The sequence below is a fragment of the Mytilus edulis genome, chromosome 8, assembly GCF_963676685.1.
Source record: "Mytilus edulis chromosome 8, xbMytEdul2.2, whole genome shotgun sequence".
Taxonomy (NCBI): Eukaryota; Metazoa; Mollusca; class Bivalvia; order Mytilida; family Mytilidae; genus Mytilus; species Mytilus edulis.
The window spans coordinates 32996696-33135815 of record NC_092351.1 but is presented as its reverse complement, the minus strand read 5'-3'; the positions used below and the strand labels follow the sequence as shown (position 1 = coordinate 33135815).

Genomic DNA, 139120 nt, shown 5'->3' with positions numbered 1-139120 from the left:
TAACACATTGTAAAGATGATAAACAATGTCAGTACCTAGAATTTGTATATCAAGACCATCATGTATTATTTGTGAAGTTGATATTGAATATTTATCAACAAAGTTTAGGTATCTTCCAATGAGGTTTTAAAACAAAAGGATGAAACGTTCTTTGACATAAATCTGGTTCATCAATTTTTTGCTCAGACACTGGTGACAAAAATAAAGTATAATATTTTCTGCATTCAAATTCATCCTCGAAAAACCTTTTATCTCCGGCTTAAACCATTGTGGTGACGTCAGCCTATTCATTTACCGTGGATTCTTTTTCTAGAATCAACGCTTCCTAAATCCGTCGCTGAAATGGACTCACCAGATTATATTCTATTGTTTCCTTTGTGTTCCTAATATCATTAAGTTTGAATTGACTAATTTCCTGATTTCAGTTCACTAATGATATTATTTTTAAAAACTTAAGCCTCGGTCACACCTTACCGGATAGCTCGAACGGACGCCTAACGGATAACTTATTTTCAATCCGTTGATGTCCGTTAGACGTCCGTTTTTATCCGTTAGGCGTCCGTCCATATCCGTTGCATGTCCGTTAAGCGTCCGTTTTATCCGTTGACGTCCGTTCTGTCCGGTGGAAAATTTTGAGCATGTTCAAAACTTTGAACGGACGTCCAACGGATAAAATGTCCGTTGAAAGTCCGTTAGGCGTCCGTTAGGCGTCCGTTTTGTACGGTACTCGTCCGTTTTGTATCCGTTACGTGTCCGTTATGCATCCGTTGGAGATCCGGTAGACCAATTCACCAACGGACGTCTACCGAACGCCTAACGGACGCCTAACGGATAAAACGGATGTGAAACGGACATTAACGGAAGGATAACGGATAAAACGGATGCCTACCAGATGTAAAACGGACAAATGCCTATTGAAATTTCGCGTCAGAAATGCCAATAATTGGTATGCTAGATTTTCGTAAGTGTCATGAATATTTATTATTCGTGATGGATCTTGGAGTAACAGCACGTCTTCGCTTCCAAGCAGCCCTTATTCAGGCCATACTTAACTTAAATGTTGCAAATATAAACCTTATAGCTGTCGAAAGGAGAAGAAGGAGAAGACAAAGGAGATGGTGGACACGACCATGGCTTAGTCCTGAAAGACGACGCAGTTTTGGTCTATATGACCAACTCATGACCGAACTTAGGCGGGAGGATCGGCGTACACTTCCTTCGAATGCCCACAGAGATGTTCGACGAGGTATTGCAGCGGGTTGGACCTCGCATAGCCAAGCAGTATACCTTTTACAGAAATCCGCTGGAACCAGGACTCAAGTTAGCAATTACACTTAGACATCTTGCTTCTGGAGCAAAATATCGTAGCATGCAGAACGGATGGAGAGTTCCGCATAACACCATATCCGTTTTCATACCAGAGTTACATAATATAAACAAATTCAGAAAATCAACTTAAACTCTATAAAAATGAATTACCACACTGCTTCTACATTGACTTTTTTAATCAGAGGAGCTCTATATTTGCACATATATCATGCTATACATCACGCAATACAAAATAAAATCAACTAAACCAGTTAACTAAAGTGACCCTCGTGTGTAAACACGTAAAAAAAAATCGGATAAATTGTTCAATTTGTTTGGTACATGTGACCTTGATACCTGTCCTACTGACCACACTTTCTCAGAAGCAAATATTATAACATATATACCATGTCCATCTGACGCGCCTTTAATTTTCAGATGGTTTATTGCTTTTAATTTTCAGATGGTTTATTGCCTTTAATTTTTAGATGGTTTATTGCCTTTAATTTTTAGATGGTTTATTGCCTTTAATTTTCAGATTATTTTGTTCACCCGTTTTATCCGTTACGCTTCCGTTAGGTGTCCGTTTTATCCGGTACTCGTCCGTTGGATGTACGTTCGACGTCCGTTCTGTCCGGTACGTATCCGTTTCACGTACGTTCAATGTCCGTTGTGTGTCCGTTAGGCATTCGTTACATGTCCGTTAGTACACCAACGGACTCCCAACGGATACAAATTTTGTCAACGGATAACTTTTTTTTTATCCGTTAGGCGTCCGTTCGAGCTATCCGGTAAGGTGTGACCGAGGCTTTACCTTTAATTTTTGTAATTTCTATATGCCTTCACTGGGAATCGAACCCGTCCATAAGTTTTGTAACTTGTTACTGATATTAACATATCGACGAAACCTCTGGGCTACCAATCGGTTACGATTTAAAAGTCTATTTTATATATATAAATGAATATATGATATACATCGGTACAACGGACACACATGGCTTGTACCTTAATATATACATACTAGGTAATCGTATAGTATGAGTTGATAGCCACGAGGTTTCGGAGTTAAAGCTAAGGACTTGTCTGTTTAGGTTCGAATCCCTGAATTCTTTTTGTTGTTCCTTAGTCTAGATTTCCAGTTTTTGTTCTTGTTTTGAATGTTATTGTGGATATTTTGTGTAAAAAAGCGATTTTGGTCGTATATTATCGGATAATGGTTGGCTATTCCATATGTTTCAAAGAAAACAAAAATGGATTGCATAATAATTAGGGATGGCAACGAGTACTCGAGTACTCGGGTACTCGCTCGGAAGCCCGAGTACTCGAGTACAGTTTTAGTACTCGGATACTCGTTTGCTTTTTATACATCTTGAGATAGTTCTCTTCACATTTCCACTCAATTTTAGTTCTGTTGAAATTTCTCCTTCGTAATACTCAATAAAATAAATTAATAACATAACTATGTTTATCCTGAGGATACTATCTGTTATAGTAGTACCAGCAACGTCCTTTCCTTTCGAGGGAATATTTTCATGTGCACTCCTTGTAACAAAAAAATAGAGAGTTTAACAGTCTTTCGTCTGAAATTGTTGACCAGATCATATTTTTAAACGAACACAAAATCAAAGTAACCTGCGGGGAACCCTACACAACTGATTGAGACATTTTTAACGGTGTTTGTACACGGATCAACACTTTCATGGATTAATAATTAACTCATCACAAGCCGTAAATACTTACCTTTGTTTGTTAATCAAGACTTCTGATTGGTATGAGATGTATATTTAAATTAATTTAATTACTCTTTTTTTAAAACTATAATTGTTTAATTTACAATTTAGAGATATGCGAAAGTATGAGAGCGACATTCAACCACAAAAGTTGAAAATAAACTAACAACGTCACGGCTAAAGAAAAAAAAAGAAAATCAGACAAACGATAGTGCAAAAACAAAACACAGAAAAAGTAATACTGAGCAACACGAAAAAGCACAAGTAATTTGAAGTTCAATATCATAATTGTTGTTGACAAATTTTAAATAGACAAGTCGTGTTATAAAAAATACCAACTCCTCAGGAACAGATGCTAAATATATTGTGTACTTTGTCGGACTTAAAATGCAAATATTTTTGATTTTTGCTTATAAAATATTTTGATTTTATTGAAATTTGGTTCATAAACACGTAAACAAACAGTAATTGCTATTATGATGGTTTGTAAAAACGGCAGTCGTTTATTTATTGTTTCATTGACACAAAAAACAGAGGAGCAAGCTATGTTTGTAGTACGTTTGTATTTCGTCAATGTGTTTATGAAAGGTAATAACAAAAGCACTGCATCCCACCTAAAATCTAACTTAAACTTTTCAATAGACGTTTAAGATTCATCCGAGTACTTGCGAGTACTCGAGTATTATGACCGAGTATCCGAGTATTAAATTTCAGATCTTTTGACATCCCTAATAATAATGGTCCATTTTTGTTTTATAAATTAATATTATATGATTTCATCTGTTTTACTACATAATTTTACAAATTTGAATTCGCAAATTCATATGCTAGAAAATCGTGATAGGTCTTGAATTAGGCTTATTGCTAGAAATCCCGGAAACATACTTATTATATGCACTATATATAATGTTTTTTGTCGGGTTGTTGTCCCTTTAACACATTCTCCATTTCCATTAAGATCAATTCAATAGAAATAAGTTCGAATATGTCTTATTTTGTAAAAACAGATAACATTCGGATGCCTGGTGATATGAAGATCTTTAAGGGCAGACGTGTTGTGTTATAATATATTTGTATTTTTTCAAATATCTAATTGTGATATCTAATTTATTGTAATGGATCGATTGACACAATATCATGGTTAATTAAACTCACTTACAATACCTTCTAATTAAGAATAGACTTTAATTTTCAAAAGACATTATCACAATAGTTTAAGTGATAGATACAATGGATAAGCGTTGATTCATGAAAAACAAACCATTCGCCCTGTGGGCTCATGGTTTCTTTTTCAAGAATCAACGCTTATCCATTGTATCTATATCACTTAGTATATATCTAAGATTTTTATTGGAAAACGCACCTCGTTACAAAACCCATAGCCCCTGGGTGTTGCTAACCCATATCCCGGACGTTGCTAACCATTATCTTGGGGAATTTCACGTAAGGTTTCCTTAGTTCCATGATTGCTCCATGTGAAAGATTGGATTCTGTAGATTATCCATGATGTTTGTAATTAAATATTTAATTCATTAACGATTGTGTCCTATTATGCCTATCATTTACCTCATTTCATTAAATGCATCACTTGACTGTCACATTTTCAAGGAATGGGACTACTGACCTAGCTATGCAAATGACCCACGTTGACGTCACACCATCTATGACGTAACTCTCACAACATTGAGCACAAAACTTTGACTCAATCCAGTTTTTCTGTCTCCGTACATTAAAAACGTCTTATATTTGACTGCCTGTAGGGTTCTACAAAGGTAGTACCAAACACTCCGTGAAAAATATGTAAAATTTCAAAATTTCAATACAACTTTTTTAGATAATGAAAAAAACGTTGTTTTCACGTTACACTTTGTACCCAAATTTCCATAAAACTCGCCCGATTCGGACTATGACCGGGGATAAATTCGTTATCTACGAATATGAACGTAGATAACTTATATTATTTAATCTACTCATATGAGGTATGATTTAATTTTTTTTATCTCTTTTCTTAAAGCAAATTCATAATCCAGTTGGTTCAAGAATAGTAACTTTTAACACTCTCAGTCGTCGAACGTATTTGAAATTAAAAAACAAATGTGTATGCCTATGAATCTTTACATTTTTGTGGTTGTGTACAATATTCATTTTAGAATAATTGTAAGCATGTAAAGTTAGACCTTAAACGCAGCCCATCTCTGTCATTAAGAGAGAGAGGGTTACTTCAGAAATGAATAGTAATTTAATTTCCAATTTTTCAAAACTGAGAAATAGAATTATTTTCAGCTATGATCGTTTAAGCTTAATATTTTTTGCAAAAGATTCATATTTGTTTTTTTTTCTATACAATTCAGTTCGTTCTATGGGTTTGGTTAGATGATAGAAACAACACGATGGTCTTGCCTACACCCAAATTTTATCTCTGTTGCACGTATAAAGTCTAATTGGCAATCATAATACAGCTATTTAATAATACTGAACTATATATCCTTTATCTAATCATCTATTTATAATATATTAATAATTTTGTTTTGTTGGCGACATCCGATGCATTATAGACGCTCACTGAAATGCATGAAATTCATATAATCTTCTTACAATGATAACTATTTATTAGATGTGTATGCTGTTCTCAAGCAGAAGCAGAAGACTCCCGAAATAAATCAATTACAAATAACCTTAATAATACAGAATCACAGAAAACAGAAACCAGTTTTTCGACATCAAAAACGGAAGTATTGTCAGATGCAAATCAAATGAGACCTCAGCATAAAGACCACGAAGAAGTAGAAACAGAATCAAGTAAGTCGCGGTATGAAATATTCAGATAATTTGAATGTAAAACATAGATTACAACGAAAGAAAAAAAAAACGTGCAAATGATTATTAATCAACTTACACTTAAAACAAGGCTTTTAATTTATCAATATGTATCAACATCATATAGTGTTTTAAATGCAATGCGCATTATATCAAACCTGGTTTTATAGATAGCTAAACCTTTCACTTGTATGACAGTCGCATACCACTATATAATATTGACAACAATGTGTTAGAAAACAAACAGATTAATAGTTACTGTTGTTTAATTAATCATTTTGGAATGTAGTTGTACTTTGATATATTACATTGAAATATCATAACCCTAAACCTACCTTTTGTTGCAGAAAATGTCGTGTGTGTGTGCTTCACAAATAATACGAACCATTATTTTCAGAAATTCCTTACTGGATAAAGCATTTGGGCACAGGACATAAACAACAGACTTTGATAAAATCAGAAACAAAATTTTGGAAGGAATTGATAAAAACCTATCTCGAACCATTGGATACTTCTTTTGATGAACAAGAAAAAATTAAAAAAGAATTGACGCAACTGAGGAACAAAGTGTGCTTATCGTTTCTCTTATTAAACGCGTTGTTTATTACAATTGTATATACATTGACAGAAGTAAATAAGCAAGAAGGAGGTACACTTTCTATCCCACTACCGTGTGGGGTGCCAAACACACACAACAAGGGTTACGGGCAAGGTCATATAGAACCTATATCATTTGCCTTTACTGCTGTATTTGGTATAATGCTGTTCATACAATTCATTTGTATGCTTTTTCACCGATACTCAACTCTGTTGCATGTCATTTCTACACCGGAATCGAAAATAGATATTAAAACATTTTTACGCAATATATTATGTTGCAAATGTAGGAACATAGATGAAGCTCAAACACCCGTCACACTTGTAGATGCATTAGATCTCGTAAAAAGATTGCAGAGACCTCCTGTTAATGAAATAATAGAAGATTGCAACGAACATGACGAAGAAAATTTCTGGAAAATGGTGAAGCGCGATACAAGAAGTATAAATCAAGGCACGTTGAATAGAAACTTTATAAGAAATTTTGCAAGTTTTCAGACAATCGATTTCAACAAGGAGACTTTTAAGGGGAAACATGAAAAGGAGAAAATTTCGTTTTTTCGTAACGAGTTCGGTTCGGGACTGACCAATAGATCTGTTAAAACTCTCATATCGATTAGGGGGAATGAAGTCTTACAGGAACAAATCAAACATAAAGCAGAAAAGCGAATGGAACAGCTGAAGAAAGAGAGAGCTCGGTTAAAATTTCAGGCTGCTGGTGCACAAGTGGTTGGGGCGTTCAATCCAGATGTTGCAAATGTTGCAAGACAAGCAATGATAAACAAAACTCTAAGCGAACATGATACGGAAATAAAAACAATGAAATTCGATGAAACAGTGCAAAAAACAATAATGGCAGATGCAGATACATTATTTTAATTACAAAAGCCTAATTCATTACAATGAGGTCAAGTTGTATTGGAACATATTATAGAATAGTTTTTTTTTCTATTGCTTACTTTTTGATTAATGTATTCAGAAACATTGTGTATATTTGTTTAATGTTTTCTTAGGTACTGTATGGTAGTGGGCAGTAATTCATGCCAGAAATTCGTACTATCCGTATTTGTATAATCTATGATGGCATGATAATAAACCACTAACGGCAGGTATTGTGCTTGATTTTCATATGATGAAATCATAATCTTTCAAGCAGTTTGTTTAGGTCTTGAGCTTGCATGTAAGTAACTGCTAGTAGTCATTTGTTAATTCATGATAATCATCGTCATTTTTTTTTTATTTCTTCTGTTAGTTTAAACATATTTTATTTGCAAAAGTAGCAAAAGGGATTGGACACAAATTATAACAACATTAGAGACGTTTTCTGTTACATGTTATATTCCGACTTCTTTAAAACTGAGTTTTACTGTGCGTATTACTTTTTGTATGTTTATTCCACATTAGTAAGAAGTGTAGAGGGAGGGTTGAGATCAGACAAAATTATATTTAACCCCATTTATGCGCCAGTCCCAAGTCAGATACCTATAGCCTTTGTTAGTTTTGTGTGTGTTTTTTTTAATCAGTTCATTTTGTATTCCGGAATTTAGTGTGGCATTAAATTTGCAGAACTAGTATATATCATTGTTAAGGTGGCACGGTAGTATTTGCTTTCCAGAATTTAGGTTGCTCTTTTGTGTACCCTACTTAGGTAAATGTATCTAAACAGTGTGATTGGACAAAAAATACAGTATCAACTGAACATACTTTCCCAAACTGAGTAATGAATCAGGTGTAGAAAAATATGAAATAATTATACATACAGATGAAAATGAATTTTTGAGAATTTTTTTAAATTTTGTATTCACTGCACCATAAAAGACCTAAAAGTACTAGTGGCCTTAGGTTTTTAAAAATAGCAAAAAAAGTAAACGGTCATGATACATATTCAAATTCTTTTCTGAATAGTAAAATGAAAGTACTTCAGTTAACTGTGAATGTAGAATTTTTTGCAGTGTTAGAAAGTGGTGAAAATTCTAAAAAGGCTATCATTATCCCTTATGGGCCAGGAAATACTACCGTGCCACCTTAAGGGGGATATATATTTTTACACTAAATCAATAAAGGAACTTTTTTTACCTATGTAATTTGTAAGTTTATCAATATTAAGTAGATTAAGGGCAACTATGATAAAAACAAGCCTTAAATTCCACCCTGAGAGTAAAAATTGCTGATTCAGCAAATTTTGCCTGATCTGTAGGTAATAATGTAAAAATTTACCTAGAAAGTAGAACTTCATTATTTTTATGTAACTTGCAATACATTTTTAATTATAAATGCTCGCTTTGACTTTTCGCAGTGTCTGACACATGTGCAACCACAGAAATTTGAGACGCGACATTCTTCGGTTGCATGTACATCCTATTATTTTCACCGTAATAAATACATTGCATAATTTCTTATTTTTTTCAACACAAGTACAGCTATACTAGTTTTCTTGAGGTTTAATTTGTAGTTCTGATGTAACATGACACCAGTTGGAGCTTTTGGGGAACTAGTAAGTGGTTAAGGGGTCCTTACTTATTCATTTAGCTCTCATATTGGTCTGAAATAGAGATAGAAATAGGGGGTTCTTTACATTGACTAGACATTATTTTTGACAAAGAATGTATTTATGATGTTGTATCAGCAAGATTAAATGGTTTATTCATTTTCCATGAAAATACCATTAGTTGTTAAGATTTTCTGACAGTGAAAAGCACAATAAAGGCAAATTGATTATGTAAGGGGACATAATTTAACTTAATGCATACATGAGAAATAGACAAACAGTCAACTTAGAGATGTATTCTAGTACATGTATTGTCAAACAGATTTTGGAATAATAGTTAACTGCAATCTAAAGACTCTTGTTGTATTACCCTCATAATCTGGAAATGTTTAAAGTAATATAAGGCATGCTGTAAAATGTGGAATGGACTTTAATATCAGTTTTCATGATTTGGTGCTTAAACTGTTTCTTTCAGTCAGATTAACCATAAACAGAGTTGGCAATCCAATAATTCCTCCTGAATCACCATGTTTGACTTCTGTGTTGATTTGAAACATCATATATTTGGGTTTTGTTCACTCCTTAAGTAAAAATGGTAAGATGAAAAAAAAGTCAAAATCTGCCAGATGGGGTAGGGATGTAATGTTTCATTTTTTTTTTGGTAAGAAATGAGTGCAGAGTAGTATTCTTTATTGTAATATGTTCCAAAGTAAGAAGTCTATGCATCATAGGTGTCATGACTGGTTTCAAGTTTGTTATGTCTTGGTTAAGGTGGCACGGTAGTATTTGCTTTCCAGAATTTAGGTTGCTCTTTTGTGTACCCTACTTAGGTAAATGTATCTAAACAGTGTGATTGGACAAAAAATACAGTATCAACTGAACATACTTTCCCAAACTGAGTGATGAATCAGGTGTAGAAAAATATGAAATAATTTTACATACAGATGAAAATGAATTTTTGAGAATTTTTTTAAATTTTGTATTCACTGCACCATAAAAGACCTAAAAGTACTAGTGGCCTTAGGTTTTTAAAAATAGCAAAAAAAGTAAACGGTCATGATACATATTCAAATTCTTTTCTGAATAGTAAAATGAAAGTACTTCAGTTAACTGTGAATGTAGAATTTTTTGCAGTGTTAGAAAGTGGTGAAAATTCTAAAAAGGCTATCATTATCCCTTATGGGCCAGGAAATACTACCGTGCCACCTTAAGGGGCCAGCTGAAGCCTGTTTCCGGGTGCGGTAATGTTCTAGTTGCCTTGAAGACCCATTGGTGGCCTTGGTCTGTTTGGTCCGGTTGTTGTCTCTTTGACATATTCTCCGTTTCCATTCTATTCACTCTAATGTAGTATTTTTTTCAAATTTGATCAAAACGTAAAGTTCCAACGTTTTCTGAGAAGCCTTTTGGTTCTGAAGTCAATCTTTGTATTTAATACATACATCTTTTTCTTTTAATTTACTGGATCATTTATTGAATGTAGCATTTCAATAACCTACAATTCGATATATTTTTATATTGCAGTTTACTTGTCTTTAATTTATAATTCCCGGTCAGTGCTAACGTCTGTCCGACAGGCTGCTTATAAATCAAAGTTGTATTAATCGAGATAATAGTTTATTTCAATACCAGATTATACCAAGTTGGAGTTTTGCATATTTCTCGGTAATTTAGAAATGAATGATGGTTTAAAACTAGCATGTTTCCTTTGAGGATTGAAATGCGTTATCAAGTTATTCTAATGTTTTCAATGACTATATAGTTTTAATATACTTTTGTGATTCACTAGAATTATTTGTATATATATATGCATTTTTAAATAATTATTGTTATCATAACAGTACCGTCCTGATCATAGATTATAACAATATATATGTTGTGTACATTTTATTATTTTGTACAAGTTTTTACTTGTACAAAAACTTTGTACGAGTAATTACTTGTATGATGCCATCATACAAGTTATTACTTGTATATAATTGTACTAGTAATTACTTGTAGAACTTTTGTTGAGAAAAAGATAATCAATTGTACAACACATTATCTTTGAGTTATGTTTGTTTCTTCTTTTGCTTTAAATGTTTTATCAAAAGCTTCCATTCTTTGGGTTTGTACGTTAAAGATTTCTTTGTTGATTGTCAGGTATTATTTTTTCTTTTACTATTTCCTGTTATCTTTTTAATTGTTTGTTTGTTTTTGCAAATTAGCTATTATTCACAGGGGCGGATTCAGGACTTTGGAAAGGGGTGGCAAAGTTTTTAAAGATCGCCGGGCGGAACTCGGCGAAAAATATTTAGGACCTTTTTTGGCTAAAAAACACAAAATAAGTTATAATTGCATATGCACTCTTTAACGGCTTCCTGACATAGAACATGTTTATTTTATAGTTACTGTAAAGTGTAAGGGTTTGATATGTTTTATGCTAAATAATTCCGTTGGTAATTTTTGTTTCTAATTGTAAAAAAAATGGACAAGATTATTGTTTTCAATCCAGATACGTCAAGAATTTTTGTTTAAGGCAAACATCAGTCAGAATTTTTGTTTCTCTCAAATGTATCAGACTGCTCCTCAAATCAATTGGTTCGTACCTTATAGACTTTAAATCTATCTAGAGCTTATACTGACTGGGGATCTTTGCTCGGCAATGTTATTTGAAAATAGGCTAGGGCGTTTGGGGTTAAACATGTTTTCGTATGTAAATGATATTGGAACTTTTTCTTTTATGAGAGTGTAATAGAGTATTACTTTCTGTTTGGTGGAATTGTGAAATAAAAATCAATACGTTCTTGCTCAATCCTGTGTCGCTTTGAAGGTGTCATGGTGCTCATCCTCAGCCAACGGAATGTGTTACTGTTATTTGAATTTCAAAATGACTGAGTGACGTTTTTTTTCAACACACTGGTCAACTCCACCAAGGCGAATCACATAGCTTTGACATAATCAGTAAATACCAGCGAGAAATATCTTTATAAGAAAGGAATTGTTGCCTAAAAATTAACTTCACTTGAAATGGCAAAGATTTTTTTCTATTTTTAAGTATGTATTCTTGACACCTTGAGCAAATTCAGCTAAACAGCTTGTTGTCACTTAATTACGGACTACTGGTGCAAAGTGACAAAATCGTTAAAAGCAAAAAAATAAATAAAACTCTCCTACCATTCATTTACAAAAATAAATCATGATAAAAAGTTGCATATGTTATAAGTAAGTAAGTAAGTAAATTATTTATTATAGTGACATGTGTTTTTCACAGAATACTATATAATACATTGAGATATAAAAACAATAATTAGAACACCCGACCCTTTTGGATCTATAAGTCACTTTAAACATAAATTTCACAGCAGTATTCAGATTTTATGAGCTTGTGTGTTCGTAGTTTCGGGAAGTTTGTTAAACCTTTCTGCCAATCTGCGGAGCATTTATCTTTGAGCAATGTTTTACACATCAGTGAATCGCAGGTGTTTTTTTTTTAATAAAATGGTTCTCTAGTCCTATAACTGACATTATGATTTTCACTTTGGATGACCAATTGTTCATGCATTTTTCGTAGTCCCAATTGAAGACGCGTTTACATATGCGAGTGTATAACAAGATGGAATTTGTTATCGTTTATTAGCCTGCCTGAGCCGGTGTATTCATACAATAAAATCCACAAGTTTATATACAAAATATAAGGTGTCAAGGTTTCTATTAATTTGACCATTATAGTCTTAAATCAAAAGATACAGGGATGAATATCTATTAAGTTGTCTCTAAATGACATGTTTTGACATGTTTTGACCAACCTGGAGATTGATGGTCAAAGAATGCACGTATTTCTCGTGTTTTAACTAATTGCTACATGTCAACACCTGGTCTGAATGTAAACATGTATATATATATATATATATATATATATAACCTATAGAGGTCAATTGAACAACCTTTTACAAGGTCATGTTTTTCTTAAAAGATATTCCCCTGAATTCTATTCAATTTAATAAACATTTTTGAGAATATATAATCCTAAATATAAATATAAATATATATAATATATATTTATATATATATATTAAGCCATCATATTGTCACATTCCTCCCTTTCTTAAGAAATATAATTTTATATTTTAGTTAAAATCGGTGACAATATGAATGCTCGCAATTTCCCTAAAAACAACAAAAAGTATTCATAAACAAAATCATTTCAAAAGTTCAACAACATCTTAATGTTCAGCAATGTATAGTTCATACAATTCTTGTGTGAATAACTAAGTTCGTAACATCAAATATCGGAACTTCTTATTTCCAGAAAAAGGCGCAACCATTAACTGCGGACCGTCTTCATAACCCCGACTCCAGTGAACTGCTCCTCTGATCGTCGTTGTCAACTCCAACAATCCCTTTGTTTATCTGCAACGCCAATTCCCATCATTTAGAAGTACTGCAATTACTCCGACCTGCATGTGATCCACCATCCATCGGCGAAAATCCAACCTGCATGTGATCCACCATCCATCGGCGAATATCCAACCTGCATGTGATCCACCATCCATCGGCGAAAATCCAACCTGCATGTGATCCACCATTCATCGTCGAAGATCCAACTTGCATGTGATCCACCATCCATCGGCGAAAATCCAACCTGCATGTGATCCACCATCCATCGGCGAAAATCCAACCTGCATATGATCCACCATCTGTCGTTGATTTACTCCTAACTGACCTAGCTTACCTACTCTGTTAATTCAGAGTCCCTGACTAGGTTGCTCAGTTATCACCGGCTGAAACATTACAGGCAAATCTACCTGTGATGCTGTAGAACAATTCCCTCTACCAATATAAGTTATGTGATCGTATAGTTTTATGTACATCTAATCGTCTGCGTTGTGTCCAATGATCAAAGCCAATATCCAATACTGGATAATGGTTCTTAGTGGCTGATTCTTGTAGTGGTGCAGAAGCTATTTTAACATCTCTGGAGGCAGTACCATCGCCCTCAACATTAGTTGACACCATTTGATCGCCACCAAGGTATCGTGTGACTATTTGAATCTCTCTTTTACTAAATTCTCATGGCTAAACACCTATTATTAAACTTAAGAATAGATTAATAACAAAATACCTATAAATATAGCAACACAATGAATTAAAGCATTTACTAAATTTGATAGTTCAAAGTCGTCCTCAAGTTCTAACTGCTTTAATTTGAAAAAATAAATTATCGATATGTTATTTATTTTAAATAAGAACAAAAAATAAAAATAAACTCAAATTCAAAAACAATAAACTAATAAGATAAACTTTTCTATAGTTAGGACTGAATTTTTTTTTTTTTTTTTTTTTTTTTTTTTTTAAATAAGGTTTGACATTCAACCAACACTTTCCTTCCTTTTTCATAAACAAAGCTGTGATTCAGAGATTATTGATATTTATAGGATTTCTAAACAATCAACAATTTTTCAGCGATCAATCTGAAGCGAGAATTAGAATGATTAATCAAAACAAAATTATTTTATATACACATATTTTAATTTAAAAAAACATAATAATCACGAAGCCTACGTCTACGACATGTTAGTCGTGCATTTTATTAAGATAACTAGAAATGTTTGAGAGAAAACTTAATATTAATTCGTCTTTCTTTTCAGACTTTTTAACTGTTTGCTTATGTTTCTTTGGTATTCTAACTTCATCAACAGACATTTTTTGACTGCGGTCTGAATTATACCCATCAGAACTATTATTATCCGACATTTCGTTTGAACCGGAAGTGACGGAAGATTTGTCTTCTTCGTTTTCGCGTCGGTTTCTATTTGCTATTTTTTGTTTAAGTTCAGCGAGCGGAATATCATCCTCGTCGGAAGATGTTTCTCGTTCTTGTCGGTAACGATTTATGAGTCTTTCTCGAGGATTAGCGACTGGAAGTTCATTATCACTTTCGTCACTATCTTCGGGAGGTACAACATAATTTGCTTTCCTTAATTGCCTACCTTCTAGATTGGTTGGAATAACCCATTCATCAATCTTAGCTTTTTTAAGGTGTTCTAAATGGACTTTCTTAGCGACAGACCCATCTAATTGGTTTTTAAGGACAAAGGTTACCGGAGAAGTTTTTTCAATTATTCGATAATAAGGTTTCCACTTAGTGTCTAATTTACTTTTTCTTAAATGATTTTTGAAATAAACTGGATCCCCAATTTCTAAATTAATTTCTTGTCTATTTTTATCTGCGTTTTGTTTTTGTTTTTCTTTAGACTTTTTTAAATTTCTGTGAACTAAAATGAACGATTTGTGTTGTTGTTCTAACAAAATCTTGTGCGGATCTTCACCTACATATTTCCTTCTAGGTTTCAATAGGTTATCAATTGGAAGAACAGGGTCTCTATTGTATAAAAGAAAAAATGGAGAAAATTTTGTTGATTCATTTTTCTGAAACCTAATAGCTGCTATTGTTTGATTTAGGCACACGTCCCAAGTAGACGCGTCACTTTGCAATTTCTTTGCCATGACGTCATGAAGCGTCCTGTGAAATCTTTCTACTTTCGCGTTTCCCTGTGGATGATAAAAAGAAGTTGTTATGTGACTTATATTTAATTCTTTTAAAGTTTCTTCAAATATTTTAGAGGTGAATTCACCGCCATTGTCTGACACTATAACTAACGGCACAGAAAAGTTTGGGATTATTTCTTCAATTAATAAATGAACCACATTTTCCGAAGTTTTATTTGGAACAGGAAAAGCCAAAGGCCACCCACTGTAATGACAAACAAAGCTGACAATATACTTATTTCCTGACAATGATGTAGGATAAGGTCCAGATAAATCTACCCCTATCTTAGCAAATGGAAATGGTGGTATATCAGATATTTGTAATAAAGGTTTTGTTTTACCTGCACTTTGAGATTGACAGATAACACAGGAATTAATATAGGAATTAAGTTCCTTATATAACTTTGGCCAAAAATATTTTTGCCTAATTGAATCATGACATTTGTCGATTCCTAAATGACTTAGATTATCATGATAACTTTTGATTACCTCATTTCGTAATTGTAATGGAACATAAAGCCTTAACTTTAAATCATCATCAGGGTGAGAAATGTAATAAAGTATATCATTGATAATAATATGTTTATTATCAACACTTCTTGAAGCCTTACCTGTGTTTATTTGATTAATAATTTCCGAAAGTTCTATGTCTAAAGATTGTTCAATTTTCATGTCATAACCAGGAATCGTACATTCCTTGACGCTAAGTTGATCATCCTCTTTATAGTCACAACTTGCAAAATCTTTTGGATTGAACTCATTTGAATTCAAAGTATTGATTTGAAAAGCCTTGTCACTTATATCTACTTCAATTGTTTCACTTTGATTTTGATTGCCTTCTTGACCCGGAGGCCTTCTTGAAAGATAGTCAGCAATAGTATTATCAGTTCCCGCTAGCCATTCAATCTTGCAATTGTAACTTGCAATACCTAAAGCCCAAAGTTGTAATTTTTTGTTACATTGTGGCGAAAGCAATAAGTACTTTAAAGGCTTGTGGTCAGTTCTGATAATAAATTCAGCTCCATGAAGATAATGATCTAATTTTTGTAATGCATAATGAATGCTAAATGCTTCTTTTTCAATAGTAGACCACCTAGACTGTGTATCTGACAGTTTATGAGATAAGAAGTAAATGGGTTTTTCTTTTCTTAAACATGATAAATGAGTTTCTTCTTCCTCGCAAGGTTGCGTAAGACATGCACCTATGGTATCATTAGACGCGTCAGTATATAAAACATAAGGTTTCTTCAAGTCTGGGTATGCTAATAAAGGAGTCACAGTTAAACTATATTTCAAAAAATCAAAAGCTCTTTGACATTCCTCATCCCATTGAAATTTGGCATATTTTTTAGTTAAAGCAACTAAAGGTATAGAAATCTTTGAAAAATTCGGGATAAAGCGTCTATAGTATGAACACGCCCCTATAAAACTTCTTACCTCCTTAACAGTAACAGGGTTTGGTAATGTTTTTATTGCTTCAACTTTGGCATCGTCCGGTTTTACACCGTCGATATTGATTTTAAAACCTAAATAATTAGTTTCTTCCTGCAAAAATTGACATTTCTTTAATTTCAATTTCAAATTATGTTGTCTTAATCTGTCAAATACTTGTTGAATATGATTGAAATGTTCTTCCAAAGTTTCAGAAAATATCAAAATATCGTCTATATAGGAGATAGCAAAATTTAGATCTTGTAAAACTATTTCCATTAGTTGACTAAATACAGCAGGACTATTTTGCAATCCAAATGGCATAACATTAAATTCGAAAAGTCCCTTATGACAAACAAATGCTGTTTTTGATTTATCTTCTTCCGCCATCTTAATCTGCCAGAATCCTGCCCTAAGGTCAATTAATGAATAAAACTTTGCAGCCCCTAAAAGTGTCAATATATCATCGATAACCGGAAGTGGATATCGGATTGCTAACGTAGAAGAGTTCAGGGACCTGAAATCTATGCAAAAGCGTGTAGTTTTATCTTTTTTATCAACTAATACAACTGGTGAGGAATAATTACTATTAGATCTTCTTATAATGTTTGCTTCTAACATGTCAGTTATTGCTTCATTGACTATTTCTCTTTTGTGTAATGGAGTTCGATAAGGTTTCAATTTAACCGGGGGATTATCCCCTGTATCGATTCTCATTTTCACAGTGTCAGTTTGACCTAATTCAGTATCCTTAAAAGCAAAAACATCTCTATTATTATTCAACAGTTGTAACACCCTACCCCTATGAACATCAGGAACATTAAGATCAGTTTCAAAAACATTCTCAATTTCAGAGTGCTCTTGAGTAGATTCAAGTGAGACAACATTTTCTTCTAAAACTGGTGAAGCCCTTCCTATTGCTATGCCCCTTCTAAACTTATAAGTTCTATTCGTAGTATTAACTATAAGTACTGGCATTTGACGCTTTTCATTAATGTTTGCAACTGAATTAGCAACCATTAAACCTGGTTGATAACTCAAATGCCCCTTGGTAATTGGTGAAATTTCAAAAGATTTAGAACTTGAGAATGTATAATTTTTATTACCTTTTACATAACAAATATTACTAGTCTGAGGTTTGAAGACAGTGGTTTTAGCAAGTCTAACAATTGAAGCTATATGAATATCTTCTACTAATGGTACATAAGTTTTATTTATCCTTAAACATCCCAAATCAAAATAAACTCTAACACCAAATTTGACTAACCAGTCACGACCCAAAATTGCATTTCTGTTCATGTCAGATACTACATAAAAAGTATGATTCATTTTGTTTCCTTTCATGTTAAAGTCTAAATTTATACTTCCTAAAACATTTAAAGAAGCCCCGTTAACTCCTTGTAAATTGACTTTCTTTTTTTCTAATTTTTGTAATCCCTTAATTGAATTGTAAATCTTATTATGCAATAAAGATACTGAAGCTCCACTGTCAATTAAACTTCTAACTTTCATATGTGCAATTTTAATCAAACAAGAATTTGGATTTCCCGCTAAATTAATTTCAAATGTTTCTACTTGTTCAGATTCATTTTCAATTTTGTTTTCTGATGCCTTTTCAAATGATTTTTGTTCTTGATAAGTTTCAAAATTTCTATTTTGTATATTTGAATTTCGCGCTCTAACCTTTTTATTTCCGTTGAATTTTGAATTTCGCGCCATATTTCCTTTGTTTACTTCCGGTTTTGATTTGAAATTTCGCGCCATTTCTTCTTTATTTGTTTCCGGTTTTGATTTGAAATTTCGCGCCATTTTTTCTTTATTTGTTTCCGGTTTTGATTTGAAATTTCGCGGCATTTTTTCTTTATTTGTTTCCGGTTTTGATTTGAAATTTCGCGGCATTTTTTCTTTATTTGTTTCCGGTTTTGATTTGAAATTTCGCGGCATTTTTTCTTTATTTGTTTCCGGTTTTGATTTGAAATTTCGCACAATTTTTTCTTTGTTTACTTCCGGTTTTGAATAACGATTGTTGAATCTTTTATAATAATTTTTATTCTCGTGATAGGTAGAATTGTTAGAACATGCATTGTTAAAGTCTGTTGATTTGTTATTTATTTTTTTTAACCATGATTCATATATATTATATACAGGTTTTGTATATCTATAATTAATTTTTCTCTCAAACCTCTTATTTCCCTTAATTCCATTAAAAGTCTCCCTATTGGCTTCAGCATAAAGAGACCGTCTTAGTTTAAATTTTCCCTTGGTTTCCTAAATTGTTCATTTGATCTTGCCCTACAATTTCTTTCATAATGACCTGGTTTACCACAGTTCCAACAGAAGAATGTTCTTCTTTGTTGTCCTGTCGAGTCAGACTTGTTTTGTACAGAATTAAACCTTCTAGGATATGTATTTGCATTATTACCTATCGTGTTGTCATTAAAATTGTTTTGTACAGAATTAAACCTTCTATGATATGTATTTGCATTATTACCTATCGTATTGTCATTAAAATTGCCTCGGGGTACATGTAATTCGGCACGCGAACTTACTGTGTTGACATGAAATTTAGTTTTATCCCGACAATATTTTGCCTTATGGCCAAATCTGTTACAATTGTTACATTTCACACCTATTTCTCGGTAATGCGATATGTCCATTGGTGTTATATTACGCTCATTACTGTTATTTTTCTTTAAGTCAAATTTTCGTCTTAATTGTGTTTCAGCCATTGCCGAGTTTACTGCTTGAGCCAAAGTTTGTGGATTTTCACGCATTATTTTCATTCTCAAATAATCCTGATACAACCCATTTATGAAAAAGTTAACTAATTGAAGTTGAACTATTGGTTGATTGATATCTTGCCCTCTAAAAGCATCTGTTGCTAACGTTAAAATTCGTTCTCCAAATATGGGAACATTTTCGCCTATTTTTTGATTAACCTTGTTCAAAAGTTCAAATGCATATGATGCATCAGGAATATGCCCATAACGAAAATTCAATTGAGTTTTCAGATTATCCCAATTATTATTCACCTGATCAGTTTCTCTTAACCACCTAGCAATGAAATCGCTTACTGGACCTACAGATGTTTGATAACATATCATTTTACAATCATTCGGACCTAAATTTGTTATCATTGCGTATTTTTCTATAGATCGAATCCATTGAGAATATTTTTCTGAATTTGAACCGTCAAAGCCTTCAACTATCGAATTGACACCGTTTGCAGTTAATTTTTGAGTAAGACCTTGAACTTGTGTTGCTAAATTTTGAAAAACTAACCCTACATTAAATTCTTGTTCAGCCATTTTTCGAGAATATAATAATTAAGATTATCAAATAAAATATCACACGTACCTTAGTATTTTTTTTAGAATTCGTCCTGAAACGGTACACCAAAAAGAGTTTATAACAAGATGGAATTTGTTATCGTTTATTAGCCTGCCTGAGCCGGTGTATTCATACAATAAAATCCACAAGTTTATATACAAAATATAAGGTGTCAAGGTTTCTATTAATTTGACCATTATAGTCTTAAATCAAAAGATACAGGGATGAATATCTATTAAGTTGTCTCTAAATGACATGTTTTGACATGTTTTGACCAACCTGGAGATTGATGGTCAAAGAATGCACGTATTTCTCGTGTTTTAACTAATTGCTACATGTCAACACCTGGTCTGAATGTAAACATGTATATATATATATATATATATATATATATATATAACCTATAGAGGTCAATTGAACAACCTTTTACAAGGTCATGTTTTTCTTAAAAGATATTCCCCTGAATTCTATTCAATTTAATAAACATTTTTGAGAATATATAATCCTAAATATAAATATAAATATATATAATATATATTTATATATATATATTAAGCCATCATATTGTCACAAGTGTCGTCCATTGCTGTAAGTTTGTTCCAATACCTTATCATATTGCACCATTGTCGTTCCTTTGAGTTCACCTAACCAACTTCACCGTTTATTGCCAATGTCGGTGCAAATTTATGGACGCCAAGAAAATAACGAATTGCTTTGTTCTGGATTTGATTCAAGCAAGTAAAGTCTTTGTATCCCCAGGTCGAAGAGCTGTAGTCAAGCATTGGTACTACACACGAGGTAAAAAGTTTCTCAAAAGTTTTAATTCCGAAGTCTTTTAGATGATGAATCTTGGAGATAACTCCTCTTAAAGCTCTACCTCCAGCTTCTGATAGTTTATTTGCATTATCTTTAAAGTTCTTAAGGTCGTGAAACGTTACACCGAGGTATTTGTATGTGTCAGTTATTTGAAGTAGATTGTCACCGATTTTGAACTGGAATTCACTTGTTTTAGATCGAGATGGTTCAAAATGCATAACCGTTGATTTCTCTGTATTTAGCAAAACACGCCATCGCTTGCACCACTCATGGACTTTATCAAGCATACATTGCATGTCAGATAATACGGATGATGCCAGTAAGACTATGTCGTCCGCATATAAAAGTAACGAAAGCGTTGAGTCGCCAATATTTACACCAAGTCCGAGACTGTTTACTTCCTCTACCAGATCGGTGATAAAAATCGAAAATAACGTCGAATTTATCCCCTTGTTTAACCCCAGAACTGCATACAAACCACTGTGAAAGTCTGTTGTTCACACGAACACAAGCAGGAGTACTACGGTAAATGTTTTAATTGAGTTGTAAATTTTGCCATCATGAATGTTATTTAACCAAAGCTTATATAACAGCAAATCTCGATCAACAAAATCGAACGCTTTCTTAGGATCAATAAAAGTTGCAAATGAAGTCTTGAGGTTTTTCGATACAGCATTAAGAGTAAATATATGATCTTCACACGATCGATCGGAACGAAAACCATTTTTTTCGTCTGCTAAAATGTCGTTGGACTCTAAATATGATGATAATCGACTGTTTATGAATGCACAGTACAGTTTTGATATACGAGAAAATAAACTAATTCCTCGGTAATTGAGAGGTACTCCTGGATCTGAAGATTTGTCTTTTAGAATTGGACAAAGTATAGCATGTCTCCAACAGACGGAATTATACCGGTTTCAAAAATCAGTTGGAACAATGAATGAATCACGGCCACTATAGGTTCAAACTTCAGTACTTCGTATGGAATATTATCTATACCACAACTTTTGCCGTTTTTTTTTTGGTTTTGTACACAAGCCGTCTAACTTCTTAGATGGCTATAGTCGTATTTAATTCTTGATTTTCATTATAAAGGGTCAAGCATTTTGTCCTCTTATGACGATTTATGTGTTGAAACTTACCTATAAAATTCATCGTCGAAATTTGAAGCGGCATTATCCATATTGTATATGTTCTGAAATTCTATTTTCCATTTATTCAATATAGTTTCATCATTCGTGAGAATCGTTCCATCTTCGCCGTATACCTCCATCGGGATTCTCTGGGTTTTACGAGGACCGAGTTTTTAAAATTAATTCATTAAGGTTCCATGTTGTCATGTTTTCAACTTCATCACAAATTCAACACAAAACGAATGTTTAAATTGTCGTTCACATTCTTTAAAGTGCGGTCAAATATATTTTGGGCAGTATGAAATTCTTCACGGAGTTTACGTTTAACGGACAAATTACCTCTGAATTTAAGAAATCCCTTTTCTTTATTACGCATTGAATGCCACAGTGAACCAAGATGGCCATTCCAATAAGGTTTTCCCACTTCAAAACGTTTACTTGTCCTTCTACTAGTGTCGATAACTGGAATTTTAGCGTGCATTTCGTCAATGATTATATTACACAAATCTGAATATATATTATCCATATTAGTCTGATTTTCTCTTGTGGTTTCTATTCTGAATATCAAAGTTTGCAAAGCAGTTTTACGTATGTTATATCATGTATTGGAAACAAAAGTTAAGACTAATAGATCAAATAACCTATTTATATGCACACGACAAGTAGGCATGCTGGAATTACACAATAAGCTTTTACATGTGCCTGTCATACAGCCACCCTGATAACTTCAGTGAAGATGGACTTGGTCCCCACTTAAAGATAGCAGTTGCACCGCTTTCATGACGTTACCCTCAATGTTCTCTGGTACATGTGTATGTCCAACATTGTCAAATCTTTTCTCTGAATCTTTTTGATTTTGACTCATTAAACCAATCACGATTTAAACTTTTGTTCCTATTTTATGTACATTTTCGACATTATTCAGCACAACTTTGATATTTCTACAGTCCGTCGGACCTTATTCTACAAATTGTCTCCAATTTCTTAATCTTTAAATCATCTTCTGGAATGTGCTGTTATAATCAAAGGGTGAAGTTTATCAGCTGTACAACAATGAATAATTTCCTCCTCTTTGTGAATGAGTTTTCAATTGTGCTGCATTTAAAACACCATACTGTCGTAAGAAATATTTTTGAAGTTCTGAATTTGGCTGCCTTTACATTACTAATTTCCTCTCTTTATCTTACCCTTGTGAAAACCGAACTGTTAGAAGATTTATAGTCATAGAGTTAATTATTTCATCATAGTTTTTTTTCTACACTGTTTTGCATCTTTACACCTTAGTTTTGACTTTTTTTTAAATCTTGCTCATATATTTGATATACAAAAATTACACATATGTTGAAAGTTTGTACCATAACGTCTAAGTTATAAATCATTTGTATTATTTGTTTAAAGGGAAATGATTTATTGAGAACATCAAAAAGGCCAAGGTAGAATAATGATTTGTACAAGTTATTATCTTTTTCTCAGTAAAAATTATAGTTTCTTCCACTGCATCGAGGGGGATACGATATATATCCACTCAAGACAGTTAAATCTTAAAATTTAAACCTCGAGTCTTGCCGAGCGTTTTAGATATATAAAATGTACAGTTGAGTGGACAAATGTCGTATTGCACGAGATTTGGTGGCGGAATTTGTTTTTCTAATGATTTTTAGGCGATATGATTAGGTTTAATATTTCAGTTTTCTATGATTTTTTTTTTTATTTTAATTTTGACAAATAAAGAAATGAGATCAAATGTACCATATGTTAATAATATAAAAAAAAAATCAACCGTTCAGGAAACCTTATAAATCGGCTAAGAATCAGAAAAATAGTGATATATAATGCAAAAAAGTGTGCTAAAATTAAACTAAGACTCAAGTCATAATTTTCGTTTTTACGAGTGAGCTTTCAATACAGTTTCTTGCCATAAAATATTTAACCTGGTTTTGTCTGTTATTTTTGAAGCCATGATATGAACAATGCTACATATCTATCACAAGGAATCGTACATTTATAACCCTTCCATTGTTTTATCTCCTAACAACAAAAAGTAAAACAACAAAAAATACCGAACTCCAAGGAAAATCCAAAACGGTAAGTCCCTTAACAATTGGCAAAATCAAAACCTCAAACACATCTGTGACAATATGATGGGCTTAAAATATTTATATAAATATATATTTTATATATTTATATTTATTTTTATGATTATATATTCTCAAAATGTTTATTAAATTGAATAAAATAAATACAGGGGAATATCTATTAAGAAAATCATGACCTTGTAAAAGCTTGTTCAATTGACCGCTACGTTGCATATAACATATTTACATGCAGACCAGGTGGTGACATGTAGCAATAACAATTAGTTAAAACACTGGACATACATGTATTCTTCAAACATCTTTTTCCAGGTTGGGCAAAAACATGTCAAGAATATACCTGTATCTTTTGATTTAAGACTATAATGGTCAAATTAATAGAAACCTTTACACTGTTTATATTCTGTATATATACTTATGTATTTGACTGTATAGAGGAAACCGTCCGTTATGGACACTGGTCCAGACCAACTAAATAAACTACTATTCCAAATAACCATGTATTGTGTTACACATCAAGCGAATGGAAAACAACTGTCATATTCCTGACTTGGTACAGGCATTTTCTTATGTAGAAAATTGTGGATTAAACCTGATTTTAAAGCTAGCTAAGCCTCTCACTTGTATGACAGTTGCATAAAATTCCATTATATTGACAACAATGTGTGAACAAAACAAACAGACATTATAGGTAAAAATGTCAAAAATAGGGGTACAGCAGTCAACGTTGTGATATAATCTCAATCACTATAAAACAAACAAATATGTCAACTTATGATTTTAAATGTACTTTAAACTTCAAGCAAACACCATGCAATCAAATAATCAACTTGGAAAATGCATTCGTGCAATTGCGTGAAAAGTGAGAAGGGAATAAATATAACAGAGTCGCTATCTTCTTTTTGTCTCCCTCTAAGGACCATTTATGTTAATCAATGGATAAGAAAGTTCACCATTTACTGTCTGCCTAGGCCGCTGCAGCTAACAAAAACACAAAACAATCAACAATATTATAATAAAAAAAAATCATCATGAACGCAAATACAAATTATGTATTATATTAAAGACTCATTTTTTACACACATTATTTATCATATAAATCAAACACATAAGATGAATAAATTTTGTCGGGTGGTAGGGTGTTAAACTATGAGGCACTAAAAGCGAAATCGAATGACAATATCGTAAATTCACACGATCGCCAAAATTATAGCACGAAATATTTTAATTGACCTTATATTCAAATATCATGGTCAGTTTTAACTCCAGCAAGGAAAAACATTTCACCTATCATTATATAATTCAACACCTGTATTAATTATAAACAAATACACGTGGTAATGTGTACCTACCGGCGTACATAACTTTAATAAATGTCTTTATACATTTGATTTCAACTCAGCTGTTTTAGAGCAATATTTGTAAATAAACAGAACATTTTACAATTGAACAAAACACCGCTAATTTTGATTTGGATACTTAAATAATTATGTTCCATCTATCTCTACATCAACCCTACCACCATGCCCACATGCTCTAGTAAATTTTGGTGGCATGACTGTATTGTTTCCGAGGAATCTACGTATTAATCAGAAATAGAAAGAATGGAACTGTTTTGATATGGAAAACCATGTTGACGTTATTGCTGAGAACGTAGAAAGATTGCGGTATGAACGTAGTATAATCGTGGTAAGCACGTGTGCGGTATGAACGTAGTATAATCGTGGTAAGCACGTGCTATAATCGCATTTAGATCGTGTTGCAATCAGATAACTCGTGGTATAGTCGTAGTGAGAACATGAAGAGCGTAGAGGTTACAATACACCATTAGATTTTATGGGCGCAGCCATTTTATGAGCATAACATGGTATTCAGAATTAAGAGTATGGCTAATCCTGATTGGTCGATATGTGCGCCCGTTATTTTTTTATTTTTAGAGACTTCGTGCACTCTGCTTTATACAAAAGGCAAAATAAAAATTATTCCGTAGCCCTAAAGGCACTGAGATGACTTTTCAACGCTAGGACAAGACACCTATTTTTAAGGGCAAAATTGATAGGCATGGGAGATAAGTACAAAATACGCTAAGAAAAGCAACGCGAACCTATATTTTTGGGACCAAAAAATATTGTCCTAATAACTTTTCTTTGATTCTAGCAAGGTTTCGTTAAAAAAATCAACTTTCTAAAGTCTGTATCTCGAAAAAGGCTACCATTGTCGCCTATGGGGAAATTAATTGTTTATTTCAATCTATAAAGATCGTGATATGCGTAGTGAGGTTGCAGAATAAGCGCGATGAGAACGTGGTATAATCGTAGCGGGATCGTTGTAGAAGCGTCATGAGGACGTAGTACCATCATGAAAGCAACAAAAATGAACATTTTCATACCGCTCATACCGCGACCTCATAAACTTAGTCTTGTGTGCATGATTTTATCATTTTTTACGCATCCATATCGTAGAAGAGGGACAAAAGATACCAGAGGGAAAGTCAAACTCAAAAAGCGAAAATAAACTGTCAATTAACGCCGTGGCTAAAAGAGAAAAAAACAAGCAGACAAATAATAGTACACAAGACACAACATAGAAAACTAAAGACTGAGCAACACAAATCCCAACCAAAAACTGGGGGTGATCTCAAGTGCTTTGCGGAAGGGTAAGCATATCCTGGTCCACATGTGGCACCCGTCGTGTTGCTGATGTTATTTTAAATCCGGGTTGCGTCCAATGTCGTAGCGGCTACGTAGTACTACGTAGATTTGTGTCTACTGAACGAGTAGCTAGCCTAGCTGCTATCAATATCTATGTAGCAGCTATGCTAGCTACACGTTCAATAGACATAAATCTACGTAGCCCTATGTAGCTGCTACGATATTGAACGGAATTCAAGTAAATAATCTTATAATCGTCAAATATTTTTTTCTCTCTGTCTGTTATGATGTGAAAGTATGGCAGCTTATTAATTGTCGTGTTTTGAAGCCGTACATGTATAATAAGATAAAAGTTTCATGCGTATTGCGATCATCGGATTTTAACGAGAAAGGTCACGCTTGAATTCACTGCATATGGAAACATATCGGCGAATTATTAACTGGAAGCAAACAATTAAAAAGAGTAAATTTCTATTATTAAAATTTATAGACTGTTCTTGAGAAAAAAGTGTATGTACATAAGTTTTATTATAAAAGCTAGCCATTTAATTATAAAAAAAAAATATGCATCATTTTTTTTTTTTTTTTTATTTCAAGTTTTAATATGACTTTAACCATAGAATCGTAAGATGGGTATACCTGATTCCTATTTTTTTCTCATATGGTAAATACATTCAGACGTAAGAATTTCATTGGTAAGGCAAAATAATAAGAAACAAGAATGTGTCCATAGTATCGTTTTCTATGTTCAGTGGACCGTGAAATTGGGGTAAAACTCTAACTTGGCATTAAAATTAGAAAGATCATATCACATGTGTACTAAGTTTCAAGTTGATTAAACTTCAATTTCATCAAAAACTTTAACCTGAAGCGGGACAGACGGACGAACGGACGAATGAACAGACGAAGACAAGAAAACACTATCGTAGGTGGGGCATAACAAGTAACTACTAAGACCAATTGATGAATATTTATTAATTAGTCCTATATGTACAAGTGGTACGGACTGTCCCAAGTCAGTAGCCTGTAATTCGGCAGATTTCATTTGTAATTTTTAAAATCATCATAGATACAAGGATTTTTAAAATTTTGAATGCCAGATGCAGTTTTCGTATTCAAAAGAATTATCAGTGACACCGTAATTCATAAACAAAATCATATAAAGAGCACAATGTATGAATAGCATCGAAGGTTTGGCCATAGGGTACAGCTAAGGTAATCTGTATTCCTAGGGTAGAAAATCAGTAACATATCGAATGTTCAAATTTTTGTAAATGATTAGTTTCTTATTAAAAATACTTCATACCAAAACAACCAAATATTATTTTTGTTTTTCATTAGATTCTTTTTTTTCATAAACCAGGTAGTTAGTTTTCTTGTTTAAATTGTTTTACATTTGTCATGTCGGGGCCTTTTATAGTTTGCTTGCATATGCGGTATGGGTTTTCGTTCTGATGTTTGCTCCTCTACTTTTTGAATTTCGGCCAGATTTTCGGAATCCTCTGGTTTTATCCATGTATTAACATTAAAAAAATTTGCCCACTAACCCCTACTTTTCTTTTCATATTTTTATTACATATTATTTAAAAAGCCATATTTCAAAATCTTATGAAATCCTTGTTATTTTTTCATAGTTTTTTAAACAAAAACGGTACCAATGTTAAGTGAAAGAAAAATCTAGAGAGAATTATTTCCCGCCAAATTTTCAACGGCTTATATCTCGTAAACAAGCACACGGACCCTCCATTTTTTTCTGCTTTTTTATTTTCTTTATTTATATACTTTTAATTTATAACAGTCTTTTAAAAAGCTTGTTATTTTTATACAGAGTAGCGAACATCCTTAATGTACTTTTTTCTGTTAAACTAAAGAAGAAATAGAGGTAAATAATATCGAAATAAAATAAGAACTAAATTACAGAAATCGCTTAAAATTTACAACTGTTTAGTTTAAGTACAGCTTTTTTTTAGGGAAAAAAAAAAAACCCAAAAAAACTGTAGGTCACCGATGAGTTAAAAAAAATATTTCAATTTTAATGCAAAAGAACAGGCATCTTTTTTCACCAAAGGGAGATTCCTTGAAATTTTGTCAATGATATGAACATTTTAAAAGTCATCTAGGACCACAACGAATTGATTTTTGTACTATATCATAAAGTAATAGTGTAATAAATAAAATTTGTAATGAAAATTTGTTTTTAGATTTTGCTGAAATGTTTGTACCCGCGAGCCTCTGGCTACTTCGCCCCTCTTTTTCTACCGGAGATTTTGGTCTTTGGTGGAAAATCCATAGTATTTCGAAATGTAGAAATTTTGGTAAACATTTAATTTCTTAATGATTAATTATAAATCATGTTTCAAACCCAAGTATATTATATTTGGTTTAGTTTTATTTATTTTCTTTGTGCATGTGTATACATGACTTTTTTGTACTTATATTTCCTATTAAGTATAGTATTTATATATTTTCATCTTTTATTTTATCACATCCAATAATTTGTATTTTGACTTCTCTCTAGTCATTGTACTTGCATGGTTTTATGATAATAAACCATCTATCTATTTAATTCATTGTTTTTAACATAAACCAGGTTGTTCGTTTTCTTGTTTAAATTGCTTTACATTTGTAATTTGTGGGTCTTTTTTTGCTTGCTCATGTGGACTAGGTTTTGCTCATTGTTGATGACCACAAGGTGAATCATAGTTGCTAACGTTTACCGGTCATTTGTTCTCTGCTGGAAATTTGTCTCATTTGCAATCGTATCCAACACTATAAAAAATTCTATTGTTTAAAATTGGACTCATGTATTTGGGGATTGGGAGTTCCTGGTGCATGGTCGTAAATCCAGATGCTGTCGCGGGGAGGGTGTAGAGGGATCAAGCAGTTCCTGCTTAACTAGTTGTACGGGGAAAAGGTGGATAATGTGGTAATGATAGGTCAAACATATTCGTGACCAAACAAGACACAGATATTCAATATACTCATAAGCTAGAACATCAAAGTTTATTTTTGTAAGTTATGATCATTGCCATTCCCAGTCAAAATTTGACCATCAGTGAATTTAAGTGCCATGGATTTTTGCGATCTGCGATGGCCATGTTTACTCGTTGACCGAAATTGTCCATCTCTGTTCATTTATTAGTCAGATGTATTGATGGCGTATACTTAACACGAAATGCTTGATCTGTCCTTGTGTCATTTTATTTTTGAAATAAATATATTCGCGTTATAGTAAGAATTTTGCAGGTTATCAAGTCTGCTGTCATTCGGTGTTTAGTTAACTCAGAGAACTTTTTACCTTGTTTTGGTAACCTATGAAATACCCCACATGATTCAATTTAAAGATTCTGTACACATTCAAAAATTGTATCTCCTTATTTTGATAATAATCCAATAGTTTCAATTACTTAAACTGTATTCAATATCAATAATTGCATTGTCATACGTTTAACAATGTATCTATGCAAAATATCAAGTCGTAAATAACTTGTTCTACCTGGCATGCATTCAAAACTCTACACTGATTAGATTAAGATGGTACCAAACTCCTTCGCTGTTTGATGCGATTGTCATACAAGTGAGAGGTTTAGCTACCTTTAAAACTAGTTTTAACTACTATTTTCTACATAAGAAAATGCCTGTACCAATTCCGGAATATGACACACTTGTTATTTATTTTTTTGGGGTTTTTGAGTTGTTTTTTTTCTTATCGTTCGCCTTTACAATTGAATACCAGTTTCCTCAATAAGTCTGGTGGTATTCAGTTGGGCATCCACTGGTCCATATAGCTTCTCATTTAGATGTGTTTTTAAGTGCTATATCTTATCTCTCAATGCCTGATGGATCTTTCATGACTGTAAGAGGTGTGCCGTATCCTGCTCTGCATCGCTACAAGAGCAGCTGTAGATGGACCAACTTTCATGACTTTGTGTAGATGTTGGATGAGTCTGTTGTGTCCTGTCCTCAGTCTAAAGATGGTGGTGTGTTCAAATCTTGTTAGCTAATGGTAACTGTCTTGTTGATGTGCAGTGTTGAGTAGAGATTAGATGATAGTCTTCATCTCTGTGTAACAGACTGGATTTTCTTCCTGTTGTTTTCAGCACCATACTTTGCTAATGTATTGGCTTGTTCATAACTCCGATCTCCACAGTGTTAAGGGATCCACTGTAATACTGTTGTCAGACTTTTGTTTTCTTGATAAGACTCTTTTCTCTAATATAAAGCTAGATCTTTTGAGTCTGTCTGATGAGAGTTCTTTCAGTCTGGTATTCATTGGCTGGCCTAGTGAACACTGATATTTGGTGGCATGAATCATGGCTTTGCACTCCCTTCTCTTACTTAATGGTGGTATATTTGTAATATCTTCCATATTTTTATTGGTGTTGATTTCATAGCACCTGTTATGATACGTAGAGCCTGATTCTGAACTTTATCTTAAGTCTGATGGTGAGTCATCTGGTAGACAGATTTTAAGATTTTATCATTTGCACCCCATTTTGTCCCTGTTAGTTTCCAAAATGATGTTCAATTTTTGAGCTTTTGATTTTGCCATTAATTTTGATTACGAATTTTCCTTTGGAAATTTTCCTCGGAATTCAGTATTTTATGAAATTAATTTGGCTCGTTTAAATTTTTTGAATTTCAAAGAAACTTGATATAAAACCGTTTTACAAACACTATTTTGTATCATTCAGAAGCTTAATATTTACTTAACAATCAAATGTATTTGAAACATACAGCTGATATTTACAGAGTTTTCTCCCTGCAGTGTTATGAACCACCTTAAATTCGAAAATGTTTAAATGTCATTGTTGTATTAGAGACATCATGGAACAACAAATATCCACAACGTCAATTCCAATCAAAATTTCTATATATATACACAAATCACGATCCCGCTGGATATCAAATGTTTGCGTTCATTGTTGATTTCTGCACGTTGCTTTGTTACAACTGAATCTAGAAATATTTATTAGTCTTTGTCGAAATAGTTCCATGCTGATGATTCATTTGCTTTGACTAACATAATACATCTTTCGATTGATACAATAGTTATACATACCTTTATATGCAATGCATGTCTTTATTGAAACAATTTTGCTTCAATGTGTTTTCTAACAATGTATCAGGAGAGCTAATGTTTAATCGAAATTTTCCATCCAAGGATTGAGCCTACATTTTTTTACTGTGTCATCTTATGCAAATGTTTATTTCTCAGTCGAAAAGACTTATTGATCTAACTTTGTGTGATAGAATGTCAAATGTAGTTTTTTAGAAAGGGACATACTACACATTGTAGTAGACAATCCTTGATGTTTAACAACACAAATTTCATGCTTATGAAATTCGTTTTTGTTTGAAACAAGACAATCCAGTTGCAACAAAAGATCCCCATTTATAAGACAACATATCCCATTTGCATTCTCAATGTTGTAGGGTTTGATATTACTGACTTCTTTAAGGAATTTCTAAAGAAGAATGTAGAAGCTTCATAATGAACGTCATTCTAATGAATAATTCATAATTTATTCCATGAAATCGGCATTGAAATGCAGAGTATCGAAGATCTGTCGGTTGTGTTTGCTTAGTAATTGGCTGATAGTATGGGTCGGTTGAGAACTTTAATTTGCGTTTACAAAAAAACTTCATTGTTTCTGTTTTTCCGTTGTTTATCATGACACAAAATTGTTTTATTAATTTCATTGATGAAAGGCTGCATCTTACAAGCAAGTCGGGTTGTTGTCTCTTTGACACATTCCCCATTTCCATTCTCAATTTTATTTTAAAAGATTTACGGCGCCATCATAAATAAGTTATATCTTATGAAAAACACAATTCTGATTTATGAAATCACTGAATGCGACTAATCATCGATGTTTTGCTTGCCTTTACAAATATAAAGAAACACAATGTTGTTTTAAGAGTGTAGAATGTCTTAGATACATCAAGTTTATCCTCATCCGAAAAACAATCTAACAGGGAACCTTTTGTGTCGACCTTAGCCTGAAATGTTTTAAGATAATTTGTAAAGCAGGAATTGTTTACATGTACCTTGACTTTGTCCTGGTTCCTGTACTAATTATAACTTCTTTTTTCGTTGACAACTTCAACACGTAGATCACTGTCTTATTGCTTCGCATCACATTGCGGTGGTATTAGTTTCAGTCTACATGCATCCATCTTGAAATGATCACAAATAGATTCTGATTAGTTGATTTACGGTGCGACTGAGCTACAGCAACAGCTATTGGCTTAAATGAGATAATGAATTACAGACTTTTCTAGATAGATAGATAGATCTTTATTCTCATTAACTAAATAACATAGTTACAGAGATGATAATATATACAATACAACATATTTTGCATTTGTGAAATATACATAAATAAATGTAGTTTAACCAGGAGGACAGACTTCCACTGATATATAGTTAATAAATCTACACAATTTTTCTAGCAAGACAATATTGACTGTAGTGAATACATTTTTAAATTTAAGAATATTAACATTTGTACAACAATAGTGTGGTAAATATTTATATCGTTCTTTTTTGAAAAAAGGACAAGACATTACATAATGGAATTCATCGCCGATGTCAGCAGATTCACAAAGGTGACATAGCCTCTCTTGTCTTTGAACATTTTGCCACCTCCCCGTCTCCACTGGCAAACGGTGATTGCCACATCTAAATTTACATAGTTTCAGTGCATTTTTTAACGATAAAACTGTAATATAATTTTCAAATTTAAGTTCTGTTTTGAATAATTTATAACATAAACCTTTTGATGATTGATTTACATTTGCAAACCATTCTTGTCTAAACTGATCTTTTAACTTTTGTTCAATACTTAATACAATCCAATTTTTTGAGATACAATCTTGATTTTGCCAAATGTTTGACATACCACAATTATCAAAGATACTTTTGATAAATAACAACCATTTGTTTTCAATTCCATACTTATTATAATTAATATATATCAACTTATATAACATTGACGAAATCTTGTTATCAAGTGTGTTATTAAGAAGGTTGCACCAAAATTTTATCATCCGTAATTTAACGTATAAAGAAATCGGATATCTTCCCAATTCCCCGTAAACCATAAAATTAGGAGTCGATCTTTTTAACCGTAAAACATGCTTACAAAAACTCAAATGTACTCTTTCCAAAATGTCAAGATTTTCGTATCCCCAGATTTCGGCCCCATATAAAAGTATAGGTAAAACAGCTTTGTCAAACATGTCAAGCTGGCATTCTATAGATAGATGGTTTGATCTACACTTCTTAATAACACAATACATAGCTTTAGTAGCTTGATCTCTAAGATATTTTCTAGTTGCAAAAAAAGATGCATTTCTAGAGAATATAACACCAATGTATTTATAGTTCTTAACAATTTCTATCTCTTCTTTATTAATATAAAATTTCAAATTATTCTGTGGTCTACCTTTTGAAAATATCATAACCTTTGTCTTGTTAATATTAATTTTAAGTTTCCAGTTTTCACAATATTCTGAAAAACTATTTAGAAGTAATTGTAAATCTGTGCTTGTCTCAGCGAGTAAAATCGAGTCGTCAGCATACAATAAGACAAATATCTTAAAATAAATATCCAGTTCATCTTCTATATCAGATGTAATTGAATGTATACCTTTTAAATCACTATTTTCCAAAAATTCATGAAGATCATTTAAGTATAAAGAAAATAATAAAGGAGAAAGATTTTCCCCTTGGCGGACCCCAATATCACTAACAAACATGTCAGATGCTTCATTGTTATGTACAACTCTTGATTTCACATCTTTATACAAATTTTCTACAACTCTAAGAAATTTACCAGTTATCTTATTTAAAACAAGCTTATACAAAAGAGAGTTTCTTTGAACAAAGTCGAAGGCTTTTTCAAAGTCAACGAATGCACAATGCAATTTTTTTCGTTTAACACATAGCAACTCAAAGAGTGCATACAATGAAAAAATATGATCGTTAGTAGAGTATCCATGTCGGAAGCCTGCTTGATTTTCGTTCAAGATATTAAGTTCATCAACAAATTCCCCCAATCTATCATTCAGAATAGATGTAAAAATCTTACCAAGGCATGACAATAAAGTAATAGGCCTATAATTTTTGGCGTCTAATTTACATCCTTTGTTCTTGAATACTGGTATTATGTTTCCAATAAGCCAGGCCTCCGGCAGGATACCCGTATCAAAAATAAGATTAAACAAATTAACATATACATCAATCATACTGTCAAGAGAATTTGCAACATATTCATTGATTATTTTATCTTCACCTGGCGATTTGTTATTTTTCGCCTTTTTGATAGCTTTAATAATTTCGTCATGGGTAATTACACCATTCAGTGTCTCATTTACAAGATTTGAGTTCAAATCATTATTAATGACAAACTTGTCTTCAAATTTATTTTCATTTAATTCTTTGAAAAAATCAAATAAAGTTTCAATAGATATATTGCTTTTTTCTCTTTGTCTACCTTTGTTAAATAATTTCCAAAATTCCTTGGGTTTTTTGGATTTTAATTTTTTCATATTATCACTTATTTCTCTATTATGCTTCCTGATGTTTTCGTCCATTAGACTTTTATAATAATATTCACAGTGTCGTAATCTTTCTTTAAATAAATTTGACCCATAATGTTTATACATTCTTTGTGCCTTTCTCAGTTCCTTCTTTGCCTTTTTACAATCAAAATTATACCATTGTTTATTATGCTTTTTATTACAATTCAGCATATTTCTATTAAAAGTTTGTGTACCAAATGTTGCTTTGGCAGAATCTATTAAAATATCAGTAATATTTGTAACTGCAGTATTTATTTCATATTTTGTTACATTTTCTTTATTACTATAAACAGATAATTCATCTATAACATTTCTTATTTTGTCTTCATCTATGTTATTTTTGAAATCATTTACTTGCTCAAATTTCCATTTTCCAATTTTATTTTCTTCTTGATAAGATAACTCTGTAGTGAGTAGTTCAAATGTGGGGTTCACTCTATTAAAAGATAGTTTCAAAGGTGAGTGAACATCAGAAAAAAGTTTAGAAAATTCAAGAATTTCAAAATTCGATACGCATCTTAAAAAGTGTGAAGTACAAATAATATAATCTATAACACTATTACTTCTACTGGTAGGCCGACCAATAACATCTTGGCCAACTCTACCGTTTAAAATAAATACTTTGTTATTTTTACAAAATTCAAGAAATTTTCTACCATAACAATTTACAACTTTGTCTGGATTATTTCTTGTTCTTGGTATATTTAAATCATCTAACATATATACATCAGTATAGTCTGATTGATCAGTAAGGTTGTCAATTACAAAATCATCTATATCATCTTCATCATAAAAATCAGGCAAATTTGCTGTGCGACTGTTAAAGTCTCCAACCAAAATAATATAATCAGATTTTTCAGAAAATCTCTGAAGTTCAATTTCTATCTCATTAAAAGCTTCTTCAGATGTATAATTTGTATTTACTGGTGGTATGTAAACTATACCAATAAAAACGTTTTCAGATAAATTTAAGACTTTCTTATCAATAGTAAACCAATAAACAAATTTGCATTCAGTTTCAATAGGTTTAATATACTTTTCTAAATACTTTCGGTAACCCAATGCAATACCACCAGATCTATAGTTAGAAAGCTTGTGTCTATTTTTAAAACTAAAAACAAATTCATCACAATTAATTACGTCGCAATCATCTAGTTTGGTTTCAGTAAGACAGATAATATCATGATTACACAATAGGGATTTAAATTCAGGGTAAAGTTATCTATTTTTAATACCACATACGTTTAAACATAACAGGTTAATACTATTGTCAGTTTTATTTACAGTTAAATTCAATTCACAAGGGTGAAAGTCACATGTATCGGTTGACTGGTCACTTCGTACTGTATCTTCTTTGCCTCCAGGGTTGTCCTAATGTCCTTTCTTGGAACGTCTCCCGTTGTTTTTTCCTTGGGTTGATTTGGGGCGAGCGCCTTCATCATCGTAGTTTCGTCTCGGTTGTTGTCTTGTCGCTCCAGGGTTTTGATGATCTGTTTTCTCTGGTGGAAAAAATTCGACTCCATCTACGAAGAGGCGATCCCTCCTAAAGAATGCCTTTTTTCCCTGTCTCCGTGCTTCTTGAAAGAATGGCCATATAGCGTTTTTCGTCTGTCATTAATTTCTTTTGGGAACTGCTCACTAATGCCGAATCCAGTATCCCTCAACTCTCTTGCGGCTTTTCGAACAGTCTCGCGTTCTTTAAAGTTTCTGAATCTACAGACAATCGGCTTTGTTATAAATTTAACTGAGCCATCTCTATTTCTCTCAATATATTCCTTCCCAAAACGATGAGCACGTTCGTATTCCGCGGGTCTGTTTAGTTTGAGTTGTTCGACCATAAAGTTTTCAATGATTTTTTCCGTTTGTTCCGTTTGTTCGTCTTTTTCCTGAAGCGGTATTCCGGTGAAAATCAGGTTCTCCCGCATTGATCTTGTTTGGAGATCTATGTGCCGATCATATAAGTCATCTAGATCTTGTTGTAGTCGGAAGATTGTGTTATTAGTGGCATCTTTTTCGGATCGTATTTCATTAAAAGCACTTTTAACCTCTTTAACATCGTTGTTATTATGTTCGAATTTTTCGTTCACAAAGTTCATGCTCTTTTCGACCTCATCGACTCTTTTCGTTACATTTTCGACGGTTTTCACTAAGGTTTGGACAGTTTTATCAAACGAAGTTAATTTTTTTGACAGTTCATCCATCATCGACATTTTGTTGAAAATTTCGTTAACTTTATGGGTAAGCATATCAAGTTTATTATTTGCATCTATATTAGGATTCATCATAGGTTGTAAGTTGTGTGGGGGACTTGTGTAAAACCCGGCAGCTGGTAGTGTTGGCGAAAGTTGAGTAAAATTTGGATTTTGAATCGGATGCTGCGATACCGCATACTGTTGGAATTGTGATCTGTTTTGTTGGATCATTGGGGAATCATAAGCTGGAACGTTAAACGTGTCCATATTCGCCTTTTCAATTACATTACTATCGGTTTTATTTTGACTTGCATTGTTTTTGTTTTCATTCGGCGTGTGAGTTGATTTCAGTGTCTTTTTATTTCGTTTCTGACCACTTACATTTTGACCACTCGTGTTTTTCCTTTTCTTTGGATTTTTGGCTTTCTTTTTTGGACTCATATAGAAATTTAACAGTTCCTTTCACATAAATCACTTAAATTGTTCATGTTGAATTCCGTTTTAGTCCATCTTATTCCATTTTAAAATAAATTTTCAAGAGAGAAAGAAAAGTCGACATTTCTTTTTTCACACATGCGCACAAGTCTCGTCTCAGGAAATTACATCAAATGTCGGAAAATTAACTATATGTATTACAGTTCCAAACAACTGTCATTAATTTATGTTCGTTTACTGCATACATTAATTGCACACTGAAATTCAATAGTGAAATATTAATTATTTTGATACGTGTTAATTTGCTTTGGTAATCAGCAACATTAACCATTTGTTTTGCTAAACAATACAATGTTTGCAAAAATGCTTTATCTTTATTTTACAACTTCTGTAAATGTAGTCACACCAGAGAATCACACTTCCAGAGTCGTGTGTATTTGTAAATGTTTTACTTTTCAAAAAGAAAGTGAACAAATTTCTTAAAATCATGGGTGTATAACTCACAGTCTTAAGGTAAATCCAATTTATATCAATCAACATCTAAAGATACTACATTTCCAATACTAAATCAACAGCCACACGCACACATATTACCTTAGATTAGGGTAGAGCGAAGCAGTCCTCAGCTTTTTAGAAAGCTCAAACTTTTTAGAAAACTCAAACTTAATAGCTCAAACTTGTAAGTATTGTTATTGATATAACTGTTTTTACATGCAATTATATCAATAACCTTTAATTACATACAAGGCTTTAATTTTTTCAAATGAATAAGATTGAGAATGGAAATGGGGAATGTGTAAAAGAGACAACAACCCGATCGAAGAAGAGGGGATAACATGTTTCTTTCTCTTTACAGCCGATTTCAATGAGTGTGTAGGCAAAGGTAATATTTTTAGTTAGCTTGGTTGCTAGCTGAACCGTGAAGTCATTGTTAGCTTAGATAAACTACCCTCATTTAAGAGTAGACTAGTCCGACGGATAACCAATCTATCTGTATGTAGGACTAAGCTTCTTCGAAAGGAGGATAGTATACCTTACCTAACAATGACTTCACGGTTCAGCTAGCAAGCAAGCTAACTAAATATATTACCTTTAGCTACACACTCAATGAAATCGACTGTTAGTACTGTGAAAAAATGAAAAGGATAGTGTTGCACTTTATAAAAAATAAGATTATTAAAATTAGCGCACATGTCAGATTAAAAATTTTAAATTCATGTAGATGACACAGTTATAGATGGCATCTTTTCAACTTTGGTTATGGGATATATTTATTCTTTAAAATACTTTTTTTTTTACTTGTAATTTTCACAAAATTTTCATAACAACAAGAACATAATAAGAAAGTCTTCCAAAGATATGCTGGTAACTTTACCAATTACCCACCTTATATTGCACATGAAATAAAATTGGGAATGAAAATGGGGAATGTTTCAAAGAGACAACAACCCGATCAAAGACAAGATAACAGATAAAGGCCACCAATGGGTCTTCAGAGCAGCGAAAAAATCCCGCACCCGGAGGTGATCCTCTTCTGACCATCAAAAGTAGTATGAAATGGGGTCAGTCCCCCACCAAAACCCCACCGGAAGTCACGTCACAGCTAAGCCTCTTAACTATGACGTAGTATCCGGTCTATAATCTCTTAATCCCCTTAACTGGTACTTAACATCCTGGTTATAATCCTCTTAACTGAAGTGGATTAATCTCTTAGTCCTCTTAACTGCTACTTAACATCCGGGTTATAATCCTCTTAACTGAAGTGGATTAATCTCTTAATCTTCTTAACTTGTACTTAACATCCTGGTTATAATCCTCTTAACTGAAGTGGATTAATCTCTTAATCTTCTTAACTTGTACTTAACATCCTGGTTAAAATCCGGTGGGGGAAAAAATTAACGGACATGTTTTTTAATCCCCCCTACCCTCCTACGTATTATCTTGTAAACGTGGTATACGTTTCCACGTTTACATTCCTTAGTATATAATTCAATGTAAACTAGTATCAATCATTCATTCAATATGGAAAATTATAACCAACACATGATTGACCAACTGGTAAAAGTTATTCCACAAGATGTGTTACAGAAGTTACAGCAACTGTCAGCGCAGGATTTTAATGCAGTCTTACAATCAGTAAAGCAGCAAAATCCAACTGAAAAACAACTTGATCAATCTACTATGGGAAAAGATGGCAGTGTAACAAATGAAGATAATGTATCAAATTTTGAGTGTCAAACATGCGGTATGAGGTATGCAAGAAAAGATCATTTAATTCGACACCAACAGAACCATTCGAATATAAACTATGAATGTGAACATTGTGGTTTCACCACGAAAAGAAAAGATGTTTTAACTAAACATATGAAGAGAAAACATGATGTAAAGAAAAACGTACAGAAGGAAGACGACATACAACCCCCACGTAAACGCCAGAGGATAGAAGATGTTGACCAACTTCCCGAGGAACGAGTATGCAATGCAAGAGAGAAAAGATCGTTAACAACAACAGCTCTGAACGATGGTGTGGAAAATATTCAATTACAACCCAGCAACAACGAAGAAAGATATGACTTGATGTTATTTTTCAAAGAAAAACAAGTGGATATTGTACAAATATTAGAGGACAGGCTTCTTAGAAATAATATAAAGTTTTATATGAGTGTACATGTAAGAATGATTAAATATTCACCAGATGGAAAATACGACGAAGCTGAACCGCATTTCAATAGTAAAGTGAGTACCATTTTACAATCTGGTGTTAGTGAAATACCTCATGAGTTGAATAAAGGATTTCAAAAAGTATTCATTTCTTTCGAAGAATTCATCAAGAATGGGAGTGGATGGCAACTTGAAGAGGTTTTACAACTCGATCTGTGCGTCACAAAGTACAAACCGTTAAAAGGAGGTAGTTATTTGGAACTACCAACATCACTCAAAAGATCGAACTGTATACTCAACATTCAGAACTTGGACAACAAATGTTTTTTATGGACTGTTCTTTCCAGTATGCATAACTTTCAACAAAATCCAGAAAATGTAGAGAATTATGTTCCATTTGTTAACTCAGTTAACATGACTGGTATCGAGTATCCCACTCCGTTATCTCAAATATCACAATTCGAAAAACAGAATACCACTATTTCAGTTAATATTTTTGGATACGAAGAAGGAGAAATCTACCCGTTATACATCACAAAGAAAACCTTCTGTCATCATGTGAATATATTATATTTAAAAGAAAACAACAAAAGTCATTATGTACTGATAAACAACTTTAACAGGTTTTTATCGAGGACAAAGAAACATCGTGAGGAACATTTTTTTTGTTATCTTTGCTTGCAAGGATTTACTGATAAATGCAAACTAGAGAGGCATAAAGCAGACTGTGGAAAATTTGATTTTCAGAAAATTACACTTCCCAAGGAGGGAGAAGTTCTGGAATTCAAAGAATATGCGAAAACCGCCCGAATTCCGTTTGTAATCTATGCTGATTTTGAGTGTTTAACAAGGAAAGTCGATACTTGTCATCCGAATCCAAACATGTCAAGTACAACTACATACCAACAAATGGAACCGTACAGTTTTGGGTATCAAAGAGTGTCAATTGATAAGCGATACGACAAACCACCCGTCATATACCGTGGACCTGATGTTGTGGAGAACTTTATCCGTCATCTTCTTGAAGAGGAGAAAGAAATTAGAGACATACTTAGCCGCATCGAGCCAATGATAATAACTGAGTATGATAAATTAGACTACAAATATGCCAAAAAATGTTATGTATGTAAAAAAGCTTTCAGCAGCAAAAATTACAAAGTCAAGGAACACGACCACGTGACTGGGTCCATTCGTGGCATTTCTTGTAATAACTGCAATTTACAGATCAAAATACCGAAATTTATACCTGTTGTTATTCATAATTTGAAAGGATTTGATGCAAATCTCATCATGAGTAAAATAGGAAAGTTTAAGGAACAAGACATCACTGTTATTCCACACAGCAAAGAAAAATATATGTCATTTTCTATAGGAAATCTCCGCTTTATCGATTCTTTGCAATTTTTAAACAGTTCACTGGCAACTTTAACAAAAAATCTAGCTGACGAAGGACTAAAACATTTCAATTACTTATCTAAAACTTTTCCGGATCCAGATGTATTTTCTCTATTGCTGCGAAAAGGAGTATTCCCCTATGATTATGTCGATACCGAGCAGAAATTGGAAAAACCTTGTTTACCATCCAAAGAAGATTTTTTTAACAAATTAGGAGACACTCACATATCTGATGAAGATTATCAATTTGCGCAAACAGTGTGGGACAAACTGAAAGTAAAAACATTGGGGGAATACTCCGATGTGTATCTTAAAATGGATGTAGCTCTTTTGGCAGATGTTTTTGAAAAATTTAGAGACATTTCTTTACACGACTATGATTTGGATCCGTGTCATTATTTCACCACCCCCGGATTTAGTTGGAGTGCCATGCTGAAGAAAACTGGAATTGTACTCGATTTAATCACTGATATAGATATGATGCTGTTTGTAGAGAAGGGAATACGAGGCGGTGTATCTAGTATTTTTCATCGATATGCTAAAGCAAACAATCCATACTTATTCGATACGCATGAACCAACTGAACCTACTTCCTATTTATCTTATTTAGACGCAAATAATTTATATGGTTGGAGCATGTCTCAATGTCTTCCGTATGGTCATTTCAACTGGCTTACCGAGGAGGAGAAAATAAAATTAGATATCACAAAATTAAAAGCTGACGGTTCAGACGGATACATTTTCGAAGTTGACCTTGAATATCCTTCGTCACTTCATTCTTCTCATTCGGATTTTCCCTTAGCTCCAGAAAGAAAACATATTCAAGTAGAACATTTATCTCCATATTCAAAGGAATTATTACCAAATTTAACTGGAAAACAGTGTTTAACAAAGATTGAAAAACTCGTTCCTAACCTATACGACAAGGAAAAATACATAGTGCATTATAGAAACTTACAACTATACGTAGAGTTAGGAATGAAGATCAAAAAGATACACAGAGTACTCAAGTTTAAACAAAGCCCCTGGTTGAAGAAGTACATAGACTTTAACACCGAAAAAAGGAAAATTGCAAAGAATGAATTTGAGAAATGTTTATATAAGCTGATGAATAATTCAATTTTTGGTCGGACTCTCCTCAATACACGCAAGCATAAAGATGTGAAACTTTGTCACACGGAAGAGAAACTTAATAAAGAAACAGCTAAACCATCCTACGCATCTTGCAAAATATTTAACGAACATTTGGTGGCAGTTGAGAAAAAACGTGTGAATGTTTTGATGAAACAACCAATATATGTAGGTTTTTGCATTTTAGACTTATCCAAGTTTTTGATGTACGATTTCCATTATAACCATATGAAATCTCTGTATGGTGATAAAATTCGTGTGTGTTTTTCTGATACTGATAGTTTTTTATATCACGTTGAAACGGAAGATGTGTATGAAGATATGCATCAATATCAAGATATGTACGATACGAGTGATTATCCACCAGAACATTTTTTACATGACACCGAAAATAAAAAAGTAATAGGCAAATTCAAGGATGAAACAAGTGGAACCCCAATAAGTGAATTTGTTGGACTGAGATCGAAGATGTATTCATTTTCTTTTGAAGGTGGAGAAAAGCATACTGCAAAAGGAGTCACAAAAACTGCATCCAGAAAACTTAAACATGAAATGTATAAAAATTGTCTTTTCGATAAAACTGTTACACGTTCTGAAATGAATATAATAAGAAGCGAAAGCCATGTTTTATATTCCAAAACTATTAATAAAAAATCATTAGTTCCTTTTGATGATAAAAGATGGATTTTAAATGATGGTGTGACAACGAGAGCCTTTGGACATAAAGATAACATATAAACATTCATCATGTAAAACGTTTAAAGACATTTCCATTCTTATTTGTGATATTATTTTGTTGAATTTTTTTTTCTAAATCAAGATTTGTGGTGATTTAAATACTAATTTAATGTATAGTGAGGGATGTAGTTTTTGTTTATGTTTGAAGGTAATTGGGTTACTTTTTTCATGTATTGTATTTTTACATATATATTTTCTTTATTCCTGTTTTTTTTTTTTTTTTTTTTTTTTTGCATCCTGTCTGATTGAAATAAAACATAATGTATCAATGAACGCAGTTGTTTGTTTTCGTTTATTTGAATATATTTATTAGTAAAACACACATTACAAAAAAGATAGATGTACACAATAAAAACAAACAGTTATAGTCATGATAAGTTCAATTTACATGGGAATGTTAGTGTTCAATCTTTATTTGTCGATTCTCAGTTATTTCAAAGTATCCATAGTTTTCAGCTAAACTCAGTAAGGCAGCTGTTTCTGGTAATGGCGTACCGAACTGACATTCCAAACGTATGTTTCCCTGCTTCAGTAGTGAAAGATATTTGGTATCCGAAAAGAATGGTTCTAAGTTGAAGCATAGAAGTGTATATCCATTGTTGAATTCAGCCCGTGTTATTTCATTCCCCGTATCCAACATCCACTTGCCTCGTGTTTCGAACATTTTTACATAGGGGGAAACGTTCGTTGCACCACTATTCTCGTTGAAATCAAGTTTGAGTGGTATGCCATCAACTGGTATTCCGTCACAAAACAAAGTCACCTGTTTTAAATCATAATTCATAAAGTTGAATGGGTTTTTTGTATATGCTCCAGACATAGCAGTTGAAGAAACCAATCCGAGCACAATACTTTTCGGTTTCACATCTTGGAAAACATTTTCTACGATTAACGAGGTGCTTCCTTGCATGATTGTAAAATTCTTCATTATAGTTTTTGTGAAAGGATACTTAGCATTTGTTGTCTTTAAAGCTTCTGAATGAGCGACAATTATAGCTGGGTTAGGTCTGATCTTGCAAAGCTTGATCACGACATCTTCCAAAGAAATATGGTAGTTGGTATCAATTTCTCCAGACATCAAACAAAAACTTGGATCGTTGCGGTATAGTTTTAGTTTAAGGGATAACATATTTAACAGGTATCTATCCATCTCAAAGATATCGGAAAAAATTGGTCCCTCCATTTCTAATGTTTTTGAATTAGAAATAAATTTTCTGCGTTCATACAGTCCAGTGTTTGTCGATATTTCATCCATGTGACCATATCTATCTTTTAAGTATAGACTAGAAGATAATTGTGTACTCTTTGCGTCCTGGCCATACTGTAGTAACGTTTTCATCATACATTTATACGGGTAATACGTATTACTAGACGTTACCATTTGTCCTTGTATATAAACATCCAATTGCGACCAAAGCGACTGTAAAAATAAGTTCACAGGTCCTACCGTATCGCCATCTTGTAAATCCTCACCATTTGCTTTTTTCACTTTTAATTTCACGTATAGTTTTGATCTTTTAAGATCAATATAGTCCATACCATTGTTTGCACATAAATCGAATTCTATAGGATTGTAAGCGGTTATTTGACTAACAGGTCTACATTCCTCGTATGTTATACTTTCAACACCTACTTGATATGGAGGTATCTCAAAAATCTGTAACTCTGAGGGTTGTGCTTCAATAAAATTATCTTTTGTTAACAAGGACATTATGATGAAAAAATATCCTTTTTATGTTTGTTAACAGTTTTATCTTTTTTCGATTTCTTCGGCTTCTTTTCACCTCCTCTGCTTTGTGGCGAATGATGATATTTTCTCTTTCTGTCCGTTTTATTTATACTCTCATCGTCAATTTTTATCTCTTCTTTTGCTTGATTTACAATTTGTTCACTAGGTGACACTAAACGCACAACAAAATTGTTTTCTTTTTCTGCACGAATTGGATAAGATTTATTCGAAATTGGTATCATAAATGATCCCGATTGCGATCCTTTGTTATATCCAGATTTCATATGATTTACGTAAGCATTTGATTGACCACTAACTACATTCTGATAATATCTTGTCCATTGGTTAACATTAGGAATGTACATTTTATCAGTATTTGTCATATCTGTGCTAAAATAAGCTTGGTATAAATTGTAGTGTAAACGACAAATTATTCTTCAAAAATGAAGCGTTTTCTCCGTGTTCGTCTTTTATAAGAAATTCTAAGACTTGAATTTCGTTTTTCTTTACTGGTAAATATATTGGAAAAGAAAAAATATAATTCCATGTACTGTAAACCGGGAAATTTTCGCGCCGTCTTTATTTCGCGATTTGCTTACACGATCCAAATTCGCGCCGTTTTGAATTCGCGATTTCCCAGTGGCCTAGATAAATATTTTCATAAATGATTTGGAAAGTGAACAGCTTTACATATATCTTAAATCAAATGATAAAATCAATCAGAAATATTTTGTTTTCGGTTCATTAATGTTAAAGTAGATTGAAAGTTTGGCATGTTTCAATGCTCGTAAAAACACATACACAATAATAGAAAAGTAAACCTAATTAGGAATGAATTAAAATAAAGAGCTGTCAGGATTAAAGCTAATTAGTCGATCTTTTGATATGATCAATCTTTGTAGTAGATTTAACGAGTTGATAGCTTTATGACTGATTGACAGGTGTCATTAACATAATGGTAATGCGTGTTGTTTACATAACAATATACATAATGTTCGCTTCAGTGAAATAACTGATTTGAGTTAAAGACATGACTTTTAACATTGCTTTTCATTAAGAGATACTGTTATAATTTAAATTATATATTTGTCGTCTTTGAAATCAGTGTTATACAGTATTCCTATATATATTCTATTCATATACGTGGATATAAGAAGATGTGGTATGAGTGTCAATGATGCAACTCTCCATCCAAGTCACAATTTGTAAAAGTAAATGTAATTAAAAGAGTTTTTCCTTGATATTTTCGCGGTCGTTTTATTTTCGCGTTTCACTTCTTACCGCGAAAATAGCGAAAATAAAACTACCGCGAAAATTTCCCTGTTTATACCCATGTACTCATATCCGTGGGAAATATTCTTCTCAAAAGTGAATATTGTATATTAGGGAAAACATTTACTTCACTGCATACATCACAAAACAAGTATAATTGATGATTGTTCTTTTTTGTAACTTTTTGATCAATGTAAAAATCTAATATCCCCAGTTTCCATTCACCTTGTAATTGTAAAACTTCATTTAAACACACTTTGAACTTGAACGGTGAATTATTAGGGTAATATGCATCTGATTGATCACTTCGAATGAAAATTATATGTTCCATTATGGTAAAGATTGAATTTGTTCTGCTGGTATGTATTCGTCATACGAAGGAGGCCACCCTTGAAAACGAACCAAGTACTCAGTTTTTCCTCGTCTTTTTCTTTTCTTTATAATTTTTTCAATTATCTAAAGACTATTTTCATCTTTCTCTACTCTTTGGAGCTCACTATCATAAAAGGTCCCCCTTATAAATTCATCTCCTTTTATATTTGAAAGCCTGTAAAGATCAATATTTTGTTGTCTGAATCTTTGCACCACTTTGAATATCTCTTCCGTCCATCTTTGGCTATAGGATCGATCAAAAATATGAGCAATATTTGACAGTCGAACTAAAGACCCGATTTTGTATTTGAATTGTTTTTTCCTCCGTTTCTTTTTGTTTGTTTGTACTTTTATTTCTTTTGGTTTCTTCTCTGTTTTACTTAAATACATTTTCCCCCAAATATCACTTTCGTTGACAGAATTAACATCTTTAGGTGCAATGTTTTGTAAACTTCTATGTGGAGTACCATTATAGCTTTCTGCAAAATTTTGCAAGTTGTTAATATATCTGTGAGTTCTATTCTTTGTGAAAAAGCGAAAAATTTTATTCTTTATAGTTTGTAGGACCCTTTCAGCATAATTTGCATGAAGTTCATTTTGAGCCGAAAAATGTCGGACACCGTTACTTTTAAATAACGATTGTGTCTTTTTTGCTAGAAATTCTTGTCCTTTATCTGTTCGAATTTTTTCTGGTTTTACCTCAGTGAAAATCTTTTTAAATGCAGAGGTGACTTCGTCTCCCGTTTTATTTTTCAATGGTTGTAACCAAAGATAGCGTGAAAAACAATCAACAACAACTAATACGTATTTGAAATTTTCATTTTCTTTTGAAAATTGTTTTAGGTCCATTAAATCAGCATCCCACAAATTATTCATCCCCGTAGTGTAAACTCTTATTCTTTTAAAAGAACGACGAGGTGTTTTTTGTAAACTGTAATTATCTTGTGAATTTAACCACCGTCTTATTTTATATCTTCCAACTTTTTTGCCCTCTGCATTTACAATGTGATATAGTTTTTCGGCAGAAGCATATGAAGCTGGTCCTCCAACGTCATAATAGTATTTACTCAGGAGAGAATCTAGTTCCTCATTCATACTCAGGTTATTTTGATAAGATGTTACTTCTAACAACTACAAGAGTCTTATTAAAGGTAATCATAAGAATAGTTTTTATGGGTTTTTTTTTTATCAAATCAAAGTGTATAATATTGGGGTTGTACCTGAAAATGAAAAAAATATATATATTATGTTTTTTTTTGTACATTGAAAGTATTTTTGTTGTTGTTTTTTTTATTGTTTTTTTCTGCTGTTTTTTTTTAATGATTTTTTTCTTACATTAAAGTATATGGAACAACTCAAGTTAGTTTTTAGATTGTAACATGGAAATAAAATTAAAAAAAAACCCAAAAAACACTTTTTTATCCATCTTTATTTTGACATAGAAAATAACATATTTTATCAATTGTTCATTAGTAATGATGCTATAGTTTGAATCTTTTCCATTTTAGTTTAGGTTTTTCTTCAAGCAGTCTCGAGAGTTCCCTCCTAACAAAAAGTTTATTAATCTTCCTCTTCTTATTTTTCTCTGGTTCACTTTCAGCTAATTGTTCATTTTCCTCTGTTGTTTGTATATCAGATTGAACCAGTTGTTTTCTCATTCTATTTGAAATTAGTCCCATAGGTATGTGAATATTTTTAAGAAAATCATAAAATATTTCATGTCCACTTGGTAGTTGTTTGCATCCATAAGGAATGACAACATCCCGCAATAAGTCAACAATATGAGAGTTTGGTACAGTTTCGTTGTTGATCTTAACTTTTCCATGTTTGTTCCAACTTATTGTAGACTGACTCTGAAGAAATTGCAATAGTGTTTTTGCCTTTTCTCTGTATTTCACTGGTATGGTTAACTCGATCAAAGTGTTCAAATCATCTGAACTATCTTTTTCTGTTTTAATATCCTCCTGGGGTGAAATTTCTTCCTTAGCACTAGTTTGTTTATCGCTTTCAGTGTTTTCTGTTCGTATTATACTTTCATATCTATGTTTTGGCAGAAGAATCATTTCTTTCGTCATTTTGAAAATGTATCAAGTATTGGTTTAACAATGATAGAAATAATGTTACGATATTTAAGTAACAATTTTTTTCTTTGAATACGTGTTGTCTCTCTATCTGTTATTTTCCGAATAATGTTTTTATATCTCATGAGTTTCTTTTTATCTGATTGACTAAGCGGAAATACCCCACATAACACATTTAAAAAACATTCAACTAAAAGTTGAAATTGTTTATCGTTCATGGTCTTCAACAATGCAATTTTCTGTTCTTCCTCACATGAAATTAAAAGTGATAAAAAATGTACATGGGCTAAAACTTGTTTACTCATTTCGGAACAAAAATTACTGGATCTTCTCCTTTGAAAATTTTTGTTCTCAAATATAAAATTTTTTTATCTGTTTGTGTTGACAAATCAATAATAATATATCCATAGATTTAAGAAACTGCCTTTTCATAAGCTGACATGAAATAGTCTAATTGACCTGGAAGAATCTGCCTTCCTAATACTGATAACTGGTGTTTGTCACGTTGGTTTTTAAGACAGATTATGTATGTCGCATTTAACGAAATAGTACGAATGCATTTTCCAGGAGGGAAAAGATTTTGCATCAAAAACAAAACTGATATTTTACAATGATGAGATTTAACAGTAAAAAGATTTAAAACATCACTAGAGTTTGCAGCTTGACACAATAAATCATCAAGACAAAGAATCATATGTTCTTTATTTTCTGACCATTTATCAATTTCCTCACTAGTTGGTAAACCTTCGTGAAAAGTTATGTTTTCAATTTTCCTCTCCATCTCTGAAAACAAATCCTGATATGCAGAGTAGCAATAAATGGTTTTCTTTGGTGTTTTTGTAAATAGGTATTCAGATTGAGCTAGTATTTTATATGTAAGCATGGTTTTTCCTGACTGAGTAGGTCCAACTATTTGTATACAACACGGTGACTGAAATGGTAAAAGCACTTTCTCCTGGTCTTCACACATTGTTTTTTTTTTGTTTGTTTGTTGTCTACACCTTAATTGTCTTATGTCGTTGTGTTCATTTTTCGAGATATGTGTTTGTTTTATACACTGATGTTTCTAATTATTTTGGTTTATTTTATTTGACAAAAAAATATACCACCAGAGAGTGAAACAAGAATCAAAATACATCACCATCAAGGAAAAAAAAGAAACAAAATACATAACCAGAAAAAAGAAATTAAGTACACAATAAAATGCAACCAATGAAGTAAAGTACGGAAGCAACCCAATAATTCCGGAATGAAAAAACAGATATCAACGAACGATTCCGGAAATGATCGGAAATTACTTTACATTCGGAAATAAACGAATGTTTCCGACTACTACCGGAAATAATTATACATTCGGAAATAAACGAATGTTTCCGAATACTACCGGAAATATATATACATACGGAAATATACGAATGAATACGAAAACTTATGAAATGATATAACATTTTGTATCTTTACCAGAAAATAAATACACAACGAAAAATTCCACATCAATATAAATTTATTCAATGAAATATTCATATATTTACACAAAATACAATATTACTGTGTGAAACGTCCTTCAAGTTTTAATTTCCTTTCCATTAAATTATAAACACTCACTTTCATTTTTTCTGATTGAAGCGTGTCCATGAACAACACATGAAGAATGAAAAAGTTTAAAACGACACTATTTTCCAAGGTCAATGTTCTCACATTCTCTCTGTATTTTCTTAGTATGTGACTGTATTTAAACTCACAGAACGCCTGATCAAAATGTTTTTCGAGTTTATCTAGTTCACTATCCATCAAACATTCGTGTCTATGTTGTGATCCATGTTCCACTTTGCATCCCTGACAAAACTTCTTTGATAATTGTTGCACCATTTCATCCAATAATTCAGCAAAAGAAAACAGTAATATAGTTGAAAGCAGTCTTTTTTCCATACCAACTTTAATTGCCACCATTGTACTATCAGTGTTCGTCTATAAATGAATGAAGAAATAAGATGCTGTCCTTTAGATAACACAGTTTCGTCCAATTTTCTTTAGTGATCAGAATCTTTTTCCCTTTAACAACAAGCTGTATTCGAGTATGTTTTCCTCTTTTCTTCACCACCACTTTTGTTGTTTCATCAATTAAACACTCGATCTGTTTCTTGAATAAATCAGTATGCAAGTGATCAAAGTCACAACCGTACACCTCTTTGGATAAATCAACCTGTGCCTGTGCCATTGATATAACTGTGTGCTTTTATAGTTGTGGTAGCGGCTTAAATTGTTCATGATGATTCATTAAGAGATAAACGAAACGTATGGTGAACGTTTCGGTCACGTGGTTAGAAGGAGGGTTACTCGAACATTTTTTTCCTCCCTTCTTTTTATGTGAATCTCATTTATATTTTATTTATAGAAGGGTTTGGTAAAATGTAACCGGTACAACCACTTAATAAACTAACCCATAGTTCTATACTCCCATTTTGTGTTGATAAATTAACAACTGCCGCAATAACAATTATGAAAACTATTATCATCTGACAAAAATACACGATCTCTGCTTTTGGTACATTCTGTCCGAAAAAACACCACTTTGTTTGAAGGTTTTCTGTGCTCATCCTCTCTAACATGTTAACTCAAAATGATTTTTTTTTAAATACACAAAATATATATATATATGTCTATATTTTATAGTAGAATTTCATTAAGAAGATGTAATTTCCAATGTTCAATATGAAAACTTTTGTTATCATATTGTTGTTTTAGTTGAAATAATGTATGTTTATCAATTGAAAGTAATAAAATGTACAATCTAGTTTTCTTTTCTTCGAAAATAAACAAGTTGTGAACCTTTTGTAGATATTTCATATTCGTTGGAGAAGAAAAACGAACTGATCATGTACAACAATAATAGACTCTTTTTGAATGATTTGTTGGTCCTTAAAAGGACCGTTGTACACATGTAAATGATATACATGGATTTTTTTCTTATTGGTAGTTGACAGGATCCATAAACTTGTAGTCTGCTAACACTGCATCAAAGTAACATCCACAAAAATATAGATCTTCAATAAACTCTGGGTGGTGTTCAAAGTTGTATAGAAGACAAACAATGTAACCGTTTTTCAGAAGCCATGTTTCTACTGGACACCGAGATAGTTCTTCATGATGAAGTTTATCAACCCTGTTCCTTATCAAATTTGCAGTCTTTTTGGGACCTCTTCGTGATCGTCTGATCTTCCCTGTTAGTTCTCTTTCTCTTAAAAGTGTATACATATTAAAATTTTGGAGATTCATACTGTTTGTTCTTATGAAATTACTATAATGATGTATGCTATATAGTAAACGTTTTTCTTAGTTTATAAACTTTTTACATTTAGATTATACGTTTACAAGATTAAACTTTAGGATGTTAACGTGCATGTCTCAACGTGTATGCCACGTTTACAAGATAATACGTAGGAGGGTAGGGGGGATTAAAAAACATGTCCGTTAATTTTTTCCCCCACCGGATTTTAACCAGGATGTTAAGTACAAGTTAAGAAGATTAAGAGATTAATCCACTTCAGTTAAGAGGATTATAACCAGGATGTTAAGTACAAGTTAAGAAGATTAAGAGATTAATCCACTTCAGTTAAGAGGATTATAACCCGGATGTTAAGTAGCAGATAAGAGGATTAAGAGATTAATCCACTTCAGTTAAGAGGATTATAACCAGGATGTTAAGTACCAGTTAAGGGGATTAAGAGATTATAGACCGGATACTACGTCATAGTTAAGAGGCTTAGCTGTGACGTGACTTCCGGTGGGGTTTTGGTGGGGGACTGACCCCATTTCATACTACTATCAAATAAAAATGTGTACTAGTTCAGTGAAAATGGACGTCATACTAATGTTGACTTGCATAAGTGTCTAGATAATAAGTCCTTCATTTCTGATTTCTTTTGGGACATTTTTCTTTATCTTTAAAAATAAAATTTATCCTGTATAATGTTCATGAATGTTGATTTTCCCTTTTTTTTCTGTAATACGATTACTTCTTTATTCTGTACATCTCTATTCAGTATTTGATTCCCTAGTTCTTTTATTTCCCACAATTCATTTTACTTTAAAACCCCATTATTCCTGTTCTTCAGTTTTTTGTAATCATGTTTTTCTATTCATGATATTTTTGTTGATCATTATTCTCTTTTCTGTATACCTCATCAAGACCTTTTTTGTATGAAGCTTTTGTGTTGTTGGTTTGTTGTTTATTGACGATTTGTACCTGTAATATATATGCCACTGCTGGTGGAGGTGTATTTCCCCGATGGTATCACCAGGCCAGTAGTCAGAACTTTTGTTTTGACTTGATTTATTATTGATATGTTCATAATAATAAATTAACTGTTAACAAAACTTTGATTTTTTAAAAATACTAAGGATTTTCTACCTCAGGTTTAGATTACCTTAGCTGTATTTGGCAAAACTTTTAGGAATTTTTGGTCCTCAATGCTCTTCAACTTCGAACTTTATTTTGGAATTTTAAACATTTTTTATTCGAGCGTCACTGATGAGTCTTTTGTAGACGAAACGCGCGTCTGTCGCAAGTGTAAAATTTTAGTCTGTTTACTTAGTGTTATTATCTACAAAAATCTCATCATATAAACTATATCATCGTATCCAAAGAACCCCGGGGAAAAAGGTTTCGACTCCATGATATATAATTTCCAGTTCGATGATGGACCACAAATAGCCAGCTGAAAAGTAGGAATGCTGTTTTTAACTTGGTTTTTATTTGTATGCAATTGAAGAATATAAATGGAAATTTTACTTTTTTTTCAATTGTAAGCTGTGAAACATCTCTAAACGTTTAAGATTTATGAAGAATTAATTAAAAAGAGACAAACACCAGCAAACACATTTAAAAAAAAACCTCATAATTCGAAAATATACTGACATACGTTGCGATTTTCCTACAACACAACGTTACACCAAACAAGCGACGACAAGGATGGTTAAAACAAAATCTGAAATTTTGACGTCGAATACATTAAAAAAAATGAATTTGTAACGCTATGGCAAAAAAAGAAAAAGACCAACAGGCAAACAACAATTATACACACAAAACAACATAGAAAACTAGTAAAAATACACGGCAAAGTGATGATTCGAGTGAACTTTGATTTGAATTTGACTAAATATCTGTTTCCGTGTCCAGATTTTCAGATTTTTTTTTATTACCGATAAAAATAAACAGAGCAAATAATACCTGTAACAACGATTTTGCAGAATGTTTAAAATGTTTGGCATGCATTGTCCTCAATATATTCAATGTTTCTATTACGAAAATAATAATTGTGTTATCTCTAAGTAATTAATTTCAAATTCAGCAAATAATGACTTTCAACTTCAATTGATTAAATGATTAATTTCTAAAATCGACTAAATAAAAGTCATTAAACGGCCAGTTGATGATAAATAATTATTGCTGATTGCTATTTTACCTTCTGGGTTCTGCTTCAAATATCAGAATTCTTCAAGCATGACAGATGAGAGACTGATTACAGGTGTTAATACAGGTATTATTTGCCTGGAACAATTAACTGAGATTATCATGATGAACGAGAATGATAAGGTATACAACAGAAATGGTCTTTAATACTAACATTGTAGAGGAATTTAAGAATACTTCTTCAATCCATGGACTATCAAGATTCGGAGGACCAGAATTATACTCTAGACGCAAGTATGCTTCTTGTATTCATAGTCATAAAAGATATATTCAAGATAAATTCAAGGGAAAGATTATCTTTTAAAAGTTGCAAATACATATTTTCGTTTCTCGTTTATATACTATTAGCGTGTTTTGTTGTTGATCAAGTTCAATAAACAGAATTTCCAATTGTGATACAATGACGATTTGAAAGAGACACATGATGTGCTGAAGAATAAAACTAAATGTTGAAGTTGCATACAGAAACAAAATTTGGAAACGGACACAAGGCTCCGTATTCAAGTTCGTACTTTGACCATTCAATGGTTTACTTTAACCAATTGCGACTTGGATGGAGTGCTGTCTCGTTGTTACTCATACCACACCTTCTTGTATCTATTGAACAATAGACTCTTTTATAACACACTCTGTGGTATGGGATTTGCTCATTGTTGAAGGCAGCACAATGACCGGTAGTTGTTAATTTCTGTGTGATATGGTCTCTTGTGGAAACTTGTCTCATTGGCAATCATACCACATCTTCTTTTTTTTACATTTTCCATCTTACGTGTGCATAGTATAGTCCTTTAAGAGAGGAATCATATTCTTTTAAATAACTGATACAAGTAATTTTTAATTTTTATTTGCAGGCTAATATGGATTATTTTGGTCCTGGCGGCAGCCTCTGGACTTTTTATATTTGTGATATTAGAATTTCTCCATCTTTCACACAACCCTACCATCACAAGTTTTACAACATCTATACAAGAAACCATTGACTTCCCTGCAGTTACTGTGTGTAACTTGAACCAAGTAAAAAGTACCGTGTTAGATTGTTTTTCAGAAGAGGATAAAGTGGAGGCATCTAAGACATTCTACGCTCTCAGTGAACTTTCAATTATCTTAGAGCATTTCGGGCTACGGTCGACTAACAAACCGATCCCAGGGGATGTACTATACAGCTGTGCACGGAATCATTCTCATCAGATTGGAGACATGATCAGATATTGTCATTTCAAACAAGAGCTCATTGACTGTAATGATATCTTTACTCCTATAATGACAGAACTTGGTGTGTGTTATACTTTTAATAAAGATGCACAGATGGTGGCAGAGTCTGTTGGAGAAACGGCCGGTCTGAGATTCTTTGTTAATATTCAACAAGACTTATATTTCTTTTCTTCAACTATACAAGCTGGTGTAAAGGTATACTATTTATTCTGTTTTCATTACTGATAGATTGATATGCAAATAAATCAATTTATCTATCTATCCTTGCATTTAAACATAATCTTCTTTTATATATATCTTATATTGATCGCTTTATAAATAGTCTTTTTTTTTCCAAAAGAATTGATGAATTCACATTTGCTTAAATCGACCGAATTCGACGCTACCTAATTTTTGAGGGTCTCCACCTCAAATAGGTTGACCGATTCGTTTTATTTGTGTCTCAACTGACTAAATTAACATATATGTTGCTAAGCTGGTTGTTCTCAGTATAGTAGTAGGTATACATGTACATTACATTGTACATTTAAAGTGTGTACCATATTCTCAAGCTTAAATGCTTTTATACTTAATCGTTTTTGATGTCAGTTCTATGAGTTAGCGAAATGTTTACCTTTGTTCTACCGTTATGATGTTACAATGATGTTCATCTTATACATGTACATGTAAGCAGCTTTGACAGTTACAAGGTTAAGTAAGTTATGTTAAACAGCTTGGACAAGTAACATGGGTTTTTGACAGATACAATGTACAAGAGAGTTAAGAGTAAAATGGTAACTGCTTGGATAAGTAACACGTGTATATGAAGCTAGTTTAATCATTCAACATTCACGTTATCATAACTCCCTTAATTCCATAGCAATTTTTCGTTTTAAGATGAAAGTTCGTTAAAATTCAGGTGGATTTTTCAAACATAAGAAAGTCCGACTAATTGTTTTAGATGTGCTAAAATAATTGCAACTATTATAGTAAGTTATCATGCTTCACTATTAAACGAAGATAATGTAAATTAAATGATCGTTCATTATTCTAATTAACCAGCGAGGAAGTCGCTCTTGGATATCGGGTGATATAAGTCTGTGTTTTAATTTTCTAGCATGATTTTTTTAATTGCGAATGTTTAATCAATGAGCTCCTTGTTGTTTAGCGTTTTTTTTTTTTTTTTATCTTATCAGATGTTGAATAACATCGATAGAAATTTGTATACAGGGGACACAGTAACTCCCAGCAGGACCATGGTTGGTCATAATGGGTGCGTGGAACAAATATGTAATCATTTTCAATTTAAAAAAAAAAGAAAAATATGAGCGGTTCGTGGTTAGTTTTGCTGTGTACAGTACCCGGTATTAATATATTAAACCCTTTACTGATCCTTGTCAATTTTAGTTAGTGGTCCATTTCGTTTTGAATTTTTATTTAATTATTTAAGCACACAATTGTGGAACTGTAAGTGGATTTTTCAATTTTGTCTTAAGGTCAAGTAACAGTAAATGAACGCCGTCTAGCGGATTCCGCGAAATATTGCGACGTTTTGTACGAATTACGTCCCTTTGACCAGATTTTGCAATGTTAAAATTGCACCCGGCGACTTTTCGTTGGGACAATGTCAACGGTAAATTTGAAGGAAAATATGTTACTTCTAGGAGAATGAACTTGTTTTTCTAATATTAAAAATTGAAAATGAATATGAAACCAGTCCTGAAGACGATCTTAAAGATGAAAATCAGTACGTAGGGTGGTAGAGTTTGTATATCTGCCGACCAGTTAAAACAAGTGTGAAAACTGTTGCTCACTATTGTGATGAGAAACAGTGTGATCTCCGAAGTATTCTATATGTAGTATGTCAAAACTGTTCTTTCAAAAACCCTATATTCACTGGGAAAAGACATCGTCTAGCAGAAAATAAGCAGAAGGGGTGCAAGTTTAGGAGATTAATACTAAAGTTAAAACTTAGTATTGTACGGTAAGATTCTCCCATATTTTGAAAATTATCACACTAGTCGGAACAAGTAAAAATATTTTCAAATTAGAGAGAAGGAAATGAACCACATAAACTAATACTGGTCATAAATTCGCCGCTGCTGTCAGCTAGTCAGTCATAGATGGCACTAAACTATAATACACTTAAATTAATTAACCTTGTTCACGGTTGGAACAATAGTTTAATATTCATACACAGTTTTTAGACTTTAACAAATTAAAAATAAGCAAAAATGATGTTTCACGATCATTAATCCATCGCTACATTTTGTAATCTAACGTTGTTTTTTGTTTGTTTTTGTAATGGTGCTTTCTTTCACGTCCGCAATATCGATGTTAAAAATAGAACACAAATCTTTAAATAGATACATGTATAAATAGTATATGGTTTGAAGATTTATACAGGGCTTCTGAATATCCTAATAGTATTGATTCGTATGGTTGTCTCCTCAAAGGAAATTGTTATATATATATATATATATATATGGGTAAAAATTAACCGAATAAAAAAATGTACCCTAGCTGAAAGTAGCATCTCAAATATACAATAGAACTGTTCTCAATTCTATTTCACTCATAAAACTTGAAGGTTGAGAACGAGATTATATCGATCACCTCTATATCAAAGTACTACTATATATACCGACTGAAAAATATGCACAGTGTCACAGACTTTCAGTACCTAAAGTTAAATGTAAATCCCGTAAGTAGTCAGTACTTTAATAAGACAGCAACCAGACAACAACACAAGGCCAAAAGAAAATTAAAAAGGAAAAGGCATCTAATGATATGCATTTGACGGGGGTGGGGGTTGGGGCTGCAGGGGTCCTGATCCCGAAATCCCGGACTTAAAAACATGAAATCCCGAGGTCCCGAATTTATAGAAATTTCAATCCCGCCATACCGAAATTCGAAAAAAGAATAGCCGGATCCATAAAGGATCAATCCCGGAGTCCCGTTTAAGGTCCCCCCTCATTTGTGTAGATGGACTAAATAACAAAGCACTATATTACCAGTCATGTCTCAGCCTGTGTGCGATTGTTATTTTCTTGTGTTTTTTTCGGGTTGGGGTTGGGGGTTTGGAAAGGGGGGGGGGGGGTTGTAGACATCTTAAACATAAATATGTACATCTGTTTTTATGTCATATGTCTCAACCTACGTTAATTTGGTTTCCACGATGTATTTTCTGGAAAAGACACTGTACTACAAAGACTACCAATGTCTTGAGAGAAAGCAAAATTCAGAGAGAGAAGCACAATAATTTATTGTCACATATAATTAGATCTCAAAGGGAGTTGTAGAATAAGGAATACTGGCGAATGTCAAAATTGAATAAAAAAGTTTGCAAAATTATAAAGAATAACAACGGAAAATAAAATAATTATTTAATATAATAGTGTAGACCATGTACAGAATTTTACAAAATCGTTAATTGAAGATTTTACAGAATAAGCGTTATATCTAAAGATAAAGAACATTTAGGTCCACACTTCATATGGACCCTTAAAAATCGTTGGATTATCTCGGTGTTGCTGGTCAGTAATGAGTAAAAAGTCACTGGTCAATTAAAGGTTGTTGTAAGTGATGCAATATATTCTTATTTTCCTGTTCCCCTTATGTAACTTCCAGTTTTATTAAAGTTTACATTCATCAAAGACTTAGTTTAATTTAGTTTCCTGTCATTACTACCCACCTTCCCCCTTTATTTGTCGCATGTTGTGTATCATGTACTGATTCTATATATACTTCGAGCATACATATGTACACTTATGAAACAATAACCATTTAGTAAACTTTTTAAAACGTTTATGTAGACTTGTATACAATAAATTTTATACAGAACAAATAAGATATTAACAAAGATGTCAGTTTGTCTGCGTGTTTTACTTGCATGACTTGTTAACTTGAAGATGTATAAAAAACCACACGACACTCTTTCAAGAATTTGTAGAATTTAAATTACACGTACTGCGATTTAGATGCAGCGATATTTTTTCAAAAGACAATGCATTTCCTGTTGATTATTATGAGATACTTTGTAATTTATTTAAAAAATGAATGTATATAAACAATATTTTTCGGGACTTGAAATGATTTATAGCACAATGTAGATTGTCATTTCTTTTATTTTTCAGTTTATATTAGAAAATATTGTAAAGACAGATATATGTTGTTGTATGTTGGGCTCTTGAGATGTCTTTTTATGTCGTTAGTATGCTGTCTCAGTGATGTACATTTAACATCTCACTCTATTCTTAAACACGAATATCCAATAATAAATAGGATCCAGTTGCGATCGTAAATACTACATTTGTTCATTACGGAAGCATTTTCAGAATTTAGATAATTGGTTTGTTTTTCTACTAAAGCATTAACAGCAGGTAGAAAAATGCCAAAAAAAAGATACATCAAAACATAGATAAATAAAATCTAACCTCATTTCGTGTATACATGTGCAGCTTTTGCCAAAGAGGACAGAGCTTTATATTGGGTTTCGGGTAAAGCATCAGGATAATTAACTAATTTGTCTCATTGCCAATCATACAACATCTCCTTATTGTCATATTTTTTTAAGACGTTTGATGTATGAAATCAGAACAAGTCATTATGATTTGTATTCAAAAGTTATTTTTCAATTGAGGATTTGGTTTTTTTGTACAATTCTCAGAATTGTATATTATCATTTTCCCTGATATCATAAAACAACTTTTTTGACTACTTGAAGGTTGTACTTCATGATCCATCAGAAGAGCCATTGCCATCGTTAAGAGGATTTCTAGTTGGTCCAGGCCTATCTGCGGGATGTTCTATAAGGAAAACCAAGGTAAGAAACATGCTCATATTATACATTCCAGAAAAAAATCTCTATTTTCAGAGACACTAATCGGTTCAAAGTTCCAAGGGCCGGTCGGTGTATAGAACTATATGATCCTTCTTTTCCAATCTGGTAGTAAAACTGGCGCTTTAAATGAGTGACTGTTTGACGAAGCAGGTTATATGATTACTTCTTAGTAGAATGTGGTCGTTAGATCCAGATTCCCTTCAACATCCATTGTGGCTGATCCATCTTATTGTTTGTTAATTCGTTATCCTCCTTAATATGCATGAACTATTTGCCGTTGAGAATAAAGAAGAAAAAAAATCCTCAACTATCGTATACACGTTCCATTTCCAGCCAAATCTATATTATATCTCATGATCACGTAGATGTCATATTCCAGGGCTTGCATTTCCTGTAACAATTTCTTTGGAAACATGTTTTACTAAGGAGTGATTGAATCATAGATTTTCAAAGCTTTTTTTTCTAACATTTATAGACGCCGTCATATTGGTGTTGACACCGTTATAGAATATCTGTTTCTCCGACGATCACGGATATAGTCCAATTGTAATACGTACATTATTCTTGTTGTCCTATAAAACGTTTATAAAATCATTGAATGCGACTAATTACCGGATTTGTATTTGTATTGTGCAGGGGGAATATTCATTTGGAAAAAAAAGATTTCGAATAAAGGCATGTTCATGTTGCTCAATGATTTTCTTGTAGTGTTTGTGAACTATTCTATGTCAAATACTTTTCACTGAACTTGTCATTACTTTGCACGATAATGTTCACTATTTATAACGTTTATTTACAAGAATAATGCATTATTCTGTAAATATTTTAATTTTACTATTAAGATAAAATGGCTTGTGCGTCATGTTATTATGTGACAGTATAAAAACAAAAATTAATTAATTTATATTTCAGAATATTATTATATGACATCTTTAGTCACCTAAGTTAAATTTTAATTATACTCCTGTCGTGATTTTGTTTTAGGTGATTACACTTCCAAGTCCATATGGTAGTTGCCGAGAAGTTTCTGATAGATTATCAGGAATTGGTACATATTCAGAGCTGACGTGTTTTAAACATTGTTTGGACGACTATCTCGTACAAAAATGTGGTTGCAGACATTTATTTTCGAATGGTACGTAAATTATCTAAAATAACCAAGCTTTTATAATAAAAAAAAAATGCTTCATATATAGATATAATTATAAAAACCTACTTGGTCATGTGTTCTGTGCAACAATGTCATAATAGCATTGGTTCAAATTCCACTGATATAGAGAAAAAGAATGCTTCCCAATTTGCATATCTAACATTGTTGTGCTAAATCCAATACGGAGAATACCCGACTATAGATATAGGAAGATGTGGTGTGAGTGCCAATGAGACAACTCTCCATCCATATACATGTATTGTGCTATTTGTGTGAACAAGTAATTTTCACTTTTATCTCTTAATTCAGAACTTAGAAATATATACAAAATTTAACTTTTCACTGAAGTAAGAGTTTTTTTCCTTGCGTATCACATTCGGGGTCTCGTTGGCCATGTGGTCGAAGGACAATAGCCTGTCAACACTAAGGTAATGAGTTCGAATACCGCAGGTTTAACTGCCAAAGATCCGGTGTTCTATCCCGGCACTCCGGCTAAATGTCTGCCACAAAATAGCCAATAATAATAAAAGTAGCGTTTAACATCACTCAATCAATCTTTATCACATTCTTTATTATTCTATTTTAGGTAAAGCAGAGTTTTGTGACAGTCAACAACTGATGGATTGTTATGCCGAGTACCAAAGTAAGAACAACAAAAAATTAACGCATTTTATACTTTTAAAAAATTGAAGAATATTTATTGTGAATATATGAAGCCCTACAAAGAAAAATGAAAGATAGATTTTTAAACAATTTATTATTCAATGCAAAATTTGAGGAATAAAATCCAAACAAAAAAACACTTCTCAACGGTACTCAATGAGTGACTGTATATTAAACAGGGAATTTCAATGTCGATTTTGACACTTGATTGTATAAGAGCATTACCGTAAAATGTCATCAGTTCCTTTAAGACACGTGTGTTTAAAGAGGAACAGAAACTAAAGGGCAATAAATCAAAGTCGGAAGAAAGACGATCTACACCGTGGTTTAAAGAAAAATAGCAATTTACAACACGTTACAAAGAAAACAGAATATTGAGTAAAACACGAACACTACTAAAGAAATTGACGAACCCAAGTGCTCCGAAAGTGAAAGTTTCTGCTTCGCTAGTGACACCCATTATGATCAATATGTATGATTGTAGGTCTTTGTAAGTTTTTTTTATCATTTCGTACAGAAAACATATCCCGGAATTCAGATTTCTTACACAATTGCTCGTGTCCACCAAACTGTGAGACGATAAAGTACGAGACTTCACTGTCATATGCTGCATTCACTTCCAACTTCATAGCTTCGTACTTATCCAACCAATCTATTCTACCAAATGAGGATTATTTAAGGTATGTAATTAACTAATTATATATGCTATACTGTCTAGTGGATTTGCCTGTTTTGCATACTATACCAATACCAAGTTGGTGCGCATAAACAAAAATATGCAAAATCTAGATTACAAGCGCCGCTAAAACCAAAACATGGCACACATATTGTACTGTAAGTACCTATTTAGGCGGATTGCTACTACAAGTGTTGTCCTTTTCAGTATAGAAGTTGATATCTACATACATTTGTTTCACGTTTTTGATTTGTCAAAACAGCTATGACAAAATGAGCTAGATCAGCATTGTGTGGTTTCAGATAAGAAACGTGTTTATTTTTGGTTTTAATTCTAAATTTTAAAAAATTCACGAAGCAGTGTTTCAAAACTAAGAGAGAAAAAAAAACCAGTAATACAAAGTGCCTCTATCCGCTTTTAAGTTTCAAGCCCAAAACATTTTCTTATCTTGTATTTCATCTTTCTTCAGTAGAAATTTCATCGATTTGCGTCTCTTTTACAATTCGATGATAGAGGAAGCTACGGAAGAGGTTCCAGAAAAGACAGTTGGTAGTATTTTAGGTAAATATCAATATTTTCAATATGATTGTTTTTAAATTAGATCGATAATTCGAGCATTGTAAATAATGAGTCTAAAAAGGGTTTACAAAAGAGAGAATAATCAAACATGATGAGTGAAAATTAGTAAAAACCACTCAAGAATTTAATAATTAGGCAACAATAAATAAAGAATAGAGAATAATTGGGTCCTAGTATGTAAAGAATAGAGAATATGAACAAAAAACATAAAAATATTGGAAAATGAAAAGAAAATTGAGGAGTACAAAAATCTAGACTCCTGTCAAGATCCACCATAATGTATGCCTGTCATATATTTTCATCAATAATTGAATAGATGGGGTTAAAGGTCAATGGGACATAAACCAAACAAATCTATCATACTTCGGATGCTCTTCAATATTCTAGTCATCCTGAAGATGTACAAAATATTTGCCACTGGGTGTTAAGAAATTAACAAACAACCCATCAAGCATGCTCTAGTCTCCATACCATATGTTTAACTATAAAAATCGCCATAAGTCCGACAACTGTATTTCCGACTGGTTATCGTTATGCAACGTTATGTTCAGTAAGGAACACTGCATAAAGAAATACAACTGTGCAAGATATTTTTCAAACTTGGAACCAAGACGCACATTTAAGATTCAAAGCATCGTTTAAGCTGAATTAACTATAAAAAGTAAAAAAAGTGATCTATAACCTACTTCATTATCAAAAAGGATTTGAAATTGTACATTTTTAAAGTAAAATGAGATTTTATCAAATAAATACTTACCATCATAAATTCTGAGTACATCTATCTGCGCAAGTCTGACAGGCGGAAAACCCCAAATAAAAATATCATCAAAAAAAGTGATCTATAACCTACTTCATTATCAAAAAGGATTTGAAATTGTACATTTTTAAAGTAAAATGAGATTTTATCAAATAAATACTTACCATCATAAATTCTGAGTACATCTATCTGCGCAAGTCTGACAGGCGGAAAACCCCAAATAAAAATATCATCCAATGAGAAGAGGGATGACCAAGCAGTGCCCGTATAACGATGCCTTTATGTCATCCATTTAATTTCCTAAAGTAAGCAAGAAGCCCTGGGAAAAAAAAACCAGGGGATGAAGGGGAGGTTGGGAAGAACCTTTAATTTATGATGGTAAGTATTTATTTAATAAAATCTCATTTTACTTTAAAAATGTACAATTTTATGTCAATAAATACGTTACCATCATAAATTCTGAGTAAAATGTAGAATCTAACGCAAAGCTGAATCCCCTGAACCAGAAGATGCAGGAGGAAAAACAACTCTTTGTGCGGAAACTAAAGGCCCTAAGGAGTACAAACTCTGAGCTTGAGTAGCTAATGACTGCAGATAGTGAGAAATGAAAGAATTTTCAGTTCCCCAGAAACCTGCAGATAAGACTTCATCTAAAGAAGCATTATTAAAAAGGGCCCAGGAGGTAGAAATAGCTCTAACATCATGGGCTTTAACATGCATACTATTCAGAAGTTCTTCATTGGAAAAACTGTAAGCTAATTGAATGGTTTTAGCAGACACATATTGTTTTCCTTTGTTAATAGGAATACATAACCTGGAATTTGAGCAGGTACGGAGACTCCGTGTTCTCTGAAGATATAAAAGTAAGACTCGGATAGGACAGAGTACTTTAGAACTTGAACATCAGGAAGGGCTGCAATCACTATCGGTTCTGAACCTCTGCCCGGAATTTGATTTTTCGCTAAAAAAGCTGGATCCGTTAATAGGATAACAGATGACTTATCCCTTTTAAAACGAAGGCAGTAATCGGCAGTGGAAAACGCATGAATTTCACTTCTTCTTCTACCAGAGGCCAAGACAAGAAGAAAACAACACTTATACAATAAAAACTTGATTTCAACCTTTTCAGCAGGTTCAAAAGGATGGGTTTTTAAAGCTGATAAAACAACACTCAAATTCCGAGACGGGATTAAAACTCTCTGTCTAGGGCGTTCAAGAGTGAAATTCTTAACTAAAAGAGAAATGAATTCATTATTACCAAAGTCTGGACCTCCAAACAGTTGAATCGTGCTAGAAATAGCTGATCTATAGCCTTTAATAGTAGAGGGAGACAATCCTTTCTCTTCAAAAAGGTGGATCAGAAAGTCTGCTAGTTGTGCAGAAATTTGGAAAGGATCAATTTCCTTCTCACTACACCAACTACTGAAGATAGTCCAATTGGCATCATAGACGATGTTAGTGGAATCTCTAACTGCTCGGGAGAGATATCTGGCTGCGCATTCAGAAAAATCCCTCTCCTTGAAGCTATCCCTGAGAGAAGCCACTCGAACAGATGTAGCTTCTCTGGAGTGGGATGAAGAATCTTGCCCTTGAACTGGGATAGAAGATTGTGTCGTACTGGTAGAACCAGTGGACAAGCACAAGACGGATGAAGAAGATCTGGAAACTAGGCTTGTTTGGGCCAAGCTGGAACGGAAGGAAGGCGTAAGCGAACATTCCGTCCCAAGGAACACTCATGCAGTCTACTGCGTAAACTTTCGGATCTGGTACAGGAGACATGAACACTTGAACTTTGTAATTGAGGCTTGTTGCAAACAGGTCTACATGAGGAGACCCCCACTGAAGTGTTATTTACTGAAATACTGATTGGAGAAGTTCCCACTCTGTATTGACTGGGGTAAGTGTTCTTGACACAGCATCTGCTAACACATTGAGTTTCCCATGGACAGGACGAACTGCAATCTGTAGATGAAGGTGATTGCAAAGAAGGAGGATTTCTCTTGCTAAACGATACAGCTCGTAACAATGAGTTCTCCCTTGGCTTCGCAAATAAGCCACCACAGTGGTGTTGTCCGTTGCTAGAACCAGAGATTTGTTCTGCAGTAGGGACGGAAAATGAGACAGTGCAAGAAGAATTGCCTTCATTTCTAGTATGTTGATGTGTTCCTTCAAAAGATATGGAGTCCACACTCCTGACACTGAAAGACCTTCCAGATAAGTTCCCCAACCGAGGTTGGAGGCATCTGTGAACAGAGTCTGATTTGGAACAGGAGAGGACAGAAGTTGGCCTCTCAAAACGTTTGCTTGAGAAGTCCACCAAACCAAATGAGGAAACAATTCCTGATGAATGATTGGAACTGGAAATTCCCAATCCTGTGTAGCTGGGAGCCAATGTTGATGTAGATAAAATTGAAGAGGTCGAATGTGAAGGCGACCAAGTGGAACAACATCCGCTAGTGAATTCAAAAGACCTACCTGGTTTTTGAGATAGAAACAGATGAATTTTTTAACAAAGATTCTGAAACTTTTCCTGAGGAGGTCGAACTATGCACTGATGAGTAAGGTAATGTTCGCCTAGGAAAATGAAGTCCTGAGACGGAATGAGGTCTGACTTTTTCCAAGAGATGATAAATGCCAGAGAGAAAAGCAATCTGATGACTACATCGGTATTGAGATAAATTTTCTCGGGAGAAAGTTCCTTGATCAGTGAGTCGTCCAGGTAAGAATGAATCTGAGTATCGGTAATACTTATCCATTTGTTTAGAAAATTAGTTAACCTCCCCCTACTGGCAATTGAGAAAGGAGTTTTGTAGTACATCTCTGGATTGGGTTCTGACAGTAACGTACGAGGGGGCAACTTCCTAGGAAGAGGGATTGGCCCTCATGCCACCTCCCTTAAAACTGTTAGGTTTAGACCTAGGGATTGCAGATTTTTTAGGTTTATTACCTCCATCGATAGTGATTTTCCTCCTCTTCTCTTGAGAATTGTAAGATGAGCCTCTAGCGGAAGAATACCTACCTCGTTTAGAATTATTTCCAAAATTATTCACCTACACTGGAGCTGGGGTTTGATTGAGATGCTTCTGTACCTCATCAAGTGGTAACCCGAAATTCTTCTCATCCAACGGAGACTTGGTGCAGTTGGCGATTGAACCCATAATCAACAATTGGGAGGCACCCAAAGCCTTGTCTACCTGTAATAGAAAAGACTTGACCTCTGGTGGAAGAGAAGAATCTTTAAGAACTGGAGCAACTGCTGTTAAAAAGTGTTCAGCAGTGCCTAAAACATGAGATGCGTTCCTAAGAAGGTTCCCGTTTTGGACCAAACAGACTGAGAAAGACGCAGTCCATCGGCAGGTTTAGAAGCAATCGTAGATGAAAAAACCTTGTCATATTTAGGTACTTAGTACCAGTTTACCCAAGGTAGAATCAAAAATGTCATAGTCTTTAGAACGGAATTGCTCAGTAAATGAGGCAAGACCAAAACCACTAACTTGGGACTCATTAGCCACAATCCCATCATTGATGATCTGCAGACAGTTAGACATATGGTTAGATTGTGGAAAACTAGTATGTGACTTAGTATTGTCTACGGACAGACCACATGAAGCCTCGAAAGTGGAGGTAAGTTTCTTGGGTCTGGGAGGAGACTGAAATGGCACCTTGTTGACATCTCTCATTATTGTATAAACCGAATCTCTAAGATCCTTCAAAGTGGAAGGAGTATCTTCAGCCTCAGGATCCTTACTGGAATTGGTAGAAGACTGACCAATTACAGATGAAGAGATAGACACAGAACAGCAGATACATATACACTACTACAACTACTAGATGACACTTCTGAAGGAGGAGCAGGAACTGACAGATTAGCTGTAGTACTCTGGGGAACAATAACTGGTGTTGGTCCACAATAAGGCCAGAAACATGGAAAGGGCTGACCAGGAACCTGACTAAGAAAAACCTGATTAGGAAACCCTTGACCGGGAAACCATTGACCAGGAAACCCCTGACCAGGAAAGCCTGAATAAGGATAACCCTGAAACCAAGGAGGTCTAGACCATGACATGGCATTACTAGCCGAAGCGGGTAAAGTGAAGTCACAGTATGACGCTGGTGCTCTAGACCCAGGTATGTTTAAACCCAAAGAAGTACCAGGGTAAGATGAAATGGACCCTGTGGTGTCAACTGGCCTAGAAAACGTGTGCGTAACAGTGATAATGGTAGGGACACCTCCATGATAACCGACAGAACCTGCATTGAGGGTCTGTTGACCGGTCTTTGAAGTCACCGAAGTTAAAACGTCGGTTAGTTGACTACTACTCCATGATAACCGACAGAACCTGCATTGAGGGTCTGTTGACCGGTCTTAGAAGTCACCGAAGTAAAAACGTCGGTTAGTTGACTACTATAAGGAGGGGTTCCCTGTCATACCGTTGTTGCGGTAACAGGAAAGGGTAACGAACCGTCTAAAAAAACATCACTACCTGTAATGGCCTCGTAAGGACTGGGAGCATTAAACTCCATAATCAAAGAAGTATGAAGTTAAACACTTATAAACAACAATATTATAACAACAAAATGTAAAATAAACAATGGTATGGGGATACCTACAATATCCACTATTAAAAAAACAAAAAAAACAAAAAAGTCTTCTCTGTAAGTTGTAACACGTGTGTCTCGATGCGCAGACGGAAATTAAATGAATGATATAAAGGCATGGTTATACGGGCACTGCTTGGTCATCCCTCTTCTCAATGGATGATATTTTTATTTGGGGTTTTCCGCCTGTCAGACTTGCGCAGATGGATGTACTCAGAATTTATGATGGTAACGTATTTATTGACATAAAATATGATACAACACAAAGATACAGATGTAATAGAAAAAAACACAAAGGTCGTGTGAACAGACATATTCGGACCAATACCAACTCCCGTCACTCTCTGGAAGAATATAATAAAAAAAAACTCTTATAGATTACAATCATATCACTTAAGCATTCGACACCCGTTGTATTGTTCAATAATTATTATATTTGAAACATATATTCTTACATGACAAAAATTTAATGTTTACGAATGATAATTGCTACTACAAATTAAATTGAACGCATTATACTTCGTTCACAAATCGTTGTCAATATAATGGAATTGTATGCGACTGTCATACAACTGAGAGGTTTCGCTTGCTTTAAAACCAGGTTAAATCCACCATTGTTGTCCATTCGTTTGATGTGTTTGAGCTTTTGATTTTGCCACTTGATTACGGAAAGTCTGTTTTAAATTTTCCTTGGAGTTCGGTATTTTTGTTATTTTATTTTTTGCATATGATTAGGTTCTTAAATGAAGTCATATAAATTTATAACTGACTGTTTTAGGGACGGTTGGTGGACAGATGGGAATGTTCATAGGAGCCAGCATCCTGTCAATTGTAGAGATCATAGAATTTTTCTGTTTACTGATGACTAAAGGAAGTCAAAAGGTTGCCAATTCGAAAAGAAGAAAATTGGATGAATCTACTGATCATATAGATGAAACTGAAAATACTAGTAAAATGTGATAAAACTATTTGAAAGCGATTCGCACGCATAAAAATAAAATGTGTTACTTTCAATTTTGTGGTAAGTTGTTTAACGTTGACAAAGAACATATATGCTTCACTATATAAAGAGTTATTGGAGAATAATGGACCAATCTTCATCTGAAGTTGATTTTTTAGTATTTAAATGTTGGTAAGGATTTCCGATGTACAGCCGTGGAACTATAACAAAAGAAGTAAAAAGGCGTATTTCACATTCAAAGGGACTTTTACCAGGTATATACTATAGAGGTTCTAAAAGAAATAACCAACGGTTACAGAATAAAATAAATAAGTGAATAATTATGTTGTTTCATTTATTGTTTCTGTGTAAGGATTGGCTCGTCATGTATGTTAAGAGAGATAAAGAAATGACATAAAGAGGCAATAGTAATGCATATGTTAAATAAAAAGCAATGCACCTGATTATGGTGGAAAACACATTTCAATGAGGGAAGTGCCTTTCGGTCTTTAGTTGTACCCACCTCTGGAATTGTGCAGTGCGTTTCATGAAAAGACTATTGAATATATTCTATTTCTATTTAATTGGATCATTATCTTCTGAACATTTTACAGTACTATGAATATTAAATAAATGACGGATAAAACGATGTTACAGAAAAACATACGGAACCATGTATTTGGTACATTTCCCCGATGATTAATATCAGATGTCTTACTGGTATCTTTCGGACCTCTTTTAGGCAAAACTGATCTTTAAAACAATATTTTGATATTTATCTTTAAAACGAACATTTTACGCACACTGCATATGAATAAAAACAGCTGTGCTATATATGTAAATGAAACCACACACAAAAAAAAAACCGAAATATTATTTATAGGAGGTCATGAAATCTTAAACGACAGTCAGGTTTCTAAGCAATACGCCAAGCTTTAAATCGTCCTGAATTCTCTTGATTGCATTCTCCACAACCTAAAGATAGGAGTATACACCACAAGCACATCAATACATTATATCATATCTACACCCTACAAGAAATTAATTCCGTAAAACAAATGTTTGTTAAGTGTATTTAGGGTTGCCTTTCCATAGATGACGTTTATATACCGTATTTTGCACGATATTTACATTGGATGTGACCGCGAGAGGTCATACCGGAGTTATGTTGCCGCAGAAATATTTGTCCACTTCCCTTGTGCTTATTACTGATAACCGAATGTATTTCGCTAAGAATAAAATTCTAATATCACGGCCCAGGCCATGTGTAAATTTCCGAAGAAATATATGGCTTCCATGAATTATTTCTTAATTATATCACTACAATATCATAACTGTTTCGTGAGGTAGAATTCCCTGTCATTAATTAATCATTCATACAGAAACTTGATAATGTCTCAGATTTTTTTTTCTATGTATCTTAAAAGAGCGACAAAAGATACCAAAGGGACAGTCAAACTCATAAATCTAAAACAAACTGACAACGCCATGGCTAAAAATGAAAAAGACAAACGAAAAACAGCACACATGACACAACATAGAAAACTAAAGAATAAACAACACACCCCCTAAAAAAACTAGGGGTGATCTCAGGTGCTCCGGAAGGGTAAGTAGATCCTACTTCACATGTGGCACCCTTCGTGTTGCTTATGTGATAACAAATCCGGTAAATAGTCTAATTCGGTAGGTCACATTGATGAAAGGGAAGGGGATTGTAGTTACGACGTAAGGAACATATCCGATATCATTTGTGAAACGGTTATTCCATAACTGTCAACCAACTCGTGATGGCGTCCGTAAAATTTACGAAGGGATGATTTCAACTTCACCATTTGGAACTCTTGGTTTAATAACCTAACTGTCAGGTATAGTAACATGTGACCATCCATCGGAAATTACGGTCATCCGCTTTTCAGTACTTCAGTACTTTGATTGATTTTTCTCATACAAATTAAAATTCAGCTAGTTGACAAACTAATTATAATTCTAAACGAATTATCTTTTTTTAATTATAGCTAGTTAACAAACTAATTATAATTTAAAACGAATTATCTTTTTATTATATATAGTAGATACGCAAATCTATATTAGCATTTATTTAATCTTTACTGATATGCATGAATTAATGATTTGACATAAGGAAAAAATGTCAATCCAAGATAATGTGATATAATGAAAAGGCATTGACTATACGTAGAGGTCAGAAATCAGAATAGATGTTAACTTTAAATATTTTATATAACTTTATATATTTGTGAAATCTTTGTAGTAACAAATGTTTAAATCGACCCCCGAGACTATATTGCGGAACAGGTATTTCACTGTTCCCGATATTTAATTCCTTATCTATAATTTCATTCACTTAATAATTGAGTTGAATGACTTCTTATATCATTTTGCGTTACCTAGTTTTTTAAATGAAATGTATATGTTATTTGCTTTCAAATGTTTATTTTTTACGTTAAAACTAATTGTCTTAAATTGAAAATATACAAAACAATTAAAAAGTGCACAATATGATTAAAAATGCAATCAATGGAAGCTATTTTTTTATAGTAACATATCGTTTTTAAAAGTTTAAAGAATTGCCAATTTGATCAATAAGGTTTATATCAATTTATACTTATATAATAGCAATAGAGGTTTAACAAATGTATACTTTATTTACACACTCCGAAGTTCCACATAATGCACAATAACTATAGTTTAACACGATCCTTTATAAGTTTAAAGGACAAACATAGCTCTATTCAAACAGATAAATATATGGTTTAAAACAAAGACGACACATTTGATAAATATCAATGTTCGGTTAGTTAGCTCCACGTATGGCTACCAGGGTGATTGTCGTCAACGTAGTCTATGTCCGATAAAGCTGGATTTAAGGGTACAGGAAGATGTCGGAGCAAAAATGTCAAAAGCAGAAAATTAAAACTGGAGCAAAATAATCTAGCTATTGGTTGAATATTGATTCAAAATGAGTAGATCCAGACAACTTTCGCGGGAGAATTCGTCTCTGAATTCACACATACCGAGTAAGACTTTCACTTTTGGAACTTGCGATCTATGTTCAAGACAAACTGGAGACCATTTCTGTATTCAGTGCAACCAATATTTATGTGACCACTGTCAATCTATTCACCTAAAAAGTACCGTTTCTAGAGGACATAGGATAAAACCTCCAGAAGTACTTTTAACTGAAGCTAAGCGGCGTCAATGCGAGCTTCATCCACAACAAGTGATAGAAAATTATTGTATGGAATGTTCTCAATTTTTGTGTAGAAAATGTTTAAATGGTATTCATAAATTCCATAAGTATAGGTCTTTACCTGCCGCTTCTGAAATCCAACAAAATCTTTTAAAAGACTTTATTGAATATGTTAACAAAGAGACTGAGGTTTTACAAGAACATATAAAAACTTCAGATACATTTCAAAAGACTTACCAGTATAAAGAAAAAGAGAGAGTAGCAGAAATAAAGAAAGCACAAGAAGAACTAAAATCCAGAATAGACGCTGCCGCTGATGAACTCATTAATGAAATGAAAGAACGAAGAGATGATAATCTCAAAGAAATGGCCGAAAATAGAAGTATGCTTGCAAAAATGACAGAACATGGAAAAAGATTAAAAATGCGATGCCAACAGACTATAGATGAAATTGACGAGCAAGCCGCTCCTTTAATGACTAAAGGTTTAGTTAAAGAAGTCTGTAATTTCCAAAGTCCAACTAAAGTACATTTAGGGGAATACCCAGTATTCAAACGAGCCCTCCACAATCCAGTAGCTGTGCGTCAAATGCTAGGATCATTCCGACAACCGTAAGTAAACGCCTTTGGGTTTAACGATAATTTGCATATTAGTATGATTAAGAAACAAACAACTACTTAATAATTTAGATTGGTACGATCTAGTTGTCCAGTGTTGATAATAAAAGAAAATGTATGAGCAAACTAATATGTATACTATATATTACATAATAATGTCCTTACTTATTGATAAAAACAACAAATACGTTTATGGTAAGTACATATAAGTGAAAAAATGCGGAATCATTAATCATACTAGGTGCCAGACCATCAATTCAAAATCCCTATCAATTCTACAAAATTTGGCAATTTACACAGCTTTCTCAATATGTTACCTTACGTTTAACTTCATAGAAACCAGGTATATACTGAATTACCCATCTATCGCCTGTCTACATGCCAATTTTCAACCAATGTTTAAAGTCTTCAAAGATCTTTCGGAAGACATAAACTTCTAAAAATAACCCCTGGTTTTCTGTAAATCTTAAATTAGTATAATATGGAGCGCATCAATCCTCAATTTTTAATGCAAAATCTTAAACAAGTTAATTTTGGCAACAATGGTCTATATGTATTTGTCTTTTACCAGTAGGGCTACTTTTTCAAACGTTTTTAATTGGAGGGAGTGAATTCGTGGAATGACACCTAATATTACTCGTCTTTTATTCTATAATCCTTATATATAAACGGTAATGTTCTAATATAATTTGGCTTCAGTCTGATTTTTACTGTCCAAGTATTTTGTTTCATTTTCAATGCCCTTTGCACAGGACACCACTAGAATAAAGAAACCACATCTTTTTTACATGTTTCCAGTGAGATAATGCAAGTGAAAGTTACGGACAGTAACTTGTCGCATGTTGAACTTTTAGCCCTATAATTATCATTATCAGATGAATTAATACTTTAACTATAATTGCTATTATGGCATATTGAAATTATTTAATATGCTTATACATTTAGATTGTCAAAGCGATTATTCTTAGGAAGCCGTAGGATAAAATCTCATTAAATAGACGACAAATTGAAATACACGTCGTTTTTATATTTTAATGACATTTTAAATGCTCATATACTAAAACAAAAAATGTACGAAATAGTAACCCTAACAGATGTTGGTGATCCTTATACCCTGACAAGACCTATTTTTTATTTATTATATCATTGATTATGAAATTCTAAAATGTGACAACAACAGCAGATATATAAACATTCGATCGAAGATACCATGCTAACACATTTGTACGATAGACGCGCATTTCTACGACATAAACCTCATTAGTGAAAAGTAAGATCACACAAATACTGAACTCCGGGGAAAATTAAAAACGGAAAGTCCCTAATCAAATGGCAAAATCAGACGATAAAACATATCAAACAAGTGGACAACAACTGTTATATTCCTGACTTGGTACAGGCATTTTCAAATGTAGACTGATTTATAAACACAGAAATGAAATTAATCAAAGTTACTCGTGCATAAAAAGGAGGTAACATTGATTTTACTCTTATTCTTTTGTGCTGCATCACATATTCTTTAATAAATAAACAAAAACAAAAATATTTACACACAGTTTGTATAAACAATAGACAGTGAAATGCACAGTATACAGTCTTAAATGTTGCCGTTGGTAAGTTTCTTAAAGATACAAATCTGGTTGATGAACTTACTGTTATTTCCTATCTTAAGAATTCACATATAATATATATATAATAACAAAATGTAAACAAACTTGTCCTTTCTATTTCAGAGTACGAAATCAAGACATAGAAAGTAGAACAACTTGCAGATTAGCACTTCCATTTGGGATGCTATTATGATGTTAAAACTGAAGGATAGTTGCTTGTGAGAAATGAATTAAATAGAACCCGTAGAAGTTGAATTGGAAAAAAAGTTGTTGGATATTTTTCTTATGCATGGAAGAACAATAAATTTGAATGTCACTTTTTAATTGTTTACAAATATGAAAGATATTGTTTTATGAGTATTGTGCGAATGAAAATCATGTTTGTAGTATTTTTTATATATATATATCTACTTTTAAATCATTTGATCAGATATAAATGATCTATTTTTTTTTAATTTTATATCGAGGTTAATCAGGAATGTAGATACAAATCAAAACAAGGGTGAACATAACTGACTTTGGGGCATCCACATCGTTACCAAATATTTTATAATTCATAATTGTCAGTGGATGAACAGCAAAGTAACACTAGCCAACATAAAGGGTTTATTGTTTTGTTTCCACGAGCACGAACTCATCCCAAGAACCGGTCTGAATATGTCTTAAATGAGGAAATGAAATTAAAAGCATCTATTGATCATGTTTATAAGAAAATCAACTTTTAAGGATCAATTCGTCTACAGTGATAACTACTTTTCAATACTTAGATGGTTATTTCGGACCGAGTTTTCTTGTCAATGGTCTATGGTTTGTACGCGTTCTCTCGCTTTCTCAATCGTTAAAAAACTGGCCACTATTACAGGATTAAACACATTTTTTCTACAGGTTATTGATGTATAAACCAGGGCGATTAACTCACAAATTGAATAAAAGTCCGAATGACTTTTTATGTAAAGTTTGTGAGTAAGAGCCCGGTTTACACATCAATAACCTCTAGGAAGAATGTGTTTAATCCTTATAATTCTCGATATTTATTTACATTTTTGGTGTAAGAGGCTACTGTAATCACCATCACATGCCTTACAACTGTCAGGTCGTGACTAAGGAGTTGGCCGCCATATTGACTTTCATCAATGTTCGATAAATGCAACGAAATTTAAAATAAAATACCAACTATCTCATAAACTGAATTTTATGAAATATTATACGAATTTGTATGACGTCGTGTTTTTACCATGACGTAAATTCGCCAAATCCTTCATGAAGTTTCGCGGAATTTTATTTTTATTTTATTTTCGGAGCTTTAGTGCATGCTTCTATTTTAGTTATGTTTTGTTATATATGCATTGGTATAGAAACAACTGTTATGCATTTGTTTTTTTTAAATCTCAATTTGCCGAAAATCCCAGTTTCCCTGCAAAAATGTGTATGATCTATCGCGTATGAATAGATTACGAAAGTAGTTTCAGAAACATGGTTTATCGAAGTGTAAACTAAGAGAAAAGTTCTAATTGACCAATCCACTTCAAGTATTTATAGATATGCAAATCACATAAGAATTATAACATTATAAAGCCTGTGTTAAATATCGTTAAACAATATCCCATCAAAATGAAATTGTGATTGTTTCATCCACTGCAATCCCTAATTGGTAAATGATGATGTTATCCTTAAGCTTTTTGCTCTGGTAAAACGTATCTACTATCAAAATAGGTCTAGAATACATCATGATTTTAGTTGTTTTAGGCTTTGAACTAGCTTTAAGTTCTATCAGCACTGTACTTTTTGTCTTTGGTTTTTATGTGCTTTGCATCGTTCGTATGCTTTTTATAGTGTGTTGTATAGTACACCACTGTCCCATGTTAGGGGATGATTGAGTGCCTTCAAACATGATTAACCCCGCCACATTGTGTAACTATGTGCCTATCGATTGCTAAGAATCTGTTATTCAGTAGATGTCTATGGCAAGCCGTTCTCGTCAAAACTATGTTTAAACCCTTTTTTTGAAAAAAATACACACTGAGAATTAAAAACCTAAAATATTAACACACTGAGAAATCGAAATTACACACTGAGATTTAAAAAATTAAAAAACACACACTGAGAATTCAAAATTACACACTGAGATTTTAAAAAGACACACTGAGATGAAATAAATTGAAAAACACACACTGAGAATTGTTAATTACACACGGAGATTTCAAAAATACGCACTGAGATTAATATGCAAATTACTAATGAATATTCATGAGATGAATAATTCAACAGTTTTATATCTTGATCTCAAGAACTCTCTTGTCATTATAATGAAATGCGATTCCTTCAACCAACATTCGTAATAAATTTCAAGACTTAACATCGCTCATATTCATAAGTTTGGCGCCTATAATTCAGATAATTACTACCAGTAATTCAACATGTGTCCCTTTTCAAAGTCTTCCAACTGTTTCCCTGATTTCGCTAGTTAATCTTTTATATTTTTGTTACGTTTATATGCTATAATAGACACTTCAGTAAACATTTCACTGCATTCTTTTGCAGATTGTTTCAATGTTTTCTTATAATTTTAATAAAAGTTTTTCACCATTTGGTTATATTTTGTAATAAGAGTAAGTGGGTATTTTCTTGTACTTGTATTTCTAAAGGTTTTTTTTATTAATAATTTGAAACCAAATCGCCCAACCAAATCGAAGGACTAACGAGTTTTGTCCCCTTGTTGTTTTAAGCTTGTTTAGATTCAGATTAGGTATGCTAATAAGTTATGTGCGCATAAAAAGTGCGCACAAATCTCAATGTGTAATTTTAAATTCTCAGTGTGTAATTTCTAATTCTCAGTGTGTGTTCTCAGTTTATTTATTCTCAGTGTGTCTTTTTGAAATCTCAGTGTGTCTTTTTGAAATAACAGTGTGTAATTTTCAATTCTCAGTGTGTAATTTTCAATTCTCAGTGTGCGTTTTTCATTTTTGAAATCTCAGTGCGTCTTTATGAAATCTCAGTGTGAAATTTTTAATTCTCAGTGTGTAATTTTCAATTCTCAGTGTGTAATTCTCAATTCTCAATGTGCGTTTTGATGTTTTTAAATTTCAGTGTGCTTTGTTGTAATTCTCAGTGTGTAAATTTTTCGAAAAATGGTTTAAACATAGTTTTGACGAGGACGGCTTGTCATAGATGTCGTTGTAACTGTTTATCATATTTGATTTTCGTTTATTGTTTTGTTCATAAATCAGATCGTTAGTTTTCTATCTTGAATTGTAAATAGCATTTTTTTTCGAACGGTGACCCTATTGTTGCTAACCATCTACGTCCTTTGGTCTTATTTTCATTGTCAGTCATAACACATATGATGATTACTTAATCAGAATTCAAGAGAATGAATCAAAGTTTTGTAAACAAATTCCACACGAAATATAGACATGAAAGCGGGTTTAACGCAATTTTCCAAATAATTTGCAGGGTTCATAACTACCGCTAAAAGATGATTGGATGCTAAATATACAGTTTGTCAAATAAATTCCTAGATATTCCATTGATACAAATTTCATAAAAAAATCATAGGAAACATAAAGACAGAAAACACTTAAACACTGCAATTTTCAATATTAATTACATTATCAATAAAAAGAGGAGAAAGATAACATGGCATTACCGAGAAACTGACAAAGCCATGGCAAAAACTAAAGGCAACAAAATGAAAAAAAGTTCGCAAGAAAAATGAACACCGCCATCAATTGAAGGCACTATCATGTACTCCGCAAGGGTAAGATGTTTCTACTTCACTAGTGACACTTTAGGCACAGGTCACAAACCTTGAAAATAGTGATCGCTGAAATTTTAGAAATTGTTATGCCAGAGAAACAACTCATTCAAGGAGTCAACTGATATTTAAGATAATGTTGACATGATATGTGTATGTTATTGTGTTGATGACTTGTACAGGGTATATTTGTTTTACAGTTTTTAATAGCGATGTAAAAAAACGTTATTAGACAATATGTAATTAAACAATATCAATGACACTCAAAAAAGAATGAAGAAGGTGATACATTTTTGTTACACATACGTTTGGAAATCTTTTCATTGTGGCCATTTTCACTATGTTCAAGATGTTTCTATATATCATAGTTTTCAATGCAATTGGCAAATCGGTGAACATGGGCAAAACTCATTATCAATGATCCATCAATCTGTTTTGAAAATCTATCTTGATTGCAAAATTGACACGTTTTTTAATGTGAGTAGTTCGAAATATATTTGAAACAGCTAAATAGGAAGCATCTCTTACATTAAGTTCGTGATGATGCTTATCCTTTTTTATGCATACAAAGTTCTAATCATGGTATCTATGATGAGTTTATTGACTAAAGTTATTGATTTTTTACAATTGAATAAGACAATACAAAACTTTGTCAATTTTTTTTTCAAATTCGTTTAGTTATTGACAATCGCACGCCAGTCCGTCATCATTTTTTTCAGATATTTCGCATGCCGAGCACTGAATCTGTCCTGGTCGAATTACTGGACAAATACTGGGAATGTTGCATCCTATGCCTACAAGATAAGTTATAAAATCATTATAAATAATTTACAAAAGTTTACGTCAATGAATTATAACATTGCGTCCACTAAATATCTTTTGCTGCACATAAATAAGTTGTTATTCATTTGTTTGATGCGTTTGAGCTTTTGATTTTGACATTTGTTTAGGGACGTTTTGTTTTGAATTTTCCTCAGTATTATTGTGATTTTACTTTTCACAGTTTTTTATTTCAACACATATTTGTAGATTTAAAACTGTTTACAACTCTTTGAAATGTTCAAACAACTGCGGATGTTCGACCCCTGGTATGTATAGATTAACGTAGTTGTACTGGCAAAATCTTTCGAAATTTTCGGTCTTCAATAATTTATAAGTTCGTTCTTTAACATTTAAAATCGAGGGTCAATGACGAGTCTATTCCAGACGAATCGCTTGTCTGGATTGTTTATAAGGTTTGTATCTTTGATGAGATGTACGGTTGCATAACTTAAGAATCAATATACAGTATGTTCGTACGTACATATTTTTAAGAAATTGTTTATGTGGCTGAAAAACACGGTACTCACCGGGAACGATTACTACAAGAAAATAAAAAAAACATACTCTTTAAAAAAACCGGTAATATTATCAAACGTGCGAGTTTAAATCGTTGAGAGATGGAAATGTCTGTAATTTTACTGGTATCTGTGTAGTGTATACAAATTATTCTTCAAATTCGGGATATATTTCTGACAATTGATACGATATTCAACCGGAATTCGGTTTCCTCTCATTTGTAGTAGAGGGCTTCTGCTTAAAGAAGGCTTGTGAACCTATTATCTTCAATCTAGGATTGGTACCACCTGTATGTAAGTTTTAAGGAAAACATCATATGTGTGATGACAATTCTCGATTATCTATGTCACAGTTTATCAAGTATATTAACAACTCAATTGTCCTCCAATAGTTTCTTTTTACATCAAAGAATGAAATGTATCTGAGGAGGTAAAAATATGATTGGGACACAAAAGAAAATATAGAAAAGAAAATTGATACAGTTAAAATAGTAAACTATTAACATACCTTCCAAATCTTGGTTTTTTTTTTTTACATTTGCACATATTTTGTAAACACAAGTAACATGAAACATCATTGATCATGCACAAAAATCGTGATGAAGAAAACAAACATACCAACTCCGCAACCTTAAATAAAACAAAAGGAAAGAGTAGCATAAAACAAGAAATGTACAATTTTTATACTTTTTCTTTCTGCAAATTGTAAGTTTGATTGATTTGTTTTTTAACACCTTTCAAACTAAAGTTCCAATATTGTTTTATCTTTCCATTTGATGGTAATTAAAAGATTGATAGTTAGTTTAATTTTGTTGATGTATTAGAATTTTGTGTTGTTGGCTTTGTATTTCATAGATAGTAATATATGTGACTTGCATAGAGAGTTGTCTCATCAGCACTATTACCAATCAATGTATGACTTTTGAACAGCAGTATACTACTGTTACCTTTATTTACCACATCTTATCATATTTAATAACCATAATAATTGGACATTACTTTCATTATCTGAACCTTTACTCATTATTTCTAGGTATTTGTGTTTTTATGTCCTGACCTTATTTCTCCGTATTTATTTCGTTTTGTAGAGGCTTTTGTTGTAAAGGCTAACCTTTTCATTTCTTTTCTTTTTCTTCTTTTACGTTGTTAATGTATTCAACCAACAAACTCTTTTAAAATGTATGGTATAATTCTGATTTTGCAATGCAAATGAGTAATCATGTAAGGATAAAAAAAATTATCATACCAATATCTTTATCTGCAAATAAAACACATGAACTATATATATTTCAGAATAGACTAACAATTCATTAGTCGAAACCTCTATCAAGTCCTCTCCTTCATTCATCACATCGTCGAGTGCAATTCTTGATTTGTATTTCCTATAAATAAGGCGTAGGGTATCATTAGTTAAGCAGGAACTCCCTTGTTCACTCTTTATATTATGAAGAACGCTTTGTCCTCAATTTTTCTTTTACCGCAAGACATTGTCCATCTGTCGTCTTCTTATGGATTGGTATTGTATTTCTTTTGATTATTGCATATTTAGATATAAATCGAAATGTGAGCGGTATAATGAAAACAATTAAACATTTAATTTCACCTTTAGATATATTAATGATGTACTCTCTCTTAATAATAATAGATTCAGTGATCAATTACATTTAATATATCCAAGTGAATTTCACATTAAAGATACTACCGACACAGATAAATCTGCTTCATATTTAGACTTTCTTCTCGAAATGACTAATGATGGTAGGTTGTATACCAAAATTTATGCCAAACGCGATGATTTTATTTTTCCTAAAGTCAACTTTCCATTGCTGTGTAGCAACATCCCAGCGGCAACAGCATATGGAGTATATGTGTCTCAATTGATACGTTACTTTAGAGCTAGCTCAAAGTATGTTGATTTTGTTGAACGAGGAATACTGCTTTCTCAAAAGTTTCTAAGACAGGGCTATGAATAATCAAATTAAGGTCATCACTCAAGAAATTTTACGGTCGCCATCATGAGCTGATTGGCCATTATGACAAAAGTGTATCACACATCATATCTGATATTCTTCCTCAGTCATAATAACCTTCAATCATTACCGAACTGAACAAAGAAATAACATGACGGGTGCCGTATACGGTGCAGGAAATGCTTACCCTTCCAGAGCACCTGGTTTCACTCCCGGTTTTTAGTGGAGTTCGTGTTGTTTCTTATTTATTATTTATAACTGTTGATGTAAATGTCCTTTTGTTTTTTGAGTCTTTGTTTACTTATTGGTTTTTATTGGTATTGTCTTTATCTGAAGTGTTTAAATATGTATACTTCTTTTAGATAATTTAAATAACTATCCTCAAATTCGTTTTTCAGAAAGATTTTCTTTAACCAAGCTGTCACATGTCAATGTGTTCGTTCAAAATCAGAGAAATCGTCAGATTGTTGTTATAATATCTCTAAATCGTAATGTTTATATTTCTGTACGGATTCAGATGTTTACGATCTGTGGTTTTTTGTTTCGTTTGTTCATTTATTGCTTGGAACATTGTTTAAACTAGTTCACCTTAATTTTGAGAGAAATTGGGACTTTGTAAAATTTCGTTGCTGTCTCAGCGATGTATAATTTTCTATCTGTAATTGAACACTGCAACATAACGGCATGATTTTTCTTTTTTCTTAAGCAATTTAACGATTTATTTACCTTTGACGATAAGGGGTACCAAATCAACTCCATTACATACTTCACACAGTGTTGGTCGATTTCCATAGTATTCTTAACTATTCTTAGTATATTACTAACACTGTAGCGTTTGGTTCCATGTTGTATATATTTGTACATGTTTATGTTGAGTATAATTTGGCACCAGCCGTTCCAGAGCAAAACACTTGAAAAAACTATCATATAAGAGGATCTCCAAATTTAAGTTTGAGGTCTTGAGGTAATCATAAAGCACAGTAGTATCCAGGACCATATAGAATGTGTTAGGGGCGTCACTTAGCATTCGTCGTCTCCTATGTGCTTACATGTCACATGTAGGTCTCAAGTTATCACTTGGCATCCGTCTATCAATATGACATAAGCTGTCGTTTTCCTCCAGGACGAAAGTATAAAACACTACTAATACTTGCAATTATAAAAACATTGAATTCTTTCTTATATTTACTAGAAATGTATAGGTTAAAAATTGAGAAAAAAAAAGGATTTTGAAAAGCAAATAGGATATACAGCCATGATGGTTGCCCAAAAATAAAATTATCATCTATACGATGTTTTCGGGGGATAAAATGTTTTTTACCTATATTAAAGAGAATCAACTCGGGATATATTTAACATTCAGATAACCAATTCAAGGATCGGTAAATCACGATGCGTGAGCAGCCATTTACTATATTTTGATTTTATTGACAATTACCAGCAATGTAAAGTTTCCGAAATTAATTTTAAAGCAAACAAAATTATGAAATTTGATATCATACAATCTATTTAATACAGTAAAAGAGAAATAACAAATATAAAAGAGAAACCCTCAGACACAGTAAATCTAACATTAAGTAACAACGCCATGGCTAATAAAGATTAAAATAAAACAGACAAACAATATTTCACAAAACACCATAAAGACAACTGAAAGCTGTGCAACACCAACTACAAAAAAATACTGTGGTTAAGATCATGTGCTCCGAAATGTTCAGCAAATACTTCTCCACTTGTGACATTCTTCATATATGTAAGTAGAATAAATAAAACATCGCATTCTCTTTGTACAGGTTTTGTTCTATTTTTTGTCCTTTATAAGTTTTTTTTAGCTTATTGCTGACGACACATTATTTGTAAAAAAAAACCAAAAACGCATCTAGTGCAGTAAACATGGTACCATTCATGTTGTTATTACCAAGAGATACAATGAAATTGCTCACGGAAAAAAAGGTGGAACATGTGGGGGGTTGTATTTGTCGTTGAAACGAACGGTCAACTTCACGTATGAATATGAAGTTATTGCAATTATTGAAAGATACAAGGACAAGATTTATAATTTGAAACCTAAGACGAAAATTGATAAAAACATGGATTATTTAATCTTCAAATCATTTCATGACACTGTTTCCACTGTTTAATTCAATACTTACTAGATTGACTCTTGTATAAAACTATGATTTCTGGAGCTTGTTTATAAATTACATTTTTATTACATCTGTATAAGTCATGGGTGTCATTGTTTTCACTGCAAAAGAAACTATTTAATAATTCGCTGTATCGAAGAGTATATTTTCAAACGTTTGATAGATCAAGTGCCCATATGTTCCATTTCAATAGTCACGTTACATTATTGATATTGGTTTACTTCTTTTGTTTTTGCAGTTTACGCGCTCTTGTGCATGAACTGTTCAACAAATGTTAAGTGTGTCATTTATGTGTTTTTTCTTTAAAAGTGCCATTTAGTATATATAACTGCGGAACTTAGTATTTTACGTTTTTAAAATAAAATGGGCTTTTCTCATGTATACGCTTTTACGTTTAGTTTTGATGAAGGTAGTGCAAAGTTAATTATATTTAATTATATATCGTCAAACACGCCTAGTAGTAAATAAAGGCAACGAAAAATTCATAAATCGATGAAAAGAACAGTTATCCGGAATAAAAATTAAAGGAAAAAGTAGTATACCGCTGCTTAAAACCGGATATACCAATTTTTTCCTTATGGGCATAAAGGTTGTAACGTTTCAACGTATGTTTACATTCATGCATTTTCTTTGCACGTTCCGGCTGGAGGTAAATCAAGAAAAGTGATTTAGACACACGGAATTTATTAAGTGGTTTTTTTATACATCGATACCAATAACCACCTAAAATATTGCGATTTGAAATGCAATTGATTTACTATTGAATTATTAGATAGCTACTACATATGTTATCACAGTAAATGCAATAAAAGAAATATGGTTGTTCATACCGTAAAAGATAGAAAAGTCCCGATCTTGATACGCAATAGAATTCTGCCAAAACAGTATTAGCATCGAACACTTGCAGAATCGTTTTATATGTTTGAGTTCCATAAATAGCATCAATACCAGGAACTAATCCGTCGTATGTTACCATGTTACATTTTGTCTTGAGCACGGAAAGGCACATTGGCTTCGAACTATGTATAGAAATTTTATTTTATTTAGAATTATGGTTTAAAGATATTCTTTTAGGTATGACTATCATATATATTGTAATATAATTAATCAAGAGTAATTTCTGTTTCCCACGTAACCTGTATAATCTGATTTATTGATACTCACATGGTGTTGCTATCATCAAACTATGATTTATCAAAATTATCAATACAATGCGATGGTCACTTTTTCATATAGATTGTAGTGTTTTGAAATATGCGTCCTGGATTGCCAGTGAATAAAAGCAGAGCAAAAAGGTACTGTATTGATGTTTAACTTGTTTTATGTTTCTATGCAATTTGAGAATAAAAATGGAAATTTTACACTTTTCAATTGTAAGATGTAAAACATCTACAACCGTTCAAGATTTGTAAAGAACTAATAAAAAAGAAGGCAAACGATGGCAAATGGACATTCAATCTCAATGATAGTAGAAATAAACCGACAACGCCATGGCTAAAACAAACAAAAAACAAAAACAGACAATAATAGTACACAAGACACAACATAAAAAACTAAAGACTAAGCAACACGAACTCCACCAAAACTTGAGGTGATCTCAGGTGTTGCGGAAGGGTAGTTACATTCTGCACCCCATGTGGCACCCGTCGTATTGCTCATGTTATTGGAAACCCGGTAAATAGTCAAATTCGGTAGGTCACATTCGTCAAAAGGGAACATAATTGTATCGATGACATAAGGAACATATCCAATATCATCTGTGAAATTGGTATTCCATATCGGTCAACCAACTCTCGAATAACATGTATGGTGTTATCGTCATTCATTTGCTGACATCTATCAGTAGGAATGCTCTCATTATTGATTGTGGCAGATGGGTACATTACATATAATTTTTCCCCGTCGATATCAGGTAGATGGAAGTCTTCTCCAAGTAAAAAGGTACTCCTTTTGTTTTCTTTCTCTTGTTTAGAATCTCTATTATGATTCTCTCAATAAATTTGTTGTCTCTTTTATAAGTTGGTCTATAAAAGTTTATGTTTATGAACTGTTTGTGCGGTAATTGTATTAAACATGTTATCATTTCTGCATCTTTGATGAAAGATTCTTTGCTCAAATATAGTACGCCTCTTAAACACTCTGTTGACATCAATTATAGAAAAATCCTCATTGACCTTACGAATAAACGCATCATCCATGAGGGTAGAAATGCCCTTTATCGTGAGGCGTCATACGGCCATTTTCCGCTACCATTGACGTCAAATAAGTTTAAAAATTACCGTGATTCGTCAGAGGTCTCAAATAATTATCGCTAACGTTATTTTTTTAAATCAGTTGATGTTTACAACGCCTGAAAGTAAGTGTATAATCATCGGATCAACTGACATCGTCACAAAATCACAATGAAACCATAAAAATGAAGTCAAGCTCATATGAAAACTGAAAGACTTGTACACCTTCCAAACACCAAATATAATTGACCTTTTATTATAAGTATCCAACAAACTGAAAAAATATAAAAACTTATTACTTAACCTCGAAACCACGAAAACTAGATCATACACCTTTGATTTACATATTGCTTATATTATCTGATATACTGACAAAATTATGAAAATCATCCAGCTATTCAATCTTTTGAAAAATAAAGCTTCATACAAATAGTTTCTACCACCGCCGTCGGATTGTACTCTCTATATCTCGCATTCTGCGACTTGTGTAGCCTGAAGTTACTAGACTGTACTAGTAGGTTACTATTAAACCATGCATGATATATATGGATGTAGTTTACATTATGTTTCCTACAGCCACTTCATAAACAGTGCGCAGAGTAAAAATATTCAGGTTTTCATTACAGGTAACACAAACAGAATAAATTAAGTTTAGTTTCAAAATATGAATACTAAGTTAAAATATAATGAATTGCTATCCATCACGAAATCATCCGTGTAATTATAACCTTTTAAATTCACTTACCAAAATTTAAAGATAAAATACAGAAAATCACAAATCTCAAAATGTAAACCATCTTTCTTGAATCTTTCTTTTTGGATCACTTAACACCTGTGACCTATGACTGTTGTTTGTATTCAATGTGTTGTTTGAATTATAAAACATATGTTCTTTATTTCTAGAAAGAAAAAAAAAACATTATTTTTATATTTAACTTGCTGAACTGATCAATATCTCGAAAAAAAAGTTATTTTTTAAATATTTTTCACATGTTTTAATATGTGTGACATATACACTCAACATTATCACTGTTCCATAACAATGAAGTCAAGGTCATATGAATCACGAATGACCGACATTCCATACACACTTTATAGTGGTCTCACTGTTTACTAGTATATAATATATTTAACTGACAAAACCATAAAAAAAAACTTACATTGAACAATTAGCCATGAAAATGTTCACAAAGTCAAATGAACCCTTCAAAACAGACATGTACAACTTCAATCATTCAATGCACTATGTATAATTGCCATACTTGGCATGACTCTATTATTATTTAAACGACTGTATTGCAATGCGGAATGTTATGATTATAGACTTTCCGAATTGATTTTCCTCTGAGTTCAGTATTTTTGTGATTTTACTTTTTACTATTCTTCGAATATTTTACGTTTTTGTAAAGACGTTTACGTGTTGTTACGCATGTGTTACGCATGTGGACTCCCTTGGTGCCAGTCTATTTTAAGGTTCAATAATCTTCAGAAAGACATTGTGGGTGTCACTTATAATAGCAGGACATTAGCTCTTTCAGCAGAAACGGCAAATGCTATTTTTATATATATGTTCATTAAGTTGAGATGATCTTTGTAAAAGTTTATAAGATGACGATAACAAACAAACGATCATGCCAAGTAATGCATGGGAAGAGTTCAAGTGGCTCTTCTGGCTAGGTAAGATGAAAATAAATTAAAAATAAATTTGTCATATGAAACGAGTGACCGGTGAAATTTAATGTTAATCCAGTTCTTGAACCAATTTATACATAAATCATTTGCTTAGTCTCCTGTGCACGATTTATTAATTTGATTGCATAAATTTCGTATAATCGTCAAAAAAATATTTCAATCGGTCAGTATGAAAATATGGCAGCTAATTCATGGTCGTGTTCTCTTCTTCGTCTTCAATATAAGAGTTTGGTTCCTTGAATGAAACGTTAAAACTCTGCGGGACTACGCATGGTGACATTATATAATGAACTGCTTTAGGCGTTTGTCTGGCCCTTACTCCATTAAATTGGAGTTTGTACAGTAGTCTTGAATAAGGAACCTTGTCAATATCATCGATGGTGATGATAAGCTGGCTTTCACATGATCTGCGTTTCCTGAAACTATTTTGGTTGTCACAGAGTATATTTTGTTGATCAAAATGTTTCTTTAAGCTGCTGTGAACTATATTCTCTAACAGCTTACAAGTGATGGAGGTAATGGAGACTGAACGATAATTGGCATAGTGGCACTATGTTGGCATCTCTCTAATATTGTGGAACTTCTCCTGTGTCAAGTGAAAACTCAAAGATTCTTGTAAGAATTGGTGATAATTCTGCAGCAGTTATTTTCAGTATTTTGGTTGGTATCTCATCTGGTCCTGCTGCTTTGTTGGTGTTAAGGTATGTTAGCAGTTTGAATACCCCATTTTCAGTTACTGTGATGTCATTCATTGAATTGATGTTACTAAGACCTTTATCGGGAATAGTGCTGCCATCTTCTTTGGTGAAAACTGAGCAAAACAGTTCATTTAAGATATTGGCTTTACTCTGGCTGTCGCTTTTAAGGAAACCTTCCTTGTTTTTGAGTGGCGCAACTCCAACAGAGTTCTGTCCTTTGCTCTTCAAGAATGACCAAATTCTTTTCGGTTTCTCAGTGAGAATAATGATGTCATTCATATATTCTCTGTGTGCTTTTTTTTATTTCCATTTGTGTTTGTTGTTGGAAGTATTTATATAAAAAAAAAAAATGAAAACAATATGTTTAATAATTTCATGCGTCCGACGCGCTTTTCTTGATTTACCTTCATCGGGAACGCTCAAAGCCAAACATTTGAAATCCAAGGATGTATAAGTACCGAAACCGTTGAAGAGCTATATGTCAAAATGCCTAAAATAAATAGCAAAATTCATCTAAAGTCAACTTTGCCTTAGGCAATAGGGAGTTGAAACCTTAGTTTCATAATAATTTCAAAATGTATAAACGGACCATTTTAGAAAAGTTTGTTAAATCATGTCAGTACAGAAGTACTGACTTCTGAGCTGATGATACCCTCGGGGACTGATAGTCCACCAGCAGAGTTATCGACCATGTGATGTAAAAATTGAAAACAACACGTTTAATAATTTCATGCGTCCGACGCGCTTTTCTTGATTTACCTTCATCAGGAACGCTCAAAGCCAAACATTTGAAATCCAAGGATATATAAGTACCGAAACCGTTGAAGAGCTATATGTCAAAATACCAAAAATAAATAGCAAAATTCATCTAAAGTCAACTTTGACTTAGGCAATAGGGAGTTGAAACCTTGGTTTCTTAATAATTTCAAAATATATTAACGGACAATTTTAGAAAAGTTTGTTACAACATGTCAATACCGAAGTACTGACTACTGAGCTGATGATACCCTCGAGAACTAATAGTCCACCAGCAGAGGTATCGACCCAGTGATGTAAAAATTGAAAACAACACGTTTAATAATTTCATGCGTTCGAAGCGCTTTTCTGGATTTACTTTATTAAAACTTGGGTGGATAGTCAAGATTAAATCTAGAGTTTTTTTTTCTTTTCATGTAGGGAAGTCCACTATTTGCTCAAGATTAATGTCGGCTACTATGTCCAAGAAGGTTTGGTTCACTTTGGATGGATATTGTGTACCATTTATGACTAACTGTTCCCAATTGATGTCTGGAATGTTAAAGTCTCCACCAATAAGGATGTTCTTTTTGGTGCTATATTTAAGGCTGTTAAATTTTTCTTGTGTATATTCTAGGTACTCATTGAACCCGAAGTTTAACGATTTTCACCCGTAATCAACACAGAATCATTGATATTCAGGTAAGCACGTGTATAATAGGCCTTGGTACAATAAGATATAATGTTTATCTTGATGACATAGCGATGTTTACGTTTGGTTATGCGTATTGCGGTCACCAGATTTTTACGAGAAAGCTCACGCTGCATACCAAAAACATATCAGCAAATTGTTTGCTGGAAGCAAGCAATTAAAGAAAACTTCTTCTAAATTTGGACAAATTATAGATTTTTCTTGAGAAAAAAGTATATGCACAGATTTGTAATAAGAAATAGCCATTTAGTTATAAAAACATGAATATATTTTTTTTTAATTTGAAGTTTCATATGACTTAAAGTTAAGCATTAAATGTTACATTTTTAATAAAATGTTTCCATCTCAGTGGTTTCATATTCCCCTCAAGTGATAGAGTCAAAGGGTTTGAAAACATATTAGGCAAAACCAGAAACTTTTAAATTGGTATTTGCTGCTTGCACCTGGCACTTAGTAGTAAGAGCAAAGATTGGTGGGCTCAGAGTCAGAATAATGTGCACAGGTAGGGTAAAATGTCTTCCTGTGGACTGTTTACCTTTGAAATACCTATCTTATCTCAATATTTTGCAATTATTTATAAAAACATCGCAATAATTTCTTAATTTACAGTATTTGTTTTTCCTTTCTTGCTGTTATTAATCAGGTTGCTAGTTTTTGAACTCTATCAAATTGTGTCTTGTCCAGGCAGTTTATAGCTGGCTACACAGTTTTTGGTTTGTTTTCATGATTGGAGGTCTTAAAGTGAAAAAAGAGGGGCGAAAGATACCTGAGGGACAGTCAAACTCATAGATTGAAAATAAACTGAAATTACCATTGTAACAAAGAAAAAGAGAAACAGACAAATAATAATACACAAAGACACAACATAGAAAACTAAGCAACACAAACCCCACCAAAAACCGGAGGTGATCTCAGGGTGCTCTGGAAGGGTAAGCAGATCCTGTTCCACATGTGGCACTGTCGTGTTGCTTATGTTATAATAAACCAGGTAAATACTCTAATTCAGCAGGTCACATTCGTGAAAAGGGACGGGATTGTAGTTACGACAGAAGGAACATATCTGATATCATCCGTGAATCTGTTATTCAATAACGGTAAACCAAGACGTGAAACCAACTAATGATTGCGTCTGTAAAATTTATGAAGGAATAATTTCAACTTCACCTTTTGGAAATCTCGATTTAATTGTTTTCTTGTGGGCAGCAACAATCTATCAAGGAAATCATGATAGGATATGCAAGCCCGGTAGTATGTCCTGTATTTCTGTGACCTGCTTACATCTAACTCATTTGGACTCCATCCATATCTTTTTTTATTATATAGATATCTTTCGTGTTGTTGAGTTGCTGTCTCCTTGACATATAATCCAAATCTCATATTTTCGATTATAAAGACTCTTTTTACTCTTTTCATTTAAAAGAGGAAACATAATAAATCGTCATAAGCATTTTACTTTTTTAATGAAAATTACATAGAAACAAGGATATGTATGCTCTGATAAAGAATATGGGTATTTCAACAAATTAAACTTTGTATAAAAACATTGTATATCAAGTATGAATGTACTACACATGTGTTACAATTCTAACAACTACATATAACATATATTCTTTTCTGCTTATATAAATATATAAATATATAATTGCAATAACATTTAAAAATTTTACAAATAAATCATCATAAAAAAAATTAACAAAATGGATAGTTGTCATTATTAAACTTATGTGCATATACTTTTTTCTGAAGAAAACACATTAAGAAGAAGTTAACTTTTTTTCTAATTGCTTGCTTCAAGGATTCAATTCGCCTACATAATTTCCTTATTCAAAGTGACCTTAGCGTGACCCTTCTCGTAAAAATCCAGTGATTGCAATATGCATGGATCTGACACTGACATAAACTATTACCTGATTGTACATGTTATACACGTGCTCAATATGCTTCTTTGTTGATTGTTTACTACAAGGTGACAATCGGTAAACTATGGCTTCAAAACAAGACAATTGATGAGCTGCCATATTTTCACTTCATAACAGACAGAGACAAAAAAAAATGATGATAATATGATACTTTTGCATAAAAAAAATGATAAAATCGTGCATAGAAGACTAAATTTATGATATATACATGGATTGGTTAAAGAATTGGATAAACATTATTTTTTAACAGTAACTCATTTCATATGACTTTATCATTTGTTAACATTAATTATCCCATATAAATTTTTAATATGAGGTAGGGACATTGGACCTGCTAATACTTGCAACAAACAAATTTTGAATGTGTACGATTCTTTCTAATACTCTCTCTTACATTATACAGTGTAAAACATAATTTAGCAGGTGCAAAGTTTTTCTTTGATATGTCTATGACTTTCATTTTAAACATGAACACATTTTAAATCATGATAAAAAAATGAAACGTAGCTTTATAAGATGTTTGATTGTTGTGAAATTATAGGGGATCAGATAAAAGACACTTAAATCTTGGGAACTACATATGTGAAGCAATTCTGAGTTATCCAAGGCATGCTCTTATCTGTTGAATTTATAAATGAAAAAAAGTCTACCATTATATATCATAATTAGTGACAGGCATACAAAAATGCTTGAATAAATCACACAAATTAAAGCCAAAGTACTTCTAAAAAAAATCAATTTGCATTACATTATGTACATGCCTTAAAGAGTAGGTGCAACAATGAATCTGAAAATCCAATCATGAAATAGAAATATTTTGACATATACGAAAAATAAAATATCTAAATACAGATTAATTTCAATCACATCTTCATCATTATAAAATGCCATACTTTATTTGGAAATCAATATTTGATTAATAATTGTGTCTGACACAAAAGAAATTCATTGTAAAATTCTATCCAAAATAATTGTTTTGCGTTGTTCATAGAGTAAAAAAGGAAGGCCAACATTTCACAAATGACGTAGAATTGCAATCACTTGATATAGCATTCTTAGGCCTACTCCTTTGAATTGGTGATATTTATTTTAACAACACACAATAGTATCATGTTAGCCAAATTGTCTTCTAAATAAACAAACATGACAGCAATAATCAGTGATTTTGCTAGCGCTCGTCACTTTCGTATTTTACGAAAGGGTTTTCTCATTGACGAAAGTATTTCAAATCAATTTCGTCACTTTAATTTTGAAAGTGTAAAAAAAAATTCGCAATAAAAACTATAAATCTACCTGTCCATGTTTTTGACAAGTTTATGGCCTCCAGGTAATTAAACATTTCATAAAGGTATTACAAGTTGTGATTACAACTAATCCGCCTATCGCCATCGGATGGGTCACTAATCTGTTAATTATTAATAAACCCCATAATTGAATGACCATCATAATTATTTCCCCCAGGAAGATCAGTCAGTCAGTCGGCATTTCAACAACCAGGAGTATAGTTTCGTCATTTAATAAAAAATGTAACAACCCGGGCAGTTCGCATTTGAATTTCAATATTTCTCAAACGATCACAATCTGAAGTTCGTTTGTCGTAGATTCGTCATTCGAAGGCATTTTCGTCATATTTGATTTAAATTTTCATCAAAAACTTCCGGCAATTTCCATTTAAAATAAAGAAATTTAATGTGTTTATTCAAAACTTTCACGAGTTAAACAGGTGCTTCCTGTATTGTGTTCTACGCATGCGTGAAAGTATTCCTTTGACTATTTATAGACATTAAAACCGTAAAATACGAAATCATATAGAATCAATTTAACGAGAGAGACAAATATATATCTCTTACTAAAGGAATTTAAATCGAAAAAATATAATTTTCTGATGAATCCGGACTCGTTTTAAATTTATTATCCACGTGTCACTTCCCGTTTTCGTTTCATTTTAAAACCGAAAGTAGTAAACGTGATCTATTGTTGATTTGTTTACAACCTCCTTTCAGTCATTATAATAGTTCCAAAAAGGATTTTACACATTTCCAACTTGATAGAAATGATTTCCAAATATCGATTTAGACCTTTTATAAGGATAATGATTATGGAGTGAAATAATCATTGCAAGTTAGTTTCTGCTGTGATTCCTTGTTTAAAAAAAAAATAGAATCCAACTTTTGTTGATCAGGAATGACCCCTGGAACAAACTGAAGAGAAATTGTGAACTTAATTTCTGGATTCCATGTCAGAATCTTTCATAATAATGGCCAATACAGTCAAATCATACAATAACTGCCAACCATGCTGGTGCCTCAATCCCTTAAAATCTGACAAAGTCAAAAGATGAAGCTAGTAATATACATCATTGGTCCCTTGCTTTTACACAAAATAAGGTTGATTTTAATAGCGCGCAAAAGTGACTAAAGCCCTCAAAATCCTAGCTTAAACCCTGGCAATAATAGACGCATAAAATAGATTGTTGAAACAGAATTTAAAGACACATAAGCTGTTAAAACAAATGAAAATATATAATGAGAATACATATAAACTAATGTAAATAATAATACATAATTTAAAATCTCAAAATAAGGCTTATTGGCAGTTTTTGTAGATACTTTATATGCACAAAGTTTGATTGCCTAATGTACACAAACATGTATAAGGCAAAATAAAAATTATTAAAACTAGAATATGAAAGACCAGTTGGGGGGAAATCTAATGGTCATTATTTTCTAGACAATATACCTTATTTATAACTAAAGTTATTGCATACCCTGAGATAATGAAAATTAGCCTCCCCTGAAAGTTTCCCTTTTCATTATATTCCAATGCAATGCACAACTTTGAAGATGGGGACAACTTAAAATAATATATTGTAATGTGAATCATTCCTTTATACAAATAAGATGGATGGATTGCATTAATTACCTTAAGAAATAAATATTTTCATCAAACCATTTGTACTAATCAAGCCATAATTTAAGTTTTTTCAAGGTTATCACCAAAAACCAGTTTTCCTTTTTTTTTTCACATTTGAATTTTATCATACTTGTATACATGTTCATTAACTTTGTTTTCTGTTCTATACCGTTTTCTACACTTTGCCTGTTACAGTAACCTGAAATCTGTCGTAATTCAAGCTGTATGTACATTGCAATACTTTTGTATATAATTAAGGCATTAAAAATCACAATATCATAAATTTCTCATCCACATATTATAATTAACTTTTCATGCTTTCAACAATTCTTCTTTTAAAATCTTAATACATAACCATCAGCTTTGTAAATCAAGTTCTGCTATTTCCTGTAACTTAAATTTCTGTACTTTGCCTGTTACTGTAAGTGGAAATTCTGTCACAAATTTCACAAATCTTGGAATTTTATATCTAGCCATCTGTGAAAAAAATAGGTATAAAAATGTTAAAAATAAGAAAATGGAATCACCATGTTTTATGGTTGACTACGGAACCTAACAATAAATGGCATTTTGATTATTTCTTTTCACTGATTCCAAAATTTTTTTTCACAAATTTCACCTGTACAATGAGTGTTGTAAGATTTCAAACTTTTGGCAAATAGTAATAATAATAATAATACTTTATTCAGAAGCAATACAGCTTATAGAATATACAATTTTACAATATTTTGTATCAGTGAAATATAAATACAATAATTATACACAATACATGTATGGCGGAGAATGAAAAAAAAATTCATATGATAAATAATTAATACAACTACATATTACGAATTTTTTCAATATTAAACAAAAATTTACCTAAATTATTAAGTTCTTTCACATTGTGAACTGATAACAACTGTATAAGTTTAAAAGTGGATAGTAAGTGGTTACATGGTACAGGTTACATGGTACTTGTAAAAATTGCTTTCTTGCTAAAACTTGACATTATAAAGCTACAGATCATTTATGAAATCATTCCCTTTCCTAGAAAATTGTAACAAAAGTATCCATTGGAATGTATAAACAGATCCCAGCTGTCAATAGACATGCTTCATACCTGTTGCCAGGTGGTTCAGAGGGTTTGTCCGAAACCCCCCCTTGAAAAAAAATAAGCACTGTTAAAGTCAACCTGGTGTTCAAATTGTCTTCAACTTTTATTATTAGTACATATTTCTAGTCACATCGGATATTACTGTTTTTCATGTAACAATAACGCAAATGTATAGCCTCCATAATTATTGTTATATTCCTAATTAAACAGGTCCTGACCCAACCATGCATTCCGGCATTTAGTATCCAATGTAACATTAATATTTTTATTATTGTTACATTTCCATGTAACCGTAGCAAGTTCCATACACCTTATTGCTATTAGTCCGCATTAAGTTCAAGTTCGTGAGTCCAAATAACAACCCTTTGGAAATTCCTGGCTACGGGCCTGAGCTTCCACCTTCAGTGACACAGGTGAAAATAGCCTTATACTTATGATAAAGTTGATATTTTCGGCCATTTTGGGCCATAAGTGAACCTTGTCCTTGATTTGAGATGGTTATTTCAGACAGATTATAAACCTTAAAGTATATGAAACAATCAATCAAAATGTTATGCATGGTAAAGATAAATAAAAACTGCCTTCATGTCTCCCCCTCCCACCCTCCTTTTCATTTTTTTCTGGAATAGTTCTCCTCACAAATTACCTTTTCTTTACAATACTTTATTATATCCTCTTCTGAACATGAATGATCATCCTTTATCTGTATAAAAGCAAATATCTCCTCCCCTAATCTGTCATCTGGTATACCTACTACCTGTTAGGGAAAAGAAGGAAGATAAAACAAAGTGTACCACAATGGTAGATATAACTTAATGGATACTGCATAATAACACAAATACAATGCACTTTTATATTGCAAATAAATTGTAAGACAAAACAACGTTATAATATTGTTTTTACTTTGGTCAAAATGAGTATACCAATTAATTTTTGAGTATCAATAAATGTTATGATAACTCAAATCTCACTCTTTAACTAAATGACCAAATATATGTGCATGCCACCTTTTATTTGATTTTTAATAAAAATTATGGATATATTTTGTTATTTATATAATATTGGATATTCCAAACTGCAGTAGATAAAAACTTTTACCATGTATAATTTTCTCTAATAAAATATTATATATTTCGTATGTGTATAGTGTAGAAACATTAATTTTCGTGGGGTTAAAATTTACTTGCATAGGCGGATCCAGGGGGCCCTGCCTTTCGTGGGAAAAATTTGGTTGATTATATAGGGAGTCATTGAAGCATGACTGGAGCAGGCCCCCCCCTTAGGAAAAGTTCTGGATCCGCCACTGACTTGTTTTATCTCTATATAAGGTTTCATGGGGATTATATGTAGGTTAAATTTTCGTGGGGGGTTTAATTTTGTGGATATAATCTTTCCACGAAATAAACAAAATCAAATCCTCCACGAAAATTTCTGCTTTTACAGTTTATAATTTTCTATGTGACACATTATTTTTTTATTGTCAAACTTTTCAGGGATAACAAACCTGTACATCTTTAACATCAGGATGCTTATATAAAATCTGTTCTAATTCTAATGGATAAACATTTTCACCACCCCTGATTATCATGTCTTTGATACGCCCAACAATTCTACAAAATCCATCCTCATCCATTTCACCAATATCCCTAAAAAAACATTTAATATCAAGATTAAAAGTTGTATGTAAAAAATACTTGCTTATCTGAGCAAAGTGAGCCATGAGCAATATGATTGTGACCACTAGTGGAACATAATTTGGCGCCCCTTGTGGAGCAGCTATGATAACCCTTGGTTTTTGGTAGTGTTACAGTTGTTCAACTTTAGGTTTTGTGTGTTGTGTTTTGTAGACACTGATTTATTCGTTTTGTAATATTTCCTTTTGACCATGGTATAGTCTGTTTTTCTTACTTAAACTTAAAATTTTTGATTGTCCCAGTATGGTATCTTTTGATTTTTTTTTTATAATTAGTCAATCAAAATCAAAATCATAACAGATGAATGCTTTGAAAGACACAATATGCAATACCAATTACAAGGAAGAGTGTTGTCCTAAAATATTCCCGTAATACAAGCTATTTGATATAAAGAACACATAAATCTGTCAAAGGAAACTGGTATATCTTTTCATTTTTGGTATCACTGGCACTACTAGTGAATCATTCATATTGATTAGCCTTAATATGTGCCATACCTTGCCTATCAGGGATATTTGATTACCTGGTTTTGCCAAAGTGTGCATGCACTCCTTCAGAAAATTTCTTGAACATTTCAATTCTTAGTTCTCCAGTACCCACTAAATCCACGAAAATTGGTATTCAACGAATATACATATACAATGTAATTTTTTATATAATTGAACTTTGAATCTTAAATGGTTTTCAAGACTTTTAATGGTATAAATAACAAAACTAGCTTAACCCTTTCCCTTTCATGCATTTTAGACCTTTACTTATCGAAAATACATTATCGAAGTTTAAATGAATACAGAATTCGCATCAATGGTCATACACATGCCATGTTGGGGTCAAATGAAAGATAATTGGTAAAATATTTCAAAAAATTCAGTTTGACGATAATTCGTCATTTTTTGGTCATGTAGTATATTTCCAAAAGTCACGTGACTGTTGGAGAAAAAGTGAAAAAATACGAAATCCTTGGGCAAAAAGTCGTGCAGAGACATATTGGTGGGCTAATAGGGTCAGGTTTTGATGGAAACACAATGCCTCGAGTCTGTTGAAGCCATATAATTTATCATAGTGGTATAAATAGACGCATAACGTGCTATAGGCCTTGAAATATCGATGTCTGTAACATTCAAAATAATTGATTTTAGACGCTCTTTTTGTCCGATTTCAAACTTGGACCCTAGTTATTTGTCTAATTCGTTTTCAATCAATCAGCAGCCTTAACTTTGTTTTTACAAGGGAAAATTCATTGAATTACCAATGCTAGCTCGATCTGGGACACCCTTGACCGAGCCCGATGGAGCAAAGGGGGTAAAAAAGGGGGGGGGGGGCAATTTTGCACACACATTCTTTAAAAAAAAATATTCGTAGGTTTCCTTTTTGAAATTGAAAGTAAAGTTAAGTTAAGTTACATTTAATATGGGAAATTGTTTTTCCAACTCCAGCAGTGAGATTCAAACTCTCAATCTTAGCGCCTTGAGATAGATCAGCGTACCCCTGCGCCACTGACATTGTAGTGAATTTATCGAAATTTAAGTACTTAAGTCTACCGCTACGAAAGAAATGAAAAAAAAAAAAATATAAAGATTCTCACCCAGTTTGTTTTCTTTTTGGAATTATGTGTTCAGATGATAATTTTTTGTTGCCAAATGCATGATTTTTACGCAAATCTAGGAGGAATCCACTCTTTAATCTGTCATTGTTTCATTGAAATAAACATGTTTCTTCATTCAAACAAAAGTGTTTTCAACTTTAGTATACCGCAACACTTACGAAACCATGTTTTGCTACATCTATTTCAGATTTGCCAAAAAAATTCAGAATATTTTAGCGGTTTTTGTCTCTTTTCTCATAATATCTTTAAGAAATGACTTTAGATTTTTAGCGTAATTCAAGTTTGTGATTGCGCTGCTACACTAAAAATTACATTTGCAACTAGTGTACAAGTTAGAACTATTAGTTTAATACTATTTTTCAAAAACTCACTGCACAGTTATTAAAAAAAGACATAAATCCTCTTAAAAGAGCAGTTTTCGTTGCACTTCTATTTGAGAATATCCCTCAAAATTCGAAGAAAAATAAATGGTCTTTACAGAAAAATTACACATCAGTAAGGGGTGACTTGTTTATTGACTAATAATGATAGAGGTTTGATGCACATTAAATCGCATTGCTGGTTATCTGAGGATTAATTTGAGCCCTTAACCACATCTGTACGTCAGCAAATGGCGATTAAACATGTCTAAATGTCCCAAACAAATCTTGAAATTGGTTTCACCGGTAAGCTGTACCGGTGTGAAAGGGAGAGGGTTAAAACATCTTCTGTTTTCCTCCTAGATTACCTTAAAACTACTACATACCCTGTAAAGTACCATCTATCTGATTTAATAACTTCCTTGGTTTTCGTAGGATCATTCCAATATTCCAGCATGGTCATGTAACCTCTGGTACACAACTCTCCTGATTCTCCAACTGGTAAAATGTCACCATTTTCATCTACAATTTTTGTCTAAAAATAGCCAATGAAAAATCCACCACTATATATACAGTGTAACCTGTGTACCATAATCCGACACACTGGGGAACAAGAAAAAAATGTTGGATTAAGCAGTGTGTCAGAATACTCAGGTTTTTTTTCTGCAAGGATAGTATATATTAGGACCATAAAATGTTTTGGTTAAAGCAGGATGTTGGAATACTCAGATATCGGATTAGGCAAGTTCCACTATAGTGTAATGAAGAGATATAAAAAGTAAATGTTTCTGGTATAATATATCATCCACCTATGTTTCACCTGTGTATTATTTTATTGGATCAAATAATGACAATATATATTTTCATAGATCTTGTCAATTAAACATTTTGATTTTTCAATTTTCAAAGTAAATACATGTTCTGTTGATTTGTTTATTTCAGTGCGTACTCCTCTTTTTGAATTGATGGCATTTTTCCTGAATATTTGATTTCATCATTTTGTCAAAGTCTGCATACAAGCCTACATGAATTTGTCCTATGTTTAAAATCTAAAATTAAATTCATGGTTCATCAATACCTATCAAATCCACAAAAATTTGTATCTAACAAACAATAATGAGTTCACAGTTACTCTGACATAGAATTATACCTCAACGTGAGGGTGTGATCTTCCTACTGTAGAAACAATTATACCTCAACCTGAGGGTGTGATCTTCTTACTGTTAAAACAATTATACCTCAACGTGAGGGTGTGATCTTCCTACTGTAGAAACAATTATACCTCAACGTGAGGGTGTGATCTTCCTACTGTAGATAATTATACCTCAACGTGAGGGTGTGATCTTCCTACTGTAGAAATAATTATACCTCAACGTGAGGGTGTGATCTTCCTACTATAGAAACAATTATACCTCAACGTGAGGGTGTGATCTTCCTACTGTAGAAACAATTATACCTCAACGTGAGGGTGTGATCTTCGTACTGAAGAAACAATTATACCTCAACGTGAGGGTGTGATCTTCCTACTGTAGAAACAATTATACCTCAACGTGAGGGTGTGAACTTCCTACTGTAGAAACAATTATACCTCAACGTGAGGGTGTGATCTTCCTACTGTAGAAACAATTATACCTCAACGTGAGGGTGTGATCTTCCTACTGTAGAAACAATTATACCTCAACGTGAGGGTGTGATCTTCCTACTGTAGAAACAATTATACCTCAACGTGAGGGTGTGATCTTCCTACTGTAGAAACAATTATACCTCAACGTGAGGGTGTGATCTTCCTACTGTAGAAACTTTCTTCTCTAATACATCATCCCTATAACTCTGAAATGTTACAGGACTGTTTTCTGTTGTACCATAACAAACCTTTCAAAGAAGAAAACAATTATGTTACCAACAAAATACATTGTCTTCATTTCTGAATCAATGTTTTGACTGATATTTGTATGTAAATTATAAGCAATAAATTAAACCTACATTGAACTTGTTATAAATATCAATGGGACGTTGCACAAAATGATAAGCAACAACTAGAGGCTCTAAAGAGCCTGTGTCGCTCACCTTGGTATATGTGAATATTAAACAAAGGAAGCAGATGGATTCATGACAATTGTGTTTTGGTGATGGTGATGTGTTTGTACATCTTACTTTACTGAACATTCTTGCTGCTTACAATTATCTCTATCTATAATGATCTTGGCCCAGTAGTTTCAGCGGAAAATGTTAGTAAAATTTACACATTTTATGAAAATTGTTAAAAATTGTTTATAAAGGACAATAACTCCTTAGGGAGTCAATTGACCATTTTGGTCATGTTGACTTATTTTATGTCTTACTTTGCTGTACATTATTGCTGTTTACAGTTTATCTCTATCTATAATAATATTCAAGATAATAACAAAAAACTGCAAAATTTCCTTAAAATTACCAATTTAGGGGCAGCAACCCAACAACCGGTTGTCAGATCCATCTGAAAATTTCAGGGCAGATAGATCTTGACATGATAAACAATTTAACTACCAAATTTGCTCTAAATGCTTTGATTTTTGAGTTGTAAGCCAAAAACTGCATTTTCCCCCTATGTTCTATATTTAGTCGTGGCGGCCATCTTGGTTGGATGGCCGTTTCACCAGACACATTTTTTAAACTACATAAAAATTGACTATAAAGGGCAATAACTCCTAAAGGGGTCAACTGACCATTTCGGCCATGTTGACTTATTTGTAAATCTTACTTTGCTGAACAAATTATTGCTGTGTACAGTTTATCTCTATCTATAATAATATTCAAGATAATAACCAAAAACAGCAAAATTTCCATAAAATTACCAATTCAGGGGCAGCAACCCAACAACAGGTTGTCCGATTCATCTCAAAATTTCAGGGCAGATAGATGTTGACCTAATAAACAATTTAACCAGTGTCAGATTTGCTCTAAATGCTTTGGTTTTTGAGTTATAAGCCAAAAACTGCATTTTACCCCTATGTTCTATTTTTAGCCATGGCGGCCATCTTGGTTGGTTGGCTAGGTGACACGCCACACATTTTTTAAACTAGATACCCCAATGATGAATGTGGCCAAGTTTGGTTAAATTTGGCCCAGTAGTTTCAGAGTAGAAGATTTTTGTAAAGGTTAACGATGACGACGGTCGACGGACAACGACAGACGCCGGACGCCAAGTGATGGGAAAGCTCACTTGGCCCTTCGTGCCAGGTGAGCTAAAAATATGTGTTCATAGGACACATTTCCTTGCTCTGTGTACTGCAAGCATGGAGCCAACACCAATATTTTCAAGATGTCTTATATAAATTGAATAGAATTTTCAAATAATTCATACCTCCATAAAATTTCTCAATTGACACTCAGGTTTTAGAACTTATTGGGTTTTTTTTTACTTAAGAATTTTAATTATCCATTTTAGAAAATTGTTAATAAATACTTTCATGTAAATTCTATGAAAATTTGCCACTATTAAATGATAACAGTGAGAGCACTTACTTGAAAAAATTTCAAAAAATTCACACAAAATTTCAATTAAAAAGGGGGCTTCAAATGAAATTATTCATTGGGCACTGGTTTAAGAATAACAATTGACACTCCTACACTAATTTGATTAAAATTAAGATTGAACTGTAAGATTGAGGTCAATATCAAGGTCAAACTCAGTATGATTAACCATTTCAATGCACAAAGTCTGCCTTACATACAGAACATTGAATCTAAAAAAATATTCATTAGAAATAATGTAAAGAAAATATATTTACTTACTGTGACACTAGGCATATTCATCTGGCTTATAACTTGTCTCATTGTTTCTATGGGGCATGGTGACCCTGCCATGACCCCCGTGTAAAGTGATTTTAAATCAAATTTGTCGAAATCATGATGATTCAGCATATCTATAAACATGGTTGGCACACCATACAGAGATGTACACCTGAAAAAAATATTAATTCAATAGAATAGATATATCACAAAATTCAAATAATTCAAATCAACGGATGGACTAGATTATTTTCAATGAATTCAATGAAAGTCTGTTTTCATTTTATGTGAAATGATTGAAACTTAAGATGAAGACATAGTCCTGTCAATCTAGCATAAATTTGACCCTAACCTTGAAGTAATTGCAACAGAAGATGTTTAAGTTTTAATATTTAGCACTATACCCCAAATATACATAGAAAAAGTCCTATAAAATCTTACTTCAGGAAAACTAAAAATTCATGATTTTAAAATTCCTATGGAGATTTGCATGAATATGGGAGATAATTCTGTAAAAAGGCAGAACTATGAATAATCAAAGAGCTGAAAGCTCTGAAGAAAAATGACGCCACTGTCTCTAATATTGGGATAGTTTTTATGCAAGTCTTGATTTTCACATACCGTAATTAGTTTAACAATGCAACATGTCTCGTAAGCATATAATTGATATTCGTATATATGTGTGTGTGTGAAGTGAAGGTGACAACTGGCTGTTTTTTTTAAGACAAATGAATAGGTCAAGACTACCTGAATTGTACAAATAAATACCGTAGAAAGGCTTGTATATTTCTCACTGGTACATAGTCTGAATCCGGGTCCGTTCGCGCCCACTCATGTTTGCCCCCTTTCACTTTCACACCCTAAATGTTCGCACCCAATCTTAATTGGTTTTTGTGTTTAATAACTCTGTAAGCAAGTGTTTTCTTATAAGTATAATTGTTGTCATTGTCTCAAAATAAAGTGAGACAGCATTTTTATTTGTGTTGAATAAATCTTAATCATGTTTTGGATAGCGTATTGTTAAAAATAATAATAATCCTTTCTAATTAAAGTGGTATTTTGTCAACGTTTTATTTTGTGTTGAATAACTCTTAATCATGTTTTGGTTAGTGTATTGCTATAACTTTGTTTCATTGACTTCTTTCAAAATGAACTGAGATTCTGACTATGTTTTTTTCTGTGTGTTGAATAGATTTTATCATGTTTTGGTTATAATAGTGGATTGCTATATTTTGGTTCCTATATTTTATTGTTTCGTTGTTTCAGATCAAAGGGACCAAGCTGTTAAAAACAATTATCTTTTGTGTTTTTCCTTTAAAATCTTCAATGTTTTACTCATACCAAGCTATAAATACATTCAGTATTTACACCAAAGCAATTTAAAACAACAATCATGATTTTCCAATTATTCAACTTGAATTTGAATTAAAATTGAGCGCGAATGAGAAGAGTGCGAACGGACCTTGGGTGCGAACGTGCGAGGTGCGAACCTGCAAGGTGCGAAAGTGTATTGGGCGCGAACAGACCTGATACCACAAAATATTAAGTAAATAATCTTTTTGTTACTGTTATCAAAGGTCTAATGAAACTCAGGTAATTTCAAACATTTGTCAAAGAATTCTAGTCAAACCGGCACCTGGTTAAATTGGCACCTGGACAAATCAGCACCTGGTTAAATCGACACCTGATATAGTCAATTCGTCACCCATGTTAAATATATATTTTAACTGTATTTTAAGCAAAAAGAGTAAAAATAAGTAAGGGGTTGCCAGAATTTTTTTCAGTATTTAAGCAAAAAGAGTTAAATACTAACTTTCACATTTTTGGGTGTTCATTGTTCATTTTGTATATATTTATTTTTCTCAACTAAATGACATTTTTGGTGTATTTTTAATGATATATATATGAGTAGTCAAAATAATTATTACGTCTGGCAAGGCTTTTTTAATTTTATTCTGGGACACCTTTTGTATGACCGCAAGGCTATGTTAATTTTTTTCTGGGACGCCTTCCTAAGAAAGCCTTCCTACGAACTTCGTAGGAAGACGTCACAGAAAAAAAATAAAATAGCCTTGCCAGACGTCATAATTATTTGGACTAATACATGAGATATTGGATATTTTTATGCATTATTTAAACCAGTTGAGCATTTTACAGGATTGATTGTTTAATGCTTTTTAAACTTTACTGAAAAAAAAACACCTTAAATTTGCTTATTATTTGGCATGAAAGTTTGATTTATTGAAAGGGACTCATAGTTTTCCATTTTTTTTTAATAATTGTCTAATTGTTAAAACAACAGCTTGGGTAAGGGCTTCGTTGTTTACCTTTATACACAACAACATAATTTCACTTTGGTTTCGTTGTTTACCTAAATACACAACAACATATTCACTATGTACTTGGTAACAGTTATTAATTAATTGAATAGAAAATATTATAACAAATATTATTGGATGCCGAATTGACGTCAAATAGGTGCCGATTTGACTAGATGCCAATTTAACCAGGTGCCGACTTGACGTTTCAATTCCTCTGCGATCGTTTTTCCATCATCAAAGAGAAGAAGAAACTGATTGAAAATGATTCTGGAACGCTTCATGATTGTTAAAATAAGTTAAATTCACTCAAAAAACAATTTTAAAACTTGCGATGTTTAAACAGGAAGTTTCAAAAGCACGTGTAAAAAAAGAAATTAACCGGTGAGAGTGGAAATCCGTACATAACAGATATCACTATAGTACGACTTTGAAAGCAAAACAGTTCCATCCTTTTGTAAAACAGTCTTTAATATACCTATCACATTAATGTTTGAAGGGTCTTAAGCTTATTCAAACCATAAAAGTCGGTATGAAACACCAAAACGGAATGAACAATAACCGATTACGTTTTGTAGTTTACAAATTCTAAACTGGTTCCCGTCAAACTACAACACTTTGTCCGAGTGTAGTGGAATACAAGCAGAAACCAGTTAGTTTGTAAACTGGTTCCTGGCTGATTACTACACAATGACCTCTCATGCATAATTAATGATAACACAAGCAGATTCCAGTTTGTATAGAAAATAGTAAATACGAAACCAAGCGCGGTAGGCAGAGAAATGTAATGAGGTTCAGGTCGCCAGTAATGGAACAATGACTGCGTCATTTTCCAAAAATTGATACAAAATTATAACTTAACCACTTTCTATTCAACATAATGTACTGATTCTTGATACTCTAGCCATCTTTAGAGTATAACAAACAACTCTAAAGGTATTTTCATATCTTTATCAACCCTCAACCCAGATTTCATAATTCATAAGATGACCATTTATTATATTTTTCAGCATGTCAAGGTAAAAAATCTCAAATTGAGTAAAACTTATATATGCTTCTTTTTGCGGTTTTAAGTTTCTTTGAAAAAAGAAGATTTTGAAAAAATATAATTTACAGATATAAATAATACGAAATATTCACATTATTTTTTCAAAATAGTCACAAAGCCATAAATTTGCAATTTCTTCAATGAAAAATGTGCAAAAAAAAATAAAAATACCCATAACACTTGGGTTTTGAACATTTCAGGAGCAGAAGATTATATAATATAGTCAAATACGAACTTATAACCCCATCAAAGTATCATATTTTACATGAATTTTAAGAAAATCAACCAAAAACTGACAACAAATGGACTCATTTTTGCAGAGTTATCTCCCTTTTGAATGTTAATTTCAATAAGAAATTCAAAAATGCAAAATTTGAGTTTTCCTCAAGTTAGATTTTATGGGACTTTTTTCTGTGTATATTTAGGGCTTAATGCTATAGATTAAAACTAAAACATTTCCTGTTGCAATTAGTTTGAGGTTCAAACTTAGTTTGACTGGACTGTTAGATTTTTGCCAAAGATAATGAAGTATAAAAATATATGTAAAATAAAATTCACAAAACAAAGGAGTTAAGCTCTGTATCTTTTGAATGACAATCCTGAAAAATTATTTGTTTCCTAGAACTTTTTTGATGCACATATTTATATATTATACTTGTAATACTAAAATGAATTATTTTTGATAGACACAATTCTAGAATACAGATAGAAATATTTTCACAAGATAAACAACCAACATGAAAACAATTTTTGTGGTACTGGGAAGTGTTGTTAGCTTTGAGCAATCTTAGATTCTTTGCTCTGGTTTTAAACTTAACAGCTGACAAACCCTTTACGAACTTGTGTTTTGTGTTGAATTTTAATTAGTGATTTATTGTGTCATAGATCCCAAAATGGATGTCGTTCAAAACTCTGTTCTTATATGTGTTGGAAAAATGAGTAAAAGTTGGACAAAATTTTGGGAATGTTATGCAGAGTTAGAGAGTTGATACCTACATTAATACACTGATCTTCAGAGGTCAAATTTGCAATTCGTAAACTTGTTTTTAAAGATTTCATCATTATTTGTAGAGAAAACTTTACTATGATTAATGTAATCAAAGTATTTGTTAGGACTGAAAGGTAAAGATTGCATTAATTTATAAGTGGGAAATAAATAAAATTTTGCAATGTAAATAAAGCATTGGTTGTAGTTGAATCAACTATAGTTCTGGACAATGGGAGATAACTCCAAATTTTAAAGATGACTTTAACAATGACATCATTTATATTTTTAGAACAGACGTTAGATTCCTGCACCTTGCAAAAATTATACAATTGTTTTGTCAGGTCTAACATCATTTTGTGACTTGAATATCTGAGCATATTGATAAATTTCTGGAAATGTTCACGTATAGGATGTATAATATGCTTTGATTCATGCACTATATTTTGTGTATCAAAAAGGTATCAGCATTTGATAATTTAGATATCAAGTCAGTAAGATAAGGTTTTGATTAAATTTCATTCAATCTTTACCCAAAAACATCCTTCTTGTGGTATAATAAACTGACAAACCTTTCCTTACTGACAGAGTGAAGAGTCGCCCCTGACTCAAATGCTGGGGATGGGAATACACATGTGGAACCATTAGTTACCATCTGTAAACTTCCTATCACCATACCAAAACAATGGTACAAAGGCACTGGTATACAAATTCTTGTTTCCTAAATTCATGGAACAATCAGTATGTGTTAATGATGTTAAACTTATTATTTACAAATAGAACCTTTTAATATAAAGAATGAGAGTTTATTAAATGAACAAATTGATAATTGAAAAAAATCTTTTTAGAACAACTCTTTTTAAAAGTTCATAGAATCTTGCAATTTGTATATCTGTACATGACAGGAAAAAAAAAAATTTTCAAATCATAAAAAAGATGGTATCATCATGAAATGTACATATATATATTTGTAGTTTTCATTATTCTGAGAAGTTAAATTAATGTTATATTACCATTTCATGATATCCAAGTCTACGTCCAGTAAAATAACTGTTATTCATAATATTATGATGTGATAATGTGGCTCCTTTGGGTGTTCCTGTTGTTCCCTGAAAAGATATAGAAGTTGGGTTTTTCCCTCAAAGATACCTGATTTGATGTTATACTAATGGAACTTAACATCCTAAACTGTATCCTGTTCCTGTTATTCCTATTTATGTATTGTTCTATGAGTATTACTTACAGATGTAAATTGTATATTAATTGGGTCATCAAACTGTAGCTTGGACTGTAAATCCAATAATTCTGTTCTACGTTTACTAGTGGCAGCCTCCATTACTTCCGAGAATTTCAGTGCTCCTCTGAAATAAAATGCTTTCATGTTACAAACATAAATTTTGAATCATCTGGATTTATAGTTCATGACATTTTCTATTAAAGGTACATCTGTTTATGAATTGACGCGTTTTGAATTAAATTTGAATAGGTGATTGAAAACTAGAATAGTATGGATTAACTATTATTTCAAACTTTTTCTGCCAAAGGACAACCTTCCCTTATGGCACAAAATGGCCTAAATTATCAACTTTATCATAAAACACCATAATGGTCATAATTTGGTTTGTAAATGGGTCTTTTTCAAAAGCATTAATGCTAGATAAATCAGTTCTTTTCACAAAAGTGCATACTATTCTCCAAAATAAGCCCATGTTGGACATTTTGTCAAAATATGATGATTTTGTGCAATTTTCAGACTGCCACCTATAGCTAGGATCCAAAATGTGCAAATTCAAGACCAATATTTGTTTTTTAATAATCGGGGAGTGTAATTTTTTACATGTATTTCTGAAGTTTATAAATCTACATAAAAAAAGTACATTTTTGAATAGTCACTTACTGATACTTTTTATCCCCCATCATTATAACTCTTTTCAGGTCAGGCAACCTGTGAAAAAAACAACATAAAAGAATTAACTTAGTGGAAGGCAAAATATAACTTCCAACTTGGTTTCCTATTTATAATAAATAGCTATGTATGTTTGTAATCCAGGTAATTTATCAGTGTTTAGTAGAATTAAGACAAGCATTAAGTAACTTCAAGTACTACCTTTATCAGTTATTTGTGCATTATGTTATTCATTTGTGGCTTTTTTTTATAGCTTAATACTGATTTGATGAGTTACACCCTTGTCAACTAATTTTTATCATGCAACAGGTTGTTCTAATGTTGTACTGATACACCACTGTAATAAGTCAAAGGGAGGGTTTGGTACACACAAACAATGATTAATCCTACTACATTCTTTATGTGGCTGGAATATTGTTTTTTTTTTAAATGCTATGAGCTTCAATGGGTTGTTAGTCTTCCCTTTTGAATTGGTTTCTGATTTTCGTACTCAAAGGCTCTTGTACCATACTGTGGATAAGGGTTGTACTCAGTGACCTTTAGGTATTTGCATCCTACTCTTTTAGTCTTTTGTGGAAAGCACTCTCATTGGCTATCAAAGCTTTTTTATCATGTCTCTTTAATATGCAATAAATGTATAGTTTCCAGGTAAAAAAAAAGTTAACATTTATCATGTTAGCTAATAAAAATAAATGGTTTTAACTTCTGGAATTGATCAATGGCTTAAAAGACATATTGCTTCAAAAAACAGTTCATCAATCTCCATTATGGTAGCTTTGTCAATTCATATATTCAATTGTAATCCATATGTGACCTGTACCTACAAGTGACTTTTAATGTGACCATCATTGTCTGTCCTGGCTAATTCAGGCACCAGTTGGAACAAATTGTCATAATAGTTCTGACCTTTGAACTCTTCAGCCATTATCAAAGCCGTACAGCCAACCTATTGAATAAAATCATGATAACTGTACTTCAGTCACAGGTGCATATTCAAAATATGAAACTATATTGATCTAAGTAGAAACATTTTATTCTTAACATTAATATGACATTAACCCAACACAAAAAAACTTTTAGAGGTCATCACTAGGTTTTCAACAACAAAAAAGTATAAAAGAAAGTTCCTATATATCTGTATATACAATAAGTCAAACTTTGAACTTAGTTGTGAATTCAAGAACCTTATTCCCTAAATAAACCCAAAAACACATATAAAAATAGTTAAAAAAAATAATAGGTAAATAGCTTTAAGTTAAATTCAAATAGATTGACAACTTGAAATAAATTAACATGTGAATGGCTTCTTGAGTGATTATTTTTTTCGATCACCATGATTATAATTATTCTGTTTTACACTTGACACAATATCTGTATTCTAGATTTTGTACCTTTTCCAACGCATATTGCAGTTCATCTGGTCTGTATAATGGGTTAATATTAACCTGAAAAGGCAGAATCATTTAAATGGAAATATGTACATGTTAAGAATGCTATCACTTTTATATTGAACATATATGCTATATAGCAAAATACAACAGACATAGTTCTGATAAAACATGGTCAATTATGTTGTTGTGTGAAACTTTAGTATTATCAGACTAACAGGATAATTTAAAATCCTCATATGACAGCTAGATGCAAAATTCATTAAGAGCATTTAGATTCATAAGATTTTTGATGGGAATGTTAAATTTGTTTTAATTCTTAATCTATGTTAAGGGGTTAACCTATGATCAACTAAATGATTTATGATATAAAAATCAAATTTCAAATATATAGATAGATAGATAGATAGATATTTTTATTATTAAAGTACAACTTGGTACATATACATGAAATACAATATATTGCAGTTTTAAACATAAACATTCAATAAACATGTATAATTATACCAACCAGCCTTTAGAGGCTTATGATGCACTGTCATTTATGTACGAATAATTATATGAATAAATTTCAAATCTATTAATCAATTTTATATCTGAGGCTTCATTTCTTATTCTTATATATATATCCACTTCTTTTTTGAAAACCAAAAATTATACAAAAATTAAAAGCTAAATAAAAACGAATTCTTAGGGTTTTTTTTTAACCACCAATATAAAGTATGCAAGATACATGTATGTGATTAAGACTTTGACACTAGCAAAATTTTGTAAACTGTTTATTTTCCTCTTTTGACACCAGTTTAATTTTGTAAACTGTTTATTTTCCTCTTTTAGTCTTTTTCTTAATTCTATAATTTCTGTCTTGTCTTTGATCAATTACTCTCCTAGAAAACATTGAAGAAATATTTGATTAAATTAATTAAATAAAATTTATAACATAGAATACCAGTATAATTCCAGCTCGAGCTGTGGCATACTGTGTGAGTATCCATTCTATAGAGTTTGGTCCCCATATTCCTACACGGTCTCCTCGTTTAATACCAAGCTCTAATAATCCTGCTGCAAGTTGGTCTGCCTAAAAACAAAACTAAACAGTAATAACAAGTGAAACTGTGAGCTACTGCTCACTGATGATACCCCCGCCGCAAGTGGATAATATTAATTGTGTAAAAATATGCAAGTGTTCGGTAAACAGGAAGTTGTCGAGTGATGAATCTGAAAACGCATCACACGGTATAGCTGACTTATATTAACCCTTAAACCAAATTTCAGAAATCCTTGTATTGTAGTTCCTGAGAAAAATGTGACGAAAAATTTTCAACTTGGCTATCATGTGTTTACAAAATCAAACAAGTGTTCGGTAAACAGGAAGTTGTTGAGTGATGAATCTGAAAACGCATCACACAGTATAGCTGACTTATATCAAGCCTGAAACAAAATTTCAGAAATCCTGGTAGTGTAGTTGAAAAAATATTTTTCGTCACATTTGGGACGGACGGACTGACTGACAGACGGACTGATGGACTGACGGAAGGACAGACAGAGGTAAAACAGTATACCCCCCTTTTTTTCAAAGCGGGGGTATAATTAATACCAGTTCTAGGACAATCATATATATGATATGAAACAATCTAAATAGCAATGTCCCCATAAATTGTTCTTATGGACTTCATTACTTTGTGGTAAATTATCAACATTTCTTTTTTCACTTAGTTATGTTTGATAACAAATGTAACAATATACATATATATTTCCCATATTGTGTTCTGAACTGCATGACTCATAAAAGATCCCTTCTGTTCTAATTCAACCATGTTCAATTGTAACAATGGGATAGATTGCACCCTCCTATTTTGAAACTACTTAGGAATGATTCAATTATGCTAAATTTGGATCAAACTAAATCAGTGGTTTCAATAAACAATGATAAATATCTTACTTCTAAAATTTCAAGTTTTTTTCTACAATTTAACACATTTTTGTTCCACATTGTATGGAGACATTTTCACTTACTTCATATAGTACATGCATCTGAATTTTCTCAAATTATAGGCTGAAGTGCTTCCTGATTGTATTCAACATGTTCAATGTACACTGTTCATTAAAAATACCATATTATAATAAAAATGTACACTTTTTATTTAAATTATTTCATTGTAATAAAAATGTACACTATATTAAACAGATTGTAATTAAAATGTACACTATATTTATTTATAATACCTTATTGTAATTAATATGTACACTATTTATTTAAAATGCCTCTTTGCACAATGTTGCAGGTGTTATAATTGAAATGTACATTATTTATCTAAAATACCTCATTGTACATGTAGTAATTGAAATGTACACTATCCATCATTTCCATTAACAAAAACCTCATTGTAATTAAAATGTACTGTTCATTCAAAATATACCTCTTCCAATAGCTGTTTAAATGTTTTCCTGACATTTCCAGTTGAGAAGATAACAGCTTCTTTATCAGGATTTAAATCAACTCTCTGTTCCAATCCCTGACCAATAGTTATTCCTAACAATGGTGTTTCACTAGGACCCTGGAAATAGCTCAAACTCTCTTTTTGACTACAAGTTCTCCTTGTAGAGAATCTACATAAAATAAATCATGTAAATAGAATGAAATAGGTCTAAATACAAAAAAAAAAGCTCATACTTTGTTTTTACCTATATAATTAGTTTAAACCTTAATCAACATGATCAATGTGTTAGCTCTATATTATTTACCAATCAATTACTTTTGCACAAAAAATATATTAAGTTACAGAAGTGTTTGGTGATACATTGTATTAATAAATAAAAGGGGTTTTGAAGATTAGGAGGTAAATGAGACAGCAACCCAAAAAGACAAAATAGGAAGTGCATGTTATAAATGTATGGTCTGTAGCCTTTACACTATTTTATTTGTATCCTTTTGTTTTGTAGATGGAATATGTTCATTGATCTTCATTGTTGTTCCGCAGATTGCATGTTGTGATGACTTTTATATTATTTGTTTGTGTGTTTCTCTGTGATGAATGTTCTAGCATGTGTTTGTGCTGTATTTCTGTCACATAATGTCGTCATTTTAGCAATATTTTTAACATTGTCATAAAGCGGGAGATTTGGCTAGCCATTAAACCAGGTTCAACCCACCATTTTCTTAAAATGTCCAGTACCAAGTCAGGAATATACCAGTGTTATCAAATAGATTGTTTCTATGTATGTTAGTGTTTGTTTTTGTTGCACTTCAGTCATGTCATTGTTCCTGTTGTTCCTTTGTTTTCCTCTTTTAGCTCATGCGTTTCCCTCAGTTTTAGTTTGTAACCCAGATTTGTTTTCTCTCAATCGATTTATGACTATTGAACACCAGTATACTACTGTTGCCTTTTTTATTCTAGTTTAACAATTTCTCCTTTTCAGAATCATTAGGATTCTGGGTAATCTCATTGCTTGTACACCAAAATTAAAATAATATATATTGTTTTTGGTTGAATTTCCATTGTTAAGGTGGTATGGGTGTCTTTCGCCATCTTGAATTGTAAAAAACAGAGAATCTAAGGTCCAGATTTTCAATCAAGTTAGCAAAATTTGATCATGTATACGTAGGATTGCAGATAACTAATGTGAATTTGCATTTAAAAGAACAAACTTATTAGATTATAACTTATAAATATTAATATTTTTACAAGTGTAGATTATTTGGGTCATTTTCAAAAAATGTCAAATTTTAAAATTGAAAAATTTATTTAAAGTTACTTATTCAAACAACTGTCTACATAAGCAAATCAAAACAAACAGTACTTTAAGAACAACATATTAAAAGATGCAATCTTAATGATGTCATACAAGAATATCTTGAAACATTTTTTGATCAGTGGTACAATATTTTGTCTCTGCTGTTACTATTTTCAAAAGAAATTTTGGGTTATTAAGAAAAGGTTTAGATAAAATGTTAGGCTTGTTTTATGTAGCCAATTAGATGGTTTTCAAGAGAATAAACTTCTATATATACATTTCATTCTGTAAAATAATAGATTATTTGCCAATTTTCCAGTTTGTACTGAAAATGCCTCTAAAAATTGGTTTTCAAAGGTTGTAAAAATTACCACCAGTAATGCAAGTCTAAGATAGCAATTTATATTGTTCGGCATTTTTTCACGCTTTCAAATAAACCCAACATCAAGTAAATCCCTCATAAGCTAGTTTACTTTTCTCTTTATTTCATTGGTAACAGGAACGTATGTTTGTGATATATGTATCTTGGGAGGAAATTGGGAGAAACTTGGAGTAATTCCTCCCTAAAACTCCTTAATTGTTTATTACCTTGGTGTGGTTTCTCCCAACACCATGATTTGTATTGCTATGTTTACCTTTGAAGTGTTCCAGTAGTTGTTGACTACAATAAACATTTCTTATGTTTCCTGCCATTAAATGACAGTCCCAAAAATGATGAAAAGTGTGAGATTTGTTTAATATAATCAGAGATATATTATAATCTAATTTTATTTAAAAGAGGATCCTGCATAACTTTATTTATTAAAAATATATTCAGCATTTGTTCTGACAGTGTTGGTTTTTCATACCTAAGAAACATAATTAAAACAAACAAACTATCACCTGTAAGCATGGTAAGTGGAGTATAATTAATAGAAAATAAAGACATATATTTTAATTTAATTTATTCAATTTTTTTTTTATAAATTTAAATGATAAATGAAGATTATATAAATATAATATGTATGAAATTCATCTACATTATTTTATTATATTCAATTTTTTGTATCATTTATACTATTATTTTTTAAACCATGTATATATTAATATCTATATGTTTAAACTGACTATAAATACAACTTATTGTGCCATTCTTAATTATGAGATTATGAAATAATGTAAATAATTTTCCAAACTAAACTTACTTTTTGTATATTATTTCTTTAAATCATTTCATTAACCTTTTTTATAGCTTTCAGAAATAAAACTAAATAGGAAATGATTGAAATAGGAAGAAGTGAGAGAATAGTTAACAAGTAATTATGTGTCACTGTCAGACCATGCAGTCCTGCTTTGTTGATTTTTATTACTTTTACCTGCAATCAACAGGTCATAAAACCCTCCCAGATGGGAGTAATTACTTGGTGTCTTTTGGGAGGGAAATCTGTGTTTCACAGTGTAACACTGTGTTACACCAGAATCAGTGTTGGGAGTATGAGATTACATCCTCTCTGTGTGTACTGTATATCACTATATAAAAGTATATCCTGTTACCTTTTTGTCTATCCTGTTACCATTATCAGCATTGCACCTGCAAATGCTTAATTTGGAAGATTAAGACATTATAACCTTAAGATGAGTTCAAACAACGAAACATTTCATTCATTTTGCACTTATAGCATGTATATGTTACTGTACAATAAAAAAAATCAACAATGTTTTTGTCTACAATTGTCTATCCTGTTACTGTAACCATAGCAACCATAGTAACAGGATAGACAAATTTCTTCGTTTTTGATTGCTGTTGTGAAATAACTACTCCCTTTGGTTAAATGATTATGGTTTTCTATTGTAAATTTGGTTTCCAACGCGTTATTGCACTTTTTACAAGCATACTGTTGGTGTAATTAATCAAAATTGTTGGTAACAGCATAGACATGAAAAAAAGTACTCTATTTTTTTTCACTAAATATCTTGAAATTTCCTTTCTCGACACTGACGTTCAAGAAATTTGGCTTTTAAATGTACAGATTACTTTGCACTTTTGAAATCCACACTGACTGATTCAATATTCATAGGGAGAACAATTTAACGACTGATTTAAGTAGCGGTAACAGGATGGACATAAACCTCCCGTACGCTGATTGAATTTAATTTGTAGATAATATGTTAGATACAATGATAAAGAAGCTACAATTTTTCCTTTGATTAATAAATAATGTGTCAAAGAGACAACAACTCGACCACAGAAAAAACAACAGCAGAAGGTCACCAACAGGTCTTCAATGTAGCAAGAAATTCCCGCACCCAGACCCTTTATTGCTTAATTTTACAGGTTTTAAATTAGCATTTTAAGGGGAGGTAACTCTGGAATAGTGCATTTTCTGAAGGAATCTCAATCTACATAGAATCTTGATATTTTGTGTTTTAGCTGAAAAAACACATGTTGACCCTTCCTTTTCTTTTGATATCCTCAAAGCATTTTCTAAAAGCTATCTTCCTTCGTATTTTATTGTACAATTCTATCATTTAGTTTAGCTTCTAATCACATAATGGTTTTCTTCCCTGTATAATCCATTCAAATTGTGTCATTTTGTCACAACCTGTAGCTTGAGAAAATACATGGTGACCTATTATTTTTATTATCTTTTTGAACATATATCAATATATACATGTACTACATTTTGGCAAAGTATGAATAAATTCTATTATTTTAATTTAGACTCCCATGTACCATTTTTGTATACGAGGGTGGTAATCATGGTAATGGGGGTACCTTCATGACAAATGACGGTAAAAATTCTTGTTAAATGACAATAACGTTAATTTTTGATGCATGACGATAAAATGTGCACTTTCTTTAAGACGATAAAAAAATCGAATGATTTTGACAAATCAAATTAAATTTTTTTCCAAAAATAACAGTTACGATAATTATTTGAGACCTCTGACAAACGACTATAAAAGTCGGGGGACTTACTTAAATGAGTGATTTTATAAATCACTGATTCAAGTAACATTATGATCATAAAGGTTGAAAGTAAGAGTTGGCTTTCTTTAACAATCACCTATTTAAGTAGTACAAATTTATCACTAGACTAAGTAATTTAATTTTATTGTAGTTTTAAATATAGAATATTAATGATCCAGGGATTAATTATGTTGCTAAAATTATCAGGGCCAACATCTGTGTTGTCTAGGATGACCAGGTCATATGAGGTGATGACCTTGTACTGAATCTAGGATAATGACATAAAAATCACTTGTATAAGAATCATACCTCAATTTCCTTCCAAAAAATAACTTCATTAAGTACCATTATTCTAATAACCGCACTAATTTCAACACCCCCGAACAGTGAAATTTTTATCAGGAACAGTAGAATTTTATTACATAATCTGAAAGATGAAACCTTGAACTTTACAGGAAAAATACTCCCACTGCTGGGGGAAATCTGTTAAGAAAGTATCAGTTCATTAAGTTAAGCCATTATTATAGCATTTTTTCCAATAAAATAGAATTTACAGCTAAATGATAGCATCAAAGGCATAAACCTTGCTACATAAAAGAAGCAAAAAGTACATTTTTTTCAATTTTACTAATGAAAAGATATTATCTAAACCTATGTGTTTAAAATTTTAGTAAAACTACAAAATCACAATGTATGACAATGTATGACAAAATTTGGAATTTGCTACTTAAATAAGTGATTTAAAAATAACTTATTTTAATAAGTCCCCTGACTGTATAAGAATATTTTGATGTCTCTGAGTTTGATGTATCACGGTAAAATTTTAATCAATTTGATGCTAACAGTAGCCGAAAATGACTGTTTGACGCCTGACAGTGAAGGGCATTTCTACCCTCATATACCATGTAATTATATATTTTAAGAACATATTAAACCAAATTCACAGCGTTTTGGTGTATGCTTTTGAAAATATTTCCAAGAAGGCATTAGATTATGAAACAGACAATAAAGGGCTGCTTGAGTCTAGCATGCAGCTTATGCATTGCTGTGACAGACCAAGGGGTTGGGCGGAGTTGGTAATGATGAGGCTGACATCCTTGCAAAAACAGCAGCAGAGGAAGCAAAAGAATTACCCCCGGAAAATAACATCATAACACTACAGGACGTCAAACAAGCAGCATGCAAAAGTACAGGAAATAAATGGCAGAGAAGATGGGAAATATCTGAGAGAGGCAGGGACCTTTATGAAAAAATACCAACTACAAAACACTCAATTATGTATGATTTCCCAACTAAAAGACATTTCAGTATATTCGCCCAACTAAGAACTGGCTATACAGAACTGAATTACTACAAGAACCGAGTAGGCCAAACCAACGCCATAGAGTCATGCAACTGTGGAGCACCTGAAACGCCTCAACATTTCCTTCTGTAGTGTCCCTACTATGAAAACGAACGAGAAGATATGCTACACCAAATATCCAAAGAGGTTGGGGTCAGAAACTTGAATTTAGCTACTATGCTAACGAGACTGGACGGCGAGAACACAGAAGAGACAAAAGCCAAATTACAAACAGTGGCACATTACATTGACAGAACGGGCAGATTTAATACTGCTGTTCCTCAATCCCAATCTTAACCAGCGCATACCAAATTTAAAGCACAGAGAAGAAAATACATCGATGAAAACGCACCAGAGAGGAAAACCGTACATTGGGACAATTCGTGCCAACAGGCCTTAAGATTGAGGATTGAGGTTTATGGAGATTGGAACCCCAATTTTTAAGATGATAAATGCATTTGAATTGGGACATTTGGTGGAACAGCTCCTCATCCAAACCAAAGGCACTTGTTTTGTAGCCATTGTCAGGTCAACTATCCACCTATAATAAAAGTCAACCACCAATGACAATGGGAAGAAACAAGTGTCTGGGGCGAAGTGTCTGTGCTTTATCTAACTGTTTGAGAAGAAGAAAAACATGATTGAGATACTCTTTACCTGCCAGAAAGCTTAGAGACTTGGGAAGTTGTTGCAATTAATCTTTTTAAAATGGGTCTATTCATTTTTACACCATATCTTGCCAAGTTGGTCCTTAAGTTTTTATCGTGTGAACTTTGTTGACAAACACCTAGCTGTTCACTCAATCAACATCACGGATAATCGAACTTGTTTCCGAAATGTTTTGTAATTACAGTAGCAACACAATTTTGCTTTCGCGTCGATCCGGCCCCACGTCGATCCGGCCCAAGTCGATCCGTCCCACGTCGATCCGGCCCCACGTCGATCCGGCCCAAATGTAAAGTCGATCCGGCCCCAATAAAAAAAATATATATTTATAAGGAATAAAAATAAAGATATATATTAAAGTAATCATAAATGTTTATGATTTTTATTATAATGTTAAAGGTGTACGGTAAAAAAAATTAAAAAATATTTTCTTCAGATGAGTATAAAAACAACTAGGTTGATTATGTTTTTATTACAAGTTTTCAAGATTATTGGGTATAATTATATTAAAACAATTCAGACATCAACATTAATCAGCAGTAATTAGCGTCTTCTTTCAATTGACTGTGATCCTAACAAGTCTTTCATCTTGTGTAATAACAAATAGTTACATTCAAGTGCAACTATGGTTTTGAAAATTATTTGTCAATAATTCGACATTTTGAGCAAAGGAAATGTATTACTAGATTAAGAATATCTGCTCACAAATTGCAAATTGAATCTGGTAGATACCAGGGTACTCTTCGACAAAACCGAATTTGTCTCAGGTGCACCTCAGGTGAGGTTGAGGATGAAGTTCATTTTTTATTTAAATGTGACACTCATTTATTAAAAAGAGAGGAAATGATGCAAAATATATTAAAATCATGTCCAAACTTTCAAAATTTAAATATTGATAACAAATTAATTTGGATAATGAATAATGAGGATCCTAATGTACTATTTGCATTTTACAAATATATAGAAGATACTTAAGAATTAAAGTACAACTTAATCTGCAATAACTAATTCATTATAACTCTTTAATATGAATTTGGATACCCTGTTAAGCCTGCACAGATCATAAGAAGAATTTCAAATTCTTTGGCACCGTCCCTTGATGATCTTTGCTGGCTGGACACAGAATCTATAATCTTAGAAATATGTTTTAAAAATATATTTTCAATAATTAAGGAGCTTGACTCATCTGCATTAAGTACAAGTAGGGACTCCCCTTTAAGCACCGACTCTTGGTGCTTTCTGCAGATAAGTCATATTAAATATCCTTTATTAAATAAACTTTGTTATTTGCAGTATACCTCATAGTCAAATGTGGGAGTGCTTAATTGCTTTGTTTTTTATTGGGTTCTTTTTGTATTTTTTTGTATTTTTATATATTGACATTTCTTCGCACAAACTACTAATGCCTCATGTTTGTCTTCTCAAAGTGAAGATACACTTACAGGGTGCACTTGAGTCATTTTCAACATAGTATTCATTGAATAATAATACATTGCTACTATTTCGTTGAGTGTATTTTCTGTGTTATATTATTTTATTTTATTATTTTTATAACACTTGTTACATATCTTTACTGTGTGTGTATTGCATATGTTACTGTTTATAATAATATTGTCTGTATCATATGCCCTCCTGGGGCCCTAATTTGGTAAATAAAATATTCTATTCTATTCTATTCATACATACACAACGGTACAACCCGATCCCCAAGCTGATACATACAAACTTTGTTTTTCTTTTAAGTTCTTAAAATTTCTCAAATTGAGAAATGTTGTTTGATTTGCCGAATCCTATCTATAAAAGAGAAGACAGAATGTCTACCAACTGTCCATCCGGACCAATAATGATGTAGAAGGTATTTTTTTTATATATATTAGTTACAAAATAGTAGAGTTGGTATTTTTGCCAATGAGACAAATATTCAACTGAAGTAAATGAAGAACATGGAAGTAAGTAATTATTGAAATGACAGTCTAATAAATTCTTCAATAAAAAAAATATACGAAACTGTTATTAAATTTGTCATCTGCTATAGCGATTCTTCTCTGTTATATGTACTCAACATTTCCTTTCTTGCAATAAAGAATACAGTAATGGATACTCATATAACTTGTGTTTTTTCTACACACAACTATTCAAAATACTGTCAAATTTATGAAAAATATATCGATATAGGAAGATGTGGTGTGATTGCAATGAGAAAACTCTCCATCCAAATAACAGTTTATAAAAGTAAACCATTATAGGTTATTATTATATACACCAAACAAAATATCAATCTATAAAGACCTTGTTGATATTGTAAAAAAAAAAAAAAACAAGTAAATAGAAGCCTGTGATGTTACCTGAAAAAAAATACAATTTATAATTATTATATACACCAACCTAAACCAGAAGATCAATTAATCAGGATTTGATTTAATTAAGTGATTACAAGTGGCATTACCTTAGTTCACATCATCAGACAATTGTTGAATAAACAAACCAATTATAGACTAATGATTTGATTAATCAAGTCATTATGATGAGTTAAATTTAATAGGTTCCAGTGGACTAAAGTAAAGTAAAAGTAAAGTAATCTTTATTTAAAGTCGGGGTTTCATATATACATAATAACAAAGAACATGAGCTCTTAAGAGCTCTTTAACCGACTGATATTAATAAACAAAACATACATGTAATAACATTAGATACACATACAACACAAACATACAGACATCACACATATATATTAATACATAGATAGCACATGCAGAATAAAAGCTAAGCAAGATATATTAAAACAAATGTCTAATATCAGCACATATATAGTAGCACATAGTATTTATATAAGAGTAGCACATGCAAACTTAAACACTTTAAGCACAAACAAAAGACTGCATGCAGCTATAGCAAAGGTAATGCATAAGCAAAAGAAATAAATGGCTAAATAAAAAATAAAAATAACTGCAAAAAGATAAAACCATAAAAAAAGCAAACAAACAGCAGGCTTCGAGATCAAGTTATGGGGCAGCAAGTAAGTACATTATTTACAAGAACTGCATGTACATTTTTCTGAAAAACACCAGGTGGAGATAAAATTTTTGAACTGGCCAAAAGTTGATAAGCTCCTTGCCTCATTTGGCAAGGAGTTCCAGAGTTTTGCTGCCTCATAACTAAAGCTTTTCTTACCATACCTTGTTGTTTTTGGCCGTGGTATATCTGCTATGCCTTTGTACCTGAAGTTATATGAATTTTCTTTAATATTTACTAAATTGTGTAGGAATTCTGGACTTGATTTATTTATTATTTTATATGTCTCTAATGCCATGGTTCTCAATCTTCTGATTTTTAGTGCTGGTAGCTTAGATTGTTCAAGAAGTGTATTGTAAGAGTTTGTGTAGTCGTCGTAAATAAATCTGAGTGCTCTTTCTTGTATTTTTTCTATTTTCTTTGTGTTTTGTTCACTGCAGAAGTGCCATGTAAGAGGACAGTAGCTGAGGTTTGACATGATAAATGAGTGGTATATTGTAAGTTTTGAAAGTCTGGTGAGATGAGTGCCAATTCTTTTTAAAACGTTTAGTTGTCGTGCAGCTTTTTTGCAAATATTTGAGATGTGAGTGTTGAAATCCAGTTTAAAGTCTATTGTTACACCGAGAAGTTTCACTTCGTCGTCACATTTTATGTTGAATCCATTTAGGTTGAAAGTAATATTTTGGGTGTGTGTTTTTTTGCCTATGGAAATTGCCTGGAATTTTTCTGGGTTTGCCTGCATTTTGTTGAAAGAGAACCATGAGATTAGGGAATTACTGTCTTCCTCTAAGGGTTTAATAACTGATTCCAAAGTAGTACCTGTTTTTGAGAGGGTGTTATCATCAGCATAGTTGTATAAATCACAGTGTTTGACAAAAAGAAAAATATCATTTATAAAAACATTAAATAATACAGGGCCTAGTATAGATCCCTGAGGAACACCTTTATATATATCTTGCATTTGACTGATACTCTGGCCTATTTTTACACACTGTTTTCTTGCAGTCAGATAGCTTTTGAGTAATTCCAGAGCAGATGGACTAAGGCCATATTTTTCCAATTTCAAAAGAAGTAAATCATGTGGGAGACAGTCAAAGGCTTTACTAAGGTCCATTAATATAGCCGCTAAATATTTATTGTTATCCAGTGCCTTTTTCCAATCTTCCAAAATTTTGAGTAATGTTGACTGGCAGCCATAACCAGCTCGAAATGCCGCAAGAAAATGGTCGAAAATATCATCAAAGTATTTAGTAAGTTGATTTTCTATGGCTGTTTCAAAAATTTTAGATATAGCAGGTAAAACACTAACTGGTCTATAATTACCCTTTTCAAGAACACTGTTTTTTTGTGAACAGGTGCCACTTGGGCAATTTTTAATGAGTCTGGAAAAATGGAAGTGGATAATGATAAATTTACAAGCTGTGTGATAGGTTTAATCACTACAGGTTTAGCAGCGTGTAAAATTTTTGGTGATATACCATCTATACCAGTAGCCTTTTTAACGTTTATTTTACCAATTCTTTTAGAAACAAATTCCTCATTTATAGGCTGAAAAATAAGTTTATTTGATGTTGACCCATTTGAGTATTTATTACTTATAGCTTCTATACTTGGGTGTTTGTCATTCACCTGTATGTTGTTGTCACCAATGTTTTTTGCAACATTAACAAAAAAGTCATTAAAAATTTCAGATATTTCTTGTTGGTTCGTGATGATTTTGTTGTTTTCCTGCAGTATGGTTTCTTTTTGGCTGGTGCATCCTTTGTTTGTAAGGAATGGCTTAACTGTTGGCCAGAAATCTTTCGACTTAGGACCACCTGTGCAGCGTTCTATGAAGTATCTATTTATGGATTGTTTTTTAAGTTTAGTGACAAAATTTCTTTGTGTTTTGTATGCATCCCATGTCTTGCTGTTATTCATTTTTTGAAATTTGTTGTACAGCATTTTCTTTTTATAAATTGCAGATTTTAACTGTTTGTTCATGTATGGTATCTGTTTAGATAGTATTTTTCTTTCTTTAAAGGGTGCATGTTTATTTGCTGTTTCAATAAACTTCTTGTTGAAGTTTTCATACTCAGTATTTATGTTATTATGAGGGTCAACATCCCAATTTAACTCATTCAAATCAGATAAAAAATCATTTACATCAAAATTTTTAAAACTTCTACATTTTCTGTATTTTGGTTTGATATTAGGTCGTTCACATTTTATTTGAACCCCAATCAGGTTGTGAACATCACTTAAGCCACATCCAAAATTACATCTTTTACCACATTTATTTTCTTGATTAGTTAAAATTACATCAAGAAGAGTTGGTTTTGAATTTCTATTATAACATGTTGCTTTATTAATAATGTTTTTAATACAGAAAATATCACAAGAATCATTTAAAGTTGAGCTTTTATTGTCATCAAGCATATTGAAGTTTAAATCACCCATTATCAAAACATTATCATACTTTTTAATGACTTTGTCTGTTGTTAAGTTAAAGTCAGTACTAAATTTACTGTCTGGCATGCTAGGTTGTTTATAGGCACCAATAAATAGCCACTTATTGTCTTCTGTTGTTACCTCAAGTGCAATTGATTCAATGTCCTGAAATTCAGCTTGTTTGTTTCTATCTCCTGCTAAATAAATTATTTATTTAGATATTCTGTGTATGAACAAAAAGGAAATGAAATCGCCATGAGTTAAAGTTATCATGGAAAAAAACTTCATGTTTTAAAATATGTTGAAGCTGCTATACAACAAACGACTCAATAACAATCATGTTCGTATCGATTTAAAATAGTTCTTTAACTGGTACTCCAATACTTCACTTACCTGTTGTCATCCATCATCGGACACCTTTTGCAAATTCATACTGTGTCACAATTTTCTCCAAGATCAATATAGCTATTTCTTATTTTATTATGGGGCCGGATCGACTTGGGACCGGATCGACGTGGGCCGGATCGACTTGGGCCGGATCGACTTTGGGCCGGATTGACTTGGGGCCGGATCGGTTTGGGGCCGGAACGACCGGATACCCACAATTTTCCGGTAGAGAAACATGTCAAACTTCACAAAAGTATGATTTTTTTGCTACGATACAATTATATAGCACAGTAGAACAACATCAAGATTTAAACTTTCACCATTCGGACAAATGCTTATATTTTAAAGCCAGTTTTTGTATCTTTGAATATCCATTGTCATTGTTGGTGAAAGAAAATTCTTTGAAATTCGAGAAAAAAAAATTAACAGGTGCCGGATTGACCTTTTCTATAGGTATTTGAGTTGGTAAATGGACAGAAAGTCACAGGACAAAAAGTCACAATTATGCACGCCTTTTTGACGCCATTTACCAGATAGAGGGGATCGCCTGTATATATATATCCCTGCACTATAAACATTCTTGAAGCATCTTAGTGATCGTCATTGTGCTGGGTAAACTAGAAATAATATTTGTTCTGTAGGTACTAAATCACAATTCCCTAATGACAGCAGTGCTGAAAGACAATTATGAGATTTCAATTTGCCGAATAATTTGTACAATATACATGTATCTTTATAGTTTTCCTACCACTAGCTCAACATTGGAACGGAAGTGACAACACCCCTAAACGCACAAATCATGTTCATGAAAAATAAAGTTTTTGACAGAAATGCATCGATCTTTAATACATATATTGATATTAAAGTTTAAGAAATGGGTCATTATACTTGAAAAATAAAGATAAAATTGAGAATGGAAATGGGGAATGTGCCAAAGAGACAACAACCCGATCATAGAAAAAAACAACAGCAGAAGGTCACCAACAGGTCTTCAATGTAGCGAGAAATTCTCGCACCCGGAGGCGTCCTTCAGCTGGCCCCTAAACAAATATATACTAGTTCAGTGATAATGAACGCCATACTAATTTCCAAATTGTACACAAGAAACTAAAATTAGAATAATTCAAGACTAACAAAGGCCAGAGGCTCCTGACTTGGGACAGGCGCAAAAATGCGGCAGGGTTAAACATGTTTGTGAGATCTCAACCCTCCCCTATACCTCTAGCCAATGTAGAAAAGTAAACGCATAACAAATCACTGTCAATACGCACATTAAAATTCAGTCCAAGAGAAGTCCGAGTCTGATGTCAGAAGATGTAACCAAAGAAAATAAACAAAATGACAATAATACATAAATAACAACAGACTACTAGCAGTTAACTGACATGCCAGCTCCAGACTTCAAATAAACTGACTGAAAGATTATGATTTCATCATATGAACATCAGGCACAATCCTTCCCGTTAGGTTTATTTAATGATTTATTTAAATTTAATTGCGCAAAAGAAAGATTTGTTGGCACCATGGTCGGAGCCTTTTAAGTGCCAAGCCACTTTAACATTTTGTTTTTTCAACAATTACTTTTATCATCTTTGATATTTTTTGATGAATTTTGTTTACAAAGTTGGTTAATATACAATAGTTCAAGAAAAGTACAAAAATATTTTTCGAGAAATAAGCGTTTTTTATTCAAAGAAAATAATCCGAAAAAATTAATTGTTACTTTTTTGTCCATGACTTTTTGTCCATGACTTTTTGTCCGTGACTTTTTGTCCTGTGAATTTCTGTCCTATGTTTTTTGAGTTCTCTGTCCAGTGGTTAAGACCAATGGCTACAGTGCTGAAGGTCCCGAGTTCGATTCTCACAGGGGTGCTAAAATTATCAGTACATCAGAAGGGTAATTTTCACCCTCTCACATACATGTAGTCCAAATAATACTAAATAGGGCTCTTCACAGTTATTTCATCATTATTGGATAGGGGGCAGATTATCATAATAGAGGTAAAAATGGTGTGAAAAATACGGGAAAAAATCATTAAAACAGAGCAGTTGTTTGGATTTCCCATACTTTCATACTACATGTATTTCCACCTCTTTCAAAAAAATCTGCCCCCTATCCAATATTGCTAAACTAACCGTGAAGAGCCCTATTATGACGTCTTGAAAGGCTATTATATTTTTAGCTCACCTGGCCCGAAGGGCCAAGTGAGCTTTTCTCACCACTTGGCGTCCGTCGTCCGTCGTTCGTCGTCGTTAACAATTTACATTTTGAACTTCTTCTAGAGAACCACTGAATGGAATGGAACCAAACATGGCATAAATGTTCCTTATGAGGTGCTGACCAAGTGTTGTTACTTTGTAGCCGATCCATCATCCAAGATGGCCGCCAGCGGGGGACTTAGTTTAACATAGGACGCTATGGGAAATGCATACAAATGACTTCTTTTAGAGAACCATTGAATGGAATGAAACCAAACATGGCATGAATGTTCCTTATGAAGTGCTGACCAAGTGTTGTTACTTTGTTGCCGATCCATCATCCAAGATGGCCGCCAGCCGGGGACTTAGTTTAACATAGGACCCTATGGGAAATGCATACAAATGACTTCTTTTAGAGAACCACTGAATGGAATAAAACCAAACATAGCATGAATTATCCTTATGGGGTGCTGACCAAATGTTGTTACTTTGTAGCCGATCCATCATCCAAGATGGCCGCCAGCGGGGGACTTAGTTTAACATAGGACCCTATGGGAAATGCATACAAATGACTTCTTCTAGAGAACCACTAAATGGAATGAAACCAAACATAGCATGAATGTTCCTTATGGAGTGCTGACCAAGTGTTGTTACTTTGTAGCCGATCCATTATCCAAGATGGCCACCAGCGGGGACTTAGTTTAACATAGGACCCTATTGGAAATGCATACAAATGACTTCTTCTAGTGAACCACTTAAATGGAATGAAACCAAACATGGCATGAATGTTCCTTATGTGGTGCTGACCAAGTGTTGTTACTTTGTAGCCGATCCATCATCAAAGATGGCCGCCAGCAGGGGACTTAGTTTAACATAGGACCCTATGGGAAATGCATACAAATGACTTCTTTTAGAGAACCACTGAATGGAATAAAACCAAACATAGCATGAATGTTCCTTATGGGGTGCTGACCAAGTGTTGTTACTTTGTAGCCGATCCATCATCCAAGATTGCCGCCAGCGGGGGACTTAGTTTAACATAGGACCCTATGGGAAATGCATACAAATGACTTCTTTTAGAGAACCACTAAATGGAATGAAACCAAACATGGCATGAATGTTCCTTATGAGGTGCTGACCAAGTGTTGTTACTTTGTTGCTGATCCATCATCCAAGATGGATGCCAGCCGGGGACTTAGTTTAACATAGGACCCTATGGAAAATGCATACAAATGACTTCTTTTAGAGAACCACTAAATGGAATGAAACCAAACATGGCATGAATGTTCCTTATGAGGTGCTGACCAAGTGTTGTTACTTTGTTGCTGATCCATCATCCAAGATGGATGCCAGCCGGGGACTTAGTTTAACATAGGACCCTATGGAAAATGCATACAAATGACTTCTTTTAGAGAACCACTGAATGGAATAAAACCAAACATAGCATGAATGTTCCTTATGGGATGCTGACCAAGTGTTGTTACTTTGTAGCTGATCCATCATCCAAGATGGCCGCCAGCGGGGGACTTAGTTTAACATAGGACCCTATGGGAAATGCATACAAATGACTTCTTCTAGAGAACCACTAAATGGAATGAAACCAAACATAGCATGAATGTTCCTTATGGAGTGTTGACCAAGTGTTGTTACTTTGTAGCTGATCCATTATCCAAGAAGGCCGCCAGCGGGGGACTTAGTTTAACATAGGACCCTATTGGAAATGCATACAAATCACTTCTTCTAGTGAACCACTGAATGGAATGAAACCAAACATGGCATGAATGTTCCTTATGTGGTGCTGACCAAGTGTTGTTACTTTGTAGCTGATCCATCATCCAAGATGGCCGCCAGCGTGGGACTTAGTTTAACATAGGACCCTATGGGAAATGCATACAAATGACTTCTTTTAGAGAACCACTGAATGGAATGAAATCAAACATGGCATGAATGTTCCTAATGTGGTGCTGACCAAGTGTTGTTACTTTGTAGCCGATCCATTATCCAAGATTGCCGCCAGCGGGGGACTTAGTTTAACATAGGACCCTATGGGAAATGCATACAAATGACTTAAAATTCTTTTAGAGAACCACTGAATGGAATAAAACCAAACATTGCATGAATGTTCCTTATGAGGTGCTGACCAAGTGTTGTTACTTTGTAGCCGATCCATCATCCAAGATGGCCGCCAGCAGGGGACTTAGTTTAACATAGGACCCTATGGGAAATGCATACAAATGACTTCTTTTAGAGAACCACTGAATGGAATAAAACCAAACATGGCATGAATGTTCCTTATGAGGTGCTGACCAAGTGTTGTTACTTTGTAGCCGATCCGTCATCCAAGATGGCCACCAGTGGGGGACTTTTGAATGAAATTAAACATGTTCCTTTCCTTATAAATGAGGTTGTGTTGTCACTTTTAGCCAAATTTTATATTTTTTTATATGATTTCAAAAACCCAAGTAGAATCAGGTGAGCGATACAGGCTCTTGAGAGCCTCTAGTTTTTCTTTAACACCTTTGCAGTCGATGTAAGGCGTCAAAGAAAAAAAATATAATAGCTTTTCAAGAGGTCATAATTATTTGGACTACCTCTCACGCACATCTCTGGTACCCAGACCAGAGTTTAAACTAGAATGGGTACTTTGGGGTCCTCGGTTGGTCAAACTTGCTCCTGACTTTGACCTGGAGATCAATCTACTGATATCTCTCTGGTTTGTATGTTTCCGCAGAGTGACCTGGTGGTTCTCTCAGAGTACTTCGGCTTCCTCCATTATAATAACAGATACTGCCCAGTGTCCTAACACTCCCTTGTGTTGGGTTGGGGATTGTCCTTGTAAATATTGAACATTGAAAGTACGTTAGTGACACATCTCCATTAATCATGATAGAGCATGCTCCTTAAATCAGGTTGGGAACAAACCCTCTATATGGTGATTATACAGAGGGATAATCCTTCTATTGAGGGATACAATTATCCCTTTATAGAGGGGTTATTTTGTTTAGACTGGATTAAAAGCAAATAAGGGCAGAATGGCATTTTCTGGTTTCATTGGCTATAATCTCTAGCGTTATATGCATCAATTATTGCACTTTACTAAAAATTGGGATGACCAGTTTTCTGCTTAAGTGACAAAACTTGCAAACTACTGTATATCTATCTGAACACCTCATCAACAACAAAAAGGATAGTTGACCTTTAAATTTTATGTTTAATCTAACAATAGAAATTCTGTTCAGTGAGGCATACATGTAAGTGAGTGGAATTAATAGTTATCCCATAAGGACGCGGTGTGTCAGTGTAAGATCATCCCGATGGCCGGAGGCCAGAGGGTGATCTTACACTGACACACCAAGTCTGAATGGGATAACCATTTTACATCCCAGCTGTTTTAGATTAGACGAAAAACCATTTACAATTCATAAAATCTAGTTAAGAACGCCACACAACCATTATTATATACTTTATATATTACTATATGATTTATACCCTTTATGACCCCCTAACACGATGAGTAGATATCAAACAATGTCAACTCGCCCCACTGGCCAATCGGCCCACACTATATCGCCACTTAATGAAAAAATCCCCCCACTCTTGAAACCGACTCGCCCAACTTTAAAAAAGTGTAAAATCAAATTGAACAATCAGTCTGACAACTCATTTATTTAACGAAAAGGGTTTAAACCCCACTGAGAAAAGGTCTGCCAACTCGCCCCAGTTATAAAAATATCTTGCTTCCTTTAAGTATGTTTAATTATTGTGATTTTGTATCCACTCCTCCTGGTGTAGTGGTATGTGTCGTGGCTTGATATGCTAAAGGTCTTGAGTTTGAATCCCTACATATACACTGGATTTTTTCTACGTGAATTTTGAGTGATAGTCTACTCCGTATAATTAATTATAAGTTTTATACTGGATTTGACATTCTCGCCAAAATGTTACAGAACAAAGGAAAGCATGCATAACAAAGAAACTTAAACTGGGGTGATCTTGTAGGGGTGATCCGGCCCAGATAGGGGTGATCCGGCTCAGATCATCCCTGTTAGAACAAAGGAGCTGGGATGTAATTTACCTTACATCCCAGCTCCTTTGTTCTAACAGGGGTGATCTAAGCCGGATCACCCCAGTTTGAGTTTCTTAGATATGCATGCTTTCCTTTGTTCTGTAAAATTTTGGTGGGAATATCAAATCCACTATTAACATGATTAAACTTATAATTAATAAAGACTATCAAAATTCACGTAGAAAAAATCCAGTGTATATGCTGGGATTGGAACTCGAGCATGACAAGACCTTTAGCATATCAAGCCATGACACATACCACTCCACCAGGACGACTGGATACGATCTAACAGTAATTTAACATATTTAAAGGAAGCAAGATATTTTTATAAGTGGGCCGAGTTGGCAGACCTTTATTCAGTGGGGTTTAAACCGTTTTCATTAATAATTGAGTTGTCAGACTGATTGTTTAAATTGATTTTACACTTTTTCAAAAGTGGAGCGAGTAGGGCAATTTTTTATAAAGTGGCGATATAGTGTGGGTCAATTGGCCAGAGGGGGGGTTGACATTGTTTGATATCTACTCATCGTGTTTGTTGGCATTCTAAACTAGATTTTATGAACTGTAAATGGTTTTTCCTCTAATATAAACCAGCTGGGATGTAAAATAGTTATCCCTCTCGGACTTGGTGTGTCAGTGTTAGATCACCCTCTGGCCTCCGGCTATCAGGGAAATCTTACACTGACACACCAAGTCCTTGTGGGATAACTATTAATGATCATCACAGATTACAATTATGGTGAACAATAGATTGTATATTTAGTCAGACAAGCAGTAAACTGGGAATGTGCATATTCAATTAAGTACATCAATTGGTGCATCAACTGTTGCAAGTTACTGCCATAATAAGTAGAAAATGCCATTTTGTCCTATTTTGATTTAAATCCAGTCTAAACAAAAATACCCGTCTATAGAGGGATAATTTCATCCCTCTATACAGGTATAACCACCTTTTAGAGGGTTTGTTCCCAACCCGTTAATCTCGATAGGGCATTTAGGGAGTGTACATGTACATAGATTCTACTGTACCCTTGCAGCTCTCGAGGGGTTATTCAGAGGAATTTACCAGACTGAGTACATACATTGTACATATATGTTCATAACATACAGTGACATAGGTGCCAGTTTGACTTGTATCCGAATTTTTGCTTAAATTTTACTCAAGTATAGAATAGCAGTAGCTTGTACATCTGGAATAGTTTTAAGGCATGCCCTAGAAATTATATAATTTTTGTCGAGCCTGCAACTTTTGTTGCAGAAAGCTCGACATAGGGATAGTGATCCGGCGGCAGCGTTAGCTAACTTCTTAAAAGCTTTATATTTTAGAAGGTAGAAGACCTGGATGCTTCATACTTTGTATATATATGGATGCCTCATGTTACGAAGTTTCCGTCAGTCACATGTCCAATGTCCTTGACCTCATTTTCATGGTTCAGTGACCACTTGAAAAAAAAGTTAAGATTTTTTGTAATGTTAAATTCTCTCTTATTATAAGTAATAGGATAACTATATTTGATATGTGCGTACCTTGGAAGGTCCTCATGTCTGTCAGACAGTTTTCACTTGACCTCGACCTCATTTCATGGATTAGTGAACAAGGTTAAGTTTTGGTGGTCAAGTCTATATCTCAGTTACTATAAGCAATAGGGCTAGAATATACGGTGTATGGAAGGACTGTAAGGTGTACATGTCCAACTGGCAGGTGTCATCTGACCTTGACCTAATTTTCATGGTTCAGTGGTTATAGTTAAATTTTTGTGTTTTAGTCTGTTTTTCTCATACTATATGCAATAGGTCTACTATATTTGTTGTATGGAATGATTTTAAGGTGTACATGTCTAGCGGGCAGATGTCATGTGACCTTGACCTCATTTTCATGGTTCAGTGGTCAAAGTTAAGTTTTTGAGATTTGGTCTTTTTATCTAATACTATATGCCATAGGTCAACTATATTTGGTGTATGGAAATATTTTATGATCTTTATGTCAGTTGCGCAGGTTTTATTGACTGTGACCTCATTTTCACGGTTCATTGCACAGTGTTAAGTTTTTGTGTTTTGGTCTATTTTTCTTAAACTATAAGTAATAGGTCAACTATAGATGTTGTATAGAAGCTTTGTTAGCTGTACATGTCTGCCTGGCATGGTTCATTTGACTTTGACCTCATTTTCAAGGTTCATTGGTCTTTGTTTAGTTATCTTGGTTAATGTTAAGTTAAGGTGACAGTTGTAATAAAGCTTAGCTTTATACTTAGGACTATCAACATAATATCAATGATTAGAAGGCGAGACATTTCAGCGTGTCGTTCTTGTTTAAAATAAGATTTAAATGCATTTTATGTTTTAGATAATTTAAAACTTTTCTGGATTAGCTGTGCACTTACTTCAGCCCCTGCTGAAGATGATAATGTCTCAATTGTATAATATGATTATATGTCTCTGATAAACTTAACTAACAGTTGAGTTTTAAGTGATACTGCCATCTCAAGGGAAGGACATGTATGAAGACCACTCATTCCACTTTTCTACCAACTTTTATTACTTACATGTATGAAAAAGGGTAAATCTCAATGAATAAAGGTCTGCCAATGCAACTCGCTAAATAGTAATATCTCAACAAATTTTGTAGCGCTTTTTGTTTAAGAAAAGAAGAAAAAAAACCAGGTCCATTTCTAAGGTTTTCCTCAGTATTTATCGTGGTCATTTAAATCATAAGATGGTAGCCTGTTAATAATATTCAATTTATTCATTGGGCTTTTACTCTTTTTATGCCCCACCTACAATAGTAGAGGGGAATTATGTTTTCTGGTCTGTCCGTTAATTCGTCAATTTGTTCGTTAGCCTGTCTGTCTGGCCTGCTTCAGGTTAAAGATTTTTGTCAAGGTTGTTTTTTATGTTTTTGATGAAGTCCAATCAACTTGAAACTATATCATGTATATTAAGTACACATGTTCCCTATGATATGATCTTTCTAATTTAATGCCAAATTAGAGTTTATACCCCAATTTCATGGTCCACTGAACATATAAAATTATAGTGCGATTTGGGCATCAGTGTACTTTGGACACATTCTTTTTTTATATATATTTTACTATAGTTTATAAGTTGGACAAGCATGACAAGTTGGCAGACTAAAATTTATCAATTGGTATTTTACTCTTTTTCATCATTTTTTCTCTAATATTAAAACATATTTAATTTATACACTTTACTGATGAATATGATCATTATAGATTATTTGTTGGTTTCTCGCTTGAGCCAGTACAGAATATATGAGAAAATCTATCTTAGTTTGTAGTGATAATTTTTCATATCGATTACTCTACTGTGCTGAGAAAGGAGATTATCAGTCAGTAAGATCAAAGGAAAAGTTTATAAAATGCGATAATGTGTTATTGTGAACTATAATCTAAAAAAAAAAACTATGATAATCATATAACATGTGTATGTTTCATGTTTCTAAGGGGCATTGTACAACTAGTGTTTAATTTTATTATAAATTGTTTATCTGAAACGTTTTCTACCTACATGTAGAAAAACAAAAATATACCAGTATATATTTTTATTTATTTAGGTGTCAGCCCTACTTAGGTGTTTACCAAGATTAAATAAAAGTCAAATCAGACATGTAAAGATTCAGAAACAGTCCGTAATTGATGAAGACTTTTCATGGGCTACACCAATTGTAGAGAGGCATATGGGAAGAGAAGAAAGAGTGAAAAAAGAGCAAGAAGTATCAAAGCTTCACATGGTACAGAGAATGAAAGATTTATCTGGGAGACCTTACTGGGAGAAAGAAATTTGTGAAAAATATGGACTAGATACAAAGGTAGTTAAAACCTGGTCCTAGAAGAGTTATAACTAGTCTATTTTAAATAAGGTCTTTTGGTACTCACTTATATGCTCATTAGCCTCTGGACAGTCATCTTTGAATTTTTAGTGGAATCTTGTCCTTATCAAGCTTTAAATATTTTCCGCTGGACATAAGGCAGAACAACAACCAACATGACCAAGCAAATGACAAACTTTATATATTTTTTTTACAATGATGATATGGATTTAATGGAATGATTTAAAACTTTATTTCAAAAGTGCAATTTGATAGAATATTGTACATTTATGTTTATACATGTAAGTTATTGTTGCATTCCATGGTAAATATTACATTGTACATAGTATACATGTATATATAACTAGCTACAATGTACATGTATAATGATATACATGTATATATAACTAGCAACAATGTACATGTATAATGATATACATGTATATGGCATAAAACTGTTTTAAGATAGAACAATATCTCTTGCATGTTAAAGACACCCTTTTAGATTTCGAGCCACCAGCAAAGTGGAAAGGCATTAATATAAGTTGTAATTACTTGTTTCCCAATCGACTATTAATAAATATGTTTAACCTGTATATGGCATACTTTAAATAACAATATGAAATACAACACATAATAATATAGGTACATTTGTATGCCTCATAAAATTGAGAATGGAAATGGAGAATTGTGTCCAAGATACAACAACCCAACCATAGAGTAGACAACAGCTGTTTATTTTTTACCTGTAAATTATTCATTGAACTATAGAAGAAGGTCATCTTAATTTAAAAGATTCAGAAGACATTTTCAGAACTGTAACCAATAAGAATTATCCTTACAATTTGCAAAAATAATAAGTGTTCAACCAATGTCATTTTATTTTATTTCAGTTTATGACCAATCATATTACCCATAATGCTCTTTGTTATCATTGTTAGGTTGTAACACATGAGAATACCATCATGTCATGTTTTATTTTTTAGTTGTACAAGAAAGTAGTACTGAAGAATACACCAAGTGTAAACAAAGACTTAAAATCAGTGGCACATATGATCAAAATTACACCTATTACATTTCCGTATGGATTACCTGAATCAGAAGAAGATTTCGAACACTGTAATTTACAAGACAATGGGGAATTCATTGTGAAGAAAAAATTGGAATCTACGAATGAAGGTTCTATAACAATAGATAAAGAACCAAAATCCAATATCTGGGAGATGGATTTTCTTGAACTGAAAAAACATGCCAGGAATAAATTGGATAATTGGGATATTAATTCTGAATTTTTCACTCCGGAACATGTGTATGAATATAATCAAGATAAGAAAGAGCATAGATATTTTGGAGATAAAGCCATGGGTGGTAAAAGGAAGGATTGGTATTAATAATATTCTTATTCTGCTGAAAGTTCTAATAAAATTAAAAAATCAGTAGCTCTTATTTAGTCTATTACATCATATGCTAAAGGTCTTATGAAGGATGGTAGCATTTTCCTGATGCAGCCATATTCTCTCTTTGATGTTTCCATGTACAGGTGCAAATTCCTCTTTTTATGCCCCTGCCATAGCGGAGGGGGCTTTAAGTTTTACACTTGTCAGTTTCACTAACTTTAGTTTGCCTCAACCAAATGTTATGAAACTTATACAAAATACCAATTACCACTAAATACATATCATGTTTGAATTTTGGTGGCCTCACTTTAACCGTTCTAGAGTAATGCCCCTTTACAAATTGAAAATTTGTAAAAATTTTTGTTTCAATTCTCTTACTTAAGTTTGCCTCAACCAAATGTTATAAAACTTACACACAATGCTTAATACTACATTAATATACAGAAAAGGTTCGAATTTTGATGCCGTCACTTTTACTGTTCTAGAGTTATGCCGTTTTACAAATGGAAAGATTGCTGAACAATTTCAAAAAATCAATCAAGTAATTTTGTTCAAATTGGAGTTATCTTCCTTGTCCATGATTATAGTTGAATCAATTACAATGAATGCTTTAAAAATCTTTTTTTGAAAATTGGAGTTATCTTTCTTTGTCCAGAATGGTAGTTGAATCACCTAAAACCAATGCTTTATAAAATCTTCTTTGAAAAATAAAAATATTCAATTTACTATCAACTGATAAATTAAAGCAATCTTTACCATGAAGTGCTTACAAGCACTTTGATTACCTTTCTAGGGTTATGCCCTTTACAAATGGAAAAATTGCTGATTTTTTTCGTTTCTGTTCTCTTCACTTAAGTTTGTCTCAACTGAATTTGATGAAATTTGTATATAATGCTTATTACCTCTTAACTCAGTTTAAGTTCAATTTTTGGTAGCTTCACTTTTACAGCTATTGAGAGATGTCCCTTTATAATGTTATATGGTAGCAGGGGCATCATTTGTGTC

At 32.6% G+C, this 139120-nt stretch overlaps 8 protein-coding genes across 9 annotated transcripts; 5 read left to right on the top strand and 3 right to left on the bottom strand.

The window, feature by feature from the left end:
• Positions 1-990: 990 nt before the first annotated feature.
• Positions 991-7347, top strand: LOC139484040 (chitin synthase chs-2-like). Its single transcript, XM_071267763.1, has 4 exons — positions 991-1320; positions 5053-5111; positions 5653-5837; positions 6253-7347. The coding sequence occupies exons 1-4, from the start codon at positions 991-993 to the stop codon at positions 7329-7331; spliced, it is 1653 nt and encodes a 550-aa protein (XP_071123864.1). The 3' UTR covers positions 7332-7347.
• A 32816-nt stretch (positions 7348-40163) lies between these two features.
• On the top strand, positions 40164-44066 carry LOC139484039 (uncharacterized). Its single transcript, XM_071267762.1, has one exon. It carries the CDS (start codon positions 40164-40166, stop codon positions 44064-44066), a length of 3903 nt encoding a protein of 1300 aa, XP_071123863.1.
• A 397-nt stretch (positions 44067-44463) lies between these two features.
• LOC139484037 (uncharacterized protein F54H12.2-like) lies at positions 44464-45777 on the bottom strand. The gene has a single exon (XM_071267761.1). It carries the CDS (start codon positions 45775-45777, stop codon positions 44464-44466), a length of 1314 nt encoding a protein of 437 aa, XP_071123862.1.
• Positions 45778-55019: 9242 nt separating this feature from the next.
• LOC139485406 (acid-sensing ion channel 1A-like) lies at positions 55020-70732 on the top strand. Of its 2 annotated transcripts, none has more exons than XM_071269873.1 (8): positions 55020-55227; positions 55845-56400; positions 60911-61009; positions 62012-62162; positions 62764-62820; positions 63358-63520; positions 63989-64077; positions 70230-70732. In XM_071269873.1, the coding sequence occupies exons 1-8, from the start codon at positions 55109-55111 to the stop codon at positions 70409-70411; spliced, it is 1416 nt and encodes a 471-aa protein (XP_071125974.1). In that variant the 5' UTR covers positions 55020-55108; the 3' UTR covers positions 70412-70732. The 2 variants fall into 2 exon arrangements, with proteins under 2 accessions (XP_071125974.1, XP_071125972.1); XM_071269871.1 differs by having other exon boundaries at positions 55021-55227; positions 63986-64077.
• A 2446-nt stretch (positions 70733-73178) lies between these two features.
• Positions 73179-76263, top strand: LOC139485405 (E3 ubiquitin-protein ligase TRIM33-like). The gene is made up of 2 exons (XM_071269870.1): positions 73179-74210; positions 75950-76263. The coding sequence occupies exons 1-2, from the start codon at positions 73369-73371 to the stop codon at positions 76017-76019; spliced, it is 912 nt and encodes a 303-aa protein (XP_071125971.1). The 5' UTR covers positions 73179-73368; the 3' UTR covers positions 76020-76263.
• A 13260-nt stretch (positions 76264-89523) lies between these two features.
• Positions 89524-89934, bottom strand: LOC139484036 (uncharacterized). Its single transcript, XM_071267760.1, has one exon. It carries the CDS (start codon positions 89932-89934, stop codon positions 89524-89526), a length of 411 nt encoding a protein of 136 aa, XP_071123861.1.
• Positions 89935-96084: 6150 nt separating this feature from the next.
• On the bottom strand, positions 96085-120953 carry LOC139485404 (medium-chain acyl-CoA ligase ACSF2, mitochondrial-like). Its single transcript, XM_071269869.1, has 15 exons — positions 120790-120953; positions 114526-114715; positions 113055-113183; positions 112109-112162; positions 111542-111663; positions 110709-110756; positions 110055-110172; positions 109825-109920; positions 109384-109532; positions 104464-104632; positions 102454-102561; positions 101076-101224; positions 98535-98676; positions 97677-97787; positions 96085-96411 (listed from the first exon to the last, which is right to left on the bottom strand). The coding sequence occupies exons 1-15, from the start codon at positions 120852-120854 to the stop codon at positions 96292-96294; spliced, it is 1770 nt and encodes a 589-aa protein (XP_071125970.1). The 5' UTR covers positions 120855-120953; the 3' UTR covers positions 96085-96291.
• A 5887-nt stretch (positions 120954-126840) lies between these two features.
• LOC139486743 (large ribosomal subunit protein uL30m-like) lies at positions 126841-138154 on the top strand. The gene is made up of 3 exons (XM_071271675.1): positions 126841-126880; positions 136464-136718; positions 137705-138154. The coding sequence occupies exons 1-3, from the start codon at positions 126863-126865 to the stop codon at positions 138107-138109; spliced, it is 678 nt and encodes a 225-aa protein (XP_071127776.1). The 5' UTR covers positions 126841-126862; the 3' UTR covers positions 138110-138154.
• The last annotated feature ends 966 nt before the right edge of the window (positions 138155-139120 follow it).

Excerpts from the sequence above, each read along its gene's own strand:
- LOC139484040 (XM_071267763.1), top strand. The coding sequence starts at position 991 with ATGGATCTTGGAGTAACAGCACGTCTTCGCTTCCAAGCAGCCCTTATT. Across the intron at positions 5,112-5,652 it reads AACACTCTCAGTCGTCGAAC|ATGTGTATGCTGTTCTCAAG; the intron begins GTATTTGAAATT and ends ACTATTTATTAG. Across the intron at positions 5,838-6,252 it reads AGAAGTAGAAACAGAATCAA|AAATTCCTTACTGGATAAAG; the intron begins GTAAGTCGCGGT and ends CATTATTTTCAG.
- LOC139484039 (XM_071267762.1), top strand. The coding sequence starts at position 40,164 with ATGGAAAATTATAACCAACACATGATTGACCAACTGGTAAAAGTTATT.
- LOC139484037 (XM_071267761.1), bottom strand. The coding sequence starts at position 45,777 with ATGTCCTTGTTAACAAAAGATAATTTTATTGAAGCACAACCCTCAGAG.
- LOC139485406 (XM_071269871.1), top strand. The coding sequence starts at position 55,109 with ATGATAAGGTATACAACAGAAATGGTCTTTAATACTAACATTGTAGAG. Across the intron at positions 62,163-62,763 it reads CAGACATTTATTTTCGAATG|GTAAAGCAGAGTTTTGTGAC; the intron begins GTACGTAAATTA and ends ATTCTATTTTAG. Across the intron at positions 64,078-70,229 it reads GACAGTTGGTAGTATTTTAG|GGACGGTTGGTGGACAGATG; the intron begins GTAAATATCAAT and ends TGACTGTTTTAG.
- LOC139485405 (XM_071269870.1), top strand. The coding sequence starts at position 73,369 with ATGAGTAGATCCAGACAACTTTCGCGGGAGAATTCGTCTCTGAATTCA. Across the intron at positions 74,211-75,949 it reads CTAGGATCATTCCGACAACC|AGTACGAAATCAAGACATAG; the intron begins GTAAGTAAACGC and ends TTTCTATTTCAG.
- LOC139484036 (XM_071267760.1), bottom strand. The coding sequence starts at position 89,934 with ATGAATGACATCATTATTCTCACTGAGAAACCGAAAAGAATTTGGTCA.
- LOC139485404 (XM_071269869.1), bottom strand. The coding sequence starts at position 120,854 with ATGAATAGACCCATTTTAAAAAGATTAATTGCAACAACTTCCCAAGTC. Across the intron at positions 112,163-113,054 it reads CTCGAGCTGGAATTATACTG|GTTAATATTAACCCATTATA; the intron begins GTATTCTATGTT and ends CTGCCTTTTCAG. Across the intron at positions 109,921-110,054 it reads TTAATATACAATTTACATCT|GGAACAACAGGAACACCCAA; the intron begins GTAAGTAATACT and ends ATATCTTTTCAG.
- LOC139486743 (XM_071271675.1), top strand. Across the intron at positions 136,719-137,704 it reads AATATGGACTAGATACAAAG|TTGTACAAGAAAGTAGTACT; the intron begins GTAGTTAAAACC and ends TTTATTTTTTAG.